At 42.9% G+C, this 142,677-nt stretch overlaps 8 protein-coding genes across 12 annotated transcripts in view; 4 read left to right on the top strand and 4 right to left on the bottom strand.

The window, feature by feature from the left end:
* plxnb3 (plexin B3) overlaps positions 1-17,724 on the top strand; it is a 77,648-nt gene extending 59,924 nt beyond the window's left edge. For all 3 annotated transcript variants that reach the window (XM_076740512.1, XM_076740510.1, XM_076740511.1), the window contains 23 exons: positions 1-84; positions 1,827-2,003; positions 2,091-2,256; positions 2,491-2,622; positions 3,010-3,114; positions 3,213-3,374; positions 3,632-3,783; positions 4,011-4,111; positions 5,392-5,609; positions 5,721-5,899; positions 7,384-7,450; positions 8,170-8,316; positions 8,561-8,641; positions 8,751-8,829; positions 8,969-9,072; positions 9,248-9,335; positions 9,568-9,734; positions 10,005-10,165; positions 10,239-10,386; positions 10,482-10,546; positions 11,736-11,811; positions 12,023-12,097; positions 12,876-17,724. The exon at positions 1-84 is cut by the window's left edge and continues 53 nt beyond it. In XM_076740512.1, the coding sequence (XP_076596627.1) occupies positions 1-84; positions 1,827-2,003; positions 2,091-2,256; positions 2,491-2,622; positions 3,010-3,114; positions 3,213-3,374; positions 3,632-3,783; positions 4,011-4,111; positions 5,392-5,609; positions 5,721-5,899; positions 7,384-7,450; positions 8,170-8,316; positions 8,561-8,641; positions 8,751-8,829; positions 8,969-9,072; positions 9,248-9,335; positions 9,568-9,734; positions 10,005-10,165; positions 10,239-10,386; positions 10,482-10,546; positions 11,736-11,811; positions 12,023-12,097; positions 12,876-12,980 (2,839 nt within the window). In that variant the 3' untranslated portion in view covers positions 12,981-17,724. The remainder of the gene's footprint in view (positions 85-1,826; positions 2,004-2,090; positions 2,257-2,490; positions 2,623-3,009; positions 3,115-3,212; positions 3,375-3,631; positions 3,784-4,010; positions 4,112-5,391; positions 5,610-5,720; positions 5,900-7,383; positions 7,451-8,169; positions 8,317-8,560; positions 8,642-8,750; positions 8,830-8,968; positions 9,073-9,247; positions 9,336-9,567; positions 9,735-10,004; positions 10,166-10,238; positions 10,387-10,481; positions 10,547-11,735; positions 11,812-12,022; positions 12,098-12,875) is intronic.
* A 2,452-nt stretch (positions 17,725-20,176) lies between these two features.
* On the top strand, positions 20,177-37,805 carry srpk3 (SRSF protein kinase 3). Of its 2 annotated transcripts, XR_013077722.1 has the most exons (18): positions 20,177-20,646; positions 21,482-21,575; positions 24,252-25,183; positions 26,980-27,088; positions 27,188-27,275; positions 27,556-27,643; positions 27,738-27,844; positions 27,958-28,123; positions 28,738-28,763; positions 29,352-29,444; positions 29,557-29,611; positions 30,493-30,672; positions 32,673-32,770; positions 32,934-33,041; positions 35,017-35,086; positions 35,224-35,316; positions 35,607-36,670; positions 36,749-37,805. XR_013077722.1 is itself a non-coding variant. In XM_076741207.1 (17 exons), exons 1-17 carry the CDS (start codon positions 20,637-20,639, stop codon positions 35,789-35,791), a joined length of 2,502 nt encoding a protein of 833 aa, XP_076597322.1. In that variant the 5' UTR covers positions 20,177-20,636; the 3' UTR covers positions 35,792-37,805. The 2 variants fall into 2 exon arrangements, 1 of the variants encoding a protein (XP_076597322.1); XM_076741207.1 differs by having other exon boundaries at positions 35,607-37,805.
* A 3,503-nt stretch (positions 37,806-41,308) lies between these two features.
* On the bottom strand, positions 41,309-47,851 carry tsr2 (TSR2 ribosome maturation factor). The gene is made up of 5 exons (XM_076741316.1): positions 47,768-47,851; positions 46,682-46,772; positions 45,948-46,039; positions 44,080-44,235; positions 41,309-41,604 (listed from the first exon to the last, which is right to left on the bottom strand). The coding sequence occupies exons 1-5, from the start codon at positions 47,843-47,845 to the stop codon at positions 41,497-41,499; spliced, it is 525 nt and encodes a 174-aa protein (XP_076597431.1). The 5' UTR covers positions 47,846-47,851; the 3' UTR covers positions 41,309-41,496.
* A 7,606-nt stretch (positions 47,852-55,457) lies between these two features.
* LOC143326927 (metabotropic glutamate receptor 6-like) lies at positions 55,458-94,402 on the bottom strand. The gene is made up of 16 exons (XM_076740978.1): positions 94,374-94,402; positions 92,827-93,453; positions 87,117-87,333; positions 85,279-85,414; positions 84,937-85,091; positions 83,497-83,637; positions 83,170-83,370; positions 76,563-76,702; positions 76,133-76,255; positions 74,333-74,597; positions 72,170-72,405; positions 71,919-72,080; positions 71,510-71,659; positions 66,880-67,020; positions 66,651-66,766; positions 55,458-56,021 (listed from the first exon to the last, which is right to left on the bottom strand). Exons 2-15 carry the CDS (start codon positions 93,406-93,408, stop codon positions 66,677-66,679), a joined length of 2,739 nt encoding a protein of 912 aa, XP_076597093.1. The 5' UTR covers positions 93,409-93,453; positions 94,374-94,402; the 3' UTR covers positions 55,458-56,021; positions 66,651-66,676.
* A 1,455-nt stretch (positions 94,403-95,857) lies between these two features.
* On the bottom strand, positions 95,858-98,359 carry rad51c (RAD51 paralog C). Its single transcript, XM_076740979.1, has 4 exons — positions 98,171-98,359; positions 97,364-97,619; positions 96,592-96,808; positions 95,858-96,503 (listed from the first exon to the last, which is right to left on the bottom strand). Exons 1-4 carry the CDS (start codon positions 98,286-98,288, stop codon positions 96,003-96,005), a joined length of 1,092 nt encoding a protein of 363 aa, XP_076597094.1. The 5' UTR covers positions 98,289-98,359; the 3' UTR covers positions 95,858-96,002.
* A 692-nt stretch (positions 98,360-99,051) lies between these two features.
* Positions 99,052-104,391, top strand: abt1 (activator of basal transcription 1). The gene is made up of 6 exons (XM_076740981.1): positions 99,052-99,121; positions 99,968-100,133; positions 100,472-100,645; positions 101,913-102,088; positions 103,602-103,787; positions 103,887-104,391. Exons 2-6 carry the CDS (start codon positions 99,986-99,988, stop codon positions 104,070-104,072), a joined length of 870 nt encoding a protein of 289 aa, XP_076597096.1. The 5' UTR covers positions 99,052-99,121; positions 99,968-99,985; the 3' UTR covers positions 104,073-104,391.
* Positions 104,392-105,972: 1,581 nt separating this feature from the next.
* Positions 105,973-109,964, bottom strand: LOC143327132 (catechol O-methyltransferase A-like). Its single transcript, XM_076741328.1, has 6 exons — positions 109,888-109,964; positions 109,424-109,541; positions 109,142-109,335; positions 106,916-107,047; positions 106,746-106,838; positions 105,973-106,712 (listed from the first exon to the last, which is right to left on the bottom strand). Exons 2-6 carry the CDS (start codon positions 109,518-109,520, stop codon positions 106,596-106,598), a joined length of 633 nt encoding a protein of 210 aa, XP_076597443.1. The 5' UTR covers positions 109,521-109,541; positions 109,888-109,964; the 3' UTR covers positions 105,973-106,595.
* Positions 109,965-113,114: 3,150 nt separating this feature from the next.
* On the top strand, positions 113,115-136,282 carry cdk16 (cyclin dependent kinase 16). 2 transcript variants are annotated; one of them, XR_013077688.1, is made up of 18 exons: positions 113,115-113,259; positions 115,664-115,849; positions 117,131-117,286; positions 117,941-118,059; positions 123,197-123,325; positions 123,436-123,492; positions 124,343-124,457; positions 124,800-124,894; positions 124,990-125,052; positions 125,384-125,507; positions 125,919-126,039; positions 127,721-127,818; positions 127,956-128,061; positions 130,585-130,627; positions 130,819-130,909; positions 131,001-131,075; positions 131,752-131,839; positions 131,947-136,282. XR_013077688.1 is itself a non-coding variant. In XM_076740241.1 (17 exons), exons 2-17 carry the CDS (start codon positions 115,726-115,728, stop codon positions 131,970-131,972), a joined length of 1,542 nt encoding a protein of 513 aa, XP_076596356.1. In that variant the 5' UTR covers positions 113,126-113,259; positions 115,664-115,725; the 3' UTR covers positions 131,973-136,282. The 2 variants fall into 2 exon arrangements, 1 of the variants encoding a protein (XP_076596356.1); XM_076740241.1 differs by lacking the exon at positions 131,752-131,839 and having other exon boundaries at positions 113,126-113,259.
* The last annotated feature ends 6,395 nt before the right edge of the window (positions 136,283-142,677 follow it).

Genomic DNA, 142,677 nt, shown 5'->3' with positions numbered 1-142,677 from the left:
CCGACTGACCATCAGAGGACGACAGCTGCTGACAGGACAAAAGTCTGACCTGAGAGCCTTCCTGGGCCCCCAGCCCTGCTACATGTGAGTGCTCTACTACTACTTCTACTAGTAGTACTAGTATAACTACTGGGTCCCCAGCCCTGCTACATGTGAGTGCTCTACTACTACTTCTACTAGTACTACTAGTAGTACTAATACTACAACTACTACTACTGGGCCCCCAGCCACGCTACATGTGAGTACTATGCTACTATTATTACTACTACAACTACTACGACTACTACTGGGCGCCAGCCCCACTACATGTGAGTGCTATACTACTGCTACTACTCCTACTACTACTATTATTACGACTATTAGTACTACTACTATGACTACTGGGCCCCCAGCCCTGCTACATGTGAGTGCTCTACTACTACTTCTACTAGTAGTACTAGTATAACTACTGGGTCCCCAGCCCTGCTACATGTGAGTGCTCTACTACTACTTCTACTAGTACTACTAGTAGTACTAATACTACAACTACTACTACTGGGCCCCCAGCCCCACTACATGCGAGTACTATACTACTACTACTACTACTGCTACTATTATTACAACTATTAGTACTACTACTACGACTACTGGGCCCCCGGTAGTAGTACCCAGCAGGGTTCTAAATAAACTTTTTTGATCACCAGCCAATGTGGCTGGTGACCTTCTAAAGTTACCAGCCAATCAGAATTTCCACTAGCCAAATTTTTTCCCGGTGAAAATAAGAGAGATTATGAGTGCCACTGAATACATTTGATCATTTTATTTACATTGTTGGCATGAAAAATGGACAGAAAGTACAACACATGAAACAAAATATACACAGAAAGTGCAAACATTTAATTTATACAAACAAAAAATGCTGTCAGATTTATTTTATAAAAGACATTTTTCCAGTAAGTATTTAGTATCATTACATTCCTAATAAAATGTATTTTTCCTTTCAACTTAAAGTGTTTCTGCTTTCCTTCTTTAATAAGAAATATATATAAGTAACTGCCATGACTTTCTTTTTTTTTCTTTCGTGTACATGCAGCAATCCTTACAAAACATGACGGCATTTTCGTGATCAAACACAAGCCATTCACGACCTGTCAGCCATTTAGCGTTAAACTTTCTTTTCTTCGTTTCGCACGCTTTGTCGACATTCTCATCCCCTGCCTCCTTCCTCTTCTCGCCCCCAGACGTCTGTCCCAACCACCGCAGCATTTAGTTTAACTTTACTTTTTACTTTTAGCTAGCTCAGTCTCCTTTTTTACAGTTTATACGCTGCCGTTCATTCTTCTTCTTCTTTGTGTTTGCGTTTCCGTGGTTTCTCGCGCCGGTTGCACTACAGACTGTAGTGTGCCTGCGCACAGCCAATGGGCGTCTTGTACGTCATCACATAGCATTACGACAGTGTTCATGGGAAATGTAGGACGGACTGTCAGGGGGACAAATGACCAAGAACTGTAGAGCGGCTCTGACTGACATGATTGCCTAATGCATTACCGGCCAAATTGGCCAGTAAGTTTTTATTTACACCCGCCAATATGAATTTTAACCCGCATTTGGCGGGTTGGCGGGTGTTAATTTAGAACCCTGGTACCCAGTACTACACTACAGATTCATAAGACTTGTATTCATGAATCTCTGGCTCCACCTGTTGGAAATATAAACAGTCTGACATGTTAACATCCTCTTCATGTTTCCTCTCCTCCTTTTTTTCTCTCCTTGTCTGCATATGTCCTTGTGTCCTCTCCTCCTCTCCTTGTTCCCTCTCCTTGTCTCCTTGTTTCCTCTCCACTAAGTGTGGAAGAGGTGAATGACACCCAGTTGGTGTGTCAGACTGGTTCCAGTAATCGGACTGGTGGAGTCAAGGTCCGGGTTTTGTTCGGTAAAGCGGAGCGAACCATTCCCCTCATTACTTTCCGTTACCTTGATGACCCTGTCATCACCGAGGCCACACCTGCAGAGAGCTTCTACGCGTAAGAACCTGATCACCAATCATCAATAATCAGCCATATTAAACCTCAAACCGGTGTCCTAAAAAGGTGACGACTTCCTGTCCTCAGAGGTGGGCGTGTCATCATGGTGATGGGCAGGAACCTTGATGTTGTGCAGCAGCCAATCATAGCAGTGTGGGTGGAGCCTCTGGAGGTCCAGAGGGTGAAACGGAGAAGACGACTGGCTCTGCTCACTGCCAAGCAGCAGCTGGTCTTCAACAACACCATGACAACGGTGAGATCAGCCAGCCAATCAGAGTTAAGTTAGAGTTAGAATGTCAGACTGGGTCAAACGTTATCCTGACTCTGTCTCTAAAATACATTTTAAATCGTAGAAGTTACATTTATTTACTTTTAATTTCTCCACCTATCTCTCTCTCCACCCATCATTCTTCTCCTGTCTCTCTGTCCACCCAACTGTCTCTCATCCTGCTTGTCTCTCTTGTCTCTCCACCTGTCTGTCTCTCAGGTGTCAGAGCGCTGCTCTGTCCTGTCATCCTCTCAGATGACCTGTCTAACCCCCACAGTGACACCAGAGGTCAAAGTGAAGGGACTCTGGTTTCAGCTGGACAACGTCAGAGTCCACTATGAGAGCATCAAGGTATCTGTCTTCCTGTCTGTCTGTATGAATAAATGAAACCGCTCCTGGTTCAGGACTGGTTTTAACCCTGATCAAAGTCCAGGATTAACAGCCGTCACACCTCAGGCCAACGCTGCTGGAGAACCTGGGCGTTCTGAGGTTCTCCTCAGAGTCTGAGTCCTCTGCTCACTCCAAAGTATGTCCATATGTTGGTGTTAGCATGTTAGCATCTGTCATATAGCAACAGCATTTTTCACTTCCTCCATTTTCATGTAATCAGAGACTGACAGGAACTCACTGAGTCTACAGTCATGACTGAGGGCAAATGACCCACAGCAGCACCTCCACTGAACCTTCCAGCTAATGGTCTCATGGAGAAACCTGTGTGTCTGCCTGTTTGTTTCTCAGGGTAAAAGCTTCACTTATTATTCAAACCCGGAGTTTTTTCCTCTAAATCGAGAAGCTCCAGACGTTCCCTATCGCTTTAAACCAGGAGGAGTTATCGCTGTCGAGGTAAATGTCTTTCACAAGCGGCCGATTGTCTCTTCGCCGACAGACAGACAGACAAACTAAAATATTTATCACGTCTGTGTTTCCATGGCGTCACTCAGGGTCAGGACCTGACCAGAGCCATATCCAGACAGGAAGTGACAGCTCGGCTGGGAGATCAGGAGTGTGAGGTGAAAACTCTGGACAACACTCACCTGTACTGTGAACCTCCAGAGACGCAACCGGAGAGTGTGGACGACAGCAACGAGCTGCCCAGCCTGAAGGTAAAGGTACACACAGGGACAGAGACAGACAGAGAAACAGAGACACAGACACAGAGACAGACAGAGAAACATAGAGAGACACACAGAGAGAAAAAGTCACATAGAGACAGAGACACACAGGGACAGACAGAGATCCACAGAGGGACAGACAGAGAGTCAGAGACACACACAGACACATGCGCATGCAGACATATGAAGAGATGAAAACAACCAATAATTCAGATTTTTATTCTGAAAATCTCCCATCTGTCTCACAGGTGTTCATGGGAAACCTGCAGGTGGACCTGGGATTGGTTCAGTACGACAGCGACTCTCTGCTGCCTCCCGTCCCATTGGCTGCTCAGATCAGTTTGGGGGCGGGAGCAGCTGTCATCATCCTGTCAGTGCTGGTCGTAATCCTCATGTACAGGTACCTGTCTGTCTTCTTCTGTTTGTCTCTCAGTATATATTTAAATTTTCTCTATTGAAGCTCTACAGTGAAATACTACATGTGTTCCCTGACTGCAGCAAACCTGGAAATATTCCAGATCATTAACCTCTCCAACCTCCACTAGAAGTTTATGTTAACTAACAGTAATGAGTCGCTTTGTATTCAGCTGTAGAACTTGCTGTTTTTGTGTGTTTTTGTGTCTGTAGGAGGAAGAGCAAACAGGCTCTCAGGGATTATAAGAAGGTTTTGCTGCAGTTGGAAACTCTGGAGATCAACGTTGGAGATCAGTGTCGCAAAGAGTTCACTGGTACACAAACACACATGCACCAGATAATCTGCAGATTCCTCAGTGTCATCCAAAGTGTGCAGACTACATTTTAAGAACAGTTTTCCTGATGTTCCTGAGGTCAGGTCAGTGCTATGTGTGTAGTTGAAAAGCTCATAAATAGTAAACGGACTGCACTTACAAAGCACTTTTCAAACATCAGAGGGCAAAGTTCTTTAAGGATTCACCATGCACGATGCTGGCCTGGCTATCAGAAAGAAATGGGGGATTGGTGACATGCATACTCTTCAGTATGTGGACAGCAGGAGTCCATGAGCAAACCACCAACCACAATAGGTTGTTTGCAGTCATGTGATGTTAAATTCAGATGGAGGACCAGAAGTGAAAACTGCAATGGACAAGATGAAAGACAGGTGTTACTGTGCAAGTTTAGATGACATTATGAGAGAAAGGTATAAACAGAAAATCAGAACATATGTTGGATGTGACTCTTCAGATTTTTCATCTGAACTGAATGTTTTGCTGCTGTTGAGGCAGCAGATAAAAAACTAGCTGCTCACTCAGACGTCATTCTGCTCTAGAAAACAAATGAAAGCAGATAAAAGTCTGGAGGCAAACAACTTTCTTGTTAGCGGTTACAGTTGTGTGCTAAGTTCGCCACTAGCAAAGGTCCGCTGAAACACCACTAAAGACATGGATCATCTCAAAACAAGACAAGTGTTACAATACAATTAGTCATTTGCAGACGCTTTCGTCCAAAGCGACGTACATCTGAATTCACACACCGATGGCACAGCATCGGGGTTCAGTATCCTGCCCAAGTATACTTCGGCATGTGGACTGCCGAGGCCAGGGATCGAACCACCGACCTCCTGATTAGCAAACGACCGCTCTACCTCCTGAGGCACAGCCGCCCCACAGCCGTCGTGTTAGTTGTGTTGCTTGTAGCTGTTACTTTAAATCTGTCAGCATAGATTTAAAACAATAGCTAATGTGACGCCATTTCCACCATTATCTGGCACGGCTCGTCCTGACAGCAGGTGTTTTTCCGTAAATTTCTTGCATTTTTCACCTTTACGAACAACAACTTATGGTACTCTATAAAAGCTGCGCATGGTTTCTTTGTTTGATTGATCTGAGCAACCATAAACGACACAAAACATCAACATTTTCAGCGTGTGTTATAATGTTTCCCATGCAGGAAATCACTTCCTGCCATTCAGCTCTGTTAGAAATCGTCTTTGTTATGAGACAGAGGCTGCCTCTAGCTGTAACCTCCTCTTCCTCTTGTCTGTGTGTAGACCTGATGACAGAGATGATGGATCTGAGCAGTGATGTTGGAGGACCAGGACTGCCCCTGCTGGACTACAGGACATACGCAGAGAGAGTCTTCTTCCCTGGTCAGCAGGTGGCGCCGCTGAGCCGCCAGCTGGACCTGCCAGAGTCCAGGAGGCAGACTGTGGAACAGGGCCTGCAGCAGCTCAACAACTTGCTCAACAACAGACTCTTCTTGACCAGGGTGGGTCAGAGGGGGCAGGAGGAGGGCCATGTGATGCTGATGTAACCTAGTCTCAGATCAGGAGATGCGTGGACCCTGCAGGTGATGGTTTATTCTGTCTCTGTCTTTCAGTTCATCCACACTCTGGAGGCCCAGCAGGGTTTCTCTCAGAGAGACCGGGGTTACGTCGCCAGTCTGCTCACAATGGCCCTGCACGATAAGCTGGAGTATTTCACTGAGGTCATGAAGAGCCTGCTGCAGGATCTGGTGCAGCAGTATGTCGCCAAGAATCCCAAACTTATGCTTCGCCGGTATGTGAAACAAACAAACCGTCATCTGTGAAATGATAAGATGTTAATGAGGCTCCTCAATTGTTGTCAAAGGATATCTCAAAGTTCAAGTCCATGTTCTTTTATCGTCACGTACACAACAATTATAGTGAAGCAGTAGTTGGCAGTGAAAGTCTTAGATCTCTTACAGATATACATTTATATATATTCATTCTTATTATTATTAGGAAAATCACAGAAGAGGAACAAAGCTAGTTAGAAAGACATAAATTGGTGCAACAGCTAAATAAAACAAAAAATAAATAGCAATAACATAGAATTAGTATAAAAGAAAATAAAAATTATAATACTGTGGTAGCCTGACCAATAATCGTAAAATGCACACGCTGTAATAGTAGTATGTAGTATATATACTCTGACATTAAGAGACTTTTGGACAGCAGTAGACCAGAAGTGTGTGCTTCATGGACAGAGATACTCTCCAAGCTCAAATCAGCCCTTTCCACCCTACAAACAACTTTACAAGCACCTGAGCTAAAGCTGCAAGAAGACTCTGCTGTTTGCTGTGCAATGTAGATGCTATTGTGTTTGCTCTGGAGAGTCTGTGCTCTGACCTGCCATGAGACAACACAAAGATGAAAATGAAGGTGGATGATCTTGAAAACCGCTTCAGATGGAACATGGAACATCAAAGCGACAGATACGCAGCGTTTGTGGAAACATTCCCCCTTGAAGTGTTCGGGAAGGAAAGCTTCACCAAGCTGCCAGGCACATCGCTCGCTCCACCTCCAACACAAAACATGGCGGTTTGCCATGTGTATTTGGACAGTCGTGCCTATGATTGTGTGAATACACCATTTCCGGACAAAGGAGCATATTATGTGCCTGTCAAGAGAAAGGAGAAGTCTGTTCTTCAGAGACGGGGGAATCCATTTCTTCCTGGATCACAGTGCTGAACTGGACAAGAAGACCTGCATTCATCCCAGTCAAAGGCAAACTGTGTGAGGCCAGAATTTAATTCGCTCTGCTCGTCCATGGTGGAAAGAAGCATGTTGTTGACTCACCCTAGGAGACCACCACTTTTGTACAGGAGGTTGCTCCACCATGAACCTGTGAATGAAGATATGAAGCTGGGACAGCCCTGTTTGTTATCAGTACTGTAAGTTGTACACTAAGCAGAGTCTCCCAGATGTCTTCCAGAGGTGATCTTAGATTGGTCCTGAATGGAATACACAATTCCTTTGTCTAAAAAAGCCAAGAGAAGAACATTTTCCACAAAAAAACTAATGCAAGCTGAGTCTGGTCCTTATACAGTATGGTCACCAGATCTGGCACAAAGGGGTCAGTGTCAACACCTGGAATTATCAAATGATTAGTCTGATCGAGGGTTTTCAGAAATTGATGGTTTGTTGATCATCTGGTCCAACAGCTAGAAGGAGATGCTCTTCAAGCATGGAAATGACGTCTCTGTCCATCTGTCTGTCTTGCTGGTGTCTGTGTTTCAGGACAGAGACAGTTGTGGAGAAGATGTTGACCAACTGGATGTCGATCTGCCTCTACTCCTTCCTTAAGGTAAATGCCTGTCTGTTTGCTGGCTGTCTGTCTGTAGCACTAACCTGTAGTAATAATAACTTCATTTATATAGCACCTTTCAAAACTGCTGTTACAAAGTGCTTCACAACCAAAAACTGAGCATCCGATCACTGAAATCTGACCTTCAAACCTATTGATAAAACAACCAGAATCTCAACGTTGTCCCCAGCCTGACTCCAGTCCATGACAAACGAAGGGAAAAGACAACAAAAGGCCGGCACGTCCATGTTTTATTGTAAATCAACAATAATCTAAAAGAAATGGGATGTGTTTCAATCTGTATTATCAGTAGTGTTCATGTGGTTGCATGGATATGGTGTTGTGATGGGTGTTGTGCAGTAAAGTAAGCTGAAGTTTAATAAAACCAAAAAGGTGCAAGCGTGGTCAGGGTCTGAGAGAGAGAGAGACAGCGGCAGGCAAGAAACTGGGCCTTTTATATCCTCTGGAGCACTGAGCCCAGGTGCTCCCAATAACCACAATCAGGTCCTCCTGGTCGCCACTGCAATCAGCTCCCACCTCAGAGACAACACAGTTAGTCACACCACAGAGACATACAGGGGCCGTCACAACGTGTAGGTAAAAGTCTTTTAAAGACTGGATGGAGATGTCAATTAATGACAGAGCTCATGAAAACCAAACACGACACCGATGCAGCCCCCCCCGCCCATCTCACCCTCACTTGTCTGTCTGTCTGTCAGGAGGTGGCGGGGGAACCTCTCTACATGCTCTACAGAGCCATCAAGTATCAGGTGGATAAAGGACCAGTGGACGCTGTGACGGGAAAAGCCAAACGAACGCTTAACGACAGCCACCTGCTGCGAGAGGACATCGACTACTGTGCTATGGTAACCCAACAACACACATACACACACAAACACACACACACACACTGCAGAAGAAGTCCTAATGGACAGCAAGGTGTCCTGGTAGACAGTAGACAGATAATGGACGATGGCGGCCAAGAGCTCCATGCTGTGTTCAAGCCATGGTGACCTTTGACATGTCTCTGTACATGTCTCTCTCTCTCTCTGTGTACTTGTACTTCTCTCTCTCTCTCTCGCTCTCTCTCTCTCTCTCTCTCTCTCTCAGACTCTGACGGTGTTAGTGAAGAATGGAGTTGAAGTTCAACCTTGTCCTGTTAAAGTTCTCGACACTGACACCATCACACAGGTAGGTACCTTGAGGGTAGGTAGTCTGTGTCCTCATCTGTGTTTTGGTTGTTTGTAACCTACCTGTCTGTCTGTACATCTGTCTGTCTTTTCCCTGTCTGTGTGTGCAGGTGAAGGATAAGATCCTGGATCAGGTCTACAGAGGAGCTCCGTTCTCTCAGAGGCCACCAGCCGACAGTCTAGACCTGGGTACACACACACACACACACACACACACACACACACACACACACACACACACACACACACACACACCTGCCTCACCTGTCTCACCTGTCTCACCTGTCTGGTTTCATGCTGACCTGTGTTTCTGTGTTTGATGTGATAGAATGGCGTTCAGGTCAGGCGGGTCACCTGACCCTGTCAGATGATGATGTCACAGCAGTGGTTCAGGGTCGGTGGAAGCGACTCAATACTCTGCAGCACTACAAGGTAACAACAACATCTGACCAACCACAGTATATCCTCACTTTCTCTTCTACACATTCTGCACTTCTTTCCATCTTCATCCTCATCTGTGTCATCTTGTCTCTTTCACTGTTACTCCCTTCTGTTCCTGTTTACGTCCCAGCAGTTAAATATTAAGTTCTCCGCTTGCATTCTTCAGGTTCCAGATGGAGCGACTGTAGCCCTGATTCCTCGTTCTCAGAGTTCAGGTGGAATTGGAGTCAACCAGGTCTTCCAGACAGGAGAGAGTATGAACACAACACATCTAAACCATCTAGAAAGTATAGAACATGTGGAACATCCACAAGCCAGACCAACACAAACAGCATGAAGAGAAGCATCTAGTAGATCTAGAATCCGAAACAAACAACAGCTAAACCCTCTTTAACAGATACGACGCTCCTCCTATACGTGAAATTAATCCCTCTGGGTTTTCTTAGTGGTCATCTTGGTGACTTACAGTCTGTGCGGTTACCATAGAAACACCGATGCTCGAGGGTGAGGAGGAGGAGGGTCTGCGTCTATGGCATCTGGTGAAGAGCAGCGAAGATCCTGAAATCCCAAAACACAGAAAGAGCAGCATGAGGGAGAGGGAGAGAGCCAAGGCCATACCTGAGATCTACCTGACCAGACTGCTGTCCATGAAGGTAACACACACATTAACACACCTGAGATCTACCTGACCAGACTGCTGTCCATGAAGGTAACACACACATTAACACACCTGAGATCTACCTGACCCGACTGCTGTCCATGAAGGTAACACACACATTAACACACCTGAGATCTACCTGACCAGACTGCTGTCCATGAAGGTAACACACACATTAACACACCTGAGATCTACCTGACCCGACTGCTGTCCATGAAGGTAGTACACACATATTAAAACTGCCTGTCTCTGTCTCTCTCTGTAGGGGACATTGCAGAAGTTTGTGGATGATGTCTTCGTGGCAATCCTCAGTACGAAACGTCCTCCTCCTATTGCCGTCAGATTCTTCTTCGACTTCCTGGATGACATGGCAGAGAAACACGGCATCGATGACCCTGAGACCGTCCACATCTGGAAGACCAACAGGTGAGAAACATGCATGGATAACTATCTGTCTGTCTGACCTGTCCGTCTCTCTGACCTGTCTTTTTCTCTCCAGTCTCCCTCTTAGGTTCTGGGTGAACATCCTGAAAAACCCCCAGTTTGTTTTGGATGTTCAGGTGACCGACAGCATCGATGCCGTCCTATCTGTCATTGCTCAGACCTTCATTGATTCCTGTACCACTTCCGAGCACAAAGTGGGACGGGTACGAACTGCCTATCTCTCCGTATGTTTACTGTGACAGTATCAGGTTGTACACATTTCAACTCTGTGTGGTTTGGTAACTTTCTGTCCAAACAGGACTCCCCTGTGAACAAACTGCTGTACGCCAGAGAGATACCCAGATACAAACAGCTGGTGGAGAGGTGAGACAGCTTCCTGTCAGAGTTATTGCTGTTTCACTTTAATATGTGAAGATGACCATGACCACGACCCAGACCACGACTACAACCACGACCACAACCCCTGCCCACGACCACGACCACGACCACGACTCTGACCACGACCATGACCCTGACCACGACTCTGACCACGACCACGACCATGACCCTGACCACGACCACGACCACGACCACGACCCTGAGCATGACCACGACCACGACCACGACCACGACCCTGAGCATAACCACGACCACGACCCTAACCACGACCCTAACCACGACCACGACCACGACTCTGACCACAACCATGACCCTGACCACGACCACGACCACGACCCTGAGCATGACCACGACCACGACTCTGACCACGACCATGACCCTGACCACGACTCTGACCACGACCACGACCACGACCACGACCATGACCATGACCATGACCCTGACCACGACCACGACCCTGAGCATGACCACGACCACGACCCTGACCACGACCACGACCACGACCACGACTCTGACCACGACCATGACCCTGACCACGACCACGACTCTGACCACGACCACGACTCTGACCACGACCATGACCCTGACCACGACCACGACCACGACCACGACCACGACCACGACTCTGACCACGACCACGACTCTGACCACGACCACGACCACGACCATGACCCTGACCACGACCACGACCCTGAGCATGACCATGACCACGACCACGACCCTGACCACGACCACGACCACGACTCTGACCACGACCACGACCCTGACCACGACCACGACCACGACCACGACTCTGACCACGACCATGACCCTGACCCTGACCACGACTCTGACCATGACCACGACCATGACCCTGACCACAACCACGACCACGACCACGACCCAGAGCATGACCATGAGAGCTTTCATACTGTTAACATAGAAACACACAGTTACCATAGAAACACATCCTCACTGCAGTGCAGTTACCATAGAAACACATCCTCACTGCAGTGCAGTTACCATAGAAATGCATCCTCATTGCAGTGCAGTTACCATGGAAACACCTGCTACCTAGCTCAACACTATGGTTGTTTTTTTTACTTCCTCACTAAAGAATCGAAGTTTCTTGGAAATGTTACAAGAATGTGACACTACATAAACTCTGTGTGTGTGTGTGTGTGTGTGTGTGTAGGTATTACAGTGATATCCACAGTGCTGCGTCAGGTTGTTATCAGGAGATGAACTCCACTCTTACTGAACTGTCCGGGGTCAGTAAACAAACTACAGATGTTGATTTATGAAAACAGAAATCTACTTAAGGAAACAAGGCTAATGTTAATACTGCCTCTCTGTCTGTCTGTCTGTCTGCCTGCCTGCCTGCCTGCCCGCCTGTCTGTCTGTCTGTCTATCTGTCTGTCTGCCTGCCTGCCCGCCTGTCTGTCTGTCTGTCTATCTGCCTGTCTGCCTGTCTGTCTGCAGAGCTTTGCTTCAGAGATGAACAGTCTTGTTGCTCTTCATGAACTCTACAAGTACATCAATAAATACTATGACCAGGTAACTCATGAACACACACACACACACACACACACACACACACACACACACACACACGTTAGGTCTTCATCACTGTTGGGGACATTACTTGACATTACAGGGACATTACAGGGACATTACAGGGACATTACAGGGACATTGCAGAGACGTACATTCATTCCTGGAAGCTTATCCCAACCTTAGCCCCGTCTTCACCTAAAAAAATGACATTATGGGGACCTGCATTTTGTCCCCGCAATGTGACTGTAAACAGACTTATGTCCCCCAGCATGAGTAATACATGGACACACACGCAGACACACACGCGCGCACGCACGCACACACACACACACACACACACACACACACACACACACAAATGCAGATCAAATGAAAAAGATCTTTGGAGCAAAATCGAATGTTTTCAGCTGAGTGTGACAACAAATTATCCCTGTGTCCACCTGTCTCTCTCTGAGTCCACCTGTCTCTCTGTGTCCACCTGTCTCTCTCTGAGTCCAACGGTCGCTGTCTGTTTCCACCTGTCTCTCTCTGAGTCCACCTGTCTCTCTGTGTCCACCTGTCTCTCTCTGAGTCCAACGGTCGCTGTCTGTTTCCACCTGTCTCTCTCTGAGTCCACCTGTCTCTCTGTGTCCACCTGTCTCTCTCTGAGTCCACCTGTCTCTCTGTGTCCACCTGTCTCTCTCTGAGTCCACTGGTCTCTCTCTGTATCCACTGGTCTCTCTCTCTCTCTGTCTCTCTCTGTCTCTCACCTGTCTTTCTGTATCCACCTGTTGGTCAGATCATCATGTCTCTGGAGGAGGACAGTTCAGGTCAGAAGATGCAGTTGGCTTATCGGTTGCAGCAGGTTGCCGCCCTGGTGGAGAACAAGGTCACTGACCTCTGATGACTTCAGACCCCATGAACCTAGCTACAGCAAGCAATGACCTCTGACCCGTGACCCTGGCCCAGACACCTCTACTGAGAAAGAGTATGATGAAGACGCTTCCTGTTGAGCATCTTCAGCAGCTCTAAGAGATTGAAATCATTTGACTCCTGTTAACACTGCGTCTTCCTGCTCTGTGTGTGTGTGTGTGTGTGTGTGTGTGTGTGTGTCTGTGTGTGTCTGTGTGTGTCTGTGTGTGTGTTGGGGATATATGAGGTTTTTATAGTCAGACTCAGGAGATCCCAGTTCTTTAGGTTCCTTCACTCTGCAGCAGCAGCCAAACTAAACTTAAAGTGAACTGAATCCAAACCTAAACCAAACCCAGAGTTAGACCAACACCTGAAAACGACAATCTAACAATTGGATCAGGGAACATCATCATCACCTGCTGCCTTGCACTACATTTCCCAGAGTTCCCTGCTGTTCTGCTGTCTGTTCGGAGTCAGAAAGCACAATTTGAATAGTTTCTATTCTGATCACATGTATTGATTATTGACCTGCTGATCTCAGACATGCTGGATGCTTTTTATCAACAGTATAGTTTTGCCTTTACTACTGAAACCAGCACGACTCTGCATGTCAGGAGTTTTAAAGATCCCAAAAAGTGGGAGTTTTACTGAACGCAATAATCAGGGAGTGTTTTTTAATTGCATTTTCAGGGTGATTCCAGGTTCTGCTTCTTTCTAATGACTCCAGCTCAAATAAATCTTCTACCTGGAGCTCTTCAGATAAACTCGAACCCTGACAGCCTCAGGACCTGGCCCAGTCTTGTTCCCAGTCTTCCAGTCTTCCTCAGTCACAGGCTGAGTCCAGAATGACTCACCAGGGTAATCGGGCTTGTGAGATAAGTGTCAACAAGACAAAGGTGCTCAGAGGGACTGTTCCGTAGAGTCTAGTCATTTTTAAGACCTGGTCCAAGACTGAGGCTGAAATATGAGGACATTCTAGCACTAGTCAATCACATTAGCTAAGTTAAAAAGCTCGCTAATGGGACAAGAAGTTCACACTGGTCATTGCAGATGTATTTGTACTATCAACTAGACCTGCTGTATCTCTGTTGTGTAGTTTATACTACTACTTTCACGACTACAGAGGAGCGTCAATAAAACTGATGACACGTATCTAATAAGCCATGATAGTTTTCCTCCATTTTGCACTCTTCAGTGCTCAGCTATCTCAAGGAGGCTTGCTATTGGTTAATGGCACAAAAGGAACTGAAAAGAATTGCACATATTTACTTCATCACTGTAAGCGAATCCATCGAGCAACTCCATTAAAATTTAGTTTATTTAGCAGCAACAATATGCAGTTTGAAATGCAACTGTGACCTTTATGCATTTCTTTTTTAGTGAAATCTAGTGACGTAGCTAACTCTACACTTTTTTTGTAGGTCCTGAAACGAAGAAGTAAACTCACCTTTGGCTAACATGTTGAAAGGCTGGAAACAGAAGGAAACTAGAATCACACTGAAAATAAAGTTTAACCGACACATTAGAGTTGAACCTGCCGAATGAACAATGAGCTGATAGACGATAAAAACAATCTGCAATCGGGGAGTTTCAACTGTGTGTGTGTGTGTGTGTGTGTGTGTGTTTGTGTGTTGTTTAGCATTAGCTAACTACTAACTTATTATGTGTACATACTGTGAGTCCTATTTATACCTATTTATCCCAGCTGTGCCTTCCCTCTTGCAGCTAGGTGTTGCTGTCTGTCTGTTCAGTGCATCTTGGGAAGATAAATTCAATTAAATGTTTAAAACTGTTATTAAAACATGGAAGAAAAACAACAGCGACTTAGACACACCGTGACTCATCATAGCCCAGGCTCAGTGTTATAAACATTTATATGAACAGTTAAGATTTGCTATATTGCAGAACAACTAGCGTAACATCATTTTAGGTTAAAAATAACAATTTCAACTTGCTCATTCACTTTCTCAATGAAGTTGTTGTGTAAACTATTGTTTCCAAGGTCAAGAGGGATCTTTCAAGTGACAATACGCTGCAAGTTTAAAACTTGTTTATAGCTACTAATTCATCACTAGAAACAGCTAGCAGTACAGATGATATGATTATCAGATGTTGACAGGATGTTATAAGTTTGTAATATCCTCCAACAAACAACAGCTACAGACAGCCTGCGTAACACTGCATAAACAGTTAGCATGACATTGGCTATGCTAGTTGTTTGAAACTAGTTGTTTGTGCTGTGCTAAGTGTAACGTCAGCTAGTTACGCACTGCCTGTATAACATCAAAGTTATATTACAAAAGCTAACATTATGCTAGCTGTAACTAGCTGTTGCAGGTATATCATAAACAATGTCTGAAATTTTACAGTTAGATCTTGTGTGAGTTGTTTGATACTAGCTGCCAGAATATATCATCTAGTTATATATGCTAGCTGTTTGTTTAAACTTGTATAACAGTATAATACTAACTAAACACAGCAGCAATATCACAGACACAGCTACAACCAGCAAACATGCAACATCACATTAGCTGACACCCACATCTGTTAACAATGCCTACTGTTCTGACTTTTGTGTTGCCTTTATGACAATGCAGTTCGTAGCAACAACCCTTTGACTACCAACAACTAGCATATTATGTTTAGCTACTTTTGCTTAGTTGATTTAACGTTGGCATAGCTATGCATTGTGTTGTTTAGCTCTAATATAAATCACCTGTGCTGTCATACGGGCTGAATCCAAATATCTTAACTTCCTGTTGGAGAAGGTTTCTCTGTGCGTATCCACCTTTCGGTATCTCTGCATAAAGGAGCACAAAGCTCGCACGTAATAATGTGATTTGAGAGTAATTGAATTTTTCTGCCTCTCCACCGTGGGCCGTCCCACCACCCTCACCACTGTCAATATACATTTAGATGAAGGGACACAAAGTGAATCCTAAAATCAGCATGAGACAACCAGGACTGAGTTTACTGGTTCCTACATGACGTGACAGCAGTCAGGTGGTCACCATCAGATACCTGGTTTGAAGTGACATGCTGTGAACATCCCTGCATCATAGGACTGAAGACACAACAGGGCAGATGAATTCAGCTCTTAGTTCAGGTGTGTTTTATTGAAGGATATGAACTCAGCACGGACAGTGAGACAGGTGGTAGCAGACGCTGATTCTGAAAATGATGGCACAGATCATATAAATACAGTCATTGGTGCAGCATGTTTCCTGTGCTTTGCAGATTTGTTCGCTGTTCCCTCTGTGTGGTCCACTATAATCCATACGTCATATTTTACAAAAAGCATGACTTTGACTGACGTTACTCTTCATTAAGTAAGCCTCTTCCTATTTGGTGAGATACTTGTACAAACCTTAAGCCTTTTGGAAAAATACAGCGATTCCTGGGAAAAATGGGAGGGTTGACCGGTCTGACCTAATGGCCAGTATGAAGAAACTTCCAGGGTCAATAACATGGAGGCATGTCAGGTCAGAAGTCTCAGCTCAGAGTGCAGGTTATCCATTTCAGGGCCTCAGAGAATGGATGTATGGATATATTTACATCTGCAGGTCTGCAGGTCCAGAAGCTGGAGGTTTGGATTCAGCCTGGAGATCATCAGCTGTGTCTCCATGGGAACAGTTTGTTGTTGTAGCTGTTGGTGTGTTTTCTGAGTGAAGTTGTCACAAAGCGAAGATTCAGTGGGTGTGGAAGACCCCATTAGTTTAGTCTACATGTGCAACTCTAATGTCAACCACAGAATGGGACAGGATATTTCCTGGACTCTCCAACAAGCTGCTTCCTGGACTCTCCTGACAGATACTTCCTGGATTCTTGTGGACTCTCTTGACAGAATTCTTCCTGGACTCTCTTGGATTCTCCTGGCAGGATACTTCCTGGACTCACCTGACAGGATACTTCTTGGACTTGTGGTGTATGTTTTCAGTGTAAATTGACTCTAACTGAGAGTGAACCCATCAGGCAATAAATGAACAGACTCTGACTGTTAGCAGCCGTGTCTGCTGCTGAACTGAAACAGAAAATTGTCAGATTTTGTTATACAATTTGATGGTTGTTGAATGATCTTCCTGCTGACCGATTGCAGCACCAGTACTTTTCTTCTTCATCCTCTACTATTTCTAATTATAATCGCTGTTGAATCTGAATGTCTCTGCTCTGTGTTTTTGCCTTGTATGTGTTTTTGAGCCTGTGTTTGACCCATAGTTGTAGTTCTTTGATCAGATTAGACTTCTGCATGCATGTGATGATGATTGTGAAGATTTATGGTGCTTCTTCAAGATAATTTTTTTTAACTTAAAGACAAGAGGAAGAGCTTAAACTCTGCCTGGTCACTGATGATATATGTAAATGGAGAATGAAGGTTTGACAATGTTTGACCTTTGACCTCCTGATCTCTGTACAGTTTTCTAATCTTCTGGGACAATGAAACAGATTCTCAGCTCTGAATGGTCGAGCTGTGTTTGTTACTGAAACGTTTTTTTCTACAAGGGAATAAAAACTTTAAAGGGTTTGTATAAAATAATCCAGGACCAGTTGTACTGAAGCACAGACTGCTTTCCTACTGACTGTGTACAGTTTGCTAACACCGTGTAAATGTGCCTGTAAATACCTGATGATGATGATGAGGAGGATGAGTCTGCAATGGAAATGTGTTTTTATTGTTAAGAGGCAGGAGGCCAAACACAATTTTTATCATGTAAAAATAAAGTTATAATTTAACAGTTCTCTGTCTGTGGACTCGATGTGTTATCACTAAAGCTTGATATTACTTTTAAATGTTTTAATACTATTTTTGATAGGATACCCGAGTTTCAGCGCTGACACAAAACAATACCTTTTCAATACTTAAAGGATGAAGTATGAAAGTCTTTCTACAAAAGCCCCTTTTTATAACACAAAGAGCTGCTCGAGATCTTTGCCTCAATTAAAAGAGTCAAAATTGAAGAAATCATGATTTAAATCTATTGAGCAAAGAGTAAGTCAGCAAGATTATGAACGTAACCAAACATCTGATGTCAATTTTCAGTGCCTGATATGCCGCTACAAAGACTTTATGATGAGTCCTGAATATGTTTTTTATCTTCTGCACTCAATATCCATCTTGATGATATTTTAAGAAGATCCATATGTTGTGTCTTGCTAATATCTTTCTCAAACACACAGGATCTGCTTTCTTGTGTGAGTTTAGTATTTACATGTATCTGGGAACTCAAGAATATTATTCTCCACTATTGACCAGCTGCTCCCCACTGCCCCTACCCGTCCACAGTTCTCTAAATCAAACTGTGATGAACTTGCATTGCTCTTCAATATCAAAATGAGCTCAAACAGAGGCAGCATTGGTGCTGGTGTGAACACAGATGAGCTCAGCAAACCCTGTCAAACAGACGGAATCAAGGGAAAATTCACCTGTATCACATTAACTGGGCTCTGCAAGACTATCACTGAGTCTAACTCGTCCACCTCATGTGTTGACCCTGAACCTACAGCATTTTTAAAGCAGGTGTTCGACAGAGATTCAAATCCAGAAGATTAGATTAGATTAGATTAGATTAGATTAGATAAAACTATACAGAAACAATGAAATGCAGTTTAGCATCTAACCAGAAGTGCAAATAGTCAGAATATCCAAAAATATAAATACATGCAAGTGGTGCAATTGGCATGAGGTATAAAAAGCATGTGGTAGGTGCAGGTAATTTCTATGAAACCCTAAAATGTGCAATTATAAATTCATCTCTACAAACAGACTTCTTCACAGATACCTTCAAGCTTCAGCTGCTGTAAAACCATCACTAAAGAAACCAGCCTAGACAGTGATGAACTCACTCACTTCAGGCCGATATCCAATGGTGTCATTACAGAGCACAAAGTATGATGCAGATGACACATGACTGAACATCTGTGATGAACCAAAAGATGCTGCAGCTACAGACTCTATCACTAACTGTCAATCAATAAATCAATGGATGAACAATAATTTCTTCAACTTAAATGAGGACAAAACTGAAATCCTACTAGTTGGCCCAGAAACAAAAAAGAAAGTAACTCCCAGATTCCTTACAGCGGTGCTGGAGACCAGAGCCTAGTACCAGAAAGTCATCCAGACCTTTATGTCATTAAGAATTGCTTAAAGTTTAGTTAACTGGTTGGTTTCATCTGACTTCATTGATAAATATATCTGGGTATCATCTGCATAGAGATGAGAATTTATGCTCTTATTTTAGTAGATGTGTCATATTTTAGTAGATGTGTCATGCACCAATTTCACCAGAAAAAATTCCTCGTATGTGTAAAAGCATTCTTGGCAATAAAGCTTTTTCTGATTCTGATTCTGAGTGTTTCCTGATAATGTTCCCTAAAGGAAGCATATATAGGGTGAATAGTATCGGTCCAAGTACAGAACCTTGTGGAACTCCATGACTAACTTTGGTGCGCACAGAGAAGTCATCATTAACGTGTACAAACTGAAATCAGTCTGAAAAGTAGGATTTAAAAAAGCTTGGTGCTGTTCCCTTAATGCCAATGAAATGTTCCAGTCTCTGCAATAGGATACCATGATCAATGGCGTTGAACGCAGCGCTAAAAAGACTAGTACAGAGACAAGTCTTTGAACAGTGCTGACTCGTTGCTATGATGCACTCTAAATCCTGACAGGAAATTGTCAAATAAACTGCTTTACTGCTTTCTCAGCTGTTCGGGAGCTGCTGAGGGGACGGCTAGCAGGAGCTACACTTGGTCACTCGCACCGGCTCCTGGGGCCTGGCTAACCACAGCAGCTTACAATTAAGTTTCCACAATGCTTCCAATTCTAAGCCTCGCCTTGGACACAGCAAATAAAGTGCATTCATTGCATGGACCAGAATCACTACAGGAGACACGAACAGCTAAACATGTGACAGCTAGAGAGAGAGTGACGCTATTGCTAACTGCTAAGCTAAGAGAGCTAGCAGAACTGGATAGCATGTAAACAACAGTTCTGATTTTGTATTTGATCCATTTTACTCAGAAAAATCATGCTTTCAGTTATCAGCTGTTTTCTGTTGTCACTTATCTGTAGAGATATTCTGCATTTTCACGTGGGGACCCCAGCCCACTGGCCTCATGTTGAAATGTTGGAGATCCGCCACTGGTCCCAGTTTGGAAAATCAGCGTGGCCGGTGACTGCGCATGCGCATGCGCATATGTCGGTGTCCGGTGTCAGACTGTGCAGCTGTTGAGACCATGAACGGCCGAACAGAAGCAGCAAAGAAAACACTCCTAGAATAACCGACTGGACGCTTATTTGTTCCCGTAAGGTACCGACCCGGTACAGAGACGGTACTGACCGTGCCGAACTGCAGGGAGACCCGCCGATCCGCAGCTGGGGCTAACGGAGCAAACGGAGCTAGCTGACCGTCAGCTGTTCTTTAACGGGCTAACTGGCAGGCCACTGGCTCATGTCCACCACGCTGCATTGACCCGCTCTAACCCGGGTCAGTTTCTGGACGATCCAAACCACCCTCAGGCGGACTGTCTCTGGGTTTCACCAGCGGTTTCTGGTGAAGTTTAATCGGCTATCGAAGGCTCAGAGTACCGTCTGCCCAGCTGGGATACACCGCTTTGACCCGGTTCGGTTTGAGGACCGGGAGCCAAGATGTTGATAGGTAAAGCACTTACGACCCGGGCCGGTGTCCTGGTGCAGCTGTCAGTGTTGTCGGTGTAGCTCGTGTCTGATTTAATAACATTTAACTCCAGAGAGCGGAACTGACATGCTAAGCTAGCTCCCGTTAGCTGACGGTACCAGCCTGTGACGGCTGCTGCTGAATGCAGATCAGGGTTTCTGGTTCAGCCAGACTACATTAAAAAATGTGGCGTTTCCACATGTTTGGCTTCCAGTAGATCAGCTGATGGCTCCTTCCTGCTCGGATGGGACAAATGTCTGCTGGAAAACTCGGCAGTTATTCTCCGGGTAGCTTTTGATTAGCTGAAGTTAAAAGTGATCTTCCATTATTGGCTCTGTGTGGTTACTGCCACCGTCCATGATGTGTTAACAGCTATCAGGTTAACTCGTGAACCACTTTTTGTTCAAACACGATAAGATGTTCTCTTGTCTGTGGTTTGTATGTTGAAGGGAAGCAGAGTGGATGAATGAATGAATGAATGAATGGTGTTTGTCTGAATGTTTTATTGGTGTTTTGTTGTCATTCTGGAGAGTTGTGTGATATGAATGTAGACCATATGTATGACAGCATGTGTGGCTGCTTTGATGTTTTCCAGTTATTAAGAATCTATCAGCTTGATTTATGCAGTTTGGTGCAGGACATGTACCAAGGTGAAGAGGGACTCTTCATAATTCATCATAGGGACGAAGGTGACGCTCCTGGAGTTAAATGCTTGCTATTAAGGAACAAATGACGAAATTCTCCAATCATTGGATGGAGCGATTAAACTTGGTGTTGATGGTGTGCTCTCTGACTCTGTTGTCCCTCCTCTCAACAGCAGTTGGTGCAGGAACTGGAAACGCCGCCACGCCTGGAAAGAAACACCGACGGAGGGGCAAAAAGCACCGGAGAGTCCGAACAGACGAGAACCGGTGAGAGACCAGAGAGACATGAGACCAGAACAGTGATGACCTCCATACACACACACACACACACACACACACACACACTCAGAGCCTAAATTTAGCTGTGTGTGCTACGTGTGTGTGTTTGTGTGCATGTTTGTGTGTGTGTGTGTGTGTGCGTGTGTGCGTGCATGCATGTTTGTGTATTTATGCGTGTGTGTGTGTGTGAGAGTGTTTATGTGTGTTCGTGTGTGTGTTTATGTGTGTTTATGTGTGTTTGTCTGTGTTTGTCTGTGTGTGTGTGTGTGTGTGTGTGTGTGTGTGTGTTTGGGGCTGAGCTTCATTCCTTCCTGTCCATCTCTCTGTCTTCATTCAGTCTTCAGTGTGATGGTCTCTGTGGCCTGGTTGTTAAAAAGCAGATGTGTGATCCTGATCCGTCAGCTGGATCAGGTGTGTAGGAGCCGTGTGTAGAGGCGTGTTCATTGAGACAGGAATGCAATTCTAAAGGTATATGCTGTTTTCATGGAAACACTATCATGGGATTAAAAAAACACATATTTTGAGACAATTCAAATGTCTGTTGACACTCAGACACGTTGAAACAAACAACTTAACATACTCTCGTGCATTGTTGAATCATTCGCTCGTTTCAGTTTGACCTACGTTTCATTTTCAGTCAATCAAAGTGACGTCATGCTGGCGTTGGTCCACGTGTCCTTGAAGACTTCAACGTCCAGACAAACGGGAGGAATTCCACTCAATCAGTGTGTGATTATGGACCCTATATTTCCATTTTTTGTGTCCAAGTGACCAATCTTTTCTGGTATTTATCGAGAGCGCTGCAGCTGGCAGCCACAAAACAATGCAATGTAATTAGATTTTCTCCACTGAAGGTCTCAGACTGTTATTCTAAGTGTCTGATAACATTATGGAAATGATCCCTACAGAGAGAGACTGTTTATTTTAAACAGAAACAGCTGTTATATTGCTCTCACCAAGGCACCAGACTCCATTCACAGAAACAGTGATTTTATTAGAGTAAAACATGCTTCATTCAAACGTGACAAAAACAACTTAAAACTCATCAAAACCTTCTTGGTTCTCCTTTCAGCGACTCCAGTAACACAAAGATGTGAAGGTAACATGAACAACACACACTGATTTTCTGTTGATGCTGCAAGAACCAGCACAAAAGTCTTCATCCGCTATCACCATCTGAGGAAGAGGAGACCCAGTGGACATAACTGTCCCCACTACAACAACAACTGGGAGGCTAACAGTTATATCATTACGTGTATGCTAATCGTTGTATTTCAGACTGTCTGAGGATCAAAAGAAAACAAAATTCACTTCAAACTGAACCTCAAGGATGATCAACACTGACTTCAAACTTAGAGCCTGAAGGGTTTGACATTACTGACATTTACTGTTCATTCTGCTGGTTAGCCTGTTGAATTTGGCTTTAACACATTCTGTGGCTAACGTGACTAGCAACATCTGTTGTAGCCCACAGACTGGAGCAGTGTTGAAGTGTTTCATATTGAGGACAGTCAGAGAATGTGTGTCTGTCAGTGTTAGACAGTGGTGACATTTCCTATGGAGTAGCACAGGGTTCTGTCCTGGGCTGTCATGGTTGCCTTTATTACAGACAACAGAGATGACAGGAACACTGAAGCCACCATGCTGCACCAACATGAAGGTGACTGAAACTGTGTCCCCATGCTCTCAGTCTTTGTGCTAAGCTAGGCTAACTGTTCCCCCCATTTCCCATCTTTGTGCTAAGATAGCAGGTCTCCTGCTGACTGAAACAGATTTGGTGCTCAGCCCAGAGAGACTCAGCTCCCATAATAGAAGCAGAGACTGAATCATGATCCACCAACACACACACCACACACACAGACACACACACACACTTCAGTCTATTTCAGTGTGGCTCAGACAAACTTCAACAATGTCCATGACTCAGAGATGTCATGAGACAGCTGTGATTGTGTGTGTGTGTGTGTGTGTGTGTGTGTGTGTGTGTGTGTGTGTGTGTGTGTGTGTGTGTGTGTGTGTCTGTGTCTCTATCTGTCCAGAGCCACAGATTCATGACCCATGTTGTCTGTTTCATGCAGAAGCGCACCTAACTTTTTGTATCTTGTCAGAGTTACCTCATCACCAGGTGTTGAAAATAAAAACGTCCCAACGTAGCAACACACTCTGTCGGTGTGTGTGTGTTGTACAGGTACACGTCTGGTATCTGATTGGCGGCTTCACTGGATGAACTTGCATTGCATTACCATAACAGCTGAGCCAGGTTCAGTGTTTTGCCAGACCAGATTTAGTTTCTGGAGCCTCTGAGTCAGATGAAGTTAAGGAGGTGGCTGAGAAGTTTAAGGGTCAGTTCATCCTCCATCAGAACTAGTTTGTACATCCACACATAAAGGTGTGAAAGGTTTGAGTGAAACTGTCATCAACAAGAGGGGGGAGATGTGATATTTGTCCAATATGAAGGTAACAGCACATTTTATAGTATTTAAATGTGGCAATGACGAGAGAAGTTCAAACCCTGCCTACTTTCTCGTCTCCACACAGCTGACCAATCATTGAGTGAGCTCAGTGTGATGTCAGATTGTCTGTTTTTAGAGTTAAAAAAATCGGACGTTGATGTGGATCTTCCTCTGGAGCCTTGCTTTAATTGCCTAATCTCCTCCTTTTCAGGCCTGATGATATCTGTGACCTTCAGAGTCTAAATGCCAACAGCAGCCTCCCCCCAGCAGAGTTACAGAGTTACCCTCAAACCACACGGCTGCCCGCAGAAAATACTCCCGAAACCACCACATCACCAGGAACTATACCAGCATGTACTGAAGACCTCCATGAATCCACTACAGCGCCTGGACAAAACTCTGCACGCACCACCAAGCTACCCGCCGAAACCACCTCGCTGTCCCCCACGAGTGTCCCCCAAAACCACTCCCCACCTCCACAGAGCACCCTCAAGACCACACCAGCCCTTGTAGAGGCAGTAGATGTCCCTGTAGCACCCATGGTACCTCCTGAAAGTACCCTCCAGACTGCCCCGCTGCCCTCTCTTAACATGACCGTTCCAGTGACTCATCAGATTTTCAGCCAATCACCTCCTGCCACATCTCAAAATCCCACCCACAATCACAGCCAGTCATCGCCAACTGTTAACCAAATTATTACCCAGAATTCTCACAGAACTCGTCAAAATGTCACCGGGAGTTTTTCTGACTGCCAATCAGATCCCTTCAAATCGCCTCCAACCATGCCACACAATGCCTCTGAATTACCATCAGTTTCTGCCCAGCATCCTGCCAAAGCTCCTCCCAGCCCTCCATTAAGCCCCTCCCACCCTGACCCATTCCTGCTGTCCTCAGTGACCTTCACCTCCAGTTTGTCCTCCCACCTCCCCTCTCCTGTCTGTTCCTCTTCTGCCTCCCTTCTCCACTCCCTTGACTCACTGGGCCCCCCCATTAGTCTGCTTCCCATGATGTCATCAGCTACCCCTCAACTGACCACACCTCCCCCGACTCTAACTCCACCTCCTCCTGAGTTGACCCCACCCCCTGCACAGCTGCTGGGCTCTGATGATGAGGAGCAGGAGGACCCCTCAGATTACTGCAAAGGTGAGAGTTTATTTCCTCATTCATCCATGAAAATTGAAGTGACTGAGCACAGTTCCAGACTAGTGTGGTTACGTAGATGAGTCCAGATTCATGATCTAGTTTTGTATTTTTTGGTACAGCATAGTATTCATTAATGACCTGGCTGATGAATAGTTCATTTCATTAATGCATGCACAAGTTCCGGACACCACTGTTACAGACATACATGTGTGATCATTGTTTGTTTGGCTCGGAGTGGACCATTCTACGGAACTGCCTGAGCTCTGATATGTTTTGAGGTTGTGGGAAATAGTTCTGTCCCAGCCACTCTCTCTGGGTCGGGTCTCATGCCAGACTCATCAAAGATGTGCCCCAGGAAAAGAATCCGCCTCTGAACTTGCATTTAGCTCCGTTCAGTTTGAGGCGAACTGCCTTGATCACTTTCACTTCCTCTTGCACGTCTATTGAGGATCTCCTTGGTTTCTCCACCAATGGGGATGTTCTCCATGTGGACTTCTGTTTCCTCCAGCCCCTGTCAGGTATCTGCCAAAAAGCTGAATATCTTTTTAGCTTCTATGGCCATGGCAGAAATGATTTGGGCTTCCCCATCCTCTCGGTTTAGCTTTGTGGCTAACCTGAAATGCAAAAAGCTTTCCTTCCATTCCGGCCATTCTACCTTAAACTTAAACTCCTTCAGAGGAGTAAACTTCAACATTTGTTAGTCTGGTCCTGTTACCTGTGCCACTTTTAACACCGTGTAATGTCAAACAATAAAGACACTCAAAATTTGGAACACTCTGCAGCATTTAATGCTGCTCTCAACACGTTAACACCAAGAACATTTTATTTATTTATTTTTGTGAAGTGTCTTTGAGTACCCTGAACTCCACCTCTGCCTCATCTTGTCACACTGACATAGATACAACTCTATGCGTTACATCAACGCTCAGCTTGGACTTCTTTCTGAAAAAACAGACTGTGTTTCTGGAAAAAACGAGCAAACAAACAAAAAACAGACTTGTGTATGTATATATTTATATTGTTATATTTTGTACTCTTATTTTTAATAGATGTGTCATACACCTACTCACCACAACAAATTCCTCGTATGTGTAAAATCGTACTTGGCAATAAAGCTTTTTCTGATTCTGATTCTGATTCTGAAAAGCACTATATAAGAATAATGTATTATTATTATCATTATTATTATTATTAACACATCAGTCCTTCTTCACTTTCTATACTAACATCTGGCATTCTTGAAGTCCTGTGAGGTAGTGCCTTCAGCATATTTTTGGGTTTCCTTGGTCTGTTCCATAGTCTTCTCCATCAGCTGGTGGCAAGCAGCTGACAGCTCTGCTCCTCTCTTCACCCAAGTGGGTAAGACATACTTCCGCAGATTGGATGAAACGGCTACAAAGTTGATCATCAATCTTTTGCCTCAACATAGTGTTTGTTGTGGACTCTCCATGACTGGTGACAAAACACCGCTCAGGTTCAGATCAGGCAGGGTGTTTCTCCCAACCATCCCAGTCATGCCCAGGTGGTGCCCTATCCAGGACCTGAAAAAAGACTTCAAGAAGGACGGATACTCTGAACTTTTGATCTGCTGTTTGGTCCACAAGTAAAGACAACAGTCAGAGAACTTGGCTCAGGGACCCTCAGTCTCAGAGGGATGACTCTCTCGCTCACCAGTACAGAAGTTCTCAGCCCTCCTGGAATGCCTACCAGTCCCTGGGTTTTCATGGTGAAGTCTGCAGTGTCTCCCTGTCCCTGTTGTGTTCTTTACAGTTTGTTCTGCTCTGTTTGTGTTCCAGGTGGTTACTACCCAGTGAAGATTGGTGATCTGTTTAATGGGAGGTATCATGTGGTCAGAAAACTGGGTTGGGGACATTTTTCTACAGTCTGGCTCTGCTGGGACCTGCAGTAAGACAAAATATACACTAACATCTTGTTTTCATTTCTGTGACTGTGTTTTTGATTTGTTACCAGCCCGTCACATCCCCTGAATCTTTGTGTGTTTAGGAAGAAGCGTTTTGTGGCCTTGAAGGTAGTAAAGAGCGCTCCACATTACACTGAGACGGCTCTGGATGAGATCAAACTGCTCAGATGTGTGAGTCTCATTTACAGACAAATTATATTTGTGACTCTTAAGACTCCAAACCCCCCAGGCCTTGGACCTGACCAGGCTGTGTAACATTTCCTACAGGACTGTAAGAAAATGACAAGATTCAGATTTAAAAAAAGCTGAATGAGGCCTGAGTGATCGTTGTTGCAGTAATGACATTGAGCTCTGGTCTGCACTGCATCTTTCCCAGTCACTCACTGTAACATCCTGATTTTGAATGAAAGCATGTCTTGAGTATGTTGATAATTGGTCTGTCTGTGTACAGGTGAGAGACAGCGACCCTTCTGACCCCTACAGAGAAACCATTGTTCAGCTGATTGACGACTTCAAGATATCAGGGGTCAACGGAGTCCGTATCCTTCATTGTCATCTGTCTGTCTGTTTGCCCACCTTCCTGCCTGCCTGCCTGTTTGTGTGTCGGTTGGTAATTTCCTCAGCCTCTTTCAGATGTCTGTATGGTTCTGGAGGTTCTGGGTCATCAGCTGTTAAAATGGATCATTAAGTCAAACTACATGGGACTTCCTCTGGTCTGCGTTAAGACCATCATCACACAGGTAACACACAAAAATACAGATATACACATGATGTAGTCCACACAGTGACTCAGACTCGACTTCGCCGACTCAGACACGTTCACCTCAGCAGTGACTCAGCTGTGTGCTCGCAGGTGCTGCAGGGTCTGGACTACCTCCACACCAAGTGTAAGATCATCCACACTGACATCAAACCAGAGAACATCTTATTGGAGGTTGATGAGGTTTACATCAGGAGATTGGCAGCAGAGGCAACCATCTGGCAGAGAACTGGAGCCCCACCGCCTTCCGGGTCATCAGGTGAGGAACAAGCTGTGTGATTGGCCACAAGGACAAAACACAAAACAGCGAATACTAGTGTCATACCAAGTATTTGTCCTGGTTTGTGCTGTGATAGATGGGCTCCAGCACCAGAGGTTTGAACAGAGAATAAGTGAAAAGTTTGTGCACCGCATTGCTGTTGTCACACCAAAAAATGAAATGATCGCATCGATGACAAAAACATTGCTGGAGACTTTTGAGAAGAGACAGGAGATCAGATCAGATCAGATCAGATCAGATCAGATCAGATCAGATCAGATCAGATATGTGGGATCACGCTGTGTGGATGTTCTTGATGACGTTCTCTGGACTCTGGACTTTGACAGTTTGTGTCTCCACTGGAGTCAGACAGCAATCTTACTGGGAGCTGTGGTTTCCACCCTGTTAAGACACACTGCTTCCTGCCTGTCACCTACCTGTCTGTCTGCTTTCTGAACTGTGTCCTTCTCCTCCTCGTCGCTCTTTCTAGGCGGTTCTAACCTTTCTGTCTGTCTGTCCAACGGTTTCCATCTTGATTTCCTCTGTTCCTGATGTTCTTCCTGTCTCTCTCTCTCTCTCCCTGTCTGTCTGCCTCTATGTGTCTCTCCCTCTAGTTAGCATGGCTCCCAGGGATCTACAGGTGAGTGTCAAGATGCCTGCTGTGTTCTCATTGGTTACTGCTGTTTCAGAGTGAGGACTTGTTTCAGGTGTCTTTTACCTGCTGTAAAAAGCTGTGAGCTGATTGGATGAAACCCCAAAAGATAATTCAGCTTTTTTAATGTAAAAACAGCTGCTTCATCCTTCTCACTGAACAGCATCCTGTGATGCTGTGTGTGTGTGTGTGTGTGTGTGTGTGTGTGTGTGTGTGTGTGTGTGTGTGTGTGTGTGTGTGTGTGTGTGTGTTACCCAGTTGAGCACTTAAACTACGGTGTTATAGTGTCCATGTGTAGAAACTTCACTGTGTTGTGCTGTCTCTCTCTCTCCACTGTCTGTCTGTCTGTCTGTCTGTCTGTCTGTGTCTCTCTCTGTCTGTCTTTGTCTGTTTCTGTCTGTCTCTCTGTCTCTGCCTGTCTCTGCCTGTCTCTGTCTCTGGGTCTGTCTGCCTGTCTGTCCATCTGTCTCTGTGTCTGTCTCTCTGTGTCTGTCTTTGTCTGTCTTTGTCTGTCTTTGTCTGTCTTTGTCTGTCTCTGTCTGTCTGTCTGTCTGTCTCTGTCTGATGTGTGTGTAGGTTGGTAAACTGTCTAAGAACAAGAAGAAGAAGTTGAAGAGGAAAGCAAAGCGTCAGCAGAGACTGCTGGAGGAGCGACTGATGGATATACAGGTACTGTAGTACTACTATGATACGACTGCAGCTCTTCATGAGTCCTTCACTTAGTCTGGACACAAAGTCCTTCCTCCTCAGTAACAACTAACTAGTTTTGTCCTGTGTTCAGAGGATGGAGGAGGAGGACGGTATGTTGCTACAACCTGACGACACAGACGCGAACTGTGAGTACTCTCTGTTTCATGTGTCATCTGTCAGATTTTCCACAGTGTTTGTCACTATTGTAGTACACAGTAATTACGTGTAAATGATAACATGTACTACGGTTTCAGAGCACTGAGGGCCTGAGGACCATGAGCTCTTATTCTGACTGTACACTAGTGACACAATGCACCACCACATTCTCAAAACTCTTATTTTTCTACTCTGCAAAGAACAACAAATGCATCAGCCGTCTGACGTATGTCTTAGTCAGTTCTGACGTCTTACCTTAGCAGCATCACAGCATTTCCTCTGTGGTGAAAAGCGGCAAACAGCGGACGACAGCAAAGAGATTGCAAAAGTGAAAAGTGAACCGTTTGTTCTGAACTTTTGACAGCTGAGACTGCAGTTAGTGCCTTGACCCGGTGAAGCTGTTTAAGAAGGCTGTTCAGTTCTCAGGGTTTGCAGTGAACAAAGCAGAAACGTCAACTAAGAACGTATTTGAATGAGTTGAATTTTTGCACCTACTTTTCAGCAGAACTCAGTCACAACTGTAGTTAGAGTGCAAGGATGAGGGTCCACAGCCCTAGACAGTCAGAGACTCTGGATCATGTGTTTCCTTCATACGTAGAACCATCTCTCTTGTCACTTTCTTCAATGCCAGCGACCTGTAACGCCGACCAGATGGGAGGAGCACACAGTGTGGGTTGGGGGGTGACTGGGGTCCAGTGCTATGGTGTGAGCTCTTCATGCAGTGGCTGTGCGATTGAGGTCTGGGAGGTTGGGGGTTGTAAAGGAGCAGGGGGAGCAGCAGAGGAGGATGGATGGAACAGTACTTTTGTAAAGTAGCAGCAGTACTTCTCCTTTGCTCCGATCATCTTTGGCAACACTTCCTGCTCCACAGCCAACAGCAAAGCCAGCCCAGAGTCCAGCAGCTCCTGGTTGGAGGACAGGTGTAATGGCCACGCACCTGGTCGGTTCTCCAGTCCTGCCTCTGGCCTATCAGGTTTCTCCGGCTCTGTGATGTCAGCAACGTCTGAGTCAGCACTTTCTACTCAGTCGGGATATTCGAGTGGACGAGACGGTGAGAAAACACACAGATATACAGTACATTTACACACAGTATATATGTATATCTCCACCACTGAGGCCGATTCGATACGCATCTCGATACGCAGCCACCGATACGATACATTAACGAAACGCTGAAGCCTCTGTTGATGCGATGCAATGCGATTCGCTCCTGTTCACGATACGATGCGATTCAAAAACGATTTGATAACGATATGACTTGCTTACAAAGAGATTGGGTTGATATGATGTGATCCAGTTCGATACAGTCAGTTGTGGTTCGACAGTGTGCCCATATCAGATTTCTTATAGCACAACTCTGCTTTACTCTCTGTATCAATTTGAGAGATGCATGTAATATTTGGTTTGTTTTGACTGAGCACACCAATAAATCCTATTTTTAAAAAAGACATAATTCAGTATGTATAGACAGAGCATGAAATGTTATTTAAAATAAGCAATCCTTACTCCCAATTATGTTCTCTGTCTCTACAATTTTACAGAATGTGTAAAACTTCACAGTTGAACGGTGTCAGAAAGCCCAGTATTAACAACGTGCATAGTGCTAATAATACGACCTGACTGCGTGCGTTTTGTCCAGTTTACCTTCTCGCTTGAAAAACCCGAAATATTGCCACACCTTTGATTTCTGTGTCTTTTCCGGTGCGCTGAATGTCTCCTCGCTGCTAACGTCGTTCTCATTTCCCTCCGTGTTGTGAACCACGCTTGCGTCAGTGAAGGAGGAGCGATGGTGCATTCAGGTTGCCTCGGAAAACACGTCAGGGCAGGAAATAGTACTAGAACATGAAATAATTTAACCATGGAATTTACCGATGCAGACAGGCAAGAAGAGATGCACCGCAAAGTCACCCGTAAATTATATCCGATGTACCTTGAATCTACCGGTGCAGTCGCATCGCAAACGTTTGTATCGGATCACCGATATGAATCGGTGAATCTCGTCACACACACACACACACACACACACACACACACAGAGAGCAGGAAGACGCAGTGTTAACAGGAGTCAAATGATTTCAATCTCTTAGAGCTGCTGAAGATGCTCAACAGGAAGCGTCTTCATCATACTCTTTCTCAGTAGAGGTGTCTGGGCCAGGGTCACGGGTCACGGGTCAGAGGTCATTGCTATAAACACAGTATATACAAGCAGTACTTTTACACACAGTATATGTATGTATGTGTGTGTGTATATATACACATATATATACACACACACACACACACACACACACACACACAGTGGCACCGCCAGCCAGAATCCTGTACACACCGTGCGTAGAATTTTTTTTTTTCTGGCGCTGGCTATATTCTTCTTCTACACTATGTAGCCTACCGCCTATGTGGTGATTACGGTTCGTGGTAATGTTATAGAAATGTCGAAATGACAGTTGAGCCTTTTCCCGGCATTTGAAAGAAAAAGAACTAAGCCTGCTACTACTACAAACACACAGAGCAGCGAGAATGAAGGCGCTAGCAGCAGTCAGGCAGGACATGGGGTCTGTGCGTACTATGAAATTGAATCCTGGTGGCACCATATATACATATACATACACATACACACACACACACACACACACACACACACACACACACATTTTATATATAAACACAGTATATACAAGCAGTACTTTTACTTTTAGGGAGGTGTTGGAGGGAGGTGCAGAGAGACCAGTCCACCACAGCTGACAGTGTCAGTGAATCGGATGTTGTCATGTTACCTATTTTAGAGTGAATCACATGTGAACTCACCTGTTCTAATCAATGTCTTCACGATGCTGTAACGACTGAGTCATTGTCTGAGCTCTTGTGTTAAATGCTCATTTTCTAAAAGCATTCCGTGACCTGCGATCATCTCTTCAGACCTGCAGCAGTGTGTAACAGCTGTCTGAGAGAGACAGCAGGATGAAGACGTCTCTGGATGTCCTGGGACAGTTTGGACGTTCGACGTCATTATGAATCACATTTAATGTCCCTCCGGTTTGTGTGTCTCAGTGTTCAGCGCTTCAGACTTCGTCCTCAGTCCTCTGGATCCTCTGAACGCCCACAAACTGAGAGTGAAGATCGCTGATCTGGGAAATGCATGCTGGGTGGTGAGACATCATCATCATCTCCTCCTCTTCTCTATAATGTCAGTATGAAAATCAGACCAATCAAACAGCTCTCTCTCTCTCTCTCTCTCTCTCTCTCTCTCTCTCTCTCTCTCTCTCTCTCTCGCTCTCTCTCTCTGTATGTCTCTGTATGTCTCTCGACCAGCACAAACACTTCACCGAGGACATTCAGACCAGACAGTACAGAGCTCTGGAGGTTCTGATTGGAGCAGAGTACGGACCACCTGCTGACATCTGGAGCACCGCCTGCATGGTACACATTCACCATTCACACACATGCGGACACACGCAGACAGACACACCTGCAGGTCTTTGCACCAGTAGACCAAAATCTGTTGCAGATGTCCTCACCTGGTCACGTCGAACCATCAGTGCTGAGCCCACGGTCCTCCGCAGGTAGACGAGCTCAGTCAGGGAACTAACATGTCTGATTGGTGTGGCTTCTGTTGCGTTCACAGAACGTACAAAATTTCAGCACCCCCGTCTTTTATGGTGACAACCTGTGAAAAATTATTCAGGGCTAAAGAAAAAATATTTGGGTCTACAGCCTTGAATAGCCCAGGCAACGCCACTGGCTTGTGTTACCCAGGTTGAGTGTTAGGTACAGGTACAGGCCGGCTGAGTCGGTCTTGGCGGTCTATGTGAGTTCTGAATTCACTGGGATTCAGTGACTCTTCTTCTTGTGTGTTTGACCCAGGTGTTAAGTGTTATTTCATCGTGTTGCCGTACTGAGTTCATCACGTTACTGAAGCTCAGCTTGGTTTGGTCACACATCAGTTCAGGTACCATCACAAATCGCTATCAAAGTGGTGGGGCTGAAGGAGCACCCCCCCCCCCCCCAAATGGTCTTTGAGAAGATTGAATTATGGCAGACCACTATGTTCTGAATTCAGAACTTGCTACAAAGTTCACTCCAGAAGACACCTGAATGCCTGAGGGACTGGGCTGACTGGGAGCACTGGGAGCACTGGGTTTAGTGTTGTTACAGTTACCTGAGGTTGAGGGTCACCCCCCCACCTGTTTGTTTTTCCTGTCCACTGATGTTACTCAGCGAAAAGTTAGATCACCGTTCTTTATCAGGGACGTGACTTTTCAGGATTAAGCAGGAATTCTGGATTTTCCGACCTGATGACGTGACCCGCCTGAGTCGGATCCATAGTCATTTTTATTTATTTAGATTTCTTCTGAGGTCATTCTGAAGACTGTTTGATGTCATGAATGTCTCTGTTCAATAAACCGAGAGTCTACCTGCACACTCACCTGTTCACATGCTGACAGCTGTTCTAATCATTACCTCAAGTTTGTTAGCATGCTGCAAAGTTAGCATGTGATCTATTTGATGGTCCTTAAAGAGGAAAAAAGTCTTCCTTCAGTTTATGAGACTGTTGTCAAGCTTATAGAAGCAGTTGTTAACTGACAGAACTCTGCACCAATCACAGCAGCAGGAAGCCGCTGAGTCCATGAACGGCCTTTAGTGACCTGCAGGTGGAGACCTCCAGTGGACACGAGGTGAACTGCGCCTCAGTATTCAGCTGGAGTGGTCTGTGTGATCGCTCTGCTGATGAAGGTGGAGATAGACCGGAGTCTTCATCACTGATTTTTTGTTTTTATATATATTTTCTTTTCTTTTATTTATAATTTTATTCTAATTATTCTTGTAAGGAGCACGTGCAAGAAAAACAATTTCCCTTCAGGGATCAATAAAGGAATTCTGATTCTGATTCTGCCAACTGTTTTTTTGACAGTGACAGTTTATCTCTGAATTTCTTACCAGATGAACTGTTGAGAGAAAACACGACTCGTAATGTGACTGCGGAGATTGATGTATTGATTGACGTATTGATTGACGTGTTGGAGTGTTGATCGATGTGTTGATTGACGTATTGATTGACGTGTTGGAGTGTTGATCAATGTGTTGATTGACGTGTTGATTGACGTATTGATTGACGTGTTGGAGTATTGATTGATGTGTTGATTGACGTATTGATTGACGTGTTGACGTATTGATTGATGTGTTGGAGTGTTGATCGATGTGTTGATGTGTTGATTGACGTATTGATTGACGTATTGACATATTGATTGACGTGTTGACGTGTTGATATGTTGATTAACGTGTTGATTGACGTGTTGATTGACGTATTGACATATTGATTGACGTGTTGACGTGTTGATATGTTGATTGACGTGTTGATTGACGTGTTGATTGACGTATTGGTTGATTTTTTCAGGCGTTCGAGTTGGCGACAGGAGATTACTTGTTTGAACCTCACTCGGGAGAAGATTACACCAGAGATGAAGGTACTGTACATGATATGCACATCATTCTACACACAGTCCTGCAGTATTGTAGTACTACACTGAAGCGTGACGGCTCGTGACAGACAGTACTGTTGTGTGTTAGAGATTACTTCAGTGTGGACTTTTACTGTGTTCAGATCACATCGCTCACATCATCGAGCTGCTCGGCCCGATTCCTCTGCCCTTCGCTCTGTCTGGCAGGTACTCCAGAGAGTACTTCAACAGGAGAGGTGAGACCGGCCGTGCACTTCATTTCAGATGTTCAATCAAATGTCCTCTAAATACTACAATACCCATGAGCTTGCGCTGTTATGCCGTGGAGAAGAAACCAGAGGTGAGGTGAGCTGAAGCTGCAGTATGAAGCTCTGTGATTGGCTGTCCGTTAGTGAAATGGATCTTGGGAGATGTAATTGATTTCTCTGCTTCAGTTTATTTGTCCACAGGCTTCTTGTAGCTGTTATTCTCTTTATTCTTCACAGTGTCCATTACCACCTGTCTCACCTCTGTGTACCTGTCTCAGGTGAGCTGCGTCACATCTCCAGCCTGAAGCCATGGGGGCTGTTTGAGGTCCTGCTGGAGAAGTACGAGTGGCCGCTGGACCAGGCGGCTCAGTTCAGCGACTTCCTGTTGACCATGTTGGAGCTGCAGCCTGAACGCAGAGCAACGGCGGCGCAGTGTCTGCAGCACGCATGGCTGCACACATAAACACACACGGATACACACACGCACAGCAACACACACACATTGTGGTTGAGGAGTGTTAGAAGTGTCTCACTCTGTCAGTGTCGAGTTCAAGTGTTGTAGGAAGTTTCCGCCTCGACTGTCTGACGTCTGTCTGCTGAGTCGTAAACTGACTGATTGATTGATTGGTTGATTGACTGGCTGTTCAGGTCTTATTTAGGCTGAGTCCAAACGTCTCTCTGAACATCATGTTGTCCACATAATTAGAATCTATTTGTGGTATCTCATGAATTATTAAATATTACAGTATAAACGGTGCCACACGTCAAATATTTAGATGGACAGCGTCTACAGTGAGAGTCTTTTGAACTTTGTGCCTCCTCCGGGTCCCCATACTGTCCAGGCTGGTTTGACCAGGTCGTCAGTCTTCCGTATTAGCTTCTCTGCTGACATGCTTGATTATCACTTATTGATGAATTTTGTTGGACAGCAGAGACAGACTGAACTTGTCAGAGTTAACTTGAACACATCAGTTTTGGACAAATTTGCGCGTTCACAATGTTTCTCCACAAGGAAAAGACAACGACAAGCGTTCCTCCTGTGCATGACCATGGCCAATCGACGAAGAGACAGAGAGACAGACAGACCGGGAGAGACACAGACAGATAGACAGAGAGAAACAGACAGAGGCACAGACAGACAGAGACAGACAGACGGAGAGACAGAGATAGAGAGAGACAGACACACAGACAGACAGACGGGGTGACACAGACAGAGACAGAGAGACAGACAGACAGGGAGACAGAGACAGACAGACAGAGACACAGAGACAGGCAGACGGGGAGACACAGACAGAGACAGACAGAGACAGAGAGACAGACAGACAGAGACAGACAGACAGAGGCACAGACAGACAGAGACACAGAGACAGGCAGACGGACAGACAGACAGAGACAGAGACAGAGAGACAGACAGACAGAGACAGACAGACAGAGGCACAGACAGACAGAGACACAGAGACAGGCAGACGGGGAGACACAGACAGACAGACAGACACAGGGACAGACTGGAGTGAATCAGCATGAATATTTTCTCTCAGTCTAATAATGAACTAAAGCTCATTAACGTGGTTTAAACTCTGTTCTGTATCAACCAATCAGATCAGACCAACATGTCCACCTCAGCTTCCAGCCCATTGGTTCCTACTGAAAAACACCAATCCACCTGTGAGCAGGTATCAAGTGCAAAGACTTGACAGGAGCGAGCCCTGGACCCAGATGATCGATCAATAGATATCTGTATCTACTGATTGATATGTTTGACACCTCCTGACTTCCTGTTGCTCTCAGCTCCAAACTCCTCACATCAATATTTCACAGCATCAATAATGAACATTTGATGACGTTTATCCAGAGTACTAAACATTCATCGTCCATGTTCACTCACCTGTACAGGTGACCTCCAGACGTTTGCTTTCAGCCTCCTCCCGCTGACCTTTGACCTCCGTCATGTCACATGTTGCTGTGGTTTTCTTAAACAGTCGAGGTTTCATTTCCGTCCTGTTAAAAACATTTTCTGACACTTTTTCTCTTTAAACTTTTCAGTGAATTTGTTTTTTCATTTGTGTTTAACTTCACTTCCTGCTGTCCTTATTGATTATTGATCAGAGACTTCTAAGACTCCTGAACCTCCCTGATGATGATGATGATGATGATGATGATGATGATGATGAGGAGGAGTTTTGGTTTAGATGAGCACACTGTAGCCGACCCTCTCACTGACTGACACTGACAGTATTGATCGTATTGATTACAGTATTGATCTCTGTAGCTCAAAGTGAAAGTGAGTCATCCTCAGCTGACCTCTGACCTCTCACCTGTTTCTATGTTCATATAATAAATAGTGCCTTGAATTGACCCCTGACCCCTCCCCCTCCTGCCCGTCACAGTGACATCACCAGTGACATTGTTTTTTTTCTTTTCTACGTGTTTCGTCTGTGTGGAAAGTTTCTCTGTGAAATAAAGATGAATGAAAGCTCGTCTGAGACTTTTCCTGTGACCTTTGACCTCTGCTGCAGAACGGGAATCAATCCAGCTACCTGAGCAGGAGAGTCTGCGTCACCATTAATGATGATATAATGTGTATCCTCCTCCTCCATGTCTGTATCAGCTGTTTCCTGTCAGACTTGTGTGGAGCTCTAATTCATTGGCAGCTGTTCTGTTACCTGATCACAATCAATAAGCTGCTTTGGGCTTTTCCATCAGAAGATGTCCCTGGATTCTGATATGATGTCATTTTGCCTTAACCAATCAGCAGTCACGTCCCTGCAGACAGTGAGGCCGTCGGAGTACTTCAGTGTCACGGACAGAAACGTGTCCCTGGTCTGTCCAGAGACCTCCAGCATGATAAAACACCATCCTTTGTCTTTTTTGTTTGCTCCACCTCTCAGAATGTTCCTGAAGGCCTGTCAGAGCTGCCTTCCCGTTTGACATGAGGCACCGCCTCCAGACAGGTGCTGTCCTCCACCTGGAGGCTGTCCCATCCACTGAATACCTTGTGAATCTACTTTGCAGTCTACGTTGTTACTTCTTCGGGGAACACAAAGATGTTGAAGGTATGAGCAAAACATGCCAATTTCTCTCTTGCTGGCTTCAACAACTGTCACCAAAGTATTCACCTCGTCCCACCATCTGAGGATGTCAGCTCCCAGTAAATTAACTGTTTGGGTTTTTTTGTTGGAAATGTGATGAAACTCCCCACAACAACCCCTCGACCGCTTCGATGAGACCTTCAGGACGCATCTGTGGCAGTTGACCGTGACCCCACTTCAGACTGGAAGGCTGTAAGTTTTGATGTTGTTTTACTGTTCGGTTGGTTGGTTGGTCAGCCTGTTGAACTCATAGACGATATAATAAGCCGTCACCAATCAGCTGTGTGACTTTTATGTAACAATAGTTTATTTGAGGATTTGCAGTCAGAGCACAGAGACAGCATTGGTCAAGGACTCGCCTCTGTACTGGTCCTGTTAGATCTCAATGCTGCATTTGACACCGTTGACCTTCATATCCTGTTACAGAGACTGGGACCCTTCATTGGTGTTAAGGGAACTGTGCTAAACTGGTTTAAACCCTACTTATCAGAATGATTTCAGTTTGTTCATGTTAATGATGACTGCACAGTCATGGAGTTCTGCAGGGCTCTGTGCTCGGACCAGTTCTATTCACCCTTTTTTATACTTCCTTTAAGGAACATTATAAGGAAACACTCATAAATTCTCATTGTTGTGCAGATGATACCCAGATATATTTATCAGCGAAACCAATCAGTTAACTAAAGCCCAAAAGTGTCTTAGTGGCATAAATGTCTGGATGACCTCACAAAGGATGTGACAATAACTCACTGATTGAATATTATTTTGTCACTGATCATTCCTGACCTCTGACCTTCAGGAAAAATTTAGAAGCTGTGGTTTAGGATGTCAAAGCTTCGTGTGTCCCAGTACAATATGAAAAGTCATAGTATACTGTGTGTACTGGCAAAGTATAATGTAGGATGTAGTATAGGTCGTGTCAGTGTAGTATGATGAACTGATATGTGTTAGTGTATGTCATAGTGTATTACATGTCATAGAACAGCGTGAGATGATGAATTATTGTCATGTATAATGTTGACATAAATATACTTTAAGGTGATTAGTCATAGTAGGATAATGATGTAATGGTGTGATGGTAGAGTCTGAAGTCATAGTATAGCATGTCGTCATATGTGATTTATGACTAATAGTGCAGTATTTATCAAAAATTTCAATTTGTCAGTGTATCATAGTATAGTGTAATGTGTGTCAAAGTATCCCATAAAGTGAACAATCAATGTAGTATAACAAAATACTGTGACCTGTCAGTGTCGTGTGATGTCACAATAAAATGACAGTGAAATATAGTGTGATGTCATAGCACAGTATGTCATAGTATGATGTCATAGTATAGTGTGATTTGTAGTAGTAAAGTTTGATGTAATAGTTCAGTATGAGACAGAGGGACATGTCAAAGACACTGTGATGACACTAAAGCGTGATGTGTCATGATGTATGACAGACTGTAGACATGCACTGTGGTGTCATAATATGTTAGTGTGATAAATCAGGCAGTTTTAGGCAGGTGTGAAAAATTGGTTCTTTCATGAACAAAATGCAGTGAATGAACAGAAGAGAAACCTGAATCAAATCAATATTTGGTGTGATCAGCACCAATTCTTCCAGGTACACTTGCACTCAGTTTGCAGGGCTGGTAGGTTGTCCCAGACATCTTGGACAACTCACCGCAGATCTTCTGTGGATGTAGGCTTCCTCAAACCTTCTGTCTCTTCATGTAATCCCAGACAGACTCCATGACGTTGAGATCAGGGCTCTGTGGGGGCCATACCATCACTTCCAGGACTTCTCGTTCTTCTTTATACTGAAGATAGTTCTTAATGACGTTGGCTGTATGTTTGGGGCCTGCTGCAGAATAAATTTGGGGCCAATGTGTTTCCATGTCGGAGGTGTGGTTTTTTGGCTGCAACTCTTCCATGAAGACTACTTCTGGCCAGACTTCTCTGGACAGTAGATGGGTGTACCTCGGTCCCACTGGTTTCTGCCAGTTCTAAGCTGATGGCACGACTGATATAAATATAACTCTATGCGTTACATTAACGCTCAACTTGGACTTCTTTCTGAAAAACAGAACTGTGTTTCCGGTAATTAGCAACAACAAAAACAGACTTGTGTATATATATTTAAATTGTTATATTCTTATGCTCTTACTTTGATAGATGTGTCATGCACCAATTTCACCAGAAAAAATTCCTAGTATGTGTAAAAGCGTACATGGCAATAAAGCTTTTTCTGATTCTGATTCTGATTCTGATTCTGACATCTTCTGATTTCAAAGGGGAATAAGCTTGATGTGTTTTTCATTTTTCGTTTCTTGGTCGACCACTGCGTCTACGATCCATGTTGCCCGTTTCTTTGTGCTTCCTCAAAAGAGCTTGAACAGCACGTCTTGGAACCCCAGTCTGCTTTGAAATCTTTGTTAGGGAGAGACCTTGTTGATGCAGTATAACTACCTTGTGTCTTGTTGCTGTGCTCAGTCTTGCCATGATGTTTGACTTGTGACATGAAACTCTTCTCATAACCTCACCTTGGTAGCAGAGTTTGACTGTTCCTCACCCAGTTTTAAGCCTCCTACACAGCTGTTTCTGTTTCAGTTAATGACTGTGTTTCCACCTACATGTGAAATTGATGATCATTAGCACGTGTTTGGTATAATTTGTTGATCATACACCTGTGTACATATAAGAACTGATGCTGGTTTGAAGGCAAAGGGTAGTAAGACACACACAGACACACACACACACACACATATATATATATATATATATATATATATATGTATACACATATATATCTTCATAAATGGCATTCACACATGTCACAGTGTGCCGTGTTGTAGTAAACAGTGATGTCATAGTACAGTATGATGACATCAGAAAGGACACGTGACAGCAGCTTCAGCAGATTTAATATAAAAACGTCCCCCCTTCAGGTCCACCATGAGGACAGAAACATCACAGCTGCTGCGGGACACTGCTGCTAAAAACACAGTTTCAGGCTCACACATAGCCCCATCCTGAAGGTCAAAGGTCAGCAGCATCAAGTGTTCGACAGTTCATGCTGCTCTTCATCCTCCTCTTCACTTCTTCTTACGGACCACCGTCCACCCGTCCTCTTCATCCTTAGGAGGAGGCGGAGGGGGATCTGTCCTGCGGACTGATGGACTGGACGATTCACAGTCCATCGCCTGAGTGCAGAAAAACATTGATTACTACAGTATTTATAATCATTAAATCAGTGTTTCCCAACCACCAGCCGCGGCACACAAGTGTGCCGTGAGAAATCATCAGGTGTGCCGTGGAAGATTATCCAATTTCACCTGAGTGGTGCTCTAAGGCTTAGAGCACCACTCAGGTGAAATTTTCCTGTGTGCAAAGCTCTCAAGTCTCATCCATTGGGCGTGAGACACGCATTTCAACCCGTTCACATGCTCGCATGCCACACCTTGTATTTCTCACGCAGAGAAATTAGCAGGATAACGCCACCAAGTTGCGCCGCTATTTTTTCTAACAGTGGAACAAGTGGAGGAATTAGTGATGTGTCGGTCTTAGAGCCGGCTCTTTGAAGTGAACGATCAGATCGTGCCTTGTGATTTTTCCAATGTAAAATATGTGCCGTGGCTCAAAAAAGGTTGGGAAACACTGCATTAAATAAACAACAAGGGTGGTGAATCATGTGACTGCTGATCTGATGAGCTCAGCGACAGTAACACTGCAAACAGACAAAGATGTGTCAGCACTTCAACAGCATGATGGTCAGGAGTTCCAGAAAAAAACCTCTGTTGTACAGTAATCACTTTTTTTCTCCACATGCTTAATTCTCTCCTCTCACGATGTCCAAGGACAATAACTCCAGAGTCAGATGTGCAAATATCTTTTTATGTTTTCTCTGATGTGGCCCTCTCTCTCTCTCTCTCTCTCTCTCTCTCTCTCTCTCTCTCTCTCTCTCTCTCTCTCTCCTGTCCTGATTGCCTGAATTAAGTTTCTTTCAACCAGAGATGGGGACTCGAGTTTGCGACTTGGACTCAAGTCGCACTTAAGTCGCACACAGAGAGACTTCAGACTTGACTTGCACTCGTGCTCAAAAGACTTCAGACTCGACTCGGACGCATCTTTTGGGACTCGTGAACAATCATTATGTTTCCCTTTTTCCTTTCTTTTCTTTTCTCTTTTGGCATATTAACATTGGGGAAACTCTGAAACGTCTGACGAGCTTAATGTTCTTCCCTCCTTTTTGACATGGTAACCATGGTAACCATATTACGCATTGGGTGCGCGGCCCGCGGACCTACGCATTAGTACCTCAGATGACCGACACACCCGCAGCTGCTGCTGTACCCTTTGTAACTACGTTTGGTTACGAAAACTTCTAACAAGACGGCACCAAGAAGAGAAGCACTGACTGCAGAGTCTGCGATACCAAGATTAAGGACGCTGATCAACCACATCAAATTTTAATCAGGCACCTAAAAACTCACCCGGATAAGTCACATTAGCGCATATGGACGGTTAGCAAACACGTTTAGCTCAGCATCAGCTGTGTTTAACTTAGCGTGCTACCAGCTTTGTAACTGAATATTTGAACAGATGAGTGAATGTTAGTTTGCTTGTCACACTTATTTGCATGGAGCAACGTTAACGTGACGTTTATTGAGTAACGTTATTTATCTACGTTCCTTCAATGCCTACAATGCTTTTGACTGGGTGAGGTGGAACATTTTCTATATTTTTGTTCTTCTTATGCACAACAGGGGGCAGATATAATGTACCTGTATGTTCATGTTGGAGGAATACAGTCTCCTTTAAAGGAAATCATTCATTGTGTGTTCTCTTCATATTACATTGCAGAACCCTGTTTAAAGAGATAATATAACAAACAACTAATCAGCACTGATACTTTATGCTAATAGATAAAGGAGGGATAATAATACAGTAGATGCTTTGAATTTCTTAGATTTAGCTGTGCAGTATTCTTAGTAGACCGAGTAGCAGCAGATGATAGAAGGCTCATTAAAACAAGAAGAGACATGAGAGATTTATTTTTTAGAGACTTGAGACTTGACTTGGACTTGCAAAAAAAGACTTGTGAACATCTCTGGTTTCAACCAAACCAGAGTTAAGTGATTGCTGGAGCAGTGAAAGATGAACCAAGAAGGTTTTGGTGAGTTTGATTTTGTTGCTTTCAGTTTGAATGAAGTGTGTTTTATGATGTTAAATTACTGTTTTAGTGAATGGAGTCTGGTAGCTTTGGTGAGAGCGATAAAATATTGTAGTCTGTTTCATGGCTGTCAGCTCCACTGGTCTCAATCAATACTGAAAAAACTTAAGAAACTTGTGAAAATATGGTTGATAGCCAGATAATATCTCCCGTTTGTCCGGGTCGTTGAAATCTTCCAGGACAGGTGGACCGACACCAGCTGGAAGCTCTGTAAAATCCCTCACTGTGAATGGTTCCACATGCAGAGGACATTATTTATGTATTTAGTGTCGGTGTGTAGGTCGTTTAAAAGATGTAGTAGTATGTCTCTCATTGCATTGGTTTTCACTGTTATGGACACAATGAGCAAAAACAGATATCAAAATGTTTTTTTACAACCTTGTTTTTCACCTGTGTGTGAACTGACCAATCACAGTTGTGTGTGTGTGAGACAGGTGAGACGTACCTGTGTTTCACCATCACTGTCGTCATCAGACTGTGTGACTGCAGACGTGACCTTTGCCCTCTGAGTCTTCTGTGTCAAAATGTTGATGGTGTGTTTCAGCTGCTGCAGCGCCCCCTGCTGCCACTGACTGAACACCTGCAGCAGACTGACAGATACCTGCAGATACACAGAGTGTGACATTATGGGGTGGCAGTGAAAAAAAAGAAGCCACACACACCACATGAACACCTTCCCTGTCCTCCGTCGTCATTCTACTGGCCTGATCAACAGCGTTTGGCTTGGTGAACCACCAGATCCTCCACACCAGCGTGAAGTGTGAGGAGCGTGAAGTGTGAAGAATGTGAAGTGTGAGGAGCTTGAAGTGTGAGGAACGTGAAGTGTGAGGAGCTTGAAGTGTGAGGAACATGACGTGTGACGAACGTGAAGTGTGAGGAACGTGAAGTGTGAGGAGCGTGAGGAACGTGAAGTGTGAGGAGCTTGAAGTGTGAGGAACATGACGTGTGAGGAACGTGAAGTGTGAGGAACGTGAAGTGTGAGGAGCTTGAAGTGTGAGGAACATGACGTGTGAGGAGCTTGAAGTGTGAGGAACATGACGTGTGAGGAACGTGAAGTGTGAGGAACGTGAAGTGTGAGGAGCTTGAAGTGTGAGGAACATGACGTGTGAGGAACGTGAAGTGTGAGGAACGTGAAGTGTGAGGAGCTTGAAGTGTGAGGAACATGACGTGTGAGGAGCTTGAAGTGTGAGGAGCGTGAAGTATGAGGAACGTGAAGTGTGAGGAACGTGAAGTGTGAGGAACGTGAACGTGAAGTGTGAGGAACGTGAAGTGTGAGGAGCTTGAAGTGTGAGGAGCGTGAAGTGTGAGGAACGTGAACGTGAAGTGTGAGGAACGTGAAGTGTGAGGAGCTTGAAGTGTGAGGAACGTAAAGTGTGAGGAACATGACGTGTGAGGGACGTGAAGTGTGAGGAACGTGAAGTGTGAGGAACGTGAACGTGAAGTGTGAGGAACATGAAGTGTGAGGAGCTTGAAGTATGAGGAACGTGAAGTGTGAGGAGCGTGAAGTGTGAGGAACGTGACGTGTGAGGAACGTGAAGTGTGAGGAGCGTGAGGAGCGTGAGGAACGTGAAGTGTGAGGAGCGTGAAGTGTGAGGAACATGACGTGTGACGAACGTGAAGTGTGAGGAGCGTGAAGTGTGAGGAACGTGAAGTGTGAGGAACGTGAAGTGTGAGGAACATGAAGTGTGAGGAACATGAAGTGTGAGGAGCGTGAAGTGTGAGGAACGTGAAGTGTGAGGAGCGTGAAGTGTGAGGAACATGAAGTGTGAGGAACATGAAGTGTGAGGAGCGTGAAGTGTGAGGAACGTGAAGTGTGAGGAGCGTGAAGTGTGAGGAACGTGAAGTGTGAGGAGCGTGAAGTGTGAGGAACGTGAACGTGAAGTGTGAGGAACGTGAAGTGTGAGGAACGTGAAGTGTGAGGAGCGTGAAGTGTGAGGAACGTGAACGTGAAGTGTGAGGAGCGTGAACATGACGTGTGAGGAGCATGAAGTGTGAGGAGCTTGAAGTGTGAGGAGCGTGAAGTGTGAGGAGCGTGAAGTGTGAGGAACGTGAACGTGAAGTGTGAGGAACGTGAAGTGTGAGGAACATAAATGCTCCACCTGTATGTTCACGTGTCAGCTGTGTTCACATGTGTTCTGTAATATTTCTGCTTCTTCTGTTAAAGTAATGACGTTTAATCGTCCGGACTGAGGAGACGTTCACGTTCCTCACACTTCATGCTGACATCTTTTATGGACTAAAATCTTTCAAAATACAACTGAAATTAAAAAAACTTCACTGTGTGTTTGTGTGTGTTTCTGAGTGTGTGTGTACCTGAGGTAAACTCCCATCATCCACCACTGTGTCAAACTCCTGATCCATCAGTTGAGCAATGAAGTCCTCAATCTCCCACTGCTGCAGGTCAGCTGATGAGACACACACACACACGTACATTTCTGTCATATAACACAGCATCTGTCAGACTCACACTGCAGATTATCACCAGGTTAAAGGTTTTGTCAGATTCAGCGTCGACAGTTGTGAACACTCATGAACTCGTCTTCACCTTTAACTGAAAATGTTGAACTTGTTTTGTCAGACAGTTTATTTCTCATCCAGCAGCTACAGAATGACATGATGATCGATGTGGAGTCGTGTTTGTCGCCTGATGCTCTCTCTCTCTTTCAGCTCTGGTTCTGGTCTCCTCCAGCTCCTGAGGGAAAAATCTGCTCTTTAGCTGCTAAATGCTAAATGTCCACCAGCTGGTCTCTCACTGAGTCTGTCTGCTGTTTGCTGCTCAGCAGGAAGTGACCTGAGGCTTTTAACAGCTTTTATTCTGAAAATGATAAACAATGAGCTGATCATCAGCATAGACACTCGTAGGATCTACTGCAGTGCATTACACGTACACTCGTGTGGGATCTACTGCAGTACATCACAGATACCATATATGACATGTTTTCATGCAGTTTGTATTTACAATAACTTCAGTTCCTACACGTCAGTCAGTCCTGTGGAGTCATACTACACCTGTTGCTGTCACCTGACAGGTTACCATGGTTACCTACCGTTGTCATGGAAATACTGCTGGACCACATCCACCATCCAATCAGCTTTCTGCTGTGCATATGTGCCTCCAAACCCGTTATCCACCGCAATCTGAAAAAGACAGAGTCTGTGACCTTTGACCTCTGCAACAATGAAACCTAAAAACTGTGTTCATCATTTTCAAAGTGCTGCAGTCACATGAGAGACAACAACAAACTGACCGTGACGGCAGCTCCACAGAAACAGTGTGCTTCCACTCCATGTGTAGTATATATAGACATACAGAAATACACACACGTGTATACCTACACGCAGAGATACAGGTGACCAATTCCAGGAAAAACCTGAATAAATGAATAAATGAGTGGACAAACACATCAAACGCAGACGTTTCCACTGAATGATTCAACAAAACTTTAAACCATCGTGTTTGGTTTTATATCAAGATGAAGAGGAAAAGAGGTCAGTGACTTCAAAAGAGGGTTCATTGTTCAGCCGGCTCATGCTGCCATAGAACAGTGACGGCTGCATTCGATCTTTGGGAGAGAAACTGGACTGTGACGATGACCCTGAGGCAGAGGAGCAACTCTTCTTCAGCGGTCAGACTGGATGTCACTGCAGGGCTGCAGAGCACGAACCCTAATCTGGTCAGAGGAGTCACTGATCCTGGGTCAGTTTTCATAACAACTGCTGTCCGACCACCATCAATCAATCAAACGATCAATCAGCATCACGTGACTGCTGTTCGCTTCATGTTTACGTCTGAGAGAAGCTCCGTGAAGGGAACAAACAACAAAACCACATTTGATATGAATCAGATCATTTCAAATAATAAAACTGAACTTTTCTACGAGAAAAGACTTGAGTGAAGAAGACTCGTTACTTTGCATCTTCCTCACCTCACCGTCAAAGAGCAGCTGACCGGAGCTTCTCCTGAGCTGGGCTTCACGCTACCTGCAGCCTGTTAGCTTTAGCCTGTTAGCGTTAGCTTGTTATCTTTAGCCTGTTAGCTTTAGCCTGCTACCATGCGCCGGTGTGAGCCAGTCAGTGTGTCGTCTCCCTGCTGTTACCTGTCCGTCAGGTGTACTTTAAGCCATCAGATTTACCTGTAGGACAGGCCAGGTGTGCAAAACAGCTCTGACTCCCTCCGTGAAGAGCTCACGTGAAGCTACAGAGGCCGCCATGTTGAATCTGACAGACAGGAACAGATGAGTGAAGAACGAGAGTTCCGATCAGACAGAAACAGCTGATCGCGAAAGCTGTTCGACAACAACAACAACAACAACAACAACAACAACAACAACAACAACAATAATAATAATAATAATAATAATAATCTTTAGTTATGTACAGTTTTCGAAACAAAGGTACACAGTGCGTCACATGGTCGAATGTGGATTAAAACAAGTAAAATTAGACAATTAAAATGACACAAAAATAAAATCTATAAATATAGAACAACAAGAAAACTAAAACAGATAAATGAGACGTGTTGAAAATAAAACATTGTTAAAAGGCTTTTCTGGAGGGTTAGAATAAAATGTTGGCATTCATAGATGAAACATCAAATTTGTTTCTTTACCTCTAACCCTTCAGTCACAGTTAGACTGAACAAAGCCTTCTTGATACAGATGGAAATGACAATAAATACAATTCTCTGTATTTACAGCCTTTGATCCACTGTTTCCAGACCTGCTGAGTCTGGTTCATTTCCTCCAGGTCTCTTCAGTAGTTTCATGTGAGATGATGAAAACGGATGTTCGTGTTTTTCTGTCCACCTTACAAATGTGTCGTCTATCTCTGCAGGTTTTTTAATCACACCATGTTTTCAGCGTTTTCTCTGTGGAAATCTCTCCCTTTGGGTCTTTGGGGATTTACTGTTTAGTAACGACTTAATTAAAGTCAGGTGCTCAAATTGTTCATTAGACCATGAAAAAACTCTCCAATTGTTCTAAACGTGGCACTTGAATTGATGGAGCTTACACACACACACACACACACACACACACACACACACACACACACACACACACACACAGATCACAGTCTATTCTATTCAGTCTATTGACCAGAGCTTTGAACAGGATTTTATAGTTTAAACAGCAGAGACACAGGACGCCAGTTTTTGATCTCCTGTAGATCTCTTACAACTTAGCAGCAGCAACATGTCTTTTACTCTCATTAAAAACTGATAAAATACCTTCATCCTCTCCTTCCAGAATCACCTCCAACTCAGTGTTCACATCTTCTTGGACTTTTGGCAACCCTTCACAGAGGCATCTAAACAGTGTTTCTTCTTCTCCATAGTCTCTGCTGTAAAGCTCTGAGTAAAAACACACTGCTCATCCTTGTATCTCACCAGAGTCTCTGAGTTCCTGTCCTGTAGTGGATTGCAGAGCAGCAGTAAACCTGCTTCATCCTCTCTAGGCCAAAGAAGAACTTGGATGGTGCATCCATCAGTGCAGCACTCTGGAAACCTGGCTGGACCAGCACCCACTGCCTCAGTCCCTGGTAGGTCTGTAAGAGCAGATCGTTTGCCTACAGAAGGAATCGGTCTACAGAGGATGCTGTCTCCATCACCCTGCACACAGCCCTGACCCATCTGCAGCAGCCCAACACCTACGTCAGGATGCTATTTGTTGACTTGAGCTCAGCTTTTAACACCGTCATCCCAGACAAGCTGGCGCTGAAGCTACACGCGGTGGGTCTGCCTGCGTCACTGTGCCACTGGATTAGAGACTTTCTCACCAACAGGCCTCAGGTGGTGAGAATAGGGAACGCAACATCATCCCCTCTGGTCCTCAGCACGGGCATGCCACAGGGTTGTGTGCTCAGCCCAGCCCTCTTCACCCTGTTCACACATGACTGTGCTGCCATCCACCCCACGAACACAGTCGTGGAGTTCGCGGACGACACTACAGTAGTGGGTCTCATCTCAGACAACAACGAGACCCACTACAGAGAGGAGATTCACCAGCTCACCCAGTGGTGTTCAGCCAACAACCTGGTTCTGAACACAGGGAAGACTAAGGAGGTCATTGTGGACTTTAGGAGGTCCAGGAAGACGGATCACGCCCCCCTCCTCATGGACGGAGAAGTGGTGGAGCGTGTGGACAACATCAAGTTCCTGGGCCTCCACATCACATCTGACCTCTCCTGGTCTATGAACACCTCCCGCCTGGTGAAGAAGGCACAGCAAAGGCTTTTCTTCCTCAGGAAACTGAAACGGGCTGGACTTTCCTCTCGGCTGCTCGTGAACTTCTACAGGGCCACGATCAAGAGTATCCTCTGCCTCAGTGTGGCAGTGTGGTATGGCAGCTGCACGGCACAGGAGAGGAAACAACTGGCATGGGTGGTAAAAACTGCACAAGGCATCGTGGGCTGCCCCCTTCCTGACCTGGACTCTATATATGCAGGCCGGGTCAAGAAGAGGGCAAGGTCCATTGCCACGGACCCCAGCCACCCGGGCCACAGACTGTTTGTACCGCTTCCATCAGGAAAGCGGTACAGGACTATACGAACAACCACCAACAGACTGAGGGACAGCTTCTTCCCCAGAGCTGTCAGGGCTATCACCCCCTGCAGCACCTCACACACACCTCACCACCCCGCAGCAACACCCACACACTCACCCCCCCCCCCACCCCCCCCCGCAGTCACACACGCACATCTACACACACACACACCCCTTCCCCCGCCGCCTCACCCCCCCCCCCCGCTGCCAAACACACATTCCACCCCATATAGCTCACTTCCTTTTGCACACTGCGACCACCTTCACTTGCACCTTCTGTGTACTTAACATTTAAGTATATACTAAGTAATATTGCATTTTATGTATATTGTATATACGTTTTAAATGCTGACTTTTTAGGCCCTGTGAGTTTATTTTTTCTTATTTGTGAGTCTATTTTATCTTAGTTGTGAGTTCTCTTATTTTATTTTATTTTATTCTTATTTTATTTTATTTTATCTTATTTTATTATCTTTTCCTTCTACACGGGGGTTGCAATGCAAATTTCATTGACATGTCCTCAACATGGACTTTACTTAAACACTGCTTTGAGCCTCAGGTCCTGTAGGAGCAGACACATTAATACAAACTAGATTTCCTTTGAGTCTCCTCTGCTCACACAGTTCAGACCTTTTCAAAACATCTCTGGAACCATTTATATTCATTTATATTTGAAAAGACTCATGACAACAGATATGAAGAGCAAACACACCAACACTGACATGCAGTCAGGATGTGGAATCTTCAATTCAATTCAGCCACACCTGTTGGCTTGGACACACTGAAGGATCATGGGGAAAACAGCCAAGGCATCCTGATGCCACAGAAAGTCCAGGAGGCTCCCCAGACTCATAATACTCATTACCAGAGCATCAAAAGAAGAAAAAAGGTGCTCAGGTGTGATGTCACAGCTCAGGGACGACAGTAGCAGTTAGTGAATGCTTTTCACTGAAATGTGAGAGACATTTTTTAACCTGTTCAGTTTTTTCTGTCGTTGAAAAATATCCAGTTTGACGAACCAACATGTTGATAATTCAGTTTATTTCATAAAGAAATTCAGTCGTGATTCATACAAAAACACAGCTGAATACATTCAGATAAAAACAAACTAACCATCTCAAGCTTTGACTCAAGTAGAAATGATGTGCTGGTTAAGATCATTTTGAAACACATAAATAACTAATAGAAATGGATTCTATTAATTTTACTGTGAATTATCACAGACAGACAGTAAAACAGGTACATTTCAACTGTTGGTGGTAAATGATGAAAATGAATCATGTTTATTTTATTAACAAACACATGAAAAGAAGCAGACAGCTGAAATATGTGTTTTTACTGTCATGTTTGCTCTCTGGTTGGGATTTCTGAGTAAAAGAATCAACTTCAATACACATCAAATGAAGTCATTTCTGTCTTCAAATCATTTTCTCTCACCTTCACTGTGTCTGTAGTTCATGTTCTCTGCCTGTAGGGGGCAGAAACTCACCACTACACTGAGCTATAGCAGGTTGTCTTCTGCTACTGACAAATGACATGAAATGAACTCCACCTGTGACTGAGGACATCTCTGTTCACTGATCTTTATTCATTTTATTATATATTATACTAACATGACTAATGCCTCCTTTTCTACTTTTTCCTGCTTTCCTGACGTCTGAAAAACGACGTCTGATCATCTGATCTTGGTCTCCAGTTTTTTGGATTATTAATGATTAAATCAATCAAAGTGATTCATTACTTTGAATACTTTGTGATTTTAGTCAATCATGTTGACTGCGTTCCATTTTTTTTAAACGTGACTGAAGTCCTTTTGTGCTCCTACTTTTTCTTCTTCAGATCATAATCAATAAAAAATCATTTCCAGGTTTGATTTTCAACTCGTCTTTCTTGAAATCAATCAGAAACACAAACATGAAACCAACATAGCTGATGAGCAGAAACACTGAAACATGACACACATGTGACACATGAGAACAAATAGTAATAATAATCACAGTTTTATCTGCAGCTGAACTCTGTGCTGTGGACTTAATCACAACTACTAAATGGTGGAATTTAGATCACTTCTTTGAACTGAAACATTTTACTTTGAAAAGCCTTTTCCTTTTTGACATCTGAAGTCTGCTCTTCATGATCCTCTTGTATTTTGAGCAGTTTAGAGTTTGGATCACATGACAGATAGAACAGAACTTGATGGATTTATTATCCTCCATTTGGCTGCAGATTCAAATGTGATTTTTTTTTTTATCTTGAATGCTTCTCTCTGAATTTTACTTGCTCACACTGTGATCTGTCAAACGTGAAAACATGTCAGCGCTGAATTACGACTCTAGACTAAAATCTGAAGCCTTTAGACCAACTCCAGCTGAGAACAGTTAAAAACACAAACTGATCCAGCGAACTCAGATCTGACTCTGTTATCGGACTCATATTTCATCACCTCATCTCATGCTGACCTGCTGACCTAAGCGTATTGTTTCATGACCAGCTGCTGTGTTGTTGCTGCTCTTTTGCTTTATTCTTCATGACAGTAGCTAAGTATCTGTTAGACATTTACATTAAACAGTCCCGCAGTTGTTTTAGAAGAAAAATTCAGACAAAACTGAAGTTACAGTACTTGTCCCTAAACACCTTAGAAACTCACTGTATCTGATGATACAGCGAGTACAGGAGTCATCAGGATATGTCCTTTAAGCTGCCACTTAAAACAATTTTCAAGGACTGCCTTTTTTCACCTATGTAACATCATAAAAATCAGGCACATCCTGTCTCAACATGATGCAGAAAAACTGCTCCACAAATTTGTTACTTCCAGATTGGATTATTGCAATTTCTTACTATCAGGCTGCCCCAGTGAGTCTCTGAAGGCTCTCCAGCTAATCCAGAGCATGGCGGCATGAGTTCAATAAAGACGAGGAAGAGAGATCATATTTCCTCAATATTAGCTGCTCTGCACTGGCTACCTGTAAAATCCAGAATAGAAGTTAAAACCCTTCTTCTTACGTAGAAAGCCATTAATGGTCAGGCACCATCTTATCTTAAAGAGCTCATAGCACCTTATTACCCCACTTGACCACTGCGTTCCCAGAATGCAGGCCTACTTACAGCTCCTAAGGTCTCCAAAAGCAGAACAGGAGCCAGAACCTTCAGCTATCAAGCTCCTCTCCTGTGGAACCATCTTCCAGTCTTTGTCTGGGAGGCAGACGCCATCTAAACATTTAAGAGTCCGCTTAAAGCTGTCCTCTTTGACAAAGCTTACAGTGAGGGCCAGCTCAGGCTTGACTTGGATCAGCCCCTAGTTATGCTGCCATAGGATTAGACTGTTGGGGGACCTCCAATGATGCACCAAGCTAGTCTCTCCACCTCTTCTCCATCTGTATGTATTCATGTCCCATTAACACAGGTTACCAACTTGTCCTCTTCCCTGGAGTCTTTGTGCCCTCGTCTCACAGATTTGCCCACTCACTGTTTTTTGTTCATATCATATATAGTAGTATCATATTTTTATTTTACACATATTATTGCTATATTGTTATCATATACATTACTATCACACACATACCATATACACATACTATCATTTAATATTTTATCACAAGTTACTTTTCTATTATTATTATAGTTATTATGTTATTATTTTTGTTCTATCTCTTACTGTCTCTGGTGGTTCTGTTTGAGGTTCCTGCCTGTTAAAAAGAATTTTTTTCCTTGTTGCTTTGTGTGCAGTCATGGGGGAATTGATGGGTCTCTGTACATTAAAGAGCATGGATCTGCTCAATATGGAAAGTATCATAAGACACTTTTTGTTGTGATTTGCCAAAACATAGATACATTTAATAGAAATGAATCCTGACTGAACAAGACTGAAGCAGAAGAGAGATGTCAATGACTGAATAAATAAATAAATAAATTACATGCTGTTTTGAAAGCACTGATGGAGCTGCAGCACACAGGAACTAATTCATGTTAAAAGTCAGAACTGAATCTGCACCAGACCCGGTGTGTGAAGTTTTGAAGAATCTGCACACATCTGCAGACCAACGAAAACACACAGAGATGCACAGCTGTGATTGGTTCAGGTGTCAGACTCCACCCCCATAGAGCTATGATTGGAGATTATGATTTGGAGTCATGAAGAGGCAATATGAAAAGTGGTGGAAAGAGAGGTGACAGGTCATCAGGTGTAACAGCAGAATAACAGGTGACATACAGGTTACAGATAAGTGACAAAGCGCAGTTTGTAACACACGACCTCTCACCTGTTCACGGTCAGCTCTGTGTTGTAAACAAGCCAACTAGCCAACAGTTTGTAAGGCTGTGGTAAAGATGCATGCAGAAAAGAAAAGTCCACATTTCTGCTCAGAAAGAGAAACACACCTACTTTCAAACAATATCAAAGACTCGGATATCACCAGGTTTTTAGATAAGTGCAAATATCATAACACCATCATTTTCAAGAAGGAGGTTGAATGAATAAAAGAGGGAGGCTGCGTTTGATAATCAGAGTATGTTGGCTGCATGTAAACGGGAATATTAGTGGAATATTCATTTACATTAGCTACATAAACAACTTTGTAGGAATTTTGTCTTTTTTTAAATAAGGGCCAAAACCAAAATGTTTTGTGCATGTGAACGGATTCATTGTAGCAACTTCCTTACCATTATGTAACACCATAGAAACCACTTATTCCCTTTGAGCAACCACCGCTTGTAACCACCTTCTTATGCCTGATAAGACACCCCACCCCGTCCTTACACTTTACAATGGGGCATTGCACACATAAAAACACCTTTTCTAGGCTCTGAAAGTTTTACAAATATAAAACCTTCATGGATTAAAAATACATAACACAGTAATAACTGAGTTTGTTTGCAGTTGGATCCATCCTGTCACCAATGTTACAGACATCTCTTTTGTAACTGAGGACTACAGTGAAAATGATTTGGTTCCAGCACCATGAGTGATCACTGAGCAAAGAGTCATCAAGACTGAGTGGAGGCCCAGTATCACATCTATTAATTCATTTCTTAATACATCTATTAATTCATCCATGTTAGCATCTCTCAACAGGTAGTAACATATTCACCACACTTTAAACAGTTTCATTTCTCACAGTAAACACTTTGCACTCTTAAAACATCTTCAGTACTCATAGTTTTACAGTGTTCGGTGGAGTGCAGCTGAATCACTCTTAACCTGACCAATCAGGTTGCAGCTTTTCTGCTAAGGTAGCCACCATCGTCACACCTGGTTGTTGGTCTCACAGACAACCCAGGTTGGATGTCATAATGTTTCAAACTTTTGAAAATGAAAGACAGAAACATTCACGTGTCAATTTGTTTGTTTTCCTCACGTACCAAAAAATGCACCGATCTGTGACCCTGAAACCAAAGTATGAACTGAAGCCAGGATTGAATGTACATCAGTTCTAATGCTTTACCTGTCTCTGTTTCCTTTTCTGTCACCATGACAATAATGATGATTGTTTTTTATTGGTTCAGTTTTTGAATGTCTGAGGTTCACCTGAATGCACCACTCAGACACATCAACAAACAATAAAAACGGTGGAAGTCTCATACAGTCATCATGGCAACACCTCCTGCTGAGGACTTCCTGTCAGAACCACCAGCTCCTGATTTTCACAATAAAAGCCCATTAAATAGACTTACTTTGAGATGACTCTACACACAATGTGTCAGTGTGTGTGTGTGTGTGTGTGTGTGTGTGTGTGTGTGTGTGTTTGTGTGTGAGTGTGTGTCTATGTGTGTGTATGGGAAGGGATCATGTGATCTTCATGATGATGACGTCATCAGCCTCAGGACAGGAATTGGTCAGCGACTACCTGACAAGAGAGAATAAAAACACCAGTGTGGGTTAGTGCCTTGCTCCTGTAGAGTTTCACTGTGACATGTTGGGTGGGTAACATACTGATAAAAGCTGTTCAAAGATTTCTTGAGATTACATGATTGAAGTCACCTAATAAAAAATTTGGAGCCTCAGGAGAAATGGACCGTTATTTCCCTTTGACACTTTAAAAATGTGTCAGCAGCTGATTTGGTGTCAGTTTCAGGTAAAAAACAGTAATGAATATTTGGGGGAGCTCCCTCAGGGTGAAATGGCCTCACTAACACAGACTCAATAGCTCCATTTTGGGGAGGTACAGCTGCTCACATACAGGGACATTATCACACCTTTTGTGGTTCATGTACAAGTGCTCCCTAGTCCGGTGATTTTTGTGTCGCTTCACTGTTCACTTCACTGTTCTGATCCAGCCGGAGAGGAGCCCCAAAGACACTGATATCCAAAGTCGAATGTGCCATAAGACAGGCATCCCTGTAGTCGGATAAATGGATGACATTTTCTTGTAGCTTGTCAGTCTTGTTCCTCAAGGACAGAACATTTGCCAGAGTTACTGAAGGCAGAGGAGTGCGATTTTTCTGCCGTTTCTTCCTGATGCACTGACACATTCTGCCTTCCTTTATGCGTTTCCTGACATGACATGACTTTCTGGAGTTCAGACCCAATGAATATATCGTGAACAATGTTTTAATCCAGCAAAGACTGCATAGGATTGTCCACGGTCTGGCAACCCCATTGTAATCGCAGGAGAAACTCACTTGTGTACTTGATTGTTTTGGGAATACTGCTAAAGCCTGGTTTATGCTTCTGCGTCGTGGCAACGCTGTACCTACAGCGTACACCCGACGCCGTCACTGAGCATTCATAGTTCTGCGTCGAGGGAACGCGTTGCTCCGCAATTCACCGCCAAGCCGCTAGGGGGGTGTGGCTGTGTCTTTGTATGGTTTCGGGGGGCTCTTGTCGGATTCCTTGGTTTTCTTCCGGTCAGAGACAACAATGGCGAGATGGAGCGGTTGTTTTTGGAGATGGAGCTCATCGATATTGAACAACAAATGTTGTTACTCCAAATGTTGAAGCACAGGCGACGCAGAAGACATTTGCGGAGGTGGTCTGTCTGAAAATGGCGCTGTTGTTGTGCTGCGACCATAGGGCTGCGACTGAACCGGAAATTACGTTCTGAGCGGACCAATCACAGTCCTCGACGTTCACGTCACGACGCGTCGACGCGATGCGTAGTCAGGATTTTTTGGAGGTGCACATCAGGCTATGGCGTAGGGTCCGCGTAGGGGTCTGCGCCAACAGCGTAGGTACGGCGTTGACGCGACGCAGAAGCATAAACCAGGCTTAACTCGGGGCAAAATTCACAAAACATCCAAACTCATAAAAGCAAGTTTCAGGATATGAAGGACCTGGATCAGACAAACATACTTAAAAGGAAAACAAAACAAAAACAAATGACGAGAAACAATTGACTGCTGGTCCAACAGTAGCACCTTCTACTATGCTGATTAGATAAAGTGTGGTTAAGTCATTGTGGTTGAGGGCACACTGAGGTTCAGATGATGAACAACAGAATATGAGACATGAAGAGTTCAGACTGTGTGGGGGTTTCCTGAACCAAAAGACTTCTGTCTGAATCCCTCTGTAGCCCGCCTGCTTTAATCTGGTTTAGCTGGTTTCACTCTGATGACATTAATGCTCAGTTGCAGATGGCCTGTCCCTTTAATAGTTCTGATTATTAATTAAAACACACACACACACACACACACACATGCGGCCATGCTGGACTGAGTGGTTTGTTGTGTTTTTACTGTTTTACCCTCCAGAATGCAAAACTACTTTGCACCATTTGTGTGTGTAATGTGTGTGTTCAGAACAAGGTAATTAATTTTGGTAATTGCCATTTTGTACTGGTTTATAGTTTTAACCATCAGGGAGGCAGCTGCTACATGTCCTGACAACAGCTGCATTTAACAGTGGTGTTTTATGAATAATATGAACAGGACGAGCCAAGACTACTGCTAAAGCTTGGGAGGATTTAGGATGAGGGAGTACAAATTTTGAACTCTGTAGAAAACAGAACAACTTTAATTCTGATTAAACAACACTGACTTTGGATTTTTGGACATTGGGACTTGGTTATACTATAATTAAGTCTGGTCGGACCCCTTTGTACGAGTATCAACCGATGGCCTGTAGAACTCCAGAACAATATTCTTGCATTGATCCTTGCAATCTCTGACAGGATGGCAGCGAGGGAGACTGATGGAGTTAAGCATGTAGTTAAGTGAGAAACATGATAGGAGGGAGCATGAGTGGGAGGAGGTGTGGAGAGGGAGGGGGGTTAGGTTAAACATGCCCTACAGCATCAATCTGCAATTGGGCAGTGTGTTAAGAAGGAACTACAGGGAGTGATCATTACCCAACGTAAGATAAACAGAGCAAACTTGATGACCATAGAAACCCCAGGTGTGAAATGATTGGATCCTGGAGAAAGCTGACTGGGAGGCTTTGAGTAGAAAAGGTAACAAAGATAGTTGGGAAAGTATCCATTTCAACATGGGGGAATTTAAAAAGACAATAGACAAAACAGAAAAGACAGTGCCCGGTAAAGATGACATATGCTACGGCATGTTAAAATATGTAAGTGTAGGAAGTCTGGAGAAACTGTTAAGACTATACAACAAAGTGTGGGATGAGGGAGGAGTGCCTGGGATCTGGAAAGAAGCAATAGTTATTCCAATAAAGAAACCTGGAGAAGATAGCAGCAGGCCTGGAAACTATAGACCAATTGCTTTGACATCACACATCTGTCAATTAATGAAGCACATGATAAATGAGAGGTTAATGTATGTTTTAGAAAGCAGAGGTATGGTGGCTACATATCAAAATGGAGGGAGAATAAAGAAAGCACAAGTAAATAACAAAACAGTGCTTATGGTGTTTTTCAGTGTTGAGAAAGCGTATGACATGTTATGGAAAAAGGGGCTTCTGATGAAACTGCACTTGACGGGAATCATAGGGAAAATGTTCAATTGAATTATGGATTTCCTGGATGAAAGAATTATTCAGGTGATGATTGGGTCAGAGCTATCAAGCCAGTATGTGGCAGAAAAAGGGGGCCTCAGGGGAGTGTAGTTAGTCCAACCTTATTTTCCATCATGAGAAATGATATATTTGTATATGTTCCAGATGACATGGAGAGGTTGCTGTCTGCAGGCGATGGGACTGTGATAAAAACCAAAGCTATGTTCTTCACAAGAAAGGAAGTCAGGAAATTTAGTTTGAAATTGTATGGAGATAATCTAGCGAGAGTTGAAGATTTTGTTTTTTGGGAGTGTACTTCGATCAGAGATTAAGAATGGAGAGGACACATTAAATCTGTAGCGACTAAGTATAAAAAATTTACAAATGTCAAGAGTTGCCTGACAGGATTGGATTGAGGAGCTGACTTTGTGTCACTGAATCATATTTATGTAGCTTTAGTAAGATCACAATTAGATTATGGAAAATATTGTGTTTGGTGCTTCAGACCTGGATACCATGTAAGCTCCGGCTCTAAGATTATACATGATTATACAATTTATACACGTGACACAAGAAATGATGACACAGTCAGGGAAGACAGGACGGATGGAGGACAATGTTAAAAGTATTTTTGACTGTGGGTCAATGAGCGAGGGAGGAAATGGACATTTGGTTTCCAACGAAGGACAACTGTACAGTAGAAACGGCTCTAAGAGGATGCAAGAGTGTCTCTCCTTAAAATGGATAAAGATGGAGGATAAAACTTGAAGATGGCAGTAATGTAATATCATGGATGTCAGCTAAAGAATGAAAGAAGAGGAAGAAGAGTAAGAGGAGGAACAGTGTTTTACTAAAAGGTTACCTTTCACTGTTCACTGCAGAACAATACTTTAATAATTACTCCAGCACTGATCACTGCTAGATGGCCTTTTATAGTAAAAATACAAATACAACATTTTTAATCATAGTTATAAAGTATCAGGTATCAATAAAACTATACATGATTGAAGTGAGCAATTCAGTAGTAAGACAGCAGTTTACACAAAATTGACCCTTTATTTTATTTATTATATTTAATTTATTATGAAAACATAACTTGCTTGTAGATATTATCTATTATAAATCTATCTTATCTATTTATTTCATAGATTAATACATATTAAAATAAATAAATGCAGGAAATATCACCATATTTTCTGGTTAAAGACACTCTCCCCCCAACAACGACCCCCATCTGTAATATCTGAGATGAGTCATGTGAGCTGTTTCCTCTGACAATCTCTACCTGTCTGAGATCTGATTGGCTGACAGGCTATATGAATTAAACAGGATATTGGAAATCAATGGATGTGTTAACCTCGTCCTCTGTTCAGTCTCAGACTTACTCTCCACTCCAATGTTATAGTAATAATGTGGTTGAAGGAACTATTCCCTGGGGAGCAAGGCAGGGTGTTCAAACTGAGGACGCATTGATGAAGAAGAAGAAGAAGAAGAAGAAGAAGAAGAAGAAGAAGAAGAAGAAATCTTAACTGTGAGCTCCTCTCAGGTTGATAACACAGCTTCTTTTATTCAACAGGGAATTGAACTGTCACCCTGTAGTGTTAGTGCCTTGCTCCTGAGCACATAACAGCTCAGCTGTTAGCATCAAAATGAATATTTAACAAGCAGCTAAAATATTCAGTAGCTCCTCCAGAAATATCTGCAGCAGCTTCCAGATGTCAGGAATCATCTCCATCCTGTTCATCACCCTCACCAGCTCCACCTACTGACTATATAAAGATAAAAACTCCACCCCCGTGTGTCAATCACCACACTGAGTAGAATAAAAAGACACAGTTTGTGGTGATTTGTTGTATGTCTGTGTCTTGTTTTCTGTGGAGGTGTGTGCGGCTTGTTTTTGCGTTTGTCCTCTTTTGGCCAAGGTTGGGCATGGTTTGGGAGTTGGCTCCGACGTAGCTGGTGCCAATCAGAAATCCGGATGGGATAAAGATGGTGAACAGAGGAGGACTCATTGCCAGATTATTTCTGCCACTCAGCGGTATTGTCGGCTATCACCAGTGTTACTAGAGAGACTAACCAAATCAGTTTGTTAGCTACATTTTGTCTTACTCTTTATTCACCTGTGTCCTTTTTTCCTCACCTCCTCAGAGGTTCCGCCTGTTCCAATTTCCAGCACCAGTGTCCCTGCCACCTCGCTGCCCAACCTTGCTCTGCCACCAGCCTCAAGTCCGCAACTACTACCACTGTGCTTTCACCAGTGCCTCTACCACCACGTGTCATCCCGCCCTACAAGTATTCATCCACCAGAACACCGATCACAGCTACGCATTACGGATCCACCCACCTCCCCTGGACCCTGTGCCTCCCCAGCTGCTCACAGAAAACTCTCACTTAACCATTCATCAGTGCATCTGGAAACCCACAATAAACTGTTAACCTGTCACACTGCTTCTGAGTCTGCTTTTGAGTCCAAAAAACAGCCACAGAACATAACACAATAACTCCAATGTTAAGATTTCAAACTGCTGAGACAGGGTGAGTTTACCCTCCTGTTGTTCTCCCCTTGCTCCCCTTTGTAGTTCCTTCTGCAGTGTGTCCTCAGTTGGTTTAGCTTTTTTCTGACACAGAAAGTCTCTCAGTGAACAGAGTTGAAGTGTCGAGTCCAGAGAACAGGAGGACACAGAAGAATCAGTTGGTAACCATGCCATCAAAATGTCTGTGAAGATTCCATTCATCCATTTCATGGTACTTCTAAGTGCTTTCCAAAGGCAACTGGACTTGCTTGTGGTTGACTTGTGGATCTAGAAGGCAGGATAGAGGATCAATGCCCGGGACTCTTGGATGAGAGGCAAAACATCTTCTTGAAAGACAAGCAAGTCCAGTGGCCTTTGAAAAGCACTTGGAACAGGCGAATTAAATTCTGATGACTTAAGCAGAATTGATGGCTGTAGCAGGGATACATTAGACCTCCAATATAAGAGACATATCCGAAAAACTGGCGACAGTGCGGCTCCAACTCAAACAAGCTCAGTTATGGCCGTTAATTGTAATGAATTACATTATGACCTCGCTGCAGCGAATTGATTTAAACCACTGGAGGTCACTGAAGACAAGATGCTTGGGAGCTGACTGATGTTTTATGGCATGACTTTTACTTTATTGATCCCAATTTGGGAAATTCTTTTGTTGCAGCAGCCGATACACATAAACATAAAATATATACAATAAAGAAAGACATCACATAACATAGATGTCTGGATAAGCAATATCTGGCCACTGTGCTGGGTTATTGGTCTACATTGATGGGGGAAGGCTGAAGAGGTCCGACGTTTGTCTGATCAACCCTCACACATCAGGGTGTCACTCATCCAAATTCTTAGACATGTCTGTAAAACATCCTGTGTCCATGCATATTTGAACCAGGTAGCATTAGACTGTTGTCTGTGAATAACCTGTTCACAACCAACTCTTGGATCTGGGCTGAGATTTAGCTAGAGATGACAGTCACATTTATTGTTGGTACTGTACTGTATGATTAAACTCCGGCAGCCTTCCATTCATGCTAACTCTCCATTATTGGGAACAGCCACCAACATCATTTAACTATTTAGCACACTGAGAACTGGAGTTCTGAACCAGATCCTTGTGTTTTCTACGTACGACAAAAACTTCAGTTAAACTCAACTTACTGTGGTTTCTCACACCATGTGAAAAAGCAATTCTTTCCTGCCAACGTGAGTGTGGCACTTGATCACATGATGCCAGTCTATACAAGCAGCTCTGTGAGGCTGTACTTTAAGCTAAAAGCTAACATCAGGATGCTAACATGATCACAGTGAAAAAAATAGCATGCTTATAGCAGGCATATTGTTACCATGCTCACCACCTTGGGTTAGCAACATGTTAACATCAGTTAATTAGCAGTAAACACAAACTCCATCTGAGGCTGATGGGAATGCCATTAGTTCCTCATGTATTTGGTCATTAACCAAAGTACTGGACGCAATTAAATGTTGACCTGATGATGGTGCTAGAAAATACACAGTTATTACAATTCATGAGGGAAACATAAATATCTGAACCAAATATGATCAATCCATCCAGTAGTTGTTGAGACATTCAGAATCAGAATCAGAATCAGAATCAGAAAAAGCTTTATTGCCAAGTACGCTTTTACACATACGAGGAATTTTTTCTGGTGAAATTGGTGCATGACACATCTACTAAAATATGACACATCTACTAAAATAAGAGCATAAAATATAACAATTTAAATATATATACACAAGTCTGTTTTTGTTGTTGCTATTTACCGGAAACACAGTACTGTTTTTCAGAAAGAAGTCCAAGTTGAGCGTTAATGTAACGCATAGAGTTATATTTATATCAGTCAATGTGACAGAATGAGTCCGAGGTGGAATGTGAAGGGTGTCAGGGGGGGTTCCGGGCCTTGTTGGTAAGGCTGACAGCAGACGGGAAAAAACTGTTCTTGTGGCGTGAGGTTTTGGTCCTGATGGACCGCAGCCTCCTGCCAGAGGGGAGTGGCTCAAAGAGTTTGTGTCCGGGGTGAGAGGGATCAGCCACAATCTTTTCTGCACGCCTCAGGGTCCTGGAGGCGTACAGGTCCTGAAGAGATGGGAGATTTCAGCCAATCACCTTCTCTGCAGACCGAATGACACGCTGCAGTCTGCCCTTGTCCTTGGCGGTGGCAGCAGCGTACCAGATGGTGATGGAGGAGGTGAAGATGGACTCGATGATGGCTGTGTAGAAGTGCACCATCATTGTCTTTGGCAGGCTGAATTTCTTCAGCTGCCGTAGGAAGTACATCCTCTGCTGTGCTTTCCTGATGAGGGAGCTGATGTTCGGCTCCCACTTGAGGTCCTGGGAGATGATAGTTCCCAGGAAGCGGAAAGACTCCACAGTGTCAATAGTGGAGTCACAGAGGGTGATGGGGGCGGGTGAGGCTGAGTTCTTCCTGTAGTCCACAACCATCTCCACTGTCTTTAGAGCATTTAGCTCCAGGTTGTTCTGATTGCACCAGGTCACCAGATGGTCAACCTTCCACCTGTAGGCGGACTCGTCGCCATCAGAGATGAGTCCGATGAGGGTAGTGTCGTCTGCAAACTTCAGGAGCTTGACAGACTGGTGACTGGAGGTGCAGCTGTTCGTGTACAGGGAGAAGAGCAGAGGAGAAAGAACACAGCCCTGGGGGGATCCGGTGCTGATGGTCTTAGCGTCGGAGAGGTGTTTCCCCAGCTTCACGCACTGTTTCCTGTCAGACAGGAAGTCTGTGATCCACCTGCAGGTGGAGTCAGGCACGCTCAGCTGGGAGAGCTTCTCCTGAAGCAGAGTTGGGACGATGGTGTTGAAGGCAGAGCTGAAATCCACAAACAGGATCCTAGTGTAGGTTCCTGCGGAGTCCAGGTGCTGGAGGATGAAGTGGAGGGCCAAGTTGACTGCATCGTCTACAGACCTGTTGGCTCTGTAGGCAAACTGCAGGGGGTCCAGGAGAGGGTCAGTGATGTCTCTGATGTGTGAGAGTACAAGGCGCTCAAAGGACTTCATGACCACAGAGGTCAGGGCGACGGGTCTGAAGTCATTAAGTCCTGTGGTCCTTGGCTTCTTGGGAACAGGGATGATGGTTGAAGACTTGAAGCAGGCTGGCACGTGACATGTCTCCAGTGAGGTGTTAAAAATGTCTGTGAACATTGGAGACAGCTGATCAGCGCAGTGCTTCAAGGCAGATGGGGAGACAGAATCCGGTCCAGCTGCTTTCCGGGGGTTCTGTCTCCTGAAGAGTCTGTTGACGTCCCTTTCATGGATGGAAAGAGTCGTCACTGAGGTGGGGGGGGGGGCCTTTAAGGTGGGCGTTGGTGGAGGTGACTGGAGCTGGAGCTGTTCGGAGGTGTCGTGGGGGATGGTTGCTGGACTGTCCCTTTGTCTTTCAAAGCGGCAGTAGAACTGGTTCAGGTCGTTGGCTAGGCGTCGATCGTTGATGGAGTGGGGGGCTTTAGGCTTGAAGTTAGTGATCTGCCTGAGCCCTTTCCAGACAGACGCAGAGTCATTAGCTGAGAATTGGTGTTGGAGCTTCTCAGAGTACAGCCGTTTAGCCTCTTTCACCGCCTTGCTAAACTTGTACTTCGACTCTTTGTATCTGTCTTTGTCCCCACTCCTGAAGGCCTCTTCCTTTGCCAACCTTAGCTGCCTGAGTTGGGCTGTGAACCAGGGTTTGTCATTGTTGTAACTCACCCTGGTGCGTGATGGAACACAGCAGTCCTCACAGAAGCTGATGTAGGACATCACAGTCTCCGTGTACTCATCCAGACTGTTGGTAGCAGTCCTGAACACATCCCAGTCAGTAGAGTCCAAACACGCCTGGAGATCCTCCACAGCCTCACTGGTCCACTTCCTTGATGTTTGCAGAGCTTTAGTTTCTGCCTGTACGCAGGAATCAGGTGCACCATGACGTGGTCAGAGTGGCCCAGTGCAGCACGGGGGACGGCGTGATAAGCATCCCTGACGGTGGTGTAACAGTGATCCAGAATGTTCTCCTCTCTGGTCGGGCATTTGATAAACTGTCTGTATTTAGGGAGTTCGTAGGTGAGGTTACCTTTGTAACCCAAGGACAATAACTAAGGAGTCCGGGTTGGTCCGCTCCACACGCAGTATCTGGTCCACGAGCATACGCTGTGCCTCCTGCACGTTGGCTTGCGGCGGGATGTAAACGCCGACCAGAATGAATGAAGCGAACTCATGGGGTGAATAAAAAGGCTTACAGTTAATGGTGAAATATTCCAGGTCAGGAGAACAGTGCTGCTGGATCACTGTGACGTCATTGCACCAACCACTGTTGATGTAGAAACAGATTCCTCCACCTTTAGTTTTGCCGGAAAGTTCCGTGTCTCTGTCCGCGTGGTGGAGTTGGAAGCCAGCCAGCTGCAGCGCAGAGTCCGGTATTAATCCACAGAGCCACGTCTCGATGAAGCACAAAACCGCAGATGAAGAAAAGTCCCTGTTTTTACCCAACAGCAGTTGCAATTCCTCAAGTTTGTTGGGCAGTGAACGCACGTTAGAGAGAAATATTCCCGGTAACGCTGTACGTAGTCCGCGCTGGCGAAGGCGCACGAGCGCGCCGGCCCGTTTTCCTCTCCTCCGGCGTTTCACTGCGTGAGCAAGGGTGAGCGCGCACTTGACCAGTATGTCCAAAATTTCCACTGTTGGGAGCAGAAATTTAGGAAATAAATCCTCTGGTGTTGCTCCCCTGATGTTCATGAGCTCTTCTCTGGTGAAAGAGCTCCGGGTACCGTCACAAAAAACAGGGTTAAAACACAAAACAAAACAAAACAACGCGCACCAACACACCGAGGCAGCCGTCCGCGGCGCCATCTTGGTCGAAGATTCAAGTCTGGACCAAAGTGATGGACTGACTGGCCAATGATAACATCTATAGGGACACACTGCTAAGAGGCTAAAGATGAATAGAAACATAAAATGTTGGCATACGCCTAGATAAACTGGATATTTTTGTACTGTTACTTGTTCAACTGTGCATGCCAGTGTACACTGTAGTGTGTAGTTTCATTACCTGTAATTTGTTGTATTGCTGCATTGTTACTGCGATCTATCAGGTTCAATTTTTGTCTCTCCATTCTGTTTCTCATTTAAAGATTTTTGAGACAATCTGGCAGCCTGTACAACGGCCTGCAAGACAGCAAAACAGTAACACAGGAACCATCAGAATAGGCAACATGGAAACTCAACATCACAGAGGACCAAAAAGAGGATCAAAAGAGAAGAAGAAGTTATATTCAGACCTTGAAGCTTCTCTTCCTCTTCTGCACGTTCTGTTCAGGGTGGAAAATGATAACATAAACCTTCGGCACGTAGAGCATCCCAAGAGAGACAAATGCACTGAGAGACATGGAGACAGTCAGAGTGGCTGTCTGGATAAACATCTGTAGAGACAGAAAGAGACAGACATTCAAAGAGAGAGAACCCTCTAAAGTACCAATAGAATTTATCAATATTTCCAACACAGTTTGTCCTCCTAAGCATGTGGCCACACTAACTACTAGAATTTCCTCAATAACGATTTGGACCTCCTCAAGGACTACCAGAACCTCCTGAAGGACCACAAGATCAAATTACAGGTCTCCAAGATCCTCATTGACAACAAGAACCAACTTAAGACTTTTAGAACATCCTCACATATCCCTTGACCCTCCTCAAAGACTGCTACAATTTTCACTGAATGGAATTTAAGATCCTTTTAAATGATAAAAAGCTCTTGGTTGAAGGAGTTTGGATGCTCAACAAGCAGCTTTCACAGACCGTATTCTGACAGAGATTCTGTTCTGGAGGCAGGTTTGTGGTGAGCAAGCTAATAGCTATGAAACTAAAACCTCATGCAAAGGCAGAATTTGTGAAGAGAAGCCTTGTTGCTGCTGTGGAGCTGAGAGAGGCAGACAAAGTCAAACTGTCCCAAAGTTTGTCTGAAATAATTCATAGAGATGAAGGAAAACCTGACATGAAACTCAGTGATAAAAAGCCTGTCTGTGTGATCTGACCTTCATGGTGGACATTACCAAGAGCCTCTCAGAGCTGAACCTTAAGCTCCAGCAGCTTCTCAGCTCTCTACTGTCAAATATGAAATCATGAAGTGAAATTAAAGTTAAAGAGGAAATACTGAGCATGTTCCTGCTCTGAAGAACAAAAGCTGTTCTGACATTTGAATCTGCTGCTGAGTGTGAAAGTCCTTCAGGTGTTTGGTGAGAAGTTTCAGGGCATGAAGAGTCGACAAAAGGAACTGAACATGTTTTCTGTTTAATGTGGAACCAGCTATAACAGGAAATCACTGAGCTGCAAAGCAATGAGCTGCTGCTGAGAGCAGCCCTGTTCAACACTGAATCAAGACTGACTGAGCAAAACCTGGAGAACCATCATCATCATCATCATGATCACCATCATCACCACCAACTGACATCAGACACCTCGCCAAAGAGAAGCAGTTCCAGCCATCACAGAGGTTACCGTGATAGATGTGTTCAATAATTTAGTGTGGCCCTCACAGGACGTTAAGAACTGAAACGCCTCTCGATAGGAAACCTACATAAACAGGAGTGATAAATGTTCAGGACAGGACGAAGGGGAGGAGAAGAAGAGGAACAAAAGAGGAGGAAAACGAGATTCCTTGTTGTAAATGAAGTTTGATATTAAACAGAAATGAGGATAATCCATCATAAAATAATGTCATTCTAATTTTCTGATATTCTTGATTTGTCTTTGTTGATTTATGTGATGATAGAATAACACTTCCATCTCTGAGGAGTGAAAAAGTTTTTCCTTTGATCCTCTTAAGCTTGGTTTAGGCTTCGGCGTCGCGGCGACGCCGTACCTACGGCGTACACCCTACGCTGTCACTGAGCATTTGTAGTTCTGCGTCGAGGGAACGCGTTGCTCCGCAATTCACCGCCAAGCCGCTAGGGGGGTGCGGCTGTGTCTTTGTATGGTTTCGGGGGGCTCTTGCTGCAGCGAAGAGGAGTTGTAGAGGTGGTCGTACTTGCGTACCTCCTCGATAATTCTTTCTTCGGCTTGGTCCAGTTTTTCTTGTAGCTCTCACCACAGAAACTTTGAAAATGGCGGTGTTGTTGTGCTGCGACCATAGGACTGCGACTGAACCGAAAATTACGTTCTGAACGGACCAATCACAGTCCTCGACGTTCACGTCACTACGCGTCGACGCGACGCGTAGTCAGGATTTTTTTGAGGTGCGCGTCAGGCAATGGCGTAGGGTCCGCGTAGGGGTCTGCGTCGACGGCGTAGGCACGGCGTTGACGCGACGCAGAAGCCTAAACCAGGCTTTACGGTGATGTTCTTTCATACTTACGAGTGGTTATAATGGATGAACAAGCATCTTAATGAGTTCTGAGGTTATTCTATTGAAGAGAAGGAAACTCAGTCTCTGCATTTGTGTTGTTCACGTTGGATCTTCTGAGTTCCATATCTCTGTTCTGTGAGTCAGGATGAAGATCTGCAGGTCAGATTGAACCATCTGCCGGACCTCAAACAGCTGGACTGGAAACTGTCACTTTATTATTAAAAGTAACAGGCAGAAATGTCTGCAGGTGAAAGTACATTCAGTGAAATCACCTGCAGCTAATAGCTGAGTTCACGATGTCTTTGTTTCAGTCCACTTCAGTCTTCAGTTCATAAACACACAAACACTGTAGAGTAAATATCTATTTTGTACTGTACATTTTCTCTTACACTGTATATTTTGACCATAGCTAGCTGGGATAGGCTCCAGCCCCCCGCAACCCCGAAAGGGATACGCGGGTATAGAAGATGAATGAATGAATGAATACCAAGGCCAATTCCTCCTGTAACTTGTCAATAAATCTGGTTCTGATCCTGCTCCAGTTTCTGATCCCAATCCGGATTCTGAACACACACATTAAAAGTCTGTAAATTTCTTGGGTCTTGCTGATAAAACAGACTTATAATCAATTTTATCTTGACATAGAAATGATTTTCTCTCTAAACAAATTGCATGAGCTTTATGATCAATACGATCTGAATGATCAATTAAAGGTGTGAGGAATTGTCAGACGGGCAGTTGTTATTTGTAATGCTATGGTTATGTATGGCTATTCCATTGTAGTGCAAGACTGCAGACCAAGGCATTGTTTATTGACTTATTCATTTATTATTCCACATGTAGAATGTGATATTATATGTTTCCTGGCTTCAGTCTCTTCTGCCATTGCTGTGATCTGGTCTTCCAAAAGGTTTGCTTTTCTCTTTTGGTCTGTGGCTGCTCCCAAAATAACCCTCATTTGTGCTGGTGTTACATACGAGGAGATCACGAGGCAGGTGCCAGTAATTGAAGTTGATTTGAGATTAATGGGTCACAGTAAGTTACAAATGTGATTTTTAGAAGCTGCTTGAGCAAAGATTTTTTATTCTCAGCATCTTTTAGGAATCAAACATAAGCACACTGTTGGAAATGTTCTTAAGATGAAGTATACATCGAAGAACTTTTCCATAAACCCCGAAGAGGAGAAACAGGCAGACACACATCTGAAGACAATGAGCTTTCTATTTTTTCATTTTGCTTCTGATAAATCTTTTTCTTTTTCATTTCTTTTGTTTCCTTTCTGCTTTCAGATGAATCTGTTGGATGTGTTTCTGTCTGACGCTGCTGTTTTCCTTCATGTTATTTCTGGCTTTTATTGTCTTTTCCCATCTAGTTGTTGAAGCTCTCTGTAACTTTGGTTTGAACAAAGTTATTATTCTGTAATTGTGTTGGTTTATAATCTGTGTAATCCAGCTGTTCCACTTTGAGTCTAATTCTGATGTGGTTGATGGCTGATCTCTCAGATGCATTAAAGACTCGTCCCTCGCTGAACTCACACTGAACCACAGACACTAAAAGCAGCTTTGGTTTTGATGCTGTCTGTCTCACAGCCTCCACCTGATTTCTGTGTCACATCACACTTTATTCATTTCCCCTCAGAGAAACCAGAACTCTGCTGGACTGAATCCGTCATGTTCACTCTGGAGGTGTGAACTAGGCTGCATGTTGCTCTGAACAAACAGCTCATCTGAACAAACATGTTTCCACTGAGTCAAGATAAGATAAAACTTCATTTATCCCACGTCAATCAACATTTCACCTTCAAACTGACACTGACCTGCCTCACCCTCTGCCTGTCTCTATGTCTGTTTGTCTGTCTCCCTCCTCACCTGTCTGTCTTCTCACCTGTGATGCAGCTTTGTCAGATGAACAGATTTACCTGTCTTTTGTACTGTTCAGGTAATTCACTGCATATGGACTCTCTCCTAAATCTTTGCTGTTAACATGGATGTGAATCATTTTCATGTGAAAACTGTTTTAAAAGTCAGTCATCTCTTTGTCATATAACGTCTGTATGAAACAGATGGTGTCCTGCCGGTGAGCCCTCTGGTACTTTTTCTGTATTTGTTTGATTTTCAGTTTTCCCTTTCTGATCACGTTCACCAGCAAAGCACTTTTATACATGAAACAATTCACTTATCAAATTCTTCACTGCTTTCCATTCAGCCAGAAAGTTTTGCAAACTGTGGTCCCATCAATCCACCTTGCAAATATCTGCTCTCTGGCCAATAAGCTGAACTGCTGCTTGTAGATCTGCTGCCCCATGCTTCACCAATTCCTGGCTTGGTGAACACATCCCAGACACAACAGTACATCTGCCGGGTTTCCAGCTCCTTTGAATGGACCACGTAACAGAGCTTTCAGGGAAAACGAGGGGAGGTGGAATGTGTTTCTGCACAAACAAAGTTTACACCACTGGCCTTGCTGACATCAATGCCTCTTTTTACCGTTAAACTTTTTTTTTGTTTTGTAAACAGATTGCATAATTTCAGTACATTTTGTGACATGAAGTCTATACTGGTTCCTACCTTCTCGCTGGACTGGGCAGTACCAAAGAAGATTGGTACAAAGGCGAGCCAGATGATGCAGGTGGTATACATGGTGAAACCGATTGGCTTTGCTTCGTTAAATGTCTCTGGAACGCCACGACTCTTCACTGCGTACACTGTACATGTTACCTAACAACAAGAATGATACAGATTACGTGGTAACAGAATCAATACAAGTTACCCAGCAACAAAAATGCAGCCTTTTAGAACAACTAAAACTTGTTCTCTGTCAAAGATCAATGTGACATCAATAGGGAGGTTCACACAAATCAAGAGCAGGAATAACCTGCTCGATCTGAAATCATTTGAGAGCTGCTCTTCAACATCAGATGATCATTAACGGATCAACAACAAATCAATGAGGATCAATAACGGATCAGTATGTTACCATGAGTATAATGCTGTAGCTGAGGCAGCAGATGATTGACAGGTCAGACATGTCACACTTCAGGATGCCTCGGGCCAGGTCAGGGTTTGGGGGGCGGAGCTCCTCGTAGTCGATGATGGTGTGAGGAGGAACAACGGCGAACCATATGAACACACCCAGAACCTAACACATATATACAGAAAGATAAACCTGAATCATGCAACAAGCTGCTGAAACAGATACAGGAAATGGTCTGACACCTGTGTTCTCACCTGGACAGAAATGAGGATGAAGGTGATGATGAGCTGGGAGGTGGGGCTGATGAATTTTGGTGGTGTTACAGACCTCTTGCCTTGCTCAAAGATGCGGTAGATGCGGTTGGTTTTGGTCAACATGGCAGAATAGGTGATGGCCATGCCGAGGCCTAACAGGAGACGCCGGAATGCACAGGCCACCACACCTGGCTCTGTGATCATCAGGAAGGTGATCAGGTAGATCAAGAAGATACCTGCAGAGAGAGAGAGACACACAGGTGATGTCATCCTCACTGCTACTTATGATCAAGTAACTTGTATCAGCTCAGAAGAAATAGTTTTAACCAGCAAACTAAGTCATTTGAATCTCTGTGTTTCCTCTAACTCCTCTAATGTCGTGTTAGTCTGTCCTTGTGTCTGTCCTTGTGCGTATGTCTGGACTGGGTGGTTCCCTGCAATTATGGTTCACATAAACCTGCTCCCCATGCCAATCAGCCATCATAGCTGCAATCCATACTCATCAGCCACAGGATAAAAACCCAGATCTCCTCACCAGTCTTCGTCAGATTGTTCTACTCACCAGCCTGGTAACACATCTCGGCCACTTTGCTGTGTGTTTGTTACGCGCTTTAGAGTTTTGCCTTGCCTGTTTTTCAGAGGAACTAAGTCCACTCTCCATCTCAGTCATCCAGGTCATGGTACTTGGTACATGTTTCCAAAGGCGATTGGACTTGCTTGTGGTTCAAGAAGTATCTGCAGGTTCACTCCCTTTTTGCCTTGTGTGCTCCTATGTTTTCCCCTCCTTCTGTCTCCTGTCTGTTTCTCCCTTGTCTGTCTTGTTTGTGAATGTGTTTAGCTGCAGGGCATGACTGACAGGTCTGGCCTGGCCTCCTCCTCTCCTCAGCACACCTGGCCTCAATCATTCAATCAAGCCTCATCAAACATCGCAGTATATGAGCACAGGTCTCCCCACCAGTATTCGCTGAATTGTTTTGGACCAGAAATTTGCATTAGGGCACTTGCTTCTGTTGTTCTCTCCTGTCCAGAACCTTGCGTGTGATGTATGAAAATCTCATATGTACGTTGCTTTGGATAAAAGCGTATGCCAACTGACAAATTGTATTTGTAATTGTCACCTATGTGGAACCTGCCATGTGCTCCAGCCCTCACCCTACCAGTCTGCTTCATGAGTTAAAGCTTGGATTTTCTCTTGGACCTGTCTCCCCTGGCCTGCTCGTCAGCACTAAGACTGATTTTTATATGCTGAGGAAAAGACTATTAAACAAACAGTTCTTTTGTTTCCCCAACATACAAGTCTGTGCATTCCTTGCTTTGCACTGCATACACTACATTGCTCTGGTACTCAATCTACTCTCCCAGTGTACTCTCCTTTCTGGATCTGCACGGATCATTTCTTAGTGATCTTAATCCTTATTCGTGACAATAGATCCTTTTATGATTGAAAATCTTCATTGTCTGTGTTTTGCACTTGGAGTCCAGCCATTTCCTCAGCCCTTAACAGGTGTCTGGGTGGTGACTGAAAGAATAAGATGGTACATCCAAGTAGCTGCAATGAGGAGGAGAACCACTGCTCATTCGTGTTGAAAGGAGGTTTTCTGGGCAGGCTTGGAACAGACCCTGGGACTAGGTGGTGGAGGTTATTGGTTGGAATGGCTATTACCATTCTGTAAAGATTTCTCAACCTTCAGGGTTTTGGAGTTTAAGGCAGCACACACTGTTTGCATAAAACTATCAAAAGTGCAGCAGTTGCTGTACCAAATCATCACACTGAGCTTTAAACAGGTTCACAAGGTCCTAACAATTTCCTAAAAAGATTCAGATCCTCATCCAAACTGTTTTCAGTCTGCTGCAAAATGAGAACAGGAAGCAGTTCATCATCTGCAAACAGCAGAGATATAATCCTGACATCCCCACCACAAACTTTCAAAGTCCATCCATTGAAATCCCAAACAGAATCTCTTTGAAGATGGAAACCTGTTGGAGGCACACACCTGCTGAGAATCATCTGACACATCTTTATAACAATACCTGTCAGTAGTAGCAGTCTTTACCTGTCAGTCGAGTGCTCACCAGTCATTACTATTGTTTACCTGTCAGTAGAACTCACCTATCAGTAGTGGTAATTTCCTGTCAGTAGCACCTGTCAGTGGTAGTATTCACCTGTCAGTAGTACATAGCTGAGTTCCCTCCCTGATGCTCTGACGATTGGTGTATCATTGAAGCGGATGAAGGTGATCACCACAGCACTGGTTGCTAGGATACCAAGCATGGCAATAGAGGCAGGTACCAGGGCCCAGGGGGAGTTCCACTCAAGTTTAATGATCGGAGTTGGCCGACAGGTGGTTCTGTTGGGGGCAGGGCGCATGTCTGGTGGACAGGTCTCACAGGTAAACTCATCAAGCTGGTACTGATACCCATCACAGAGCTGCAGACAGGTCAGAGACACAGACAGACCAGTGAGAGAGAGACAAGTGAGAGACAGACACAGGCCAAGGAGAGACAGGTCAATAAAAGAGAGAGAGACAGGTCAGAGAGACAGACAGGTCAGAGAGACACACAGATCGTAGGGACATACAGGTCAGAGAGAGAAAGACAGGGTAGAGAAAGACATAGATCAGAGAGACAGTCAGATCAGAGAGACATACAAGCCAGAGGAAGAGAGACAGTTCAGAGAAAGAGACACAGGTTAGACAGACAAGCAGGTCAGAGAGACAGGGGCTGAACGTATTTTTCAGTAGGTTCATCTGATGGCTGTTGCCTAGTTGCCCTGACATTGCATGTCATGAAGGCCATGGAGAGGCTTGTCTTGTTCCATCTCCAACCTCAGGTGAATACATCTGTGGAGCCGCTACGTTTTGCCTACCATCCCCAGGTTGCTGATGATGGCATCATCTACCTGCTCCAGCGTGTTTACTCACACCTGAACAGAACAGGAAACATTGAGAGGATTATGTTTTTTAACTTCTCAAGTCTCTTCAACGCATTTCAGCCCCAGCTGCTGAGTGAGAAGCTTCATGGGATGCAGATAGATGCCTCCACCATCTCCTGGATTACTGACTACTTGATGAGGTGATGAGAAGCATAGGAGCTCCGCAGGGGACCATCCTGTCCCACCTTCTGTTCACTTTAAATTCCTCAGACTTTCAATAAAACTTGTGAGTCCTGCCACCTGAAGAATTTCAGGGATGACTCTGCAGTGGTTGGATGCATCAGAGGTGGACAGGAGTTGGAGAAGGAACTACCTACTCCTGATTGTGACCAAAACCAAGGAGATGGTCACAGACTTCAAGAGAAGGACTCTTGTTGACCCTATTTACATTATAACAATTTTGAATTGAATTGTTCTGCATAGTTTCTATTTTATTCTATTCTAATTTTTATTGTACATATTTTCTAATTATTTATTTGTTAAGTTCTCTATCTATATGTTTCATTTCTGTTCTTGTGCTGCTGTAACATCCAAATTTCCTCTCTGGGGGATCAATAAAGGGTCATCTTATTCTGTGTTAGGTCAGAGAGACACAGGTCAGATAGAAATGTCAGAGAGAGAGGGAGAGACAGGTCTGAGACTCGTCCTGAAGTCAGACGTAGGTCTATTGTTGGGACAAAACAGGAAATACATGGGTCATGTTACGCCAGGGACCTTTGTCCCCTGGTTTTCTGTCATCTGTTTTAATTCCTGTCAGCTGTCTAATAAAGGTATAAAATGTCCAACAAAACAGAAAGGCTGGAAAACATTGGACCTGATCCTCTGAAAAATTGGATCCTTTAAGATTAAAGGTCTAAAGTCCATCAGGAAAATCTGCAGTGATTCTGAGGCAAGTGTTGGACGTACCAACTGATCTACTAACAGCTAGAGACATCTGTTCAGTTTAAATACTCTTTACAGTTTATATTTTTTCTAAGGTGATGTTCTTTTTCAGTATTATTGAAAATGTAAATGAGTGGTGAAAGCTTTACCTCACAGTGCCAGCAGCAGGGAACTCCTTTCACCATCTTCTTCCTCTCTCCTGGTTTACATGGAAAGCTGCAGATGGAGTCTGGAACTGATTTATGTCCTCCAGACCACTGCATCTCCTCCAACTGACAGAGAGACAGACAGGTAGAGAGACAGAGAGAGAGGTGGATAGACAAACAGGTAGAGGGAGACACATGGATAGACGGACAGGTAGAGAGGTGGAGAGACAAACAGGTGGAGAGAGACACTTAGAGAGACAGACAGGTAGAGAAAGTGAGAGGTGGAGAGGCAGACAGATAAAGAGAGTGAGACAGGTAGAGAGAGAGAGAGAGAGAGAGAGAGAGAGAGAGAGCGAGGGTAAGACAGAAATCTAAAAAACAGCAGATGTTGTTTTAGATTTCATATTTCTATTTGATCCAATCAGCTTCTTACGTTGAGTCTCAGGTTATTGGTCCACTGACCGATGACATGGTATCCAGGATGGCTGTGATTGGTCATCTGGAACTGGAAGATGTCATAGCGACCAGGAGCATCTCCGTTCTCATTGAACAAAACACTCGTTCCTGCACTTCCTGAAGGACACACATAGAGACAGACAGGTCACATACAGACAGGTCACAGTTCACACACTGAATCATCTTTGTAGATACTCTTCAGTGAGCTGCTTCCTGCTGTTTGACGTGATCAAGACGAACAGATTAAACTCACTAAAAAGCAGAAAAGCAGTGAAACAGCTAAAGCTCCACAGAAGCAGAACAAGAACAATGCGTTTCATAATGTTCTCAGTGAAGCAGGACACACATTATTTCACACGTTATTAACATGAAACACGGCTGAGGACAATCTGACACTCACATGATTCAGTTCTTGTTGGAACACATTTTACATCTAAGTAACAAACACATTTCAGTCTTTTTGTTTGAGTGGATATTGAAAATAGGAATAAAAACCGATGGAAAGAAACACATTATCTTCTTCCTCCTGCAGAGTGTCAGCAGCTGCTCACTTTAATTATTCACACACACACACACACACACACACACACACACACACAGTAACACACAGAGTCCTCAGAGGAAACATGTAAAGTGCATTAACTTATTTTTAACTCATCTCTTAACATCTCTGAATAAATCAAACTGCTGTCTGACAGAACCTGAGCCACATAGAACAGAACATACAGAACACCACATGGAACACAGAATGCACAGAACACCATGTAGACCACACAGCAAACAGAACATACACAACACAGAACACACAGAAAACATAATGTACGGAACACCACACAGGACACACAGAACATACAAAAAATATAGTACCTGAACCACATAGAAGATACAAAACATACAGAACACCATGCCGGGCATACAAAACACACAGAGCATGGAGAACATATAGGACCTGAGCCACACACAGAATGTACAGAACCTGAACTACACATGGATTACATACATAACATACAGAATATAAAGAACAGAGAACATACAGATGACACAGACCACACAGAACTGGAATCACACATACAGTAACATAAAGAACATACAGAACACAGATCATATAGAACCTGAGCCACACAGAACACAGAGAACACATAAAACACAGAACATCACACAGAACACTGAACATACAGAACACAGAACATGCAGAACATACATAACACCTCACAGAACATACCATCCCATTCTTATTTACCAGTCATCAAATAATGACAACGTTGTGCACACCCCTTGGTGTCTCATACAGACACACAAGGTTCCCTATTGTGTACACATACAAGGAATTTGATTCCAGTTGTAAGCTGCTTCCGGTGTACTAGCACATACAGCTACAAACAAGAACTGTCATAATGGGTGAGATGTAGGACCCAAAAGCAGAACAGTAAAGAGAAATCAGTGCAAGCAGTTAATTAGTACAAATAAAATATTTGCAATGTGTAGTACACTGGAGCTGGGTGGGTGACGAGGAGTGGCAGGCGGGGAAGATCAGAAGAACGAGGTCAGGAGAGTTTGGCTGCCTTAGGGCAGGAAATCCTGGTGGAGAATGGGTCAATTTCTGGGCATTGGAGACAAAACAGATGTGAGATCGGGAGCACAGAGCATGGAGTAGACTAGCAAAAACAGAACAGGAGCCAAGACAAAGTGCCACATAAGATAACTGATGATCTGACAAAGGACTGGAGTGAATAGAGGGCTAGACAAAACTGATTTGAGTTAAGAGACATGGAAGGTAGGATGGATTCTCATGGACTGGGGTCATTTACTTTTACTGATGGTTTAATGATAGAGTTGACTCCAAACAGGCCAAGGTAACGGGGAGACAACTTTCTGGAGTCAGTCTTTAATGGGATATTTTTTGAAGCAAGCAAACTCTTTGTCCTGGGTAGTACATTGGAGCAGGGATCTTATCCTTGTCAGCATGTTTTTTGTTTTGATCCAGGGAGCATAGTAGAGCTGCGCATGTTTTCTCCCACATCCTGCAACAATGGCATAGGTGAAGATGCACTGATGGGACAGCAATCTCCACTTCCAGACAGGGAAACAGTGGTGGTTGGTATCCCAGTGATGCCTTGAATGGGGAGAGCCCGGTTGCAACACTGGTCATGGAGTTATGGGCATATTCAATTCATGGAACCTGTGAACTCCAGACAGAGGTGATTAGCATGCTTTGATTGACCATTAGGTTAGGGATGAAAACCATATGTGGGTATCAAGCACCAGATGTGCTTGACAGAAAGCATTTCCAAATGGGGTCCACAGTCAGAGACAATATCCGCAGGGATACCGTGCAAGCAGAACACTTGATCCTCTATGATTTTGGCAGTCTCCATGGCCATAGGGAGCTTGGGAAACCTCTTTAGTGAATCGGTCAACAATGGTTAATATTGCCGTGTTACCTTGGGAAAGGGCAACCCAGTCATGAAGTCCAGGGTGGTATGAGACCAGGGGTGGCTGGATATCATGAGAAAAGACAGCATCTGGTTTGCGTCACAGTGACAGGTGAAGCAAACAGTGTGGACCCAATGCAACACTTGACATCCGACTGCTTCAGGAACAAAGATTGCTTCAGGGCAAGAACCTCAGTGACTCCTTCAGGGATCATAATCATTGCCTAGTCTCAAAGCTACACTTTTGAGACCAGGCAATGGCACTCAGTGGAGACATCAGAGGGATCCACTGGCATGGGCTGCCTCAGACCATTTGAAGTCAAGGTGGGCCAGTGACTGGAGATGGAGGATCCCATTCAAGTGCTTCACCACCAGTGCACTTGGACATCCTTACAATCATTAACACAGAAGCTTTCCTAAAAGCCCTTCCTCAATTTGTCACTCCTCGTGCCACATGTGTTTTCACTCTGTTCACTCAGTTCTCAGGTCATCTGTCTTTGTTTCCTTGTCCTGTGTTCCACTTGCCATACCAGTTTGTTATTGGTATATTTATTTGGATTTTTCCTGGTTCTTGGAGTTTGCCTCAGTATGGTTGCTCAGTTTTTATTGCATACCTGTTTTGTTTGAGTGGTATCAACACTTGTTATTAAAGCTTGCTTTTGTTTCACCGACCTGCCTGCCTGAGTTGCCTCCATTTTTTAAATCGTCAAATGTAACAGTGAACATAACAGTATGACCTGACCAGCAATGGACACAGCGGACATTGGCTTTTCGCTGGAGGATCACCAAAAACAAGCAAGATTGATCCAGGGGAAAAATGAAGCAAAAGTCCAAACACACAGGAAACCCAGGGAAACACAAACAAAAAGGCTGGAACTCTTGACACCATACAGTATGTACAAGAGAGAAACTGCTAAAGACTAAGGGAAACACGCAGACTTAAAAACACTGGGGAGGGAGAACTGATGAGACGCAGCTGAAAATAGTCAGACAATTACACATGCAAGTAAAATGTGATACAAAAGGTAAACTTTCAACATAAAACAGGAAGTAACAAAACTACCACTCAGAGCCATGACACATAATGGGCTGTTCCTCAGTTGGCTGGCCACCACCTGTTCATTATTGGAGGATAAATATACAGTGGATGTTTTGTTTCTCGTCTCTTGCAGTCTGTTCTTGTGCTGTTTGGTGGCAGACCCAAACCAGACAATGATGGATGTGAATAGAACAGACTGGATTATTCCTGTGTACAACTGGATCCTCAGCTGAGACCTGTCTCCTGAGATGCAGTAGTTACTGTAGGGGGAGAGAGCTTCGGGGAAATTTTCCCCTGCCTCACATGCTGCCTCCTGTCTGTCAGGAAGTTTATTATCCACTGACAGGTGGAGGCTGGCAAAGTGAGCTGGGTGACTTTAGTGGAGGATTTCTGGGACGATAGTGTTGAATGCTGAGGTCCAAAAACAAGATCCTTGCATATGTCCCTGGGAGGTTGAGATGCTACAGCACCCATATTGACTGTGCCCTCCACCGACCTGTTTGAAGTCATACAGTGTCACTAACCCTATGTCAGCAAAACATCCACTGACTGGCCATTTATCATCCAGTAAAGCAGTTTTAAAATGTACATTCATCACTGACTGTCACTGTCAACATGAATACCTGTACACTGTAAATTTTGTTGTATACAGTTTATTTCCTTATCATTCTTTGTATATATTGTTTATTATTTATTGTTCAGTGTTTTTTTTTTGTTTTGTCTTTCTGTTCCCATTAAGCTTTGTCTTTTTTTCCCATGGAAGTACATGAGTGCAATGTTTAAACCAGAGTCAAATTCCTTGCATGTGCACACATACAACAAAACAGATTCTGATTCTGATTCTTAAATCAACTTTTTGAAGGATCTTGCTTAAGAATGGAAGGTTTGATATGGGCCTATATTTGCTTGGCATTCCACAGTCAAGATTAGGCTTCTTCAGCGGAGGTTTCACAACAGCAGTTTTCATAGGAAACACCAGTTTCACGAGATGAGCTGAAAATTTTCAGGCCTGCAGTTTGCCTGCACTGTGATTGGATAGCTAAGCAAAAAGTGATAGTGGCAGGTGCATCTTTTTACTCAAATTGTAACATTTTTCACATTTCATGGTCATGGGCGGCACAGTGGCGCAGCAGGTAGTGCGCATCGATCGAACTGGCAAGAAGGTTGCCAGTTCGATCCCCGGGTGGGGCGGGGCCTTTCTGTGTGAATTTTGCATGTTCTTCCCGTGCATGCATGGGTTCTCCCCGGGCACTCCGGCTTCCTTCCACAGACCAAAAACATGCTCATTAGGTTGATTGGTGACTCTAAATTGTCCTTAGGTGTGATTGCCCTGTAATCGACTGGCGACCGGTTCAGGGTGTACACCGCCTCTCACCTGTTGACAGCTGGGATAGGCTCCAGCACCCCTGAAAGGGATAGTCGGGTATAGAAGAGGAATATTTCATGGTCAAGAGTCAAACCAAAAGCCTAAAGCCATGCTGGCCAATCAGAAACCTGAAAAAAGCTAATACCAGTAGTGCTACCTGCAACTCCAGGTCCGACTGGGTGTCGTCAAAAACATTGACACTGTGGGGTCTGTGCAGTGACCTCTGCAGTGCATGCTGATGCCTCTGTTCCTCCTGTTAGTAAGTTTAGCACCACTGTCTACCATTGTAAAAATCTCCTCATGTAAACAAATGAGATAACGGTGCACACTCTGTCATCGTAACAAAAAACTCCTGTCTACATGTCAACACTGCCAAAATCTTTACCCTTGAAGGAGTTACAAAACAACCTTTTGACAAATAGCAATGTATGTGTGGACTAGGCTTAATAGGCTTGGCTATGTGAATGTAGCTAAAGAAGCTTTCATTTCCTGCAAGCATTGTGGATGCAACATAAGTTGGCTGAGTTTAACAGGGTTAGGGTTAGGGTGCTTGCTTTGTAATGTTTCTGTGAAAATGGAAACTGTGAAAAAAAATGCCACCAGAGTGAATAATAAATAAAAGGATGTTTTCTGACTATTCAAACTATTAGACTATTCAGACTATCTTCACTAGTTAATGTTGGCTCACTATAGACTGGAGAAAAAAATCATTTAATTCACTGTGCTGCTCAAAGGCTACTGGCAGCTACCAGCAACTTTTAATGTGGAATGTTTTCTTGCATGCTACCAAATGCATGAGATGATGTTGTGCATCAATCAGCTCACCTTTTTTAACCTTTATTTATTCAGGGAAGTTTCCCTGAGAGGGAGCCTCTCTTTTCCTAAAGTCCTGATGTCCTAGATGTTCTGTCAGATCTCTTTGCCCCAAAAACAGAGTTCATTAAATGCCACACTCCCAAACACACCAACACATTTAAAAAGAACATACTTCTACTGAACTGATTAAATATTCAGACAACTGAGAAGATTCACATAGAGACAGAGACAGAAACAGGCAGACAGACAGGTTTCATGGTGTGCAGCTCTTTCTGCCTGTTACAGATTAAATCCTCTCAGTCTTCCAGCTGCTGCAGCTTCTCATCTTTATCAAATATGCATTACAAAGTGTAACTGGAGGAAGCTGCTGCAGTCTGTTGTGCATCTCTAAAAATCTCTCTTCATCCTGAACAGTTTCTGTCTGTCTGGATTTTAAACTGAATGAACTACATGTCTGAAGACTCTCAGTCATCAGGTCAATCTGTCAGGACAGTAACTCATCAGCTTGACATTCAGAAGTCCACCTCCATCTAAGGAACAAGTGACTCTCCTCTAAGGACAGCAGCATCCACGTGTTGGACACAGAAGACAGATGCTTGAAAGACAAATGAAGGAGGGCATCAATGTCAAACTGAAGGAAAACTCCAACAAAGCAGCTCTCAGCCAGTCTGTGACTCCCTCTCACCCCTCAACCTGGACCACTCCGGGAGTTTCCCAAGTCAGTGCTGCGTACAGAGCTGAGCCCAGCTATATCTAGTTGGTACAACCCCAACTACTCATTAACCACTAACTACTCATTAACCACTAACTCTGGGCATCAGACACTTGCCAATGAGCTGCCCATTCTGCTCCAGGTGAGACACTGCTGCTCCTATGTTCCCGTTTCAATGTTTGCTCTGATGTAGGTTTATATTTTTGTGTGTTTTCTTACCATTGAAATTGACAGCTCTGATGTAGCCAAGCAGTGAACGTCCCTCCACAGGGTCCATCTTGCCGCAGACTCCGGAGCTGCCAGGACACAGATCCTGATGCATGTTGTGCAGCGCATAAGCAACGGCGTAAACTGCATCAATCACAAACTGAACCTTGCCCTCCTGCTCGTAGGACGAGTCCCGACCAATTCTCTCCTCGCCTGCAGGATACACAGTGTCAAAGGATATGGGGGGTGTTTGTCTTGATTGACATATGTTTCATGGGGGCCACTGTTTGTTGATTCCCCCCAGTCACCCATGCCCCGCCCCCTCAGGTCTGGGTGTACCTGTACATTTCTTCTTGTCAGGGTCCAGTTTGATTCCAGGTCGGGTCAATTTACACCTGAAGTCATCCTCCCAGAACTCATTGAACCAGATATTCCTGCGGTTGTTCTCCAGAGAACGAGATATGAAGTACTGATCGAAGCCTGTACAACAGACACACACAGATAAACACACAATAACACATGCACAGACACAAATAAACACACAACCAGAGGGGTGTACTATGAAGTGAGATTACTGGCAGGTAAGCAGGTATGTTAGGCCTGAAACCAATTTTCAATGTCATGAAGGTTCCTCTCTTTTAACCTGGCTGCATCTCCTTTGTAATTGATGCTGCACCGTTGACCTGCTCCAGACCAGGTTCTCCTCAGAGTTTCAGATTTAAACCAGCTATAAAAAGCATTGTACTTTTCACTAATTCCTGTCCTGAGGATATTCTGTACAAGAATCCAGATTCTCAGCCGAGGGAATATCTTCTATCTGCAGACCTGCTGAGCCATCCGTCAGTAACGTCCTGAATGAAGCCGTGTGATCACAGCAGCACAAACTGGATGCACCATTTTGTGGTTTTTAGCCACAGGAACCTTCATGCATTTAGTCGTTCATGCAGAAAATCAGTTTTAATATCAACACTTTAAATGTGACTCAGCAGATTGTCAACACACTAAAAGAATGATGAAGGCACAGAAACAGGAGACCACTTTGGATTCCGGTTTACGTTTGGTCTGGTTTACACTGTTGGTACCATAGCTGATAGAACATTGATGGCTCTAATGACAAAATTTCCCCACTGTGGGATCAATAAAGTCTTATCGATTAGAAAACTGATGAGTCTGTAGGTATTAATCACGGATAATTTTCAATCAGTAAAGTTAATTTCACTTTGATTTGTCCAGAAACTGAAGTGATGTCCTCATGTCCTTCATTGGGGGACAGTTGCACTGAATCCAGTTCCTGAGTCTACTGTTTAAATGTGCTGCATCCGTTTATAGTTTCAGCCTCCAGAATGTTCCGTTCTCTGAGAGCGAATGAGAGCTCAAAGAAACAATCAGCTGATGGATTTACAGCAGCAGCAGCTTCCTGACACCCTTCGTCTGTCGGCTTATTGTTTCTGTTCTTCATCGCTCTCCATCATGACAACGTGCTCCTCTGATTGAAGGAAGCAACACGTCATTGGTCTGTTTAATGCTGAAGAGTCACATGATGAAGCAAACAGACCATCAGTGATGAAAAAAAACCTGGTTAACAAAGACATTTGATAACCGTCATTCTCATCATCATCATCGTCATCATCATCATCATCATCGTCATCTTTGACTGTGCTTTTAGGTTTTGTCAAGACAGCTCAAGCAAACAACCCTGACTATGTCGACCTTGCTTCATAGTACAACCCCCTTGCTTTGTCTCTTGCAGTCTGACATGTTTTTGTTTTATATTTTCACCATCTATTGAAGCCCGTTTAGGCAGGATGGTGACAGCACCCTCAGCAACATCCTCCAGCTCTGCAATTGGTGAACTCTTTGCTCCCCAGCTGTCCGACCCCACAAACAGGAAGTGACCTGTTAGGTTAGCACGCTTTGCTGCTTCAAGGACACACCTACCAGGAAGACAGGGAAGGGGTCAGAGTGTCATGAGTCATGTGATCATACAAGTCAAAACAAACTGGAGCGGGTCTGGGTTGTAAAACCTGGTTTGTTCTGAATGAGAATATTGTAAGGATGTCGAGGGAGCAGAGGAGCTGATCTGTGGTCTGTGGTTGCTGTTTATGTGAATTGTGTTTTTACTTGATGTCGTCCTCATTTGCGAAGATGATCACTCCTCTGGCGTTACTCGTCTCCATCAGACGTTTGATGATCTTGTCAAACTCTCCAGCTGTTGGCTCGCGAGGAATCTTCACTGACTGAGCAATACACACCCCACCTGACAGAGAGACAGACAGGTACAAAGAGAGACAGGCAGGCTGAGAAACAGACAGAATCAGGTACCCTTAGAAATACAGAAAGCCACCTGTTTCCACTTCAAACAATCAACTAATAATAATAATAATAATAATAATAATAATAATAATGCCCTGTAATCGACTGGTGACCGGTTCAGGGTGTACCCCGCCTCCCGTCCGTTGACAGCTGGGATAGGTTTAATATTTGGTACTGTGATTTAATTTGTTTCTAGACTTAGACTTAGACTTTTACTTTATTGATCCCAATTTGGGAAATTATTTGGTTGCAGCAGCAGTTTAAACACACATGTAAATATAAAATATATACAAAAAGAATAAGAATGAGTGATGAAAACTAAGAGAAAAGAATGTTCTTAAAAAAATATAACTAGCTGTATAAACATGGAACAACAGCAATTCTTAAAACTATATCGAAGTATATAAACATAGAATAGCAACTGTTAAAAATATATAGTATAAGTCTAAGTACAATATGTATTATAATATATAATACATATTATATATAGTGCGCATTATATACATAATGCACACTATTAGAATAACATAATAAAAATACAATATAACTAAGTATATAAACAAGTATTAACAGCAGTTCTTAAGAGAGAGAGAGAGCAAGCGCTATAAACTACATACCAGAAAAAATATGTGCAAGCTGTAGATGATAAATAAATGTAAACAATAAATAGTATGTGCAATATTGCAGTAAAGCAAATAATATGTAAACATTGAACACTGGGGTTTGTGAAGTTGGTAGATTAACTGTTTAAATGACTGTTGTACAGTGTGATGGCTCGTGGCAGGAATGATTTCCTGAAGCGGTCCTTGTGACAGTGGAGTTGAAGCAGTCTATTGGAGAAGGAGCTCCACTGTCTGTCCACCAGGTGGTGAAGTGGATGTTCGAGACAAAGAGCTGCAAGAATCTAAGATTCTTAACATGTATTTGTGTGTCTGCTTCCTGAAACAATGACAATAAACTCTACCATAAAACCCTGTTAGACAGTCCCACTTTGAAACATTTCTTACAGTGCTATAAAGGAATGCTGATGTTCTTTCAAATAACAATTACTGATATAATGTCATTGTACCCTGCAGCTGTATGACAAGAAATCTCCAAATTAAGATTATGCAGGAGTTTCAGCAGTGTCTTAATGAGACCTGCAGAGTTCATCAGGTGGACTGTCAAGTGCAGAAGATCACATGAACGTTAAATTGAAACATTCAACGTTCCTGTTGCTCAAACCAACAAAACAACTTGCTGAGGCTGACTTTTCCTTTCTGGCTAGTCTAATTAATCCAGTTCTGGAGCTCTGAACTTCAAGTCATCAATATAAACATGATCACAAACACTGTTTAAGACGAACTGCCATTCTTATACTACATAATCTAAAGATCAATATCAGAAAATGTTTCCTTGACCTTAAACATACCATACCAATCATATTTCATGATTGATTATCTGCAGTTCTGCATGTAAAAACAAACCTTATATATGGCAAAGAAAGAAAGAAAGGAACTCTGGGAAAATAATAAGATATTCACAAGTCATATTTTTAAAATCAAGAGAAGACCATCAAGCCTATTTACAAAAGCTCACCAAGAAAATGTAATACAGAGAGAAGAAATCAAGAGAATAAGGCAGAATAAAGTAGAGCCCTAACAAACCAGCCTCTCTGGAGATCTGCATGAAGGCATCGACTCCGCTCTCTCCGTAGTTTCCCTCAGAGGCGAGCGTGGAGACGTAGTTCCAGCCCAGAGCTTTGACAATGTCCAGCATGGCCTGAGCCTGGTATGAGTCCGGAGGAACCACCCGAGAGAAGAAGTCATAGCGGTTATTATCGCTGAGCTCTGGAGCCGTGGATGCATAACTCACCTGAGGGATCTGAAACATGGACCAATAATCAATAATCAATGTCATAATCATAGAACTCTGGAGCTGTGGACAAACAGCTCACCTGAAATAGATCAAGAACTAAAACGAGCAGTCCAAAGCAACAGTGATATAAATGGGATGGACAAAATAATCAAAATAATAGAATTAAACTAAACATTATAAGTGTCATGGAGGATCTATTACAGAACTGTTGCATTAGACTGACTTAGTTTTCATTAGGTGCACTAAACAAATTGGATACTGAGTGAATAAAACTTATGCAGATCATGAGATCACCTTCATAACAGTTGTTGGCCGGAAAAGAAGACTTAACAGTTGTTTAACCCTTTAATTCAATAAATGCAGACTGACTGACATAAAATCCTGTAGTTCGTCAGTTTGCTTTCATGCTGCAAATGAACCACCAGAGTTCACTTTGAACTAAGACCGTGCTGTTCAGGTGGTCTCAGTCCTGGTATTTCATCCAACCCAGAGTTTGACTTACAGCTTTCACGCCAGCTTTAACAAACAAAATTAACCAGACAAGCACACCAGAGTCCATCTGAACCAGACCAGACCAGAATCTGAAGAACAACACAGACCTCCTTCAGTTCTGACTGTTTACTAAAGCCTGTTTAGTCTGACCCCAGGGCCAAAATAAACACACGCACACCGCTGGTCAAACTGGAAATGCTGGGACACTACAGAGCAGACACACACACACGCAGAGGATTAGTGTTGTGTAACAGCCTGCGCTGAATGTGTGTCAGAGCTTCAATAAACTGAATAATAATCACATTAACACAAACCACTGTGTGTGTGTGTGTGTGTGTGTGTGTGTGTGTGTGTGTGTGTGCAGATTAATGAAGGACTCCACATTAACGAGCTCCTAAAAGCAGACCTCGTTATGACAGTCATCATCATCATCATCACATCATCATCAGAGAGAGTCGCTTCAGTGGAGCGAAACAAACATGGACATCGGCTAGATCTGTTTTCTCTCTCAGTTTACAGGTTTGATATTTTCTGAAGATCCAGAACAGAAGCAGCTGAAGACAAGAATCCGATTCAAGCAGTCAGATTGTGTCACAGTCTGATTTCTCTGTCACAACACAACAATGACGACTTCATACAATAATTTCTGAAACAATGTGACGTCACACCCACCTCACTAAGTGATTGGTCAGCTGTGTGCATGGGGTGGAAGAAGGCGGAGCTTGAACAAGTCTCAGCTCTCTGTTCTAACTTTTCACATGAACAGCTGAGGACTCTATGAAGGTCTTCAGCAGAGACTGTCGGTGAGGACAGTGTGGACGTTCACAATCAATTGATCGATAGATCGATGTATAGTATAGTACAAATAGAATAGTGCAAAGACCATCAAATATCAGAAACACAAATGCTAGCATAAGAGTTTAGTAAGTAAGAAAACTAAAAAAGATGTCACAGCCTATTCTTTATGTCTTCCTGGTGTTTTCCTTCTGCCTTGCAGTCTTTCTCTGTGTCTCTCTGCACATCTGCCATGAATCTGCTGTTTTGTCTACCAGTTCCTGCTGGATCATTGCCAAACCATAACCATTATTTGTTAACTTGCCCAGTAAGACATACACCTGTTCACCCTGTCTTCAGGATTACCCCATCGACCAACTCTGACCCCCGGGATTCATCTGACAGCCTCCTCCTGGATTTCTTCTTCATCACCTCAGACCCAAATTCCAGCCAGCCACCATTTCACCATTCCCATCTGTCCTGTTAACAGACTTGTTTTTTCACCATGGAACAACTGAACACAACACAACTGATGGTCTCAAACACATTAAGAAGGCAAGAAATTCCAGAAATTAACTCTTGACCAGGCACACCTGTTAATTGAATTGCGACTATCTCATGAAGCTGACTGAGAGAATGCCAAGAGTGTGCAAAGCTGTCATCGAAGCAAACGGTGGCTACTTTGAAGAATCTAAAATATAAAACGTATTCTGGTTTGTTTAACACTTTTTTGTTTACTATATAATTCCATATGTGTTCCTTCACAGTTCAGGTGTCTTCAGTATTCATCTACAATGAAGAAAATAAAAAAAATAAAGAAAAACCATTGAATGAGAAGGTGTGTCCAAACTTTTGACTGGTACTGTATAAACATGTGCATGGATACTGTGTTCATGTAAATGTGAGTTATACAATAAAAATACATGTATTGTACTTTACCAAACATTTCAGAGAATGTCATTGTAAGCCATTGTAAGTCCACCTCAGCAACCTCCCGGTCCATTGACATCCACTTAGCAGCAGATGAGTTTAAAAGTTTCCGTCAGGAATGATCTCCTGTAGAACATCTTGGGGGTTTAAACCTTTGGCTGAAGAAACTCCTCTTCATAACCTGAATGCTGTGAATGGAAGATGGTGGACAGGATGCTAATCAACTTGGACAGCATCCCCTTCTCTGTTACTGTCTCCAGACTCCTCATCCAATCACTGAGCCGGCCTTTTAAACTAGCTTGTTGAGTGATTCTCACCCTAAAGTTCCATCCCCAGCACACAGCAGCATAAAATAGAACTCTAGGGTAGACGAGTAGAACGTCCTCTTAAGGACATTGACCCTTGTGTTTTCATGCAGTTGCTGAATCTTACAAACTGTGGCCTGCCAGTCAGGTTATCCAAGAAACAAGTGCAGTATTAATCTGTATGGCCCCAAGCTTGAGGCTGTATGGTGTAAAAAGCAGTGGAAAAATCGAAGAACATGACCCTAATTGTAGTCCCAGCCATGTCCAGGTGGGAATAAACCCAGTGCAGCAGGTAGATGAGGGCTTTGTCTTCTCCAGCTAAAAGCTGGACACCACCAATCATGGACGTCCTGTCTGCAGCTAATCTACGAACTGATGCGTTTGGTGACATAAAAATGTCGCTTTTATTTGTCCATCATCACAGTGAATCTGATTTGATTTGGCACCAAAATGAATCCGGCTGTATTTCTTAACCAGACACTGTCTTAATCATTCAACCTGTTTTCAATCAGACATTATGGTCAATTCTTAATAAGTTTGACAAAAAGGACAAAAATTCTGGGTTTTTGACTCAACCGTTCAATATAATCCATCGACTGAAAAAGGCTAAAATGTTTTCACTGATTAAACCAAGATTAAAATAGTTAAAATAAAACTATTTTACTCTCTCTTTGACTAAGATGAGACTAAAATGTTCAAGCATTAAAAAACAGCTGTCTCAGTGTCTCTCAGTGTCTCTCTCTGTGTCTCAGCATCTTTCAGAGTCTGTGTTTCACTGTGTTTCCTTCAGCCTGATGTTTCACAGAGTTTTGGGCAGATTGGGTGAACACGACCTTTTTATCAGAGAAAACTGAACTCTGAACTTCAGCTTGAGTTCAGATGACACAAAGCCACTGTGAAACGTCAGCTCTGTTTCAGTTGATTGTTTTTTGTTATGGAATCAATATCAGACCAGTTTCCACCATCACTGTGAAAATTTAAAGAATGACGTGTGAAAGACGTATATTATGTAAAAAGGTATGAATCCGGACGAGGCGGTGGTCCAATGGATCACAGCCCCTGCAGATGATTGGCTCATCTTGAGTGATGCCACGCTACATAAGGAGAACCTCCCTCATCTTCAACCAGACACACCTGCTCGTGCTCCAGCTGTGATCTGTAAACCAGATTCAGGCAGCAAACATGCTCACACTCACCTTTATCCACCTTTCTATTCCTTGAGGTCAGAAACGCACACACAGACGAGCGGATGAGGGCTCAATGATTTCCTCTGATTTGAAATTTATCTCTTCCTCAGATACATATCTGCATCAACTGGAATCATCGTGAATGAATGCTAAAAAATCCCCATGATGCATCTGTGTGGTCAAGTGTTTTTGCTGCTTTAGTTTGATTTTAACAAACCTCAGTTATAATAATCTGCTGAAAGCACACACAGGCAGTAAAACACACATAGTCATTAAAGGCTTTCATTAGAGAAAGTCAGTCATCCAGACACAAACTGTCATTAAAACATTAATCCACCAACCAGACTACTTCATCCACTCACTGTCTGTCTCTCCCACTGTCTGTCTTTATACTTGCCTGTCCCTATATACTTGTGTATTAAGCTGTTTATCTGTACTTTTAATGTCTGTGTTTTAATTTCAAACATTATTACCATCAGCCTGAGGTGCTGAATATAGGAAATTGAAACCCATTAAACTGTGTACAGAAATCAGTATAAGGTAGGATTTCATCCCTGATATGTAAACAGAGACGCTCAGCTGAAACAGTTTGAAATGACAATGCGTTTTGCTGTTTGAACGGTTTGTTGAACTGATCCTCCAGTGATCAGAAAACCAGAAAAAGAAACCCCAGATTAAACCTGAGATCTGCTTTGAAAAAGATAAAGAGCAGCAGCTCCTTGTTTACACTCAGCTTTATGCTGCTCAAAGCTCTTTTCCGTGTCCGCCATCCAGTATATTTTGGACTGCTTGTTGGACAAAACATGATATTTGAAGACGTTACATTATCTTTATAATAAACCAGCAACCACCTGCTCACCATCCAGCAACCACCTGTTAACCACTTTGGACACATTGCCTAAACTGGTTTTACCCTCTAAACCAACTACCTGTCTCCTTCCAGTTACATTTCTGAAAGACCTCTGGCCATCTCTGGGACCTCTAATGCTGAATACCATTGACTTATTTCTTAGAACTGGGACTGTCTTCACTAGAATTAAGACTGCTGTGCTTAATCCTCTACTCTATAGGCCACACTGTGATCCAGAATCTCTGAATAATTATTAGTATTAGAAGGAGGTGTGTCTCAGAAATCTTCAGTCCACAAGACTAACGTGAAGCTTTTGAACATGTTCAGTCTGCATTCAGGCCCTTGTCACTTGACTGAAACTGCACTTATTGTAGTGGTATGTGGCATTTTGTTTAGCACTGATTGAAATTCTGCCTCTGTGCTTCTACTCTTGGATCTCAGTGCTGCTTTTGATGCCACTAATCACAGTATACTGACATGAGAATCAGTTTGGTGTCTATGGCCTGGCTTTCACATGGTTAAAAGAACATAGTGTGTTTCCATTCACAATATTACATCAATACTGTCTGAGGTGAAATGTGGAGTACCTCAGGGCTCTGATCTTAGCCCCCTCCTCTTCTCTTTATGTCTTTCTCCTCTCAGCTAAATTAAACATAGTTATGAATAAATTCTACCTGTTTTCTCCTCCTTCTCTCTTTCTCTCTTCCCTCCATTCTGCTGAGACCTCCCTCCATCTCCTTTTCTCTCTTGGCTCTCATTGTCTCATAAGGAGATTTGAATCTGGATCTTCACCCTGCAGCAGAATCACCTTCTCCTCCTCTGTGTAGTTTGCATACTGTCTTATCATATATTATTTAACTCAAAGTCTCAGGATAGTTTATCTGTCCCTGCATTCCCTGAGTTTTAACGGATGTATTAATTGTATGTTATATTCCCTTTACATTAGATGTAAATTATTTACCTCGAACAGTCTCAGGATGTTGGCCACCATGATGGACACGGAGCTAGCAGACGCTCCAATCACTCCCACCACCCTCTCTGGTTTCCGAATGATGGGTGGCTCTCCGTTGGAGCAGCGGATGTCAGATGTGTCTTTCTGGATCAGTGCCTGGACGAAGGTGAGCGATTGTTCAAGAGCGTAGGTGTCTCTGGAGCAGGTGTCCAGGATGCGGGCCCCCAGCGTGATGTTTGGTAACACCTCAGGGTCACTGTTGATCTGGTCCAGGGCATACAACATGGCCTCCATACGGTGGATGCCCTTCTCCTTCTTCAGCTCCCCGCAAGGCAAACCATGGGGGCCGCGGGCGTGAATGGGGAACAACCCGCCCAGAGTGATGTCACCAGGTATCTTTATGGAGTGCGGGTGGAAGTGCTGGTGGGAGGCACTCACTTGAACCACCTGTCCACCAATACAGAGCAAGAGAGACAGCAGGAGGCGGGGCTGCAGCGAAGACTGACGCAGAGTTCGTCCAATCCAGAGAGAAATGTGATGACGGTGATAGGGGGGGGAGAGGGGGAAGGGGGTGGGGCCTGATGATGTCATACTGAGGTGGGGTTTAGGGTAGGGTGTTCATTCTGCTGTGGACACCTGAGGAGACATCAATCAATAATCAATCAGTCAGCCAGTGGAATGTTTGATTTCAGGAAATCAGGTTGACAGTCAATGACATCACATCAGGGAGAGCAGCTGATTGGCCCCAGCAGAGAAACAGACACTGAAGGTGCAGAGAAGGTGCTGAACACGTTTTTTGTGAACTCGTTCATTGAATCTTTAAGGATGAAATTTGTTTTTTGTGGCTAAAAGCTTGTTTTGTTTTATCTCTTCAGTCTTCATGTGACTGTTTGGATGAGCTGTGCACGAACGCAGCGCTAACATCACTGATCTCAGGTCAGCTGGTCTGTGACTTTACTGAACAAACTGTCGAGTGATACACTCACAGGTTTCTTCTTTTACTTGTTAAAGGAGCTTTTCTGGATCTGAATGAGGCTCAGAGGACAGACGCTGGAGGCTTACAGTGATTTGTGATATTGGATTAAATAAAGAAAAGGGACTTGAAGTCGATGAGAGAGAAACGTCAAACAACTGATGATTGTTTGCATTAGTTATTCATCTGCAGATTAATTCCTAGATTAACCAATGAATTTTTAGTTAATAGTATTAGTTATTAGTTCACTGATGTAAAACAAACAGCAGTTTACTGAGGAGTGATTTACATGATCAATAAATCAATAATCATATCTGCAATAAACTGCTGTCCATTCATCAGTCTGACGTCGCAGTTGGAGTGCAGGTGACTGGTTGATCCGCATGTGGAGAAAATATCTGATCATCATGATCAAAAAATCGGCTCCGTGAAGCCCAGGTCTGCTTCAGGTTTGACTTCAGTGTCTGTCTCTCACACAGCAGCTGAACTGGTTTCACTCACTGGTTCTTCTGATAAACTCGCTCTTTTAATTCCTGATCTTAAACACCTGCTTTGATTTGTTTCAGACAGAATCAGAACTTACCGGAGCGCGATCCCGTGTCCTCCCGTGTCCTTCCGTTCTGAAGTCCTGAATCCGCACTGCCGTCGGTCTGCTCGGGTCAGCGCTCCGCTGCTCCCGGTGAGTCCGTCAGATGTGAAGCCCTGGTTCACCCCCTGCTGCTCCTCCAATCAGCGGAGGACCGCCTCTCTGCGTGTCTAATTAAAGCACGCTCATAACCGTGTGCGTGTGTGTGTGTGTGTGTGTGTGTGTGTGGACTCAGCTATTTATTTCACTTCGTTCTCTCAGATAAAAACAGAATTTCATAAATTCAGCTAAATAAATTTCTTACAAAGAAAGTTGAAATGTTCTCACTTATTGTTTTATATCTTCACTGGAAAACTGCGATTCCTACATTTATAGATTGTTTTATGCAAAATCTAACCTTTCTTCCACTTTCAGTTCACTTACACATTTAGATTTCTAGATTTGATTCAAGCTCACTGATTGTTCTGATATTGCACGTTTGTTATTTTCTACCTGCTTTAATGTGAACGGATGTTTCCATGTCAATAAAGCTCTTTTGACTCGATCGCCAGTCTGTGCAGCCGTTTGTTGGGTTTATGTGAGGAGGCGGTGACCTCTGCTGGAAACTTGATGAACTACAGGCAGGTTGGCCTGTCAGACTTCATGTGAACAAAACCTTAACCTCCAGTCAGACATGATGATGATGATGATGATGATGGTCATCAACTGTCTTTGTTAACCAGGTTTTCTCCATCACATGACTGTTCTTCACACTAAATGGACCAATCAGGTGCCGCTTCCTTCAGTCAGAGGAGCAGGATGTTAGGACACGGGTATCCTCCGTAAAACATACCCCCACTAAAAACATGCAAGATCACCACCTGACCAATGGTGACGCCGAAGATGGGTCCCCGGTCTGCCGCGGAGGAAGGACGACCAGGATGGGTTAAAGGCGGAACTTAAATTTCACCTCGTGTGCCGTGTGCCGTCGTGCTCGCATGTGTGTGTGACAAATAAAGGGGAATGTCTCCCCCCGATTCTTCTTCTTCTTCTTCTTAAAGAGCAGAAAGCGGTTTGGTTTGAAGGGACTAAACCACATTTCTTCTGTCAGCAAACATCGTACTGATTCATAATATAGAACTTTTGATGTGGTGTGGTTTAATAGGAGTCTTCTTTATATCCAGGACACTTTACAAACTAATGCAGCAGTTCAGTGAGAGCAGGAACACCATCTAAAAAAAACTGGATCAGAGTTTCTGCTTCTCTGATGAATCCACACGAGTTCCCTCAGCTGAGAATCTGAAACTCTGAACAAAATCTGGTCTGGAGAAGCTGAAAGATGAAAGGAGAGCCACCTTGGTGACACTGAAAACTGGATTTAGGCTCAAATACCTGGTGAGCCACTAATCTCACCTGTAGTCCCGCCCTCCTCTGACATCAGCAGTCATAATGTTGAAAAACAGATTTTTAAAGTATTTGTTTCTAATATTTAATCTGGATCTCAGTCTCATCCACAAACTGAACTTTATTATTATTAAACTTTAGATTTTAACTTGACAGAAAATAAATGTTTTACATTTTAAATCGGAAGCAGAGAATTAAACAAATTCAGCTCAGAGCTCTGATTGACAGACAGTTTCTAACCAATCAGCAGCTTGTGACTCTCGGGCTGGCAGCTGATTGGTCACTATGTATTCGGGGCCGTTTGCTCTGTGGCTGCTCTGATTGGTCAGCGTCTCTGAACCCCTCAGAGGTGATCTGGTATTGGACAGTGGAGTCCATGTGACCTGGAGATTTAAAGATGGCAGCCAACCGGCGTAGCCCCGCCCAGTATAGGAGAAGCCTGATGGTAGGGGCATGGCCCCAGCTCTCCCCAAGGGCAGGGACCAGCTGTGATTGGCCAGCCCGCAGTCGGGTGGTCATCTGATTGGTTATCACCACGGCAATTTCGTGGCAGGTTGCCATGGAGATGAGCTGCTGAGCGAGGCCGTTGAGGAGGCGTGTCCTCTGCGACAGCTCGTCAAAGTGCTGCCGGAACGGAAACGCCACGCTGTCGATCACCAGGAGGCGGGTGTTCGGGTGCTCAGACAGGAAGTCGGGCATCAGGTGGAGCTCGGCCAGCAGTTCCATGTAGTCATGGCAACGTACCTGAGGGAGGCGAGACGGACGACCAATCAGAATCATTGTAATGTGTGAAGACGGCTGGACTGTTACCATGACGACCAGACGGCATTACCAAGAACATGTTGGACAGGATGGTTTCCACGGTGAAGTTCTCCATGGCGACTCGCTGCTCGTTGTCTTCCACCAATAAGGAGCAGTGTCGGACAGCAGCAGCAGCAATGTCGATGACCCTCTGAAGCAGGAAGCTGCCCTCAGTGTCAATGTAGACCACCTGACCTCCGACCCCCCCGAAACACTGAGGGACCTGAACGTCCACTGCCAGCTGCAGGCTGAGAGACAGGGACGTCAGTGAAGATAATCAATAGATAATCGTTCTGCAGTAAAAGGATTACACAGTACCCCATATAACCCCATATACTGTGAGCTAGTTAAGGACAGTGGGGCCCAACGTAAGGGTCGGGCCCCTCCCGAGGGTCAGCAGATCAATGTGTGGGGTCGTCAGATGTTAATAACAAACCCGTTTTCAGCTTCTGGACTTTTCTCTAATCCCCTACTTCTGGTGAAATATTGAATCATTTTCACATATCAAAGAAATTCTGTGATAATGATGAAAGCATCATTGTGTGGTTTTATGAATTGTCTTTATTTTTGTTTTCATCCTTGTCTCCATCTTATTTTACTTTCACTTTTATCTGTCTTTGTGTCCATTCTGTCGTTTCTACACTTGCTGTTGTGATTCCTTTCCTGAAATGCACTTTGAGCTGCATTCCTGCATTAAAGTTACAAATGAAGTTAATCATTATTATCATTGTCATTCTTACTATTATTATTATTAGTGTGTGTGTGTGTGTGTGTGTGTGTGTGTGCGTGTGCGTGTGTCTGACCACAGCTGTGTTTTCCCGACTCCTGGAGCTCCACAGACTTCTGTCGTCTTCCCGAGTGGAAGTCCTCCTCCGAGCGCAGCGTCCAGCTGAGAGGAGAATGTCACGATGCTCCTCAGCTCCTCCTCCTCCTTCTGCAGGAGCTCCAGAGCCGTCAGAGAGGCTGACGCTCCTCCTGCTGCTGCTGCTTCACCACCTCCTCCCTCTCTCCTCACAGCCTGCAGCACCTCCACCGCCTCCTGCTGGGACAGACTGGCCTCTGCAACAGAACGTGGAGTTTGATCCAAAGTGACCAGAGTGAGAAGCATCAGCAGGGTCTCTTCACTGTCCTGTAGACCAGCACCAGGGTCACAGTCCTAACCCATCCTTTAGTAGATTTTCCACATCTGTGCTGTGACGGCCATAAGAAATGAATGTGTGTGACCACATTATGTTCAACCAGCATGAATGAGGAAGAACTTGAACTGATGGAGTTGGTAAAACGTTGTCAAACATCATCTGGTCGGTATTTATGCTTTATGTTTGCTTTCCGAACCAATTTCTGTCGAGAACAAAGGAACAAGGAGCAGAAGGCGATGGACGAACAGCAGCTTCGTGTTTTACTGGACCGAGTGAATCAGAAGAAAAATGAGATTCAGAGTTTATGTTAAACAGGAGATTAAGATCTAAACAAACTAACTGAGCAGTTTATCAAGAGGCAACAATAAGTCATATTTTAGGTGAAGCGTTTGTAACTTTATAACCGACGAGCTAAAACCGGCAGTATTTTGAACGCAGTTTGGTGGGAGTGACGGTGAATAGAAGCGGTACCTTTGCTGAGCTGCAGCGGTTTGAGGTGCAGCAGGTCTGCGGTGAACTGGAAACCAGCGCTGACCAGTTTAGCCTTTACACTGGGATTCAGACACAGACTAGACACTGACCGCTGCATCTTCACTGATAACGTTAGCACCTACTTCAAATCATCCCGCCATGACAGGTATCCCAGCATACCTTTCTTCCCAGAGCAGCGTCAAGTTACTGAAGATAAAAATCACCACTAAAGTTCCGGTGTGACTTTTCAAAGTAAGAGTTGTTCGAGTTCTTGGCGATGAAAGTTGATTAAAATAACGGATTTTCACAAAATGTTTTGTTTCCTGCCAGAATTGTCCCAACATCTGTAATAACTCTAAGACTTGAAGAATTGCTTTAATTTGTGATATTTTATCAATTTTATTTACTGTTAAATTAAACTTTCAGTATAAATTAATTCCCCTCCTCCATCTTTCTTACATCCACACTGCTATAAACAAAAATCTAGAGAGGCAAATATGAGTTGCCTTTAATTTGATGGTCTAGTCGTAGTGAAATTTCCAAATATAAAATATTGGAATCAGCTTCTTGTTGTTGTGTTTTGTTTTTTCTAGTCCGCAATGGAAATCAAACCGGATCACTTTAACAAAAAATCTTTTGTTATGGAGTCTGCATCTGAAAATTACATCTGAAACAAATGTAACACTTATAGGTGATGTTGTATGTATGTATTCTCAGAAAATATGAAATCAAACAGAATCAGCAGCCGTGCTAAATAAGAGATAAGATATGGTAAGCCTTCATTGATACTACTACTACTAGGTTTCAGGCTTCTCTTTCAACTCTTATTTTGACGGCAAAACCGGAAGGTGTGTTTTAGACGCTCTTCCTTAGCCTTACGTCATGAAGACGCGACACGAGTTCCGCACGTGAGAGCAAACAGCGGCTGTGTTGAAGTGTTGATGAAAAAAGGTGAGATTTTGTTTCGATTTGATTTGTTTTTTAAAAAAGGAAGGTTTTAATGTGACAGAAGGAAACCCGGAAGTGTTTCTCATTCCGATCGCCATTCGCTAGTTTACCTGTAAGTGCAGGTGTGCAAGAAGTGGTTCTGTTTGATAACAAATGCACAAACTGCAAATCAGTTTAATGTTTAATATACTCAGATTATTGATGAATAATCAGATTATTGGATTAAAAGAGTTTTACAGTTAAATTCTTAAGACTCAGTCTCTTTCCAACGATGCTCAAACAATGTGTTTAAAAGAAAATCACACAAATAGAAACCATAACTCCAACCCTTTGACATAAAGACATGACATAGAAGTTAAAATACAGGAATATAATTTAATATACGCATAATAACATGCGTACAAAAAGTAGAACGTATTACTGTGGTATTTTAGACATGATGCAGACAGAGAGAGACGGGGAAGAGAGAGAGAGACAGACAGAGAGAGAGAGAGAGAGACAAGGAGAGAGACAGGGGAGAGACGGAGAGATGAATTACAGCACTGGACCTGGAAACTGTTTGTCCACAGACTGAGATGTTCTTCTTGTCCTGGAGTCTGTAGAATAAACTGATCTGAAGCCAGTTTGTTTCAGTGAACATGTGTCAGTCAGTCTGGATGTCAATGACAGTTTGTGCTGTAATCTGATTACTGTGCAGTTTTTGTTTGATAGATCAGGTCTCTGGAGCTGGACGTGTCTCTACAGCTGGACGTGTCTCTGGAGCTGGACGTGTCTCTGGAGCTGGACGTGTCCTCGTGCTTCGTCATAATGAATCTGTTTGTGTGTTTCTGCTGTTGGTGATGTTTGCAGTGATCAGTCTGCAGAGAGATGGAGAGAAGAGAGGATGAGGAGAGGAAGACTAGAGCTCAGAGAGAGGAGGAGGAAGACGAGGACGAAGAGCAGGAGGAGGAGGATGGAACCGCTGCGGTGAAAGGAGGTGATGATGAAGATGAAGAGCAGAAAGACGAACATGCAGGTGATGATGAAGATGATGATAAAATGCTGTTGGGATAGAATTCAATAAACTTTATTGTTCAGTTGAGACAAACGAAAATTGTCATAAACAGAAAAATAGAAACAGGAACAGAACAGAACAAAGATCTCTGAATGAAAATCAAACTCGATAAAAAGGCAAAACACTTGTGAAACGGTCCAGTTCTGAAACAGTCTGACGTGTGTTCAGCTGCTTCTCTCTTGTTGGGTCCTGGTGCTTAGACCAGAATGAAGATGGCTGAATGAGAACAGGGTCTCATGGTCTCTGCTGCAGATTGGTTCAAAAATGGTGAAATATGCTGTCCACTCTTTGTCAAGCAGGAATGACGGAGAGGAGCAAACAGAAAGGTGCTGGAGTGACTTCTTGTCCGGACAGGAAGTGTGTTCCAGGTATCATCTACCTGGGTCACATTCCTCCGAGGCTCCGCCCCAAACACCTGAGGAACCTGCTGTCAGTGCACGGAGAGATCGGACGCATCTTCCTGCAGCCTGAAGGTAGTTTATGTGCAAATACTGCAACCATTACATGTGTGTAACAGTATTAGATATTTTTACTGTACTGTACTTCATTCTTCATATTTTACTCACATGCAATTGAAAATCCTCTGTAAAGCTGAGCCATTCTCCACAAGACAATGTTTTTTACTCTTTTGGAGATAACGTACATAGTTGATTTTATTTTGAATCTTTTTTATTGTCTGTTTCTTCTTTTTTCTGCCTCTGCTTTTTATTCTTGCTGTTGTAACGAGTAATTTGAATGAAGTTTCATTGTAAATAAAAATCAGACCTGAGACCTCAGAGAAAAACATGTGAAGACAAATTGTGATGAATCAGATGCAGGGATTAAATATAGAGTAATCCATTTATACAATACTGATGTTAATAAATGACTGAAAGGGACAAAACTGCTGATTTTAACAAACTACAGAACAGTTGAGAATTTGGTAGGTCAAAGCTGAAGAGTTGAACTCAGATCAGCTGTTAACTCAGTTTGTTGCTGCTGGGATTATAATTGTGTCTCGGTGGGTTCAAGTTCCATGTGAATAATGTGAGATGATTCAAATGTTCTGAAAAAGAATATACAAGATGGCCTAATCTTAACCCAACAGGACGAGCAGCCACCTCATTTAGTTTAGAAGAAGTTAATAAATTATTGACATCGTTGAGTTGTGAAAGTTTATATTGTTTGGGTTGTAGCAGAGACATCACAGTTTAAACACCATCAGAGTGAAAAAGATCTGAGCTCAGTTTTAAGATGTCAATGATGCAAAGAGTGCAGCACCTGAACTGGAAGCACACTGATGAGGAACCCTTCAGCAGAAAAGAGGAACCGTCATGTAGGAACCTTTGACTTTATTAAAGTCTTAAGACATAAACTGAAACACTGATTCAGTCTGAAAAAACCTCATCAGGACTTTTCACAGCGGCTGATTTCAACCTCCATTATGTCTTGCTAAACTAAGCTTGACTTACATCAATAAAACTGACTTAATGAATTAAACCTGACTCTGATAAACGTGATCTCCTGAAGGTTAATGAATAAATAAGCTTTTCTAGATAATAAAAGCTTCAGACATGTTCTCACCACCAGACTGAATTATTTCCACTTTGTTTCTGTCTCTAAACACTACGAAACCCACAATCCTCAGCTGCTGTTGCTAGGGAGAAGAAGACAGGTGTGAAGGTTTATGTTTGTTTTTTTGTTTTTTTTTAAAACATGTCTGCTATTTACCTCTCCTGCCCTTGTCTCCTCCGTCCTCAGATCGTCAGGTGAGCAGGAGGAAGAAAAAGTCTGGGTTGAGGAGGTGTGATTTTACCGAAGGATGGGTGGAGTTCAGAGATAAACGAGTGGCAAAGAGGGTGGCGGCGTCCCTGAACAACACACCAATGGGAACCAGGAAACGCCAACGATTCTTCTCAGACCTCTGGTCCATTAAGGTACAGTCTGCCCGGTAACAGCTGACATCACAGCCACAGACTGACATCACAGCCACACATGACATCACAGCCACACATGACCTCACAGCCACACATGACATCACAGGCATTACTGCATATTTCTGTTTTCAACAGAGGGGAGCAGCTGAACTCGTGTCAGTAGTTGAGAACAGACAGATGGTAGTTAATACTATCCTCAGAAGGGTTTGTCAGATCATCTCACAGCATCAGAAATCTTGTTTTAGTTCTGAGTGAGAATACGTTGGCTCAGCTGACCTTAGCTGTGAACCAGAGTCTGTCATTGTTAGAACTCACCCTGGTGTGCGATGGTACACAGCAGTCCTCACACAAGCTGATGTTTGATGCACCAGCCTCTGTGAACTCATTCAGACTGTCTGTAGCAGTCCTGAAAACATCTAGTCCAAGGCCTGAAGATCCTCCACAGCTTCACTGTTCACTGATGTCCTCACAACAGGTTTACAGGCTTTAATCTCTTCCTGAGGGCAGGACTCAGGTGGACCAGGACGTGGTCAGACCCAGTGCAGCAAGGGGGACAGACTGATAGACACCGTTGATTGGAGTGTAACAGTAATCCAGAATATTGTCTCCGGGCTGACGTTTAACAAGCTGTCTGTGTTCGGGGAGTTTGTGGCTGAGGTTAGCTTTGTTAAAGTCACAGAGGACAGTAACTAAGGAGACCAGCTTTGTCTAATCCACATGCAGTATCTGGTCTGTGAGCATGTGCTGTGCCTCCTGCACAATTGCCTGTGGTGGATCGTAAACAGAATGAATGAAACTAACTGACAGGGGAGCAGAAAGGTTTACTATTTATGAAAAATGATTCCAGGTCAGGAGAACAGTGCTGCAGGAGCAGCGTCAAATCGTGACACCGACCACTGTTGGTATGAAAACAGATCCCTCCAACTTTTGTTTTGATGGAAAATTCTGCGTCTCAATCTGCTTGGAAGAGCAGAAGCCTGCCAGCGTCCGGTGTTGATCCACACAGCCACGTCTCTATCAAGAAGAAGACGCTTTTCCCCACCAGTTGCTGAAGTTCATCCAGTTTGTTACACAGGGTGGTTTGTGATGTCCACGCTGGTGGAGACACATCCTCCATCCTCCAGTGTTTCACTGCAAGGACAAATGTGGGGCCACCTTTGATCAGAAAGTCCAATAATTCCTTGGATGAGGTGAGAAAAGGAAATAGGTCGAGTGATGTTGTTTCCCTGATGTTCATGAGTTCTTCTCTGGAGTGAGAATCCTGGGTACTGTAGAAAAACACTGATTTAACAAATGAGACAAAGGTAGCCATCTTGGATGTACTTAGCTGATGTTTGACCATGACCTGATGTTCGGCCCCCATCAGAGAGGTTTCAAACTGTGTTTGACGACGTGACAAACTCTGTGTTTGAATCAGACTGAGACCTTCAGTGACACCATGAGTGAAACTCTGAACCAGAACAAACTGTGAGAGCCAATCTATGTCCTGGGGCTCACCTGTCTGTCTCTGTAGTACCTGCACAGGTTCCAGTGGACTCACCTGAGTGAGCGGCTAGCTTATGAGCAGACGGTCCTGCAGCAGAGACTCAGGACTGAAATCTCACAGGCAAAGAGAGAAACAAACTTCTACCTGAACAATGTGGACAAAAGCGCTCACATGAACAACCTGAGGAAGAAGAGACAGAGAGACGGGCAACAGGTAAACTTTAAACTACACAGTCACTCACTTGAATGTAGCAGCAGCTTCACCACAAGAACAGTTTAATGTTGTCATGTTGTCAAACTTCATCATTGTTAGGTAAACGAGAGGACGTGGGACTTTACTCAACGTCAGACAGAGGAGGAGATCCAGATGAAGAAAAAGAGGAAAAACTCTGTTACCCAGAAGCACCTGGACAAGGCCCGCCTCATACAGCAGAGGAGCCAATCAAACGTCTCTCTGTTGGCCAAGATTTTCAACTCCAACAAATCAGTGACAACATAGAGAGAACTGATTGGCTGTTTTCATGGAATTCTGAACGCCCGTTGACGAGCTTGTTAATCCTCCTAAAACAATGTGGACGTTATTTTTTGTATTTAACTTTTGTCTTTTGTTAACATTTAGAAGACGCTCTAATGAAGACAACTGAAATGTTTAGAGGCGTGGCTTTTTCACCTCTCTCTTGTCTCTTAATGCTCATCACGTTCATGACGTTCCTATCATTCCTCTGAACAGGTGGTTATCCTGTCATCACCACACATCATCTTTATCTCTCTGTATAAGATATTGTAAATAAATCTACATTCATGTGACAGAAGTTATACCTCCAAGTATTTTTTAAAATTCGTTTATATTTTTATTTTTTCTTACCCTCCAGCTTCCTTCCAGTCTATAATAATGTCTCCATCCCCCACCTCCTTTTGCATAGGTGCGTTCCATTCAGCTTATGTGGCTCCTGTCTTTCCTCTCGTGTGACTCTGAGGCCTTGACCACACGAACACAAAGCAAACATTTTCCTGCTGTTGACATGGAAATGATGACCTTTTTTAAATTCTACACTGCAGATTCATCAGAACTCTGCTTTCTGTGTATTCATGTGTACATGCAAATCACCTCCACGTGCATGCCCATTGTTGAACAACAACAAGAGCAACAGCAGCGGACTCCGGGGGCCCGTTGCACAAAACTAGGATAAGGGATTAAGCCGGGATATGTTGGTTGTCCTGGCTCAACTTATTCATGATCCAGTTGCACAAAAGCAGGATAGTAGAAAGTGGGATATGTTATGGGATAAATTACCATGGAGATTTATTCTGTGGAGCTAGCCTGCTCCAGACCAGGCTAAGTTCCAGGATCTATTCAGTCTCATCCCTTATCTCAGTCAGCAGTCATCACAAACGGAAACCAAAAGTTATTCCGCTGCACAACAAATGAACAGACAATGAATGGATGCAGTACCCTCCCTGCAAGCTTGTATACACATGGTATTCAGCACAAACATAAGAGGCCAGAAAGAAAGAAGCCTGTGTTGATGCTTCTTTCTCAATTCTACATCATAAACCCACTTTTGTTTTGAACTACTGCTATCAATGCCAATATCTGGTCACATTATCCATTTCATCTGGTGCAATTTCTAAGTTGTATGTTTCTCTCAACTGTGCAATAACACTATATTATCCATATTGGCAACAGTACTTTTAGAAACTGTGTGCAATACAACACGTCATTAGTTAGTTTTCTCATAAGAATATTTGCAATAGTACTTTTTTATGGCAGTAGGATTTTTATGGCATTTACTATTTTTTATAATCTGTACAAATGTACATATACGTAGTTGTTTTTCTATTCTGTACCCTGTATACTTTTTAAAATTTTGACCACTTTATGCCACTGTGGTTGCTCTTTCTAATACTTGCTGGCTTTAACGACAAAATTTGCCCAGTGTGGGATCAATAAAGTCTCATTTTATCAGCAACCTCAACCTGGACAAGACCGAGCTGCTCTTCGTTCCAGTGACGTTGCCTCCCATCCACGACCTCAACATTAACACTGAGAACTCGGTAAGTTTTGACACTGTTGACCTTCGCTGTCAAATAAGCCTAAGCCAAGGACACTTATTTATATATATATATATATTTTTTTTTATAATGGTACAGTATGTTGTGACACAAGTGATCAAAAAACTGCCGCTCCTGCGATTTGGGTATTGTACCAGGTTACAATTACAGTTAGTAATTTGCAGACACTTTTATCTAAAGCGATGTACATATGAATTCACACACCGATGGGGCAGCATCGGGGGCAGTTCTGGGGTTCAGTATCTTGCCCAAAGATACTTTGGCATGCGGACTGCCGAGGCCAGGGATTGAACCACTGACCTCTTGATTGACAGACAACCCCTCTACCTCCTGAGCCACAGCCACCCCAGTTTGAGCTGCAGCCACCCCAGATCTACTGTGACTTCAGTAATACTTTGATTAATTGTTCAGCCATAGTGCACAGACCAAAAATCTGTATTATGGTTCCATTATCCAGGCTTCATCCTGAGTTCCTGTGTTTAGTGACATTTGGGAGATCCACAGAAGAAAACGTAAAATGTGAACACGGCATGGAGAAAAACACATCAGGAACCAGCATCCCCTCACACTTAGATTACGTTATAGTAATCAGAAGCTTTTGTCCAAACAGATACACCGATTGTACAGCCAGAGTGCACAGGACCATGATGAGAACATCCTTCACAAACCAACAGAACAGGGTTCAGACTTGCAGTAAAACAGTTTACAGCTCTTTGTCTTTTTCACTGGCTTATGTGAAATGACACATCAGCCAGTGTTAGCATGGAGTCTAAAACCCACAGGATATGGGCATCCACCTGCAACCTTATATATTCTAATGACGTGATCCTCATACAGTCACCTGTGTGAGGTAACAATCTGCTGCCCAATTGTGACATATTTAGGAGAAACATTTGTTACCTCATCCAGTTTTAATGAGATGATTTAGTTCAGAATTATCACACTTACCTTAATTCAGTCTGAATTCTGTCTGTCTGTCTGTCTGTCTGTCTGTCTGTCTGTCCACCTTTCTGTGACCCTGGTACTCAGACCTCTCCAATCCGTCCAGGAGTCTGGTGTACTCCAGGTGAGCCTGGTAGAACCTGCTGCTGTACTTCAGGTTGGATCTGACATAATTCAGGTAGTCTGGAGCCCCGGGGCAGACCACGTTATCAGCCAGGACCACCAAGCCCTGAGCCAGCAGACCACAATCCTGGGAGTGGGTTAATGTCAGAGATCAGAACATACTGCAGGTTCACAGATAAGGTGTCAAAGATCAGGGCTCATTACCTCTAGCAGTCTGATGTCAGGCAGGTAGCAGTCCTTCCAGTGGTCAAGGAAAACTAAGTCAAACACCTGGATTCCAAACATGTCAGACATCTTGGGAATCAGGTCAGCTGACTCACCTTCCAGCATGCACACCTGACATAGTGACAGTAGTGATCAATGATTAGACCAATGACCTTTCAATAACTAATTTAATCTACACAGTAAAAGCTAATTCAAACCTATTTGTGTCTCTATCCACTGTGTTTATCTTTCTCTGTCACACCTGAGGTCAGGTATGCACAAAGGTGAGTTTCACAGTGAGCGTCACACCTTTCGCCTGTTGAGGCCACACTGCCAACACGTGGCTACATAAACACCGCAATTGTTGCCTCTCACATTCTCTGACTTCTACAGCCAGTCAGACAGGTGTGTATCCTAGTGTTGAGTTGTGTGTGTGTGTGTGTGTGTGTGTGTGTGTTGATATCTGTGAGACCTGGTGCCTATAAGGGTGCAACATCTTTTATATATCATTTCTTGTTTAATTTACAAAACCCATCACTGGCTGTGCTAAGGTTTGCATGGGAGTGAGATCTGGGGGTGGCTTTGAAGGCAGAACAGTGGAGAAAAGCCCTGAGAGGGGTGCATACAGCCTCAATCTGTGCCTGACATGGCCTCATTCAATTGAAGATGTTGCAATGCCCTCATCCCCCTGAAGTCAAACTCTCTAAAATGTTCCCAGATGTAGATTCTACATATGACAGATGCAGACTCTCACTGGCCTCTGTACACTGATTCTGGTTATGTCCTAATCTGTCAACCTATTGGAAGCATCGTCGGATATTTTCAACATGGTAATTCGACTAGATTCCATGATAGCCATTTTGGCATAATAGGGGATAACCAAACTCAGAATAAGACAATTAATAACTTTGTTAGTGTGGAGATCAATCCTTCTCCACTGGAGGAATCATCATCTACGGTGATGGTCTGATAGTTTTGAGAGGAGCTGGAGACCATTTATGGGTTACATTAGAGATAAGCTTTAAACCTCCACCATCCAGAGTGTACCTCCAGATCTCCAACTTCACCACAATTGACCTGAAAGATATTTGTATTTTCAGATCTCAGCATGGAAGGGACACAGACACTACATCAGCTTTGCCTTCAAGACCTGAAGACAGGCAACTAGGTGTCCTGCCATTTGGCATATTATTAGCTCCCTGCACGAAGTTCATGGATCCATGGATACAGTCTACTACTTAGATTACTGGCTGGTATATGTCCAAGGAATATTTAAAACACATTTGCCTGTCTCTCAACAGGAGGAAGAGCGGACTTCAGATCTCTCAGTCCACAGAGAACCTAAGCATGTGGTTGGATGCCAACAAGACTTTCCTCATCTCCTTACAGATAGGCTGCTCTCATAGCTTGCTTGTCCCAGTTATACTTGAGGTTAGGGTCACCTGGAGACCCTCCCTCCATAGGAAGGTTGGTAACATGTAGAATGTGAGTTTTCTTTGGTGATAGTAACTGGGCAGGCCAATGATTCAAGTCCCTTGGGGCAAAGGATGTGCCACATCAAGTATATCACACAGCATATCAGCTCTCCAGAGGGAAGTCTTCCCCAGATAATGAGAGGGGAGGGATAGGCAGAGGGATACCACTTTAGGACAGTTGTAGCTGATCTCTTTGCCTACAGGGAAACAATTCACTGTTCAACCTCCAATATAGAGATAAATGATCCTGCATTTGACATGCATTTGATGGCACTTCAGAGGCCACAGGGCCTCCTGTATGCCTCCCATCCCTTCACCTTCCTGCACTACTACAGGGTGACCAGATGGAATATGTTGGCCTCATCTTGGTGGCCTCTAATCACTACAGTTGATCTGGTTCATCACAAACTTCTTCAGTTTAATTATGAACCTTCATCAGACATGTGCACACAGGGTTCCGGACCAGCTGTTTGAATCCTGAGTACCCTCATAAACCTGTTACAATGGCAAAGCTTTTTCATTGGATTGCAGATCTTGTGACAAGGAGCCCACTATCTGAAATGAATGAGATGGTCTTTGTCAACCTTGCCTCCTTTAGGTTCTACTGTATAAACATGGCAGCAGTCACTTCACACATCTGATGAATGAGTGCTGAGTTGAACAGAGGAAGACAAGGTGACTGACTCCTGACTCTGCTGTATGCTATGACCTCTGACCTCTGATCTTAGTCCTCTGAACCTTGACTTCTGACCTTGTCCTGCAGTCCTGCATGTTGGATGACCTGTCGCGCTACATGAGCATACTCCGGGTTCATTTCCACGGTAATCAGCTTTGTTGCCAGGGGCAACAACTTGATGATACGGACAGTAGAGTAACCACAGTATGTCCCCAACTCCACCACTGTGGAAGGAGAGGTTTCCATGACAACCAAGTCCAAGATGGCTCCTGGGAGATGGACAAAGAGACACATGATTAATGAGAGCACTCCCATGTATCAGTGTGTATTACCATGTGTGTATTTGTACGTGTGTACCTTTCTCGTCTCCCACATTCATGGCCCATTCCGTCTGTTTGCAGAAGTGATCGATGGCTGTGATGATGCTGTCCGGATCAGCTCTGACTGCATTCATACTGACGGCCTGCAGTAGGCGCTGAGAGACATACAGGCAGTCAAACAGATGGACAGGTGAACAGACAGACAGGCAGTTAAAAAGAGAGACAGGTAAACAGAGGTCACCTGAGGTCGTGTTGTTCCAGCAGGACGTCATACAACAACAGAGCCAGAGTGGAGTTGGACTGAATCAACCAGGGAATCAAAGAATGGCACAAAATACACAGAACAGCCAGGACCACTGACGCTATGAGCAGAGACATACTAAAAGACAGACAGGAGAGAGAGACAGACAGAGAGAAAGAGAGAAATCAGTACTACCAGTTGTATCATGTGTACCAAAAGTTTCAGTAGCAGCAGTATTATAGTATAAGCAGTGTCAGTACCAGTTGCTGTAGTGACTTAATTTCCCCTGTAGCTTCCTTTGTTGTCTTTGACTTCTTCTTCTCCTTCAGTCCTCTGTCGCTCTGTCTACTGTACTGTCTCTGTCTGTCTGTCCTGTTTGTCTCTGATTGTAAATCTGAAGTAGAGGGAAGTGCTGATCAGCCGCTCGTTTTAATCCTGCCCCAGCCAATCAGCTTCTTAATCCTCCAACTGTGTCTCTGTACAAGGAGCTTCTCTCTCTCTCTCTCTCTCTCTCTCTCTCTCTGATTGTTTTTCAGAGCCAACACGCTGCAAATTTTTGTCAAGATACCCAAGTTCAGACTTGAGTGCCTGGGAGTCCAAACTCTGGAGGATGCATCTTAGTTTCAATGCAGCTGTTCCTGACTGTACTTTAAAATCACCATCAACTCACCTGTACCTGTCTGTACTTTAACATCATCATCAATATACCTGCACCTGACTGTATTGTGGCATCATCATCAACACACCTGTACCTGACTTTACTGTGAAATCCTCATCATCACGGTAATGCAATCAGAAGAACCATCTGTTATCTGTTCTGTAATATTTATTAAAAATAAAATAAAATGTAATTCAGTCATGCTGCCTGTTAGTTTTCATGTGTATCAATTTATTGATAACAATGTGAATGTGTTAATATTTGTATATATTTATTGATTAGTATGTAAATGTGTTCATATGTATATATTTAGCTCAGTCCCAGGGCATTTTTTGAAATAGTCACGAGATTTAATGTATATATTTGTGCGCATGGATGCAAGTGTAATCCACAAAAGATACAGACACAAAAGATACTGCCAACTGAAATACATTAGTTTCAAAATCATGCTGAGTGTCACAAATTTTTTTTAATTCATTTTCTATTTCACAAACTGCTATACAACTGTGTTGATATATTTAATGATTATATAAATATCTTGATATCTGTACATATGCATACAAAAGCAGCTCTGGTGTTAAACTGTACTCTAAAAACATGAAGCTTTAATACACCTTCAGACAGAGTCATTCTTTACATTTACACTCTGACACCAAACTCTATCTTCCAATGTTACTTTGGCAGCTGTGGCTCAGGAGGTTGAGCGGTTGTCTGCCAATCAGGAGGTCGGTGGTTCGATCTCTGGCCTTGGCAGTCCACAAGTATCCTTGGGCAAGACACTGAACCCCAGAACTGCCCCCGATGCTGCGCCATTGGTGTGTGAATTCCTATGTATGTCGCTTTGGATAAAAGTGTCTGCAAATGACTAATTGTAATTGTAACTGTTTCAAACTGTACAGACATATCAGAGCCAAAGATTTCAACTGAATTTACAGGACTCAAACTGCCACACTCAGACAAAGGCAGGAAGTGGGAAAACAGTTTAAGCAGTTTAATGAAAAAAAAAAAAAGGTTGTGATGGAGCTCAAGCAAAGCCAAATCCTTATACTGAGCTGAAGGGTAGACAGATCCAGTCCCTTGGCGACAGGTAGATAGGTCCAAGTCCTTGGGGAGAGCAAACTAACTGATGCAAACTCTTCTGTGAGAGGAGACCGGCAGGACACCGACAAAGCAGGTGTGGGCTAGGCACCTGGGCACAACAGGGAAAACACAACCAATTAGGCATATTAAAGGCAGACAAGACAAAAACTGACAGGGTACTTAGCATGAGTTTGTGGTCTAGTTGTTACCACGCAGCAAAGTGGAAGATACAACGAATACTGATTGTAATCGGGTGCTTACATACTGAGTGAGCAGGTAGGTCTTAATTGATGATTGCGTGCATGTGTGTTCAGGAGGCTGGTCCCAACCTGCTGGCCACGAACTACAGCAACACAGAAACAGACTAGACAGACAGGGGAGAGACAGACAGGAGAAGGGGAAACACCGGAGTATAGAGGGCAACACTGACACTTAAACAATGCACTGCGGTTCCACAGATGATTAAAGAGCAACAAGAACATACAGAACATGAAACCAACAATCATAAAGTCTGAAACATAAAACCAGCAACATAACACACATCCATGTCCCTCCACATTTATGTTCAACGTACACCTGATGGCCCACAGCATCTATCACATCATGGTGTTTTAAGGTACCGTTAGACACAGAATCAATTCTCCAGTGGAACCAGTCCCAATTTGTGACTTCAGGTGAATAAACAGATTTATACCAACCAGATGACAATGTCTATGCTTTGATGGAAACAAGGAATCTGAAGATCTGTTTTGAGGTGATTGCCGGGTGGACCCAAATGCAGGACAAAGACACTGAAGTAAGGTCAAACAAAGCCATTTATTTTAAGATAGTTGGAAATGTGGAGGAAATGGAGCATGGCAGGCTGCTGAGGTGCTGTGACAGCAGGTAGACAAGCCAGCAGGTGGGCCAGTAAGCAGATGCGAGGTAATCCTGAGGCAGATGGAGGGAAAAACAGGTTAGAACACACAAAACATGAAAATACAAAATCACTTTTCAATCACTTTGAAATCACTTTTTTTTGTTGTTTAAGGGAACATTAATGCTAATGAAGAAGCATGAAAGACAAAAAATGAACAATAGCACAGCTCTGCAAAGTTCAAAACAACACAAGAGCACGCTCCTTCAGCTAAACCTCCCCTTTTCTTAATTAAAAAAAAAAAACAGAAAACAAATGTGATTTATCATGGTTATGCAGATTGACAAACATCAGCTCAAATGACAGGCTGTCTGTCATTAGCTGAAGCCACTCAGAGGGTAATCCTAGCAGCTGAAACAAAGCCTGTTTGGGCCGGAGGAATTTCTGGCTTGGAGATCTTGGATAAACACTATCTTACTACACTTCCCCAAGAGGCAAATGTGAGCTGATTCAGGCAGAGGTGTACCACCTCTCCTGTATTGTTTTATGGTCTTGCTCCAGAAAGGCAGAACTTCAGGGCAGGCCCATGCTATATTGATGAAGCTGGGTTTATGTCTTTTACATTTCCAGCACAAGTGATTTTCTCTGAAACCCATTTTATGAAGACAGCCTGGTGTTAAATAATATTGAAGCACCTTTAATCTTTAACGTGTTAATGTTCTGAGAGTCTTTATCAGTGCTGAAATTCAAATCGTCCTCACACTTGTTTTAAATCACATTAGAAGTTCTAACAGCCGGAAGATGAATGATAACTTCTGGTCATGTTAAACTGGGCTGCACCATATTCTCTTCACCGGACAGCTGTGACGTCACTCGCGGTACAATGAGTCTCGCCGCCAGGACGCACCGGAGGAGCGGAGCTGAGCTGTTCGGACCAGCAACATGGCTGCAGATTACTGGGAGCCAGAAAGACCCAGGACTCTGTCAGAGTGAACCGAGCCAAAGATTACCCGGGACAGACCGGGACAAACCCTCCCGGTGAGTAATATACACCGCCGAGCTTAATGTGTCCGGGAAAGCGTTTTATTTCATTCTGACGGGGCTGTTAACGGAGCAGCAGCTTCAGAGATAAACCCTCTCCGCCTCCGCTGCTATTTATAACACACTGCAGGACATAGACGGGTCCCGTCTTCACTACAACTGTACGGAAACATGTACCATAAAGGGGAAACACACAGACTATAGATAGTATCATAGACATGAGAACCGCAGAGATCCAGAGGACGACGAACACCAACTGCTAGCCGCTAAACACTGGAACACTCGTATCTTCAAGTATTTATGATCAGAGAAGCATAGTGACGTCACGACACCATATTAGCTGTCAGGTAGATAACCTGTCAGTCAGTCAGTCAGTCAGTCAGTCAGGTGTTAGCATGTTAGCTGTCAGGTAGATAACCAGTCACTCAGATGTTAGTATGTTAGCTGTCAGGCAGATAACCTGTCATTTAGGTATTAGCGCGTTAGCTGTCAGGCAGATAATCTGTCATGCAGGTATTAGCATGTTAGCTGTAAGGGAAATAACCAGTCAGTCAGGTATTAGCATGTTAGCTGTCAGGCAGATAACCTGTCATTCAGGTATTAGCATGTTATCTATCAGGTAGCTAACCTGTCATTCAGGGATGAGATTAGATTCAACTTTATTGTTATTGTCAGAGTGCAGCACAGAGACAATGAAATGCAGTTTAGCATCTAACCAGAAGTGCAAATGATCATAATTTCAAAAATATAAATACCTACAAGTAGTGCAATTGGTATGAGGTATAAACGGTATGAGGTATGTGCAGGCAGTGCAAGTAATTTCTATAAATTTACAGAACATGTGCAACCCGTTATGTAAACAAGTGAACCCCAACCCTAACCCTGACAGGTAGCAAGTGGCTGTGCAGTAAAAAGTATAAGTTAACAGCATGAGGACAGTATTAGCATGTTAGCTGTCAGGCAGATAACCTTTCAATGAGTCAGGTGTTAGCATGTTAGCTCTCAGGTGGGTAACCTCTCAGTCAAGTGTTGAAATGTTAGCAGCTGACAATCAGGTATTTGCATCTTAGCTGCCAGGTAGATCATCTGTCAGTTAGGTTAGCATGTTATCTGTCAGGCAGATAACTTGTTAGTCAGTTGTTAAGATGTCAGCTGGACTTCGAACATGGAGTCAGTGTGTTAAATTTTGGTCTGATTTCAGTACAGATGTACAATCCATAAACTGGCCATTAGTGCTGCAGATCTTCACTATCATTAGTCTTTCCATAGTGATTAATGACAGTAGTGTTTCTAGGTGTATGATAATTAGTCTATTCGTACAATTATTTTGTTGGGAAATTGTCATTTATCAGTTTTACACTCATTTGGGTCACCACCTCCAGAGGGGGAAATAAGTAACCAAACTACGTCAGTGAATTCAATTCGGGAGTCTTATATTAAAAGTTGTGACATCTTGATTGAATTGATATCAGCGGTGGATGTTGCGTATTAGCGTTGTGTGTGATTAGTCGACTCGTCAGCACCAGAAATACTAGTTGGTTGAACCTGTTATTATTGTTTTATTAATGTACACATTGAAATTACAGGATACTCCAATATTTCTGTTATCCAGTAATTACTGTTGCCCCTTTACTGGGAAAACCTGTTGATCAGCATATTTAAATCTCTCTGGTCACAATGTCTGGTGAAAATAATTCCAGAGTTGGATGTGAAAATATTCCTGTTGCCCACTTGCTTCTGTCCTGATTCACTGAATTAAGTTTATTTAGACCAAACCAGAATTGATGGTGAGTTTTGTTTCTTTCTTTGAGTGAAGTGTGTTTTATGATGATGGAATTACTGTTTCTGTGAGTCTGATGGTTTTGGTGAGTGTGATATAGCAGCTATTTCTGGTTAAACCGAAAGGATCTTACTCTTAAATAAATGATCTGTCTCTGTTGGAATCCTCTCCATAATCTTGTCAGACACTTATTACAACAATCTGAATTGTCAGTGGCAAAAGCATACTTCAAGTGGATGTATATCGATGGTACCTGGAGAGATTACATCATTGTTTCCATTAGTCACTTGGGCACAGAAACATGGGAAAATAGGATCCATAAACACAGGTAATATTTGACATGAACTTCTCTTATTTGTCTGGGACATTGAAATCTTCCAGAGAGGAGTGAGAGAGAGGGCGGACATCAGAGGAGCCGGAGCTGTCATTTCCTTTCGAACAAATGTTTGGTTTTCATCACCTCATTATACTGATGATTAGTGTTAACTACAGATGTTGCTCTTCATTTGCAGCATGTCTTGTTGTTAAATGGACTTGCAACCCTTGTCCTCCACAGTGAAATGTTTTTGTCATACTTACATTTAGTATTCTTGCCTTCATTTCCTGTGTTTACCTGTCCAGGTGTAGTCTCCACGCTGGCTGCTCCGCCCCCCTCAGCATCATTACCCCCCCGCCCCCCCCTCATGGAGAGGATGAGGAAGATCAAACGGCAACTGTCACTCACTCTGGGGCGGGGAGGGGCTGGGGGAGGGGACAGGACGCTGAGTGACACAATCAACCAGGAAGTAACATCACACAGTGACTCAGGTAACACTCACACACACACACACACACACACACACAGACACTCCCTTAGGTGTTTTCAGTAGGTAGGTGATTGTGGTTACTGATCCAGAATCAGTTGTTACTCAGAGGAACTGAACCTGGTCTTTGTCCTGTACTCAGATCAGATCTGTAGAGCTAATGGTGTCATGAGCTTGTCCTAATGTCAGTCAGAAATGACTGTGCAATCAGAGTTAACGCTCGCTGTTCTAGGATTAAACTGTTACTATTTCCAGAGTTAAAATGCCACCATTTCCACTGTTAAACTGGGACCACTTCCAGTATTAAACTGGGACTAGTTCTAGTGTTAAACACAGACCAGTTCTACTATGAAACTGAGACCGGGTCCACTGTTACACTGTCATCAGTTCTGCTGTTAAACTCGGACCAGTCTTACTGTTAAATTGGGACCAGATTAACAAATTTTTAAACAACACAGCTGATTTACCTGCGCACACCTGAACACAATGGGGACTACAACACAGAGGACTTCAGTACACATCAGGAGCCGAGTGCACCAACATTTCATGTGACTTACACCTGAAAGTTGTGCCCATCTTAAGACGATGACTAGTGCACCATTTAGATTTAAGCCCTGTATGTGCTGCACAAGCTAGTATCCATAGGAAAAATAGAACAAGTAACAATCACACAACCAGAAAAGAAAAACGACAATGGCAGCACTTATTGTTTACAGAATAAATAACAAAAGGGCATTAAGATGATTCGTTGACATCTATTCAGACAGTGAGATGTTTGATAGGTTTCGCTTTGGCAGACAATCCCTCTTATTGAAGAGAAACCCAAAGACACAGTATATTTTTGGAAATATTTATGACGTATATAATGTACATATACGTAGTTGTTTTTCTATTCTGTATCCTGTACGCTTTCTTTATCTCTTTTATTTCTTTTATCCATTTTGTGCCACTTTGTGCTTTTTGTAATACTTTCTGGCTGTAACGACTTAATTTCCCAGGTGTGGGATCAATAAAGTCTTATGCACATAACCTTCTGTAGTTGATTTTATTTTGTATTTTTGTTATGCTGCTGTGCAGGTGAATTTCTGCAGTGTGGAATAAGTAGTATTAACCCTAACCCTTAATATCAAACTGGTTGTGCTGGTTTTACTGGCCCGCTTTAGGTCTGAATATGGAGCTGTGTTAACTGTGAGAGTTCTGCTACCAGTCAATGTATCATTTAAAACATCAGTGGTGTTATGGACTGTTTTTTTTCTGTATCTCTATTCACCCCCCCCCCCATCAGAGGTGGTGTCTTTTCGTGGTTCTTCTGGAGGTTTGAAGGTTCGAGGTTCATCATCTTCAGTCCAGTCTCTCCTTCAGTCATACAGCAGTTCACTGAGAAAACCTCGAGGCCTCGGACGCAGCCTGAGTTCCTACCTAAACCACACCGCACGACTGGGTACTAATACTGCAAATAAATGTATAAATACTGCACTACCTGAACCACACTGCAAAACTTGTAACTAATACTGCATATACATGTAGAAATACTGCACTACCTGAACCACACTGCATGACTCGTTACTAATACTACAAATACATGTACAAATACTGCACTACCAGAACCACATCAGTTTCTGCCTGTTAAACGAAGTTTTTCCTCACCACTGTTGCCAAGTGTTTGCTCATGAGGGAATTGTTGGGTCTCTGTAGATAAGAGTTTGGTTTGTACCAGCTCTATATGGAAAGTGCCCTGAGACATTTTCTGTTGTGATTTGCTGCTATACAAATAAAATTGAATTGAAGTGACAATACTGCATTGCCTGAGCCCCGCTGCATGACTGAGTACAAATACTGCAAATACATTTGCAAATACTGCACTACCTGAACCACTTTGCGTGACTAGGTGCTAATACTGCAAATACATGTACAGATACTACATTGCCTGAACCACACCACACAACTGGGCACTAATACTGCAAATATATTGAAAAATACCATACTACCTTAATCACACCACATGACTGGGTACTAATACTGCAAATACATATGTGTGTGGGGGGGGTTGTGTGTTACTGTGTATGACAGTTTTTAAATGTTTGTGTATTTTCAGAGATAGTCCATGAGGATGTGAAGATGAGTTCAGATGGAGAAAGTGATCCAGCTTCTTCTTCAGACGGTGTTCAGAGTCCAGTTAGAGTGAGACTGAGAAACAAGAAGATCTCTACTGAGGTACATGCACACACACACTACAATTAGGTTTTGTCAAATCAAAGATCAAATATAACAGCTGTTTCTAAGGCTTCTGCATCTGAAGATAAATCACCGCCAGTTAAGGGCAGGAGGTGAAGAATTTTCTCTCTATTTATTACAATTTTATCACTAGAGAAGCTCATGAAATCTCTACTACTGAGGGCTATAGGAATACATAACTTAAAAGAGTCATGATTTTGTCAGCCTGGCTGCAGTGCTGAAAAGAAACCTGGGCTTGTTATTGTTTTCCTTTATTAATGATGAGTAGTAGGCTGCTCTGGCATTGCAGTGGGCCTTCCTTTTTTTTTTGTTTTGTTTTCAATATTCCTTTATTAGCCCCGTGAGGGGAAATTCCAAAGACTTATCTTGGTAAGCTAAATGAAATTCTTCCATATTGGTGGAATGCCATTTCCTTTGAATTTTCATGATGTTTGCTTTAATTTACTTATTTGGGGGGATACCATGGTGCTAATGTCTTTAGTTTTATATCTTCTTTTTTAGAGGGGCAACAGAGTCAAGTGTCACACACAGTGAGCCTGCAGAACTATTAACAAGATGATAAATGATTGAGGGACCAGAAGGTCGAGGGTGTGATTAAAACAGTGAGTGGGTTCAAGTACGCTGACAGAAGCCCACTGAATTTAAGAATGAGATAAATGCAAGTCTATCATTATCAACGTCCATATGAATATTAAAATCACTTACAATAATTACTTGATCTGTTTTAAGGACTAGAAACTCAGAGAACTCAGATAAAAATTCAGAATATTGACCAGGAGAGTGGAACACTATAACAAATAAAACTGGCTGCAGTGAATTCCAGGTCTGATGTGAAAGACTAAGAACAGGACTTTGTTCTGATTATTTTTTATTTAATTAATTTACTGCAGTTGGGGGGCAGACAGTCTCTATGGGGTTTGGGGTGGGTAACTGCTCTAATGGAAGTGCAGAGAAGTGTGTAGGACTGCAGCTCTGCCTCCTGGACTTAACACTCTGGGTTGTCATGGTTTTGGTTTACTAAGAAACGTGGTCAGATTCCTAGAGATGAGAGTTGTTCCATCCAAAGTGGGTTGGACGCTGTCTGTCCTAACCAGACCAGATCTCTCCTGGAAAGTCTGTAAAGCCCACATCTTTTGCTGGACACTACCTTGACAGCCAGCGGTTGAATGAAGACAAGTGGCTAAACATGTCATCACTGGTCAAATTTGCAGCGAAAACCAGAGTCCAACATTGTTTTTGCATATGTACACACCAACTCAACATTAATTTTGGTAACTTCCAAATAGGTTGTCGTTACGGCCAATGTGAATAACAATCTTACTGCAATTACGCTTGGATGTAGAAATCACTGAAACGACAGTTTCCACAGGTAAGTCAGAAGCACTTTGGCCCCTCCTCTACAGGGCCTCTGTGTTATTTGTCCAGTTTGTTGTTGGGGTGAACACCTAGGTATTTGTAATCCCCCACGATCTCAATGTTCAAGCTCTGGGTGTTCACTGGTGTAGTCTGCGGTATACTCCTTCGGAAATCAATTACCATCTCCTTCGTCTTGCTGGCGTTTATGTGCAGGTGGTTCAGTCCACACCAGTCGACGAAGTTGGTTACAGCCTCCCTGTATTCCAATTTGTTCCCGTGTGATACGCGTCCAACTATGGCTGTATCATCAGAGAACTTTTGGATGTGGCAGATGTCGGTGTTGAGTCTGAAGTCCGATGTGTACAGGGCGAAGAGGAAGGGGGAGAGCAGTGACCCCTGTGGAGCCCCCATGCTGCAAACTGCCACATTGGACATGCAGGTGCGGAGCCTCACATACTGTGGTCTGTTGGTGAGGTAGTCGATGGTCCATGCAGCTAGGTGGCAGTCTACACCGGCTCCTTCCAGCTTCCCCCAGCTTCCCCCTGAGCTGTCATGGTTGGATCGTGTTGAAGACACTGGAGAAGTTGAAGAACATGACCCTCACCATGCTTCCAGTATGCTCCAGATGGGAAAGAGATCGATGGAGCAGGTAGATGACTGCGTCCTCCATGCCGATGCTTGGACAATATGCAAACTGTAGGGGGTCCAACTTTGGTGATCAGTGTTAGATGATAGATACTTTGTCATCGCATGGTAAACCCAATGAAAATTAGTTTGGCAGCAATCCACTCCAACTTGCAGCATAGACAGTTTCATTCATTCATTCATCTTCTTTACCCGCGCATCCCATTTTGGGGTTGCGGGGGGCTGGAGCCTATCCCAGCTAGCAATGGGCGAGAGGCGGGGTACACCCTGAACCGGTCGCCAGCCGATCGCAGGGCAACATACACAGACACACAGACAGACAACTCACACACTCACACTCACACCTACGGACAATTTAGAAACCAATTAACCTAATGAGCATGTTTTTGGTCTGTGGGAGGAAGCCGGAGTGCCCGGAGAGAACCCACACATGCACGGGAAGAACATGCAAACTTCACACAGAAAGGCCCTGCCCGACCCCGGGTTCGAACCAGCAACCTTCTTGCTGTGAGGCACGCGCACTACCTGCTGCGCATAGACAGTTTGGTAGACAAAATTGGTCAAAATGTATGTTACTGTGACTAGTTAAGTGAGTCAAAGATGGACTGATCCCCAAAAAGCATGAAGTGAAGTTTGAGCAAGATTAGTGCATTATTGTTGTTTTCTTCAATTGTAGTGTGAAAAGAGGAAAAGAGCACTGTGCAAATGTTTGGGCACCCCAAGAATTTTGTGCTCTCATAAACTTTACCAAAGTTTCAGGCCTTAACCTGCTTGTCAGGGCTATGGCTTGTTCAGTCAGTCAGGAAAGCCGAGGTGATTACAGCATTATAAAGACTGTGATTCCTCAAACCTTGTCCCAACAGTCAGCGAGCATTTTCAGGTAGTTGTTTCCTCACTTTGTAATGCAATTAAGAAATGGCAGTTAATGGGAGCAGTTGAGGTCTGGAAGACCAAGAAAACCTTGTAATAAAAGTGCTCATAGGACTGTTAAAAAGGCAAATCAAAACCCCTTTTTGACTGCAAAAGACTCCATGAAGATTTTACAGACTCTGGAGTGGTGGTGCACTGTACTACTGCACAAATATGACCTTTGTGGAAAAGTCATCTGAAGAAAACTTTCCTTGTCCTCAACACAAAATTCAGAAGTTTGCAAAGGAACATCTAAACAACCCTGGTTCATTTTGGAAGCAAGTCATGTTTACTGATGAAATTAAAATAGCACTCCTTTGCCACAATGAGCAAAGTTATGTTTGGAGAAAAAAAGAACACTGCTCCAACTGTCAAGCAAGGTGGTTGATTGATAATGCTTTCGGCTTGTGTTACAGCCAGTGGGACTGGGAACAATCCACTAGTGGAGGGAAGAATGGATTCAATTAAATACCAACAAATTCTGCGATTTAGCATCACACTGTCTGTAAAAAAAAAAGATTGGAAAAAATTGGAAAAAATGAAAAAAAAATTGAAGATGAAAAGAGGATGGCTTCTACAACAGGGTAATGATGGTAAACACACCTCAAAATCCAGAATGTGTCACAGTATGTTGAGTCTCTTACCTGCTGCCAGCCACGCCCACCTGCCCACTCACCTTATCACATACCTGAGAGTCATTCCCATGCAGTCTAGTATTTAAGATGCTCTCCTACACTCACTCACGGCCAGACTGTCTGTCATTGCCAAACCTGCTTGCAATTGACCACGTCTGTTCTCCTGTTCCCCGGTAAATACACCAGTCTTCTGTCCCTACTCATATGTACGTTGCTTTGGATTAAAGTGTCTGCCAAATGTCAAATTGTAATTGTAGTTGTAATTGTTGTAAACTGACTGTATTTCTGAGGAATCGTTTTCATTGACAATCAGGACCCCTCCTGCATGCCACTATATTCTAGAAATTAGCTTTATCGCCTCAACTGTCTCTAAGAAGTGCAGGACTCCAGGGGCAGTTTTGCAGACTTTGTATGTAAGTCCATGTGGACCAGGTGCTAGCGAGACTAGCACTGAGCTGTTGACATGGTGGCACATGTGGTGGTATTATGATATGGTGATTTTTCTTTGACCTGCTCCGAGCAGCAAGTCGCACCCTTAGTTCTGCCTATAAGATTGTGATCCCTTCTTTTTCCTCCATTTTGGATTTTTACTCCACTGTTTCTTCAATTATCGCCTCTCTTTAATGAAGAACTCTGTCACCTTTTGCCTCCTTGATTTGGACTGAATATTTCTGGTGCATACTTTTGTATGAGTTCCCTTATTTGTTCAGTTTTCGTCTCCATTGTGCCATTTAGATTTAAGGAGATGTATCTGCATAGGTCCTCAGTGACTACTGCCCACTCCCTCTAACTGGTTTTACAAATGGCTGTGTCTGAAGGAACTTCTTTTTTGCCCCCAGCATGACTGTATAAATTAATGTCTAGCTATAAATGGTATAAGAGCTAGAAATTAATTCGGAGATCAATCAACAATCACCTGCTGTAACTTAACGGTTATCTAGAATGAAGTTAAATGCTTTCAGATTAAAATTGTTAATACAGTCAGAACTACAACCCCGATTCCCAAAAAGTTTGGGAAATGTAAATAAAAACAGAATGCAATCATTTGAAAATGAACTGCTTTTACCAACAATGTTTTTTTGAAGAGTCCATGTATTAATCTCCTTTATCCAATCACGTGTTCACAAAGTAGTGAACCTCGCTCTATCCTCTGAACGACTGAGCCTTTCCAGGATGTCCCTTTCATACCCAATCATGATACTATCACTTGTTACCAGTGAGCCTGTTTACCATTGGAATGTTCCAAACTGGTGTTTTTGGAGCGTTCCACAACTTTCACAGTCTGTGAAACGTGTTGCTGCATCAGATTCAGAATAAGCAGATATTTACAGAAATCAATGAAGCTGATGAGGACAAACATTAAATATATTGACTTTGAGCTGTTTTCAGTTGAGTTTTTGTCAAAAAGGATTAGAAAAATATCACATTCTGTTTTATGAATGTTTTACAGAGCTTCTAACTTTTGTGGAATTGGGTTTGTATGATTGTAAAGGGTTTCCTGTCTGTGTGTGTTTCTTGTCTCTCTCTGTCTCTCTGTCTGTCTGTCTGTCTGCCTGTCTGTTGTGTTTCAGGACATTAACAAACGACTGTCATTACCGGCTGACATTCGTCTCCCAGATGGTTATCTGGAGAAGTTTAATGTTATTGGTCCAGCTCTGTTTGAGCAGCCTATCAGCAGGCGACTACGCAGAGTGTCTTTGGTATGTGTACATGTTTCCATTCTACCTGTTTCTTTAGTATTTTGTAATGTTGGGGCTTCAGAGTTCTTTTGTTAATTAACCCTCTTCTTTCTGTCTCTCTTTGTCTGAAGTCAGAGATTGGTTTTGGGAAACTGGAGACGTATATCAAACTGGACAAACTGGGAGAGGTGAGGGCTCACCTGCTGTTTCATAAAGTTTGATACAAAAACACAAAAACTGCTGGTTCCTGTGTGGTGGATGTTGGACTCTTAGTGTCACAAGCAAACACCTGAAGCATTCTGTCTCACTGTTGGTTGGAGTCTGATGGAGGTTCATCATACAGCAGGAGGTGAGATGATGTTGATCTGGTTCATCAGTCTCCTGTCAGGAGCTGCCTCCATTCTGACCAGTTTATTAAGTCTGCTGGTATGTCCTCTTGAGGGCAGATCACTCTCAATTAGACTGGAGACCTATACTTTGTTGTTTGTTAAACACTGAAGGGTCTCACTTTCCTCAAGAACAACCAACCTCTGTTCTGTGTTGCTTTAGCAGTCGAGTGTTTCACCATTTTAGCTACCACTATAAATAAGAGTCCACCAGTATGAGTTCAGTTCAAGTCATGATGGAGGAGATCTTAGAACTCTTGGAGGTTTCAGGTTCATAAGCTGAAATGAAGTCAGACATTTGTGAATAGTAAGTAGTACAAACTAATACTAGTAAAACTGGTGCATCTCCTGTGATGTGCCATCCAGCTGGACTCACTGCAGGTGGCAGATGAGGTCTGTCTTCCAGGATCCAGAATGTCAGGGTCAGCTGGTTTTCTAGAATTCTTCTAATCCAGAAGGTAAAGCAAGGCCAGGTGGTGTTGAAACATTTTGTAAACAAACAACATGACTCCAGCCTTCTTCTGAGTCCTGGTCCGTCCTTGGCTGTAGTCCTTGACCAGTAGGACCTAGAGCTGAGTAAGAGACTGAGGATTGATGTTTGTCTGACCTGTCTCCTTCCCATCTGTTTCCCTCTCTGCCTGTCTGTCTGTAGGGGACCTATGCTACAGTGTATAAAGGTCGCAGTAAACTGACCGATAACCTTGTGGCTCTGAAGGAAATTCGACTAGAACATGAAGAAGGAGCTCCATGTACTGCCATTAGAGAAGGTACTACAGCACTAATACTGTACTACAATAGTAATACTACAATACGAATACAGTACAACAGTGCTACTACTACAGTTTGTGCCGAACAGGTTGCTTTTATCACATTACAGACAATATAACACATACCTGCAGCATCAAGTCCTTTTACTGAAACTGAACGTGCCAGACAAAAGTATTACCACAGTATCAGTAGTACTTTAGTAGACTGTATTACTGCAGTCTCAGTATTACTGTTTTATCAGTAGTACTACTCTATCAGTATTACTACAGTATCAGTAGCGTCGTGTGTTTCTATATCGATGTGTTTGTACTGTGTGTGTATATTTGTGTTTTCTCCCTCAGTGTCTCTGTTGAAGGATCTCAAACATGCCAACATCGTCACACTTCATGACATTATCCACACGCAGAAATCCCTCACATTAGTGTTTGAGTATCTGGTGAGACACACACATGCACACACACACACGCTTATTATTTATACACATTATTATTTTATTATTGATCCTCTAATGATGTTTCTTGCATGTGTCAGGACAAAGATCTGAAGCAGTACCTGGACGACTGTGGAAACATCATCCATGTTCACAACGTGAAAGTGAGAAAACTTTTAATGTATCTGTCACCTGCTGCTGACTTGTCACTCAGCTGTCCCTCACCTGCTGTTCACCTGCCGTTCAGATGCTGCTCACCTGTCACTCATCTACTACTTACCTGTCGTTCAAAAAATAAAATAAAAAATAATGAATCATAAAGAAAATGATATTCCACTTGCCAGAGTCAGATTCAGCCACACCACGTTCACAACACATGCTAGAAGTTTGACAGGAAGCTCTGCCTGAGAAGCTGTTCACTTTGGAACAGACTTGTGAGGAAGCTGGTTTGTTGTGGACTTTTTCTAGTGACTGTACTAGTTTTTCTCTTCTCAGCTCTTTCTTTTCCAGTTGCTGCGAGGGTTGTCATACTGTCATCGGAGGAAAGTTCTTCACCGAGACCTGAAACCCCAAAACCTGCTGATCAATGAGCGAGGAGAGCTGAAACTGGCAGACTTTGGTGAGTGCACTTCATCTGTTTCCTGCTGGCTTTAACAGACACATGTTAACATGGACAGTAAGGTTTCTCTGCAGAGTGAATGATCATCTCAGCACTGTTATTGTCTTTCTGTTGGTGAATTATTGCTACTTTACCACAAACTGCAGCAAACAACAGACCTTTAAATAATCCTCCCTCTACAATTATTTGTTGTAGTTCAGTCCAGCAAGTGGGCCTAGAGTGAAGAATTCCTTTCAGATTTGATTTTGGAGTAATTGAACAAGACAAATTCTGTGTGTAAATGCGCCAACTACTCAGATTGTTCTCCTGTTTAGCAGACTTCTACAAGTGGTCCCCAGGCCACTGTAACTTTATGTGTGTGTGTGTGTGTGTGTGTGTGTGTGTGTGTGTGTGTGTGTTTTTTTTTTCTAGGTTTGGCTCGAGCGAAGTCAATCCCGACTAAAACATATTCCAACGAGGTGGTGACACTGTGGTACCGACCGCCAGATATCCTGCTTGGCAGCACTGACTACTCCACTCACATTGACATGTGGTATTTGTTATAGCACTATTGTAGTATACTATAGTACTACTATTACAAAATGATGATGATAGTAATAATAATAATAATAACTTTGTGTAGCCCCTTCATGCAAAGATGGAGTCCAAATTGCTTAACAAAACAGTTGAAAAATAAACAATCATAAGTAAAAAAAACCAAAACAAAACAAAGTAATAATTGTAATAGCAATAAGATAGAGAGGGACAAACAAAACACTGTTTGATCACAAAACAATAAAATATAAGCAATGATGGATGAAGATTTGGAACTTTTGTTTAGAAATTCCAAGGGAGATAGTTGTTCTAAAAAAAAAAAAAAAAGCCAGTGGAAGATGTGGGAGTTCTTGTTGGGGCAGTCACTGATATATGAAGGAGCTAGATTATAGAAGGATTTGTAGATAGGTTAAAGGACTCTATAATCACTTCTACATGATATGAGTAGCCAGTGATGCAAGCAGAGGGGTATTATTTGTATTGGTGTAAGTCCTAGCTGTGGCATTCTGAAGGATCTGTAATTTTCTTCAAAACTTTTTTGGGAGACCAGTGATAAAGCTTGTAATAAAAGCATGTATCAGCATTTTGGCATTGTTCTGAGTTAAAAATGGTCAAATTTAGGCAACTTCCTGAGATGAAAAAAAATCATATTTTTTGTGACCTTGTTAAAATGGCAAAGAAAATTAAGATCAGAGTCTGTAACCACTCTCAGATCTGTAACATATTTTAATTCGCTTGGACAGGCTTGTAAACGCTGAACCTCACTTTTGAAGCAAACAGTAGAATTTCCTATTTTCTGCTAATTTTTTTTGAATTTTTTTTTTTTATATATATACATGTTTGTGTGTGTGTGTGTGTGTGTGTGTGTGTGTGTATATACACACACACACACACACACACATACACATATTTAGTTGTGTATCACAAGTGATATTTGACATCATGGTTACACAATACGTTACCCAGACATAGTATGTATATAGACAAATGAATAGGACTGAGAATGTTTCCGTAAGGAAGACCATATTTACTGTCAAATGTTGGTGACACAAAATTGCTTAAACTAACAAAAAATTTTCTTTTTCATAGGTATGGTAAAGGTTAGTTTATTGAAATACCATGATCAATCACGTCAAATGCAGATAAATCTAGTAAAAAGAGGACAATCACATTATTAATCAGTTGAAACTCTTAGGTCATGTACTACCTTTAACAAAGCAGTTTCAGTGCTGGTTGGTCCAATAGCTGGTCTGGAATCGATCTAATTTATTATTAGTATACATATGATCATGTTTTGCACCAAAGTTATTATGGAGCATTTGAAGTATGAGGAAACTCCACACAACTCATCTTCTTTAATCTGATAAAGGACAAAGATTCTTCCCTCTAGTTTGAAATCAGTTTGCTCAGATTAGCACAGAGCTGTCACATGATGGTCGAGTGGTAAGTGGAGGGATACTACTGCCCTTCCACACAGGGTAAGTTGGCAATTAGCTGAGTTGAAAGTGTTGATCAACTGACAAAACTTTGTTGCCTAAACAACAAATATTCTTCTGTGGTGAATCTTATATATTTCATGAACATAAGATTAGCTGATCCAAACTGAAGCGAACTGTTTGTCTCTCTGTCTGAGGTGTTTATCTCTCTACCTGTGTATTCAATGACCTGTCTGTCTGTAGGGGTGTTGGTTGTATCTTCTATGAGATGGCGACAGGTCGGCCTCTGTTTCCTGGTTCCACAGTGGAGGAGGAGCTTCACTTCATCTTCAAATTACTTGGTGAGAACCAGTCAGCTTGCATCTGATCAATGAGAGCCAATCTGTGTTATTTATTTTTGACACAAAATTGTGTACTTTGTGTATACCTAATGCATTTAATGTGTTTTGAATGTTTTGTATGTTTATTTTTTCTGCAGGTACTCCCACAGAGCAAAGTTGGCCTGGGATCAATTCTAATGATGAGTTTGTGGCATACAACTATCCTCAGTACAGAGCAGAGAGACTGAGTAACCACACTCCCAGGTACAAAACTATACTCGCAGGTACACTACTATATGACACAGAGGTACACGACTGCACTACACACTGGTACGGAAGTGTGCTGCACTTGGGTACACATCTATACTCCCAGGTACATGACTATCCTGCACATACATGTATTGGCCTCAGGTGTTGTTGAAGTTGAAGCACTTACTGCCGTAAGCTGCTGGGAATAACATCTCTGGCAAGCTCACTTCAGTGACATTTCAGTAGTAATTTGACCCATGCCTCGGCTCCAATAGACCGAGAAGACAAAGAAATCCCATATTATGAACAACTGACATTTGCTGATTGTCAAGAGTAATGTCCTCATTAACAAAGACTATTGTTAAAATCCTGCAGAGAGATTCTTAAATGTAGGGATGCGTCAATACGGATACCAGCGTTGAGTTCAATACTGTGTGTAATCATAAAACTAATCCGATACTATGTGAGCCAATTTTTTGTTTTTAACACCCATAACTTTTGTGATGGATTTGATCACCTGGTCAGTTATGGATTTCAGGTGAGGTGATCCCAAAGCAGATGATACTGTCTGTCGGGGACAATAACATTGGTTCCTTTTCAATACCAGAGACTTTCTGAAAAGAATGACTGTCGTATTTTGGAACACAGTGTTGACATGAATGCTTCAGTTTATACTTATGAAGATCAATTTAAAAAAGTCTTTTCCTAAGACTTTAGCCCAGAAGGTTGTAGTCAGGGTTCAGCACTTCAGGCTAAGTTGTCCATGACTAACCGACTGACTTGACTGTGTAGCTGAGTGATGAAGTGACACAGTTGCTGTGGCTGGTCCAGTATCGCAGTTTGTTTATTGGCTGTTGCTCATTTAAAATGAACCGTTTTCTGTTACGTCCTCAGCAGTGATGTGCAGATCGACTGAGTTCATCATGTATCCACCCGGCCCCCATTTACAATTACACTTTTACAATCACAATTTGTCATTTGGCAGACGCTTTTATCCAAAGCGACGTACATATGAGATTTTCATACAACACAAGCAAGGTTCTAGACGGGAGAGAACAACAAGAATAAGTGCCCTAACGCAACTTTCTGGTCCAACTGGACATAGGTGCTACAAGACAATGCTACGAAGTAGTGCAAAATGTGCATAGAGTGTCGATAGAGTTTTATTATTATTATTATTATTATATATTTTTAAAGAGCAAGGTGTTCAGTAAAGAGCTTGGTCTTTAGTCTTTTTCTAAAGATCACAAGGGACTCTGCAGAACGAATGGAGTTTGGTTACTTGTTCCACCACCTGGGAACCACAGAAGAAAAGAGTCTAGCTAGAGACTTAGGGCTATTTATACATTTAGAGACCTACACCCGCATGTACATTCTACTCCACCTCTGCTGGCCTTTGTTGGCTATACTGCCTTTTAAATTATGTTGAACAGTGTTGTCCGGCAACTTTGCAGATGATTTTGAGAGTTGCATTGATGTGAGTGTTTTCTTAATGATTGACTTCAGTTATCGGAGAGGCTGCTTTCAGTAATTTTAAGTGTTACCATCATGCTATATTGTCACTGCAGCAAATATTCTGGGACATTTTAGGAGCAAAACAAAGAAACTGTAGTTATTAACTTCGCAGGACAGTGAAAACCCAATTAAACTTTTAGCTTCTCAAGTAATTTTTTTTAGGCAGCTCTGATGAAGCTCAGAATTTATTAGGACGACAGTTGTTTTCTACAGTTTCACTGTACGAACCTGGACTGTGTGGATTATTAGAACACAGAACATTAAATATCTTCAGATCCTGGCTGACCCTGTCGCCGTGCCGGGAGATTTAAATAATGAATCTATGTTAATGTATATTATGACAATATCAGGACTCCAATATTGCCATAAAGGAGCCCTGGTCCTTGATTTACAGCATTGCCCGTTGTTACATGTTGGAAGAAATCCTTGAAATATGTTCACATACAAAACAGCCATGGGGATGTCTCTGAATAACTGTATAGTTTTCATTATCAGATTCATTGTATATTAATTATGTTATGTAAATGTGTACAGTGTCCGTCTTAGTGGGTAGATGCTTCACACTGTTCCCTCACCTATTACCGATCCACTATTATTCAGAGTTAACTAGATGTACATACCACGTTTTTTACAAAGGCTTAACCAAGATGTATTTAAGATTAGAAATATACTTGAATTTGAATATACTGAAAAATGCTTTGAACACAATCTGGTTTTTCATCTGCACAGTCACTTAGTAAACCAAATATCTTTTACTATTAGAAATTCAATGATCTTGTCAGATTTGTTTGTCTCCCAGCATTGAAATTAGCAAGCATTAGCCGGCACATGGAGGGAAAATTGGATGTCTAACAGCTTAAAGTGTGTGTGTGTGTGTGTGTGTGTGTGTGTGTGTGTGTGTGTGTGTGTGTGTGTGTGTGTGCGCGCACGTGCGTGCGTGTGTGTGCGTGCATGCATGCTTGCATGTGTGTTTGTGTGTACGTGTGTTTATGTGTTTGTGTGTGTGTGTTTGGGGGGGTTCAGGCTCAGCAGTGAAGGAGTGGAGCTGTTGTCAAAGTTCCTGCAGGTCAGTAAAGTCTCTGTGTTTTTGTGTTTATATAATATAAATGTAAATATTAAACTACAATAACTTTTGATAAGTAATTGGCCATGTCTGAAAAAATAAAACATAGTGTTTTGTTTTGTCCCTACGATGACATGATGAGGAAACCAGTAACTGGATGATCAAGTTTGATGGAAAGTTTGTTTGAACTGTAGTTTGAGGGGAAGAAGAGGATCTCAGCAGACGACTCAATGAAGCATCATTACTTCAGTAACCTTGGAAACAGAGTGATGACACTTCCTGACAGTAAGTTTAAACATGACCTCTGACCCTCATTTTTGATTTGTGATGTCACTGAGTACTTTGATGTCACCAAATCACTGTGTTGTTGTTTCAGCAACATCCATCTTCAGCCTTCAAGAGATTCAACTGGAAAAAGAAACAATCAGATCGACAGTTACACCTGATCCAGGTAAGAGACAGACAGACAGACAGACACACACACGTGTATGTGTTGTCTTTCTATACTTGTGAGGACAGTCAATGGCATTCCCTAGCCCCTAACCTAAACTCTATATTTATCCCTAACCCTGAACTGTAACCCTAACGTGGACTCACCTGGGTGATCTCCTTCAGAGCATCAGGCTCCTGAACTGAGATGCTTCTGGCAGCCGATGTGGCTCAGAAACTAAACATTTAATTTGTCAAACATAATTCAGACATTATTATTGTCAGGAGGATTGTTTGTTGAATCAGTTTTATCTATATAACTTGGAATCAGCACAAAAGTTGACAGTGTCGTGTCCCTTTCCATGTAGAGCAGGTGCAGACTGCTCTTTACAGAAACACAAAAAGTGAACTGCACCATGAATCAAAACCTGAGCTAGTAAGAGTTTCTTCACAAGGTCCATTTAGTAGCTGTTCCTGAGTTTGTATTTGAAAGATTATTTTTGCCTTTACTATTAGCTAGTATAGCTGAAGATAGATGGGGTGGGCGGGGGGCAACTCAGAGCAAAGGTTCAGAAACCAGTTGCTGCTGAGGAGTCGGCCTTCATAAATGGGGTGCGCGGTCTACCAGATGAACTACCAAGGTGCCCCTGTGCTTGAGGTTTGATCATGTCACAAAGTTCATGGTTGACCGTCTGCAGCTCCCTGACAAGTGGACAACATCTGTGGAGGAAGATCATGCGATATGACTGAAAGCTCCAAAAGAACAGCTACTCTGCGGACCTTGTGGTGAGATTGTTTTGGTGACCGTTGTTTGTGAGATAAAGGTAAAGTTTGACTCTGAAAATGAAACTGTTTGTCGAGTTGTTGTTGTTGTTTTTTTTCCCTCTGTCCAGCAAGGAGGCGGAGCCTGCTCTTCTGACATCATCGGGGGTGGAGTTTATTTTGACAAGTGGAGGTGGAGTCAGCTGCAGGACAAGCAAAGGGAAAATTAAAGAATAGGAAGTAATTATTTTTTCTGTGAAGGAGAATGTGCTGCTGAGGATCAGGAAGTGAATCAGAAGACAAACTAAAGTGTGAAATTATTGTTCATCAAGAGTAGAAGATGGCAGCCTGCTGTTTACAGACAGACAGATGCAATAATGAATCACAGGTGTCATCTGACCAATCAGTTAACAGCATGTTAGTAATTGCAGCAGATTCACCTCAGTACATGAAAAGATGACTGAGTGAAAGATGCTGGAGTGAATTCTGTCTTCCATTTTCACTGCACAGTGTGAACATGTACGCATAACATTTTTAAAAGACTCTTAACGAGGTCTTGGAAAACCTGGAATTCTGTGATACAGCTTTGTTGTCATGGAAACACCTGGATACAGGTATGACCTGTTTGACAGCAGTATTGATAATTAATCTGAACCCTGTTTCACACAGTAAACGTCAGTAATGACATCACAGAAACAGACTGATGATGTCAGGTTGACAGACGACTTGCTGTCTGTCAGAGGCTGCAGATGTTCGGGTCGTTGTTGTTCTGGACGAAACTGAAACTTGTTTTAAAACCATATTTCCATCTGCGCTTACGGAGGGGACGAAATGAGAGGAACGTCACACATAAATGGAAGATGTGTGTAAAATCTTTTGAAAATGATGAATAATTGAGTCTCAGTTTAGACTGCAGACTTTTATGTGAATTAATTTTTTTTTTCCAAATATAAAAGCAGAACATCAAACCAACAACTGAAAGGTGTGAATGGAGTTCAGCATCAGTTCACACAGGAAGTGCTGCAGACAAACATTTTTACCTGTTTTACTGTCAGAACTGAATGTTATGTGACTTAAGGAGATGATGAAGAAAGAGTTGTATTTTTCACCTGCAGCTCTTTATAATCTGTGTTTCTGCTGCAGTAAAGCATTAGATTTACAGTTCAGTGTCATTTATTATAAACAGAAACTGTTTAACAGCCAGCGGGAGAAGCCATGTTTGTTCAAACAGAAATCTGCAGGAAAGTCTCTATTATATTTTGAAAGTGTTTCTGCTGTTCTGCATGTGTCATGCACTCACACTGTACACTGTAATACTGTTAATATATGTATATACTTGTACTGTAAAAGATGCAGTAATATTGTTAATATATATGCATATATTATACTGTAAATCTGCAGTAAACAGCTGTGAGCTGTTTTCTTTGTAAGTGCTGTTTATCACAGATCATTTTATTTTACCACTTAATTTATTGTTTTTATTTTTGTTGGAGGTCAATAAGTTGTTCTTCTCACTGAATGTCAGGAACCACGAGAGGTTGACAGTACGTGAGCAGAGCCTCCGTCAGAGTGTCACAAACAAAGTGAAGCTTTTATGTTTACACTGACAAGTCAGTCAAGTGACCAGCAGCTGACACCAAGAGAAAATTCAGAATTGATTGAGAGCCTGAAGAAGGGTTAAGTCTTACCTGCTCAGAGTCCAGGTGTGTGTGGGTGGGGCTTCGATTGAGCCCCGGGGCAGGACTTACCTCGGGACAGGGTTTGTATGAGGACGGGGTTCTTGATTGTGTCTGATGGCCGGCTTGGTTGAGGGTCAGGGCGAATCTTTGCCTATGGTTTGTCAGTTTCAGGTAGTTTGAGATTGTCATTCCTTTAGACAAGGTTTGTAATACGTTTTAAAGACTTTTTGTAGGATATATTTTTTTGGGGGGTGGGGGTGGGGGTGGAGGAGCGTTATTTTTAAACAAAATGATGTTACTGATGTGAATTTTTATTTTTTAGCTGTAAAAAATGTAGAAACAGAGAAATATTGATCAGAAACAGTAATGATTGATCAGTGTTAGTAATGTGCTTGACTCAGAGGAATGTCAGTCTTTAATCTGCTGTTAAAGTGTGACATATGTACGCATTTGAATGTGAGAAGTTAGAAACATACAGAACTCCTTAGGGGTTACACAAAAGATTTGAGTAGTCGAATATCAGTAATGCTGGTGGACACTTTCAATTGTTTTAGACTGTTCATCTCTACTTTTGGCACAGTGTAGTCATACAGCAGTGGCAATGCATGTGCAACAGATATGCAGCTGTGGGTAGTTGGCAAGTCATAGCTGTCACGCTTGGATTTAACACTGTGCAGTGTGGGGTGCTAGGGCTAGCTAGCAAGAGGCAGAAAGAAACAATGGGTGTACATTTAAATGCTTGACTTCAATCAACAGTGTGAAATACTTAACATAGAGACAGGTTTGTTGACCAACCATTTTATGTGTTGTGTCAGTTAAATGAAAACATCTCAATGTATTCAGAGAAGGAAATACTCCCCATATTTCTGCAAAAAAGTGATCCTGTTACTGCAGTCAAACAGGATGTTCATCTCAGAGAAGCTGCTGGGGATGTAGTCCAATCAGATCACAATCTGCCATTTCACCTAACCCTGGGTTGGTCCTGCCTACATCAGTTAACCTTTCATTACTTGTATTTGAGATCGTGTTGACAAGTATTTATCGTTGTCATTTGGTGAAAAAACAAGATATCTCTCCTGCAAATAACTGAGTAGTCAATTACTTTTTGGGACAAGTTGATGAATAAAATCCAGCAGTCATGAATTCCATAGAACCCATGAAAAGAAGGCATTTCCTTTATGTTTTATCGATTATCACTGGATTCATCTGATGTTGATCAACTGAAGTCTTTAATATCAAACTAAAAAGACAAACAAAACAAATTGCTACAAATGTTAAGGGCAAAATAATTGATTCCAGAGGTGTCCAGTTTAAAGAGATAAAACAAGAATATATTAATGCTAAGTGTTGGAGTACAGAAACAAACTCACAGCATGAAACTTGTGTAATGAAGTTTGTTTTATTTTTGAGCAGTTCAAATTAATGGACAAAGAAGGTCTGACTTTTAAATAGCTTTCTGTACTTAGCATGAAAATACTGTAATTACATCCACCGAGATTCAAAGTGAATAGGCAATAAAGGTGGTGAGTTCTCCTTGAAGGCAGTAAATCAGAGATGAACTTGAACTTCTAGGTGTTCAGTCTTTTCTGTGTTTCTGTGAATGATGTTGGAGGAAGTGATATAATTGGGCAGAGTGAAAGTGAAACTTCAGTTAGCCGTGTTTGTGCCGAGTTGATGACGAATGACTGTTGAATGTAACTACCGAGTGTTAATTTGGTCAGTAGTTTACAGTAATAACATGTACAGAGTTAGTATTACTGATCATTTTCAATCTGCAGTGTTGTGTTTATCTTCAGCTGCTGTTCAACTGCACAAAAAACAGCATTTAGATCTGAAAGTAAAGGTCAGATGTGTCTTCAAATGTCACTGATCCACACAGATTTTTGATTTGAAGAACATAAACTGCTATAAAACAATCCAGATCACTCAGTAAACCTGTTTCAGGAGCAGGTTGATGAGATGTAACATCATAGGTCAACAGATTTGACGCTTAGTTTCTAATCGTTCTTTAACTGTGCAGAGAATTGAAAGAGTTCAGGGGTCAGAATAGGAAGCTGAAAATGAGTCATTGACCTCAGATAAGTCCTGAGAAATATAAACTGCTTTTCATTGTTACAGTTGATACTGGTTTTACATTTTTGGGTTTTGTGGTTCATGTGATAATTGATAATTCCAAAATAATAAAGACTGAATATGGTAAAAATGTAGAAATCCTGATCAGAAACGAAGACTCGAACATTCCCAACATTCAGTTCCTGATCATTTTTATGCTCACAGTCACAGTTCAGCCACTGTGGAGCAATAAGTGAAATTAAAAACACAAAATTACTCAAAGTGAATTGAGATTTGAAAAAGTAGAATGCATGTATTAGTTTTTTAATATTTGGTCATTTTACTCGTCAGATATTTATCATGTGTGGAATCAAAGAAACTTGAATGAGCTGATGGGAAATGTGTTTGTTGACCACATGGATCCAGATGCTGTTTTCTCTGCTTTTGTAAATGAACTAACACGCTTTGTTTTAGTTGACACCTTACCAAAGTTATCTGCAATATACTGTGCTGCATGATGGGATTCTTCCAGATAACTTCTATGCTGTTTATTCTTTGAATATTCTTCCATCTGCCAAGAAAGCACTGCGACGTATCTGATGCTATAACTGATCTGCATACTTGAAATATCAATCCAAGTATGGAAAATGAAATATATCTCGTTATTGTGTACAATTATGTTTATTACATGTATTCTGGACATATTTACAGTATATAAATATACATTAAAATTCTTTGTCAGTGTTGGTCGATTCTTTTGTATTTATCAGGACACATTAGGGTCAGGGGATTGGCGGGTACGGTCGCGCCTCCTGCCGTAGTGTACGTCAGTCCAACCCCCATCCATGTAATAATTTTCCATTTGTTTTAATGAAAAGATAAATGAACTTTCCAAAAAGGGAAAGGAGTGTTTTAATTAACTTAAAATAAAAAAAGTAGTTTTTAAATGAAACTGTCATAAAATGAATTAAAAGTATAAATTAACTTGCTTAGGGCAGGATTAGGAAAGATCAATTTTGGATCAGTGCACACTCCATCCAGCCCCGCCCAGGATGGGCCAGGCCTATTCCTCCTGGTAAGTACATTGTGAATATTTTTTTTTTCATTTTTTTTATGCACCCATATATACATATATACACATACATATACAACATACACATATATATGTGATATGTATTATATATTACATTTATATCTATCTATAAATATCCATCCATACACACCCATATCTATATACATATATATACATATAATCTACATATCCACACATATATGTCCATATTCATATTTATAATCATATCCATACATCCATTTATATATAAGTATCTATAATGTAAGCCATTCACATCTCAATCTGCCTCCCAGGGATAGTGAAGATTAAGATATGATAGGAAAGATCAATCAGTGCACACTCCAGCCCTGTCCCTCCCGGTAAGTAACAATATGCATGATAATTTCTTTTTATGCAGATATGTACATACATACATACATACATACATACATACATACATACACACACACACACACACACACACACATATATACACACACACACACGTGTGTGTATATATATATGTGTATATATACATATATATATATATATATATATATATACAATCCACATATGCACACTTATTTCCATAAACATTTTTATATACAAATGCATACACACAAACACACACACACACATATATATATATATATAACTCAATAAACTAAAGGTGCTTTCCAAAAAGGGAATGGAATATATAAATTTACATGAGATAAAAAAAATAATTGTAGTTTCAAATAAAAGTGCTTTCCAAAAATAGGAAAGATACAAATGAACTGCTCGTTCAAGAAAATGTTTTTTATAAAAAATAAACTAAAAGCACTTTCCCAAAAGAGGAAAGAATCCAATAAACTGTTTCTTCAATAAACAAAAAAAGTCTTAAGTGTTTTTGTTAGTTTTCATAAAATAAAAATGTTTTCAGATCAAAAAATAAACAACAAAGAAAAGTGTGCCACGTTCCACGTTTCAACCCTAAATGGGTCTTCTTCAGGTGTGGCACACTAAAAAACTAAAGCTGGATAGCTAAAATGGCTGGAGAGATGTTGTCTCAGCGGCTGTCAGAGAGAAAATGAGCTCCCTCATGACATAGCCATTTTTATATGCTTTTCCTCCATGTAACTCCGCCCCCTCCGTATAACTTCGCCCCCTCAAATTTAACCCTGGAAATGCCAAATGAAATGTGTTTAAACCATGCCAAATAATGAAATGAAACCCTAACCCAGCCCCATCCCTCCTGGTAAGTACAGGTAAGTATTTTTTTTTACATTTTTTAAAAAAAAATGCACTCATATACATATTCATACATGGAAAATACACATAGATATGTACATTAAATTCTATTTCATTTATATCTATCTATCTATTGTGGAATTAGAATTTGGAATCTGATTCCAACTTCCAATTCCAACTTCCATATTCTCACCAATTTAGATGGAAAATTGGAAGATGAAATTAAGTTTTGGAATCTGATTCCTACTTCTCATTCCACCTTCCAAATTTGACCAATTTAGATGGAAAATTGGAAACTGGAATTAGAATTTTTAATCTGAGGCATAACTTTTCATGGGATTAAAGGAGAGACATGGAACCACATTTTATGTATTCCCACGGCTGTAAGCTTTTAAAGAAGCCCACCCACACCCATCTCTGACCATCGGAATTGAGAGTTTCAAAACTTGGAAAAGATTACAGATGAAAAGGCTGATGTCAGCAAAAATGCTGAAGATTTTTTTTGGAGCTAGAAGGTTGAAAGTTTGTCTACCCCCCCCCCATTTCATGTACCCTGAGTCCAACGGTGGTGGTCCTGAAGCTCTGTGACATTTGGTTGAAGAGTTATGGCCATATTAATATTCCCATGTATGTGTATGGGAATATGGAAAAGTGTGATAATATGACAGTGGCATAGCCCAAAAGTGTCCCCCAGAAAGTGTGTAGGAGCACGTTTCATGGTCCCCTGAGTCGTTTGGACCCCCCTTTGAATGTATGAAAATTGTAAACCTTGTGGGTAGTAAACCTAGGCAAAGGTAAGGAAAGACATATGCACACTCCATCCAGCCCCCCACCAAAGGTAAGTCAGTCCCACCCCCCCACACACACACATTCACACATCCCTCAAGTGGCTGACAGCAGGTGAAATGCCCGTCTGGAGAGGGGGATGAGAGAGAGGGGGGGGGGATGTCCCTATTGTTTTGTTTTATTCCAATTACTAATGTTGTTTTTGTTTATTTTATTTTATTTTATTTTTTTTAGGTTTCTAGGAGGAGAAGGGAAGGAGTTCTGCTGGAGAACAAAGGTAAGTATTATTTTTTTATTTTTTTATTTATTTTTTTATATGAAAAATAAAAAATAAATCATATTAAGGGTTGGATGGGGTTAAATAAAAGCCAGCATAGGGTTAAAAAAGATTAAGGGTGAAAAGGCTGATGTCAGCAAAAATGCTGAAGATTTTTTTTGGAGCTAGAAGGTTGAAAGTTTGTCTACCCCCCCTATTTGATGTACCCTGAGTCCAACGGTGGTGGTCCTGAAGCTCTGTGATGTTCCGTTCAAAAGTTATGGCCATATTAATATTCCCATGTATGTGTATGGGAATATGGAAAAGTGTGCTAATATGACAAAGTGGCATAGCCCAAAAGTGTCCCCCAGAAAGTGTGTAGGAGCATGTTTCATGGTCCCCCGAGTGGTTTGGACCCCCCTTCCGATGTATGAAAATGGTAAAGCTTGTGGGTAGTAAAGGTAGGCAAAGGTAAGGAGAGATCAAATTTGGATCACGCCACCCCCGGAGGGGGTGGCGGGATCAGTGCACGCTCCATCCAGTCCTCCTCGGGACAGATAGGCTCCATCCCCCCATCCGAGCCTCCAGGTAAGTGGGTAAGTATATTATTTTTTTATTTTTTTTCTTTTTTTTGTTTTTTTTAAAATTACATATTTACATACACATATATTTACACACATATATATACACACACATATATACACACACACACACCTACAGCCCATACACAAATACACATTATATTAACACACAGTATTATTTACATTTATTTACATTTATTTACAGGTGATGGTAAGTATGGCTGTGATGTTGAGTGTCTGCACCTCCCAATATAGAGCCCAGGGTTAAAAATCAGATTGGGTTTATGGGGGTTGGGGTTAGGGCCAATTATAGAGGGGTTAGGATAGGGGATATAAATCATCTCCAAAAGGGGATGAGGTGCACTGTCCTTCCACCCGGAAAACCTCCAGTTCCACCGGTCCCCTGGGTCCACCACCCGAAGGTGGTGGGGATACCAAAAATTGGACTCGTAGTCGGTCCTGCGCGCTACGTTTCGGCCTAGCTTGGCCTTCTTCAGGCGTAACCGACTAGCCTAAGAAAAGAGTGGGGGTGCTAGTTTAGCTTCTCTCCTCACCTCTGTCCCTTCTGACTTCTCTCGCTCCTCTGTCCCTACTGACTGTTTCCTTTTCCTCTTCTTCCATTTCCCTGTCTAATTTGACTTTTCAAAATAAATGTAATTTTTAATCTTTCTCTGTGTTTCTCTCCACAGGTCCACTGATTGTGGGATCCAAATCCCCAGGTAAGTATTTAGTATAGAATTTGTCCTCACTGTCCTGTCTTAAATTGCCCTCCTCAACTGTCTTCCCAAATGTAAATAAATTGGTTTTACCTGGACTTGTATTGTAGTTCCTTCTTTGTCTTGTCTTCTATTGTGACTTCTATTTCCTAGCTTTACATAAGGGGGTCCACTTGGGGGGGGGAATAAAAGGTTAGGAGAGATCAATATTAGATCGGGTCATCCCCGTAGGGGATGGCCCGATCGATGCACACTCCATCCAGCTCTCCCAGAGATGGGCCAGCCCCATCACCACAGGTAAGTATATTTTTTTATTTTTTTCAATATATATATATATATGTATATTTTTTTACATACACACAAAGAGTCACACATATCTTCAATAATAGCATAATATACATGTTTTTAATTATTTATTAATGTCTTTCTTCCACAGGTAAACAGGTAAGTAAATAAGGTAAGTATGAATTAATTTGTAAATAATTGTTTATTTATTTATTAATGAATGAAATTGTATATGATATATATATATATATGTGTGTGTATTTATATATAGGGAAAGGCTGTCCTTCATGCCTCAATCCACTCCGCTGGGGATAATTGGGATATTTTTTTAAAAAACATTATATTAATAAATTAAATTAAAGGGGTGCTAGAGGTTGAGGTTAGGGTCAAATTGAGGGGTTGTGGTTAGGGAAAATATTAGAATAGGGTTGAATAAGTGTAATAGGGTTGGGGTGGTTAGGTGTGAGAGAGGGAGCTGCTCCCCACGAAGTGGGGGGCAGCGAATGCACGCTCCACCCTAGGGGCCATGGTCCACCACCCGAAGGTGGTGGGGGTCCCACCACTCAAAGGTGGTGGGGGTTCAAAAAATTGGACATTTAGTCGGTCCTGTGCGCGACGTTTCGGCCTGTTCGGCCTTCTTCAGGCGGAACCGACCCGTCAATGGGAAGTGGGGTGCCTTATGTGCCTTCTCCTCCACTCCTGTCCCTTCTGACTGTCTCCTCCCTTTCCCTTTTCCTTCTGTTCCCTTGTCAAATTTAAGTTTGCCTATAGTGATTTCAGTTTGAGTTAATAATTTGTGTTTGTGTTCTTTCTTTTCCTAGGTGTATCCCGTGGCCAGATTCAGGTGAGTTTATATGTAATTTAATTATATGTTAATAAATGTGTATTTACGTTTCTAATTTGTGTTTCTTCTTTTTTTCTTTACAGGTCCAGATTCAGGTAAGTTTGTGTTATATGTCCCATCCAATTATGTAATTATTGTCTTGTGTGAGTTTTTATGTCCAATAAAAATCATTTTTGTCCATCTTGTGGTCCCATGTCTTTTTTGTTCTTATATGTAAATTAGTTAGGGTTAGGTGAAGATAAAAACGCAACATCCCATTGGATGTTGCGGTGGGCACTGGCACAGGGGAGAGACAAAACAAGACTTAAAAGAGCCGTTTAAAAATAATTGGTAAGGGGTCCCCCTCAAGAGGAACCTTTTCAGGAAGGTTTTTTTCTTTTTTTGTTTTCTTTTGTTAAGAAAATGATATAAAAAGTAAAGTAATAAAAAATTGATAAAAAAAAAAAATATATAATGGTAAAATCGGGTGGCCAGTTTAACACAGAGTGGGGCCGTATTGAGAGTGGTCCCCGACGCAGGCGGGCAGCGAGATTGCAGCATGTCTGAATTAAAATCATTTCCCTCTGTTTTAGTTGTATTAGGTTTTTCTTCATCCCCAAGAGTTTTTATCTTTTTATATGTTTTTATTTTGTCTTTATTTTTTATTGTTTATTTGGAGGGGAGAGAGGATATTGACATGACTGCTTCTTGTTAGAAAATGAGATAAATAATTAATTTAATAGATAGATAAAATATAGATCATAAGATACTGGATTGACTGAGGAATAGGCGCAATAATAACACACATAAAAAACACACATATATATAAAATTGAGTATATACACACTTCAATAAAAGGCATGCCCTCTCATAGTAAATAAAGAATAAAATATGAGAGATTAAAAGTAGATAATAAAACAATTGTTAGTGCTTTTTAAAAAAAAGGGAAGGGGGTAAGTGCTTAAAATAAGTGCCAAAGTAAAACACACACCTGTATAAATAATAAGAGCGCTCTAAAATTCAAGCAATCCAGTAATAAATAACATTAAGATTATAATAAATACTTTTAATAATAAATAGTTAAATTCATCAGAATAAACAGTCATAAAAATATCCTTGTCTCCTTGTTTAAGAAATCCTGTAAAAAAAAAGAGGGGGAGAAAAATAAGATAAAAGGAGAGGTTAATATTCAGTTAAAATACAACAATAGATGGATCATTTTTAGAATTTTTCGTTCAGCCCTATAGGGTGAATAGTGTTGAGTTGGTGGATCCATCTTCTCTCTGCTGCTCGTCGCTGCGTCGTGGACCATCTCTGGTTGCTTTCCAAGCCCATACTTTGGAGATTGTGGGGGCCATGCAGTTTAAAATGAGTGTATAGAATATTTGTGCCGTTCCCGCTGT

This window comes from Chaetodon auriga, chromosome 10 (assembly GCF_051107435.1).
Source record: "Chaetodon auriga isolate fChaAug3 chromosome 10, fChaAug3.hap1, whole genome shotgun sequence".
Classification (NCBI taxonomy): Eukaryota; Metazoa; Chordata; class Actinopteri; order Chaetodontiformes; family Chaetodontidae; genus Chaetodon; species Chaetodon auriga.
Note: the sequence above shows the minus strand (reverse complement) of the source record. Positions and strands in the feature narration are given on the sequence as shown.

Coding starts and splice junctions, on each gene's coding strand:
- abt1 (XM_076740981.1), top strand. CDS start 99,986: ATGGAGAGAAGAGAGGATGAGGAGAGGAAGACTAGAGCTCAGAGAGAG. Junction 100,134..100,471: donor GCAGAAAGACGAACATGCAG/GTGATGATGAAG, acceptor TTTGTCAAGCAG/GAATGACGGAGAGGAGCAAA. Junction 103,788..103,886: donor GACAGAGAGACGGGCAACAG/GTAAACTTTAAA, acceptor CATCATTGTTAG/GTAAACGAGAGGACGTGGGA.
- LOC143327132 (XM_076741328.1), bottom strand. CDS start 109,520: ATGAATGCAGTCAGAGCTGATCCGGACAGCATCATCACAGCCATCGAT. Junction 107,048..109,141: donor ATGCAGGACTGCAGGACAAG/GTCAGAAGTCAA, acceptor TCACTATGTCAG/GTGTGCATGCTGGAAGGTGA. Junction 106,713..106,745: donor TGAATTATGTCAGATCCAAC/CTGAAGTACAGC, acceptor TACCAGGCTCAC/CTGGAGTACACCAGACTCCT.
- tsr2 (XM_076741316.1), bottom strand. CDS start 47,845: ATGGCGGCCTCTGTAGCTTCACGTGAGCTCTTCACGGAGGGAGTCAGA. Junction 46,773..47,767: donor ACACCTGGCCTGTCCTACAG/GTAAATCTGATG, acceptor TGTCTTTTTCAG/ATTGCGGTGGATAACGGGTT. Junction 44,236..45,947: donor ATGATGGGAGTTTACCTCAG/GTACACACACAC, acceptor GTGTATCTGCAG/GTATCTGTCAGTCTGCTGCA.
- LOC143326927 (XM_076740978.1), bottom strand. CDS start 93,408: ATGACATCATCAGGCCCCACCCCCTTCCCCCTCTCCCCCCCCTATCAC. Junction 83,638..84,936: donor TAAACGGGCTTCAATAGATG/GTGAAAATATAA, acceptor TCTGTTGTACAG/GCTTCGATCAGTACTTCATA. Junction 67,021..71,509: donor CTGCCCAGTCCAGCGAGAAG/GTAGGAACCAGT, acceptor CTGTCTCTACAG/ATGTTTATCCAGACAGCCAC.
- cdk16 (XM_076740241.1), top strand. CDS start 115,726: ATGGAGAGGATGAGGAAGATCAAACGGCAACTGTCACTCACTCTGGGG. Junction 118,060..123,196: donor ACAAGAAGATCTCTACTGAG/GTACATGCACAC, acceptor GTTGTGTTTCAG/GACATTAACAAACGACTGTC. Junction 124,458..124,799: donor ATGTACTGCCATTAGAGAAG/GTACTACAGCAC, acceptor TTTCTCCCTCAG/TGTCTCTGTTGAAGGATCTC.
- rad51c (XM_076740979.1), bottom strand. CDS start 98,288: ATGCAGCGGTCAGTGTCTAGTCTGTGTCTGAATCCCAGTGTAAAGGCT. Junction 96,809..97,363: donor GTCGGGAAAACACAGCTGTG/GTCAGACACACG, acceptor CCTGTCTCTCAG/CCTGCAGCTGGCAGTGGACG. Junction 96,504..96,591: donor TCCTGTCCAACATGTTCTTG/GTAATGCCGTCT, acceptor CGCCTCCCTCAG/GTACGTTGCCATGACTACAT.
- srpk3 (XM_076741207.1), top strand. Junction 21,576..24,251: donor GTCCGAACAGACGAGAACCG/GTGAGAGACCAG, acceptor CCTCCTTTTCAG/GCCTGATGATATCTGTGACC. Junction 27,089..27,187: donor TGGCTCTGCTGGGACCTGCA/GTAAGACAAAAT, acceptor TTGTGTGTTTAG/GAAGAAGCGTTTTGTGGCCT.